The sequence below is a fragment of the Epinephelus moara genome, chromosome 11 (genome assembly GCF_006386435.1).
Source record: "Epinephelus moara isolate mb chromosome 11, YSFRI_EMoa_1.0, whole genome shotgun sequence".
Taxonomy (NCBI): domain Eukaryota; kingdom Metazoa; phylum Chordata; class Actinopteri; order Perciformes; family Serranidae; genus Epinephelus; species Epinephelus moara.
In genome coordinates, this window is record NC_065516.1 from 17760352 (window position 1) to 17904530 (window position 144179).

A 144179-nucleotide genomic window follows, 5' to 3' on the forward strand; every position below is an offset into this window, starting at 1 on the left:
CATCATTGGTTGCCACCCGCGCTAGCATTGTTGGAGTACCATAGTACTACAGTACCTCATGGTACCACTACTGTGGGATAAGTTCAAAGTCCAATCGCAAGAAGGTCCCTCTTGCGCAAGCAAAACAAATTATTCAGCACGCTATGCAAGTACAGATTTCAGCCAGCAGGAGGGGGGGCCTCCAAGGTGCCTCTTGCCTAGGGCCCCCAGAGTGTCTTGAAACAACCCTGCTGATTAGAGTTATGTGATGCTACCAAACTAACAATGATAAGAGTGTAAAACATCCTGCCCTAACCGTGCATCAAAACAGGAAAGTGTGGGAGCTGTACATGCACACACAGTCTTAAAAAGAGTTCTAATTAGGCAACATACGTGAAAGCACCTGCGTGGGTGGATTATGAGAGTGTAGGGGCTTAATATAGCTCAGATCACCACATCACAAAGACTTGTTTATTGCTACATTCTGGTCAGCCTAAACGGACCTTTTCCACATCATGACATTTCAACATGTCATTACAGTAAAAAGCACAGGGGTAATAAATAACATGAACAATTGCTGCGTTTCATTCAGGTGACGCAGCTCCAGGACCCTGGTGTTGTTCCTGCTTTCTCACTGTCATACTGAGACGCTTAAATGGAACAGAGCCATCGTTAATGTTATCAGTTACACCTGTGCTTTCCTTGCTGAAGATGCTGTTGCTCCCTGTGTGTGCAGTCAGTAGCTGTCAAACATAATGAGGAAGATTTTACTACGTTGTACAAATGTATTAAGGGGTGATTCTTCAACTATCGTGATTATTGTGTCCCTGTCAACAATAAGACAAACCAAAATATGTTTCCTTTTTTTTGTTACAATTACTTGACATCAAAAGAAACATACAAAAAATAAATAATAAATCTGTCATTATTTTTATTTTTTATAAAAGGTGGTCTTTTACCTGTGCTCTGCTTGCTTTTGTCCCTGATGCAGCTTTTGGACATTAAGCCCTGCTTAATTTTGAGTTTTAATATAGATCTAACATTAATGTCTGATGCAAATGACACCCATTTTAATCAAATGTCATGTGTTGTAAGATAAATTAGTATTTACGTCTTTTTTCATTAAAAAAGGACAGCTGTCCTTGGAGTTACCTGGGAGTTAAATTCAGGGAGAGTTTTGCTGTTGTTAGTGGTGGTGGTGGTTTGGTTTGGTTTGTTTTGTTTTTTTGAGTTTGTGTACTTGGAGTCCACAACAATAGTTCAGTCAGGAACACTTTAGTCAAAGAAAATTTATTTCCATTTGCAGTAATATATTTGGCGGTATGGCTCTGTTCTGGGGCCTCTCTGCCTTTCCTTGGGCCTACGCAGAAAGCCTAAGGTGGAGAGAGCACACCTCGCCGACCTTTCTACACACCTATGTGGAAAGCCTAAAGGTGGAGACCTCTCTGCCCTTCCATGTGCCTACGTGAAAAGCCTAAGGTGGAGAGAGCACACCTCGCCGACCTTTCTACACACCTATGTGAAAAGCCTAAGGTGGAGACCTCTCTGCCCTTCCATGTGCCTACGTTAAAAGCCTAAGGTGGAGAGAGCACACCTCGCCGACCTTTCTACACACCTATGTGGAAAGCCTAAGGTGGAGACCTCTCTGCCCTTCCACGTGCCTACGTGAAAAGCCTAAGGTGGAGAGAGCACACCTCTCTGCCCTTCCTCCCACAAACGAGGAAAGCCTTGGGCAGATAGAGCAAACCTCCCTGCCCTTCCATGCGCCTACACGGAAAGCCAAAGGCAGAGAGAGCACACCTCTCCGTCCTTCCACGTGCAAACGAGGAAAGCCGGAGGCAGGGAGAGCAAATCTCTCTGCCCTTCCATGCACCAACACATGGCTGGAGGACTGTTAGCTCTATGGAGAGAACTAAAATAGGAAGAAATGAAGGTGAAGTTATATTAAATCAAGAACATGTTTCTTGGCTGTCATTTCCAAAGAGCTCATATTTCCTTTGAAAATACAAATAATAAGAAAAACAACATTTTGTATTGTGTATGTTGTGTATGCTAATGCTAAAAGCAAGCTAACATATTGTGATTTTTTTTTTAATATGTGATAAAATGTCATTTCCATCACTTTGTTTATTGTGATGGTAATGGAAATGACAATGGCAGTGTTATATTACTAAAAAATATAGTATCAGTACATTTCTTAGCCTGAGTGTCAGACTGAAGCTCCCAGAACCTTCAGTCTGACATCGCCTCCATTGAAGGCGATTTACAAGGGGGAGGGAATTTGATTTTTCCCTAACCAATCAGTAGAGATCAACGACTCACCCAGAATCTGACGTCATTAGTATCCATGCCTCGGGGGTGCCGAAAACAAGCGAGCATTGCCCGTTTAAAATGTCTCCGTCATCGTGCACGCCCAGCTGCCATTAAATCCAGTTTAGCAGCTTCCTTAATTTGGTCCTCCATTAACGCGAGTAGTAGCGAAATACCTCGTTAGCATCGTTAATGTGGTCTGTAGGATCTGTAGGATCTGTAGCGGTCGCCATTGTTGCTATCCTCACCAGTTACCCACCGGTGTACAGCTTGACATCAGCGTGGCGCTGATTGGCTAATCGCTAGACCCCCGGCGTTCATTGGTCCGTCCATCGTTTGGACGAGATAAATCGCAAATTCATTGCAGTATGCCAGACCAGAGATGCAAGCCTACTCAGTTGAGTGGGTGGGGTCTATGGTCTGGAACCAGGCTATACATTTCTCTGAATGTGTTTTAGATTTTGTAAAAGTTTCCGGACCATAATGGACCATAATTGAAGAATGAACTTTATATAAAAATATTTTGGACCATTTTCCATTGTATGCACATCCTCTAACAATATACTCTGTTATGAGTCATGCATACTGACAATAATGACAAAGGCAATAAAATAATTAATGTGACTGTTGAGGACAATGTGATGAGGTTAACGGTGAACAGATTTGTTAATCAATCTTTGCTGAGCACACTGACCTTGTCAATTACAACAAAATCACTTATTTTTAAAGCACAGAAGTATCGACTGCAAGGCCTCTTAGTTCAGTGAAAGTGTTCATAAAACTTTAGCACAGGATGTCTGTTTACATCCTGCCGGAGCTGACCTCCTTGGCACTGATGTAACTCTCAGAACAGCACCCGGCTTGCTTTGAGGAAACACAATTGACACATGGAGAGAAACACTGTCAAACCTCTGACTGAGAGGTTTTAATTAGTAGAGCATGAGAATCCTGCAGGACTTCATATTTAATTTTACAATGAATTCTTTCACACAGTTTCCCCAATCTGTTAATAACCTCCAAGTTGATTATAATTTATATCTTTTTAATCTATTAAAGCACTATCAGTCATTTTCCCTCAAACTTGTTACTCAAGGACCTTGATAATATGCGCTCCCATATGAGGCACTGATGACATTTCTCAGCTCATTTTTCCCTCTGTTTGCTCATGATGATTAATGACAGGCTGCGCACACACACATAGTGTAACTGAGCCTCGGCTGGTACATTTTCTCCTCATGTACATTCAGCTGCCTCAAGTGATCGTCAAACGTAACACATCTGAGACCCTATTTGACTTGCTGGATTCGGTTCCACCTTCGGGGCTTTACTAACCAAAAGAGATTCTCCTCGGCTCGACTCACAAGCACTCGGGTGCTGATGAAAGTCGTTCCCTTTTCAGAGTCTCGCCGCGGTTTGGCTGAACTGACCCATCAATGAAACATAAAGAAAAATGTGACGCTCTCGGTTATGAGATGTTTCATTTTTTGCGCCCAGCATGAAAATGTAAATGAGCTTCTATAGAGGTCATGTGAGGATTTATGTTGGAGCTGATGGAAAAATACAAGAAGACCGAATATTTTTAGATGCTCACAAGTATGATATTCAGCTGGCCAGTCTGGTCATGTTGAGATGGGATATTATCCTACTCAGTGTGGTGTGGTGACGTCAAGCAGACCCACTTGACAGTCAAAGTAGGGTTTTTGATATGTATATTCACTGAAATTATCATCCTTGTTTCACTATCTCGTGATCTCATTATCTGCAATTAAATGAAAAGAGAACTTTGGTAATAATTGCCTGCAATTACTGGATAGCCGGCGCCTATTAGCATTTTGCTTGTTTCCTGATTTAAATGTGCTCTGTAAACCGCCAACTGTAATAGATCTACGAGGAACAAGTACCTCTAAAAGGATGATAATGACAGACTAAGTAGAAAACAATTTACCTGCTTCTGCAACAACAGCCTGAATGTGGCTGCATAGCTGCAAGAGAAAAAGAGGACACATCTTATTTCCCCATGTGGCACACTGAGTGAGGATTCATGTAAACATAAAGTTGTATCGACTAAAACAACATGCAAGGAAAAGGTTAGACTTTAACAATAACAGTGGACTGTATGATGGTGCCTTTAAACATGGTATCCCTGTCAAGAGAAATGCATTCACAGGTAATATACACTCTGGAGCCAGCACTGGAATGGAGAGTCACTTTCCTCTGACCCCTCTGGCCACCAGACGAGCTGTTATCGACAAATACGTCTGTCGCCTCAGTGGACCCTGCTGGAATCTTTAAAATGAGCCCAGGGAGATCTCGGCTCAAACTTGAAAATGTCTGCTTCCACTTACATTGAAGAAATAAACAACTTTTGGAAAATGAACGTCCCTAAGTGACCTTCTTTGCCACTCTAATTTCCAATTTATGGTACAGCAGCGAGCATGCGAATGTTTAATTATCTGGTGTATTAGATGTCTGCGAGTCTCGGGGAGTGTGCACTAGGTGTCAAATTCAAATTACTGTCAAAGTTTACATTTTTCTTTTATGAATGACTGCAAGCTGAAGGACATGGGGTTTTTTCTGGTGCCATAGCAACACAGTCTTGCATCTATGGAAGTCATGGGAAGGAAGTACGTCACCTGACTTAACTCTTAATTTAGACTACCAACTAACATGCTAAGAAGGTGACATATTTTCTCACCTTCACCCTGGTCTAAAACAGGTGTAAACATGTGATCCCACAGCCTAAAGCTTGATCATGTGGTTAGAAGACTTCTAAAGCATCTTAGAATGAAACCCCAGGTTCATGTAGTCCTGTATTGACTGTTATGTGGACGCCATCTGCTGGTTATTCTGGTGCAAGAAGCTGAATCTGTGTTTTACCTGATTCCACCACTGGGAGGACACTGCACTGCTGCATGTGTCAAACCGAGCAGACCTACATTATCCATGACTGAAAATGCCATTATTTGATAAAAACTCTGACATAAAACACCATATATTTGAAGCTATGTTTTTCCCAGATAAAGTCCTGTGTGTTGTTTCTTTTATCTCCCTGATAAAGCCATGCATGCCCCAGCACTATCACTATTATAACTTATCAGAGATCAGCCACACAAGCTGCCTCCCTCTGACCAATAGTAACCCAGCAATAACTGCAGCCCTATCAGTGATAAAAAGTACAATAACAACATGTACGTATGGATAAGAACACTGTAGACTGTAGTGATAACGTGACTAGTTAAAATGTAATGAAAGGGTCCTCTAAATGGGGTTAAAAATGCGGTCATACATAAATCACATTGTGACCTCATAAGGGGAAGTGTTTTTAAATGAATGTGCCCTAATAACTCTGACTAATGATGAAGTCACGCTGAAGAATTAAAGTTCAAATAGCTCAAGCTTGTACCCAGTCAGAGTCATAATGATGATATAATGATACCGCGTCATATTAATCAGCAGTTTATTACTTTAATAGCTTTTATGACAAGGAGAGGACATTTTCTGACACAAGTAATGACAGTTTTTATTATGCTGTGTTAATAATATACTGTGTTTGTGTTTAATTATGAGCTATCTTAAATACTGAAGCTAATTTATTGTATTTAGTGTTGCATTTCATAGAGGACAGTCAAATAGGTGTCTTTTAGACGTGATTCTCCTTAGGATTCAGTATCATCTTTGAGCACGTCTATTCAAAAGCTGAGTGAGTTCTTTGAACTACACTCACTCAGCCCGTTGTGTCCAAACAAAATACCCATTCACAACCAGAGCTGAGTACTACTTTTCATATTTTTTGCTTTAGAAATCAATAATTGTTTTTTATTCAAGAGCCACGATGTCCTTCTGAAAATGCAGTTTGCCAAAGCAAACAAATGGAAAAGAAAACCTTTCATGCTTCGTGATGAACCTTAAAATACGGTTGCTTCAAACTCGGCTCCCCCACTGTGGACTTACTTGAAAAGCAGTGCCCTGATGCAAGGCTGAAGACACGATTCAAAACAAAAGAAAATCACATGCCTGCGATGCGTCAAGGCTTCATCTGTGTCAAGTGCAGGGCAGGCCAACAAGGACAATGGTAGGACAGTTGTAGGGGGGCACGATGTTCAAATCTCTCCAGCCAATCCTGTGACTTTGATAATCACATGATGTCAGCAAGGCTCTGGCTGACAGAAGTGGCGTAATCAAACGGTGAAATCAAGGTTTTGGGCTGAGAAACAGCAGGGGACTATGTGCTTGAATTCATTTTCTGGTGTAACTTTACTCAGTTGAATTTTTTAGCTTCACTTTTTAAGAAAAATGTTCAGAAATCACATCTGTGTTTAACTATTTTCTATTTACTGTACAACTTGTACAAGTTTTACATGTTTTTTTGCATAAACTTTCAGCTGAAATACTTAATTCATGTGGGTATTCTATTATATTTCCATCAAAGCCCCAACATACTTTTCAAAAGTATACCAGTCTGTCTGAGCAAAGTAAAAATGCTGTTGGCATTTCTGTAAATAACAGGGTCAAGTGGAAATTGTATGAGAACAGTAAACAAGGCAAGTTTACTTTTTAACTTTTGCATATTTTTTTCCCACACTAACCCTCTTTGGCAACAGGGTGTTCAGAGCTTCCACTGATATGAGGCCACTGTGTTAAACATTAAACTAGAGCTAGAGACAGTTCAGGTAGAGGCTGCCTCAGGTTAAGGTGGTGTGATCGCAACTGATGCACTTTAAAAAGGTGCTTGGCAAATAGAATGGCTGTAAACATGTCGTGCTTATTCAGTATAACCGCTATAACAGCTTCAATGGAGGATGTTACTGCCATTAAAAATGCCCATAAAGGGAAAATTAAGCTTTAAACAGAACTGACATTACTGCTATTGCATTAAATGTGGACAGCTAAAGGGCGAGTGTGTAGGATTTAGGGGGATATACCGGCAGAAACGGAATTAAATATAACATAGTAAGTATGTTTTCTTTAGTCTATATGTAAATGAATAATAGTTAATAGTTTAATAGTTTAATTTTAATTTATTACAACTGTAAACCTAAAGAAGTTCCAGCTGTAAAAAATATGTAGCCTCGACACCCAATGAGAAAAATAAGAAAAATGTTAAGGATTCTAAATCCAAAGAAGGAAAAGTCTTGCCAGAAAATAAAGTATGTAATGGGGTGTGGACAGGTTTGTTTGCTTTTACCACCAGTGCTACAAAGTTAAAGTACCGAATAATCCCAAAGAGCCCACTGCAGTGCTCATTTAGACCTATTAATAATGTTGATAGGCTAATTTAGAATTAATAAGCTGTGTTACCATCATATAAACCTCACATATTTTTTGCGGCCCCAGATTTTTTAAAATTAGTTTGGTCAAGAATGGCTTTTTTGATAGTTAAGGTTGCCAACCCCTGACATAAGTACCGGATCCTCATCCATGGAGATCTCCATGTTGCACCACCGTATTTCTACAGTAGCCCACAACTTGCAAAACAAACACTGGCTCTAGATAGGGCCATTTGTGTTTTTACGTCGAAAACTGTAGTTAGCAGCCCCTCTGTGTCAAGAGCATCGGAAAAAACTTTCATTTTCATAGTGTGAAACTGCTTTATTCAGTGTTTACCAGTTTAAATGACCTGCTGGGTCATTTGCTTAGAGTGGAGGAGACCTCTGTGGAGAAGTCGACTCCCAGTAAAAACCTCCTGAACATCTGGATCTTAAATTATCAGAGTAAAAATGTAAGCACACATGTCAGACAGCATAGGAGAAACATTGATTTGTTGCGTGACATTGCTTTGTTCAGTGTTTTATTGGTTTTAATTACCTGGTCTGTTTGTTTTTGAGAGGAAGAGACCTCTGTGGTTAATTCGGCTTCTGGTGAAAACCTTCTGAACGCTGAACACTGAAAGAATTCTAACCAGGAGAAATTTCAGCTGGGTGCAGTTTGTAATCCTCACCACTAGATGCCACTGAATCCATTTAAATACACACTACTCCTTTAAGGAATAGCTTGACATTTCAAGAAATATGTTTATTTGTTTTTTGGTTTTATGCAAGTAAAGTACCGTTGGTTTAAAGAAAAGTACTTGTGTGGAAATGTAGCTTCTTAAATTAAAGTAAAAAGTTTATAAAGGGACAGGGACAGGGTGTTTTATGATGATATATTATAGCCTACTAGTGTTAAATTACAGAACATCTCTAGGCTACAAAATAAATTGCATTAAATATAAATGTACACACTAGATCAGCAACATGACCCCTAATGTCCAAACAATAGTAAATCCCTTTACCATAACTACACTGGCCTTTGCAGCCTCTGCATACAACTTATTATAAATTATGAATATACGACCACCTTCCTCAGTCTATCTTCACTGGAGTTAATGAGAAAAGACACTAACCCAAGACAATAAAACAAAATGAAAGTAAAGTAAAGGTCTGTCAGGTGCAACAAGACGTATTAAGCCACATATTAAACTGCCTGACACTCCTTATAGAACTAACAGCAGAATAAAACATCACCATGTCAAACCAAACTAAGCTGTATAAACAATAACTCTACAGAGGCCGCAGCCACAAACAAACATGTTAGAGCAAAGGAGAGGCTGCATGGCTTTTACACACCACACAGTGTGCACACACATGATGCCTCATTGCTAGGCAATGCAGTAATTGTTGACATCTGGAGGGTGAGTTCAGTGAGGGTGTTGTTGTGTAAGATTACTCACCTGTCTGTACATCTTTATGCAAGTCTTGAGCACCATAAAGGGTTTCTCAATCTGCTCTAGATTCAACATCTCCACTCCTCCATACTCAAAGGTGTATGAGCATACACAGAATGGACAGCTGGTGGACCATGAGGAGATATTGGCTAAATTTGACTAAAAAAGTGTGTTGGATTAAAATGGCAGACTGCACCTTTTAGTAGAAGTCTTGTTTTACAATCAGGGCTTAGAAAAACCTTGTGGAAGCTACTTTTCTGTCTGTGATTGATTACGGTGACATAATGTAGGCTACATGCATGCAACCTCCTCCATTTTATATAGCCTTGATTCAGTATACCATGCATCTCTATGGTTTATTACAAATGCAAAGTCACTTACTCATCACTGCATTCATGATTTGGTGGGTTGGACGTCATCGACCACTCACAAACGACAGCACTGGTATATCTTTATCTATAAAGCAAAATTGTGGCAAACTTCCGGCCTACCTCTGCTCCCTTCTGTGTGTCAGCTCTGGTAGTTACCAGCTAAGCTCCTCTAGATTTGACCAGATCTGGGAAAAACTATATTCTCCTACTCTGCACCTTGGACATGGCACAATCTTCAGAAAGATCTAAATTAGAAACACTTACATCATCAATGAATTTAAGGGCATCATAAAGAATATGGTGACAGAGACATGTGCTTGTTTTTCTTGAGAGGCCACTATGTATGATTAGTTGTTGTTTTATTGTGAATTTCTGTATTATATGTTGTATTTGTTGCATTGTAATGTGTTTTGATTGGCTGCTACCTTGGCCAGGTCTCTCATATAAAAGACATTTTCAGTCTCAATGGGACTTCCTTTCAGTAAAGGTTAAATAGATAAAAAAAATAAGAATAAAATTAATGATTTTTTAGAAATTCAAAAAAAGTGCAATAACACAAAAAACAACTTTGTTACAGTAACCAGTGGAAATGTAAATTAGTTTGTTACCTTCAGGTCCTTCAGAAAGAGACAGACGAGCTGTTTCCCCTGTTTTCAGTCTTCATGCTAAGCTAAGCTAACCAGCTGCTGGCTGTAACTTCATATTTATTTACAGATATGAGAGTGGTATTAACCTTCTCTCATCTAACTCTCAGCAAGAAAGCCAACACATTCTAAGTCCCTAGTTGTCAAATACTGACGCTTGCTCAGTGGCTCGTCACATCAAAGGTATCCTTCCAGCATTAGCTTTGGATCCTCAGGGACGGCATGTCAATTTACACTCATTGCTTGCGTCTTCTCTTTTCAAAATAAACTTTCATTTTCACAGGAAATGTACAGCTTCTACTTCTTAAATGCATATACTCTTTTTCAAAATAAAATTCCAAATGTCGGTGAAGAACTTAATTGTCAGGTTTAATCTACTTTCTTGGGTTTAGGCAGCAAAAGCATGTGGTTAGGTTGAGAGCAAAAAATCTTATTGGCTTAAAATAAGTACATTTTATACTTCAATAATATTGCATCACATGGCATTTGTCACGACATATGCCACGTCATTATTAAAATAACTCAACTGACTTGTGATTTTACACAAGACATGGACAGCAGGCTCCCAGTCGAAAGTCCAGTTTATTTGACCTATCCACCTCCCTCCTCCCCTTTGTGGACTTTCTTGCTCTTTATACTATGATAGTTGTCCGGAGAGTCAACAAATGTCGTCATGCGTAGTATCACATATTGCCACTAAAGTTTGCCAATCAGTGCCGTCAGTGTCTGATGCTGATGAGCCGCTGACCAATCATCAGTATTTGACAGGCTGGGAGTAAGATCAGGTTGAGCAAAGCAAATAAGCCTATTTCCTAAAATGTTGAACTACTCCCATAAACTGAATTATGCTGTTGCACAGGAAGGTCAGTGTCCCTATATTTAATGGCAATAAAAGGTGGAATTTTCTGGAGTTTTGGAGTCAGTGACGGACAGAGTTTTTGTTGAAGACAGTTTTATTAGCCATTAGTCATGTGTCCAAATCCCAGTAAAGTCACCATGGATGGGTGCTGTCAGAGTGAGCTGTCCTATTAGTCACTGTCTGTGAAGCAGCTCCAGGATTTGTCCGAGGATTACATCACCATTAAATTATGTCTCTGTGCTGTTCGGCTTGGAGGAGAAACTTGTTCAAATTTAACAAATTAAACACCCCTGTACAACACTGCAGAAAAATGTGGGCTGAGTTTTAGGAGCATTGTCCAACTTTAAACAAACTCTGTCTAGCGCTCTCACTATCTCTCTCACTCTCACATGCATGGACGTGCCTGCTGGGGGAGCGGCTATGATTGGTCAAGAATGACACCTGAGCAGACAGACGGGGATCATTTAGGATGCTGATTGGCTGTTGGAACTGTGCTGTTCATGGCACTTCTAGTGTGGCTGACTTGAATAGAGCTTTTGTGTAAATATGCCACATATACAAGCAGACGGGAGCAGAATCACGAACACCTGGTAATCTACAGCAGTCCAGTACAATAGCCCTAAAACAATATAGCACCTTTTTAGGGCTTATATTGTTCAGTTTTTGTGATAAAGAAGTGTTGATTCAACATTGTGGGAAGTTTCAGTCTGCGGTGTTGACTCATCTGTTTACCAGGTTGCATAAAAAAACATAAGGTAGCCTGATTAAAAATACAGTCAGCAGCCCAGTGCTTATCACCTTGGTGCAATTTCCTTGGAAGACAGATAACAAACTCAAGTGTTTTCCTTTAAAGTGAAATAGCTATTAAAAGGTCAACGGCAGCAATAAGCTCAGCACCGGGAAGCTCACACATGATAAGAGCAAGTGGCAGTTTATCATTACAGACACGCTGTGAGGGCTGTGTGTCAACTTAAAGGAGAACACCACTCAAATTAAGAATTCCATTATGTAATTTTCATGGCCTAGGAAAGTTTAATTAATATTTGTGAACATTAGCTACTCTCTCTCTCTCTCTCTCTCTCTCTCTCTCTCTCTCTCTTCTCTCTCTCTCTCTCTCTTTCTCTATCTAAGCCAGAAACCAGAGAACTAAGTCTTAAACGTGTGATGTCATAGGCTAAAAAGTCAAGAGCTGCTCCATAGACAATGAATGGAAGCCTGATTTTGTGGACCACCATAATGTTTACTGTTTTTATACCCAAAATTAGCTTTATCCTAATGTAATGTTCTCAGTCCTGAAACAGAAAATGTTCCCATATACTCAAAACATTCCCCTGGGTGCTCTCAGTGTCAGCTATAACAGCTTTCTCAATTCACTGTCTATGGAGCAGCTCCAGGCTTTACATTTGATGACATCACAGTTTGAGTTTTAGCACTATAACTTTTGGATTTGGAAGAGAGCTTATCATGTTTACTAATATTTTTGGACTGCTTAGACCACAAGAATAACATTTATGTAAGATGGAATTTTGAAAATGAACGTACTTTCCCTTTAAAGGGGAAGTTTGGCAATTTGGGAAATACCCTTAATAGCTTTTTTTTTGCAGAGAGTAAGATGAGACTTAGCATATATACTGGAAACAGGGGAAAACAGCGAGCCTGGCTTTGTCCAAAGGTAATAAAATCATTCTACTGAAATGTGCAGATTAAATTTCATTTGTTAATTTGTGAACTTTCGAGGTACTGGTAGGCAGATTTGTTCCCTTAGGACAGAGCCAGGCCAACTGTCCCACATAAACCCTTAGAGATGACACTATAGGGCCACCACAAATGCCCTTCTTTATGCCTCCTTTGCATTTTTACACAGAACCAATGGATCATGGAGCATCATGTCGCTCCAGTGTGTGGTTATACACTGCATCGTGGCTTTGCGGAACCAAAAGAGGCGTGATATGTAACACATCAGCGTCTGCCTCTAGTGCGACATGTAACATACACGTTGGTAGCGCTCTCTAAACAACAACAATGGCATTAACATGTCAATAAAAATCATTTACTGTCCCTGTTATGTGGGGGCTGATCTGGTCTTCTGCTCGGAGGGTAAGGAGCTTCCAGACCTCATTGTTTTCCCAATTTGCGGACGTTTAGGCCACTGTTCTCCTTCTTTGAGTTAGCCGCTAACTGCTACTTTTTAAATCTCTTGCAGTCGGTTGATAATATTTTGTCAAAACATCACACCCGTGCAACCCATGAGCCCATCCCACAGACTGTCCTGTTTATACATACACTGTTGTGGTGCTGTTACTACCTCCCATGGTAGATTTAAGGTGAGACAACTCTGTCCCCCTGATCTGCTATCTTACCTTACATGCAGCACAGGGAGGCAATTTAAATTATATATAAAGATGGACAACGTGTCTGCACTTCCTCCCACTGTACAAAATTGAAGCCAAAATATTCCTGCCATCTTGCGCTGGTGATGTCATTTGGAACCAGAATATGTGAGTAGTGATTGGGGAGTGGAGCCGCAGTCTCAAGTTCCCATTCATACACCCGTCCAACCCAAATGCGAACAACTCCATTGATTGCGAGCACATCATTTGACAAATACAGCTGTCAATCATGACATCACACTAACTATTTAAAATGAAACCCAACAGAAAATGAACACTTGAACACATCAGCGTGATAAGAACAACCTAAAATGAAAGAAACCATCTTTGGCCCATGTCCCATCTGCTAACATGTAGGGGGCAGGGTCTATGACCTGTGCTGCAGCCAGCCACCAGGAGGCGACGGAGATATTTTGGCTTCATTTTAAGGCTAGCTGTCATGCTCTCCATCATACAGTTTATGCTTTACCCCTGTGTCCTATCTTTATGCTGTGCTAAGCGAACCAGTGGCATACTTACCATACATACATAACAATGGCATCAATCTTTTAATGTTGCTCTCGGCAAGAAAGGTGAATAAGCAGCATATTTCCCAACATGTTGAACTATTCTTTTAAACAACCTCGTTGAATGCAAGTCACAGCCTCTGAGATAGAAACATTTTTATTCCCTGAATAGCAGAGTTTGTTTGGCTTGTTGCTCTGACTCGGGATGTGTTTATCACCCTTAAAACCCAACATGTTCTCTCTTTTTTGGCATAATACACTCAGAAAATAGGCATGCTGTGCAGGAGTAAGTGTTGGATCTGGCGATGAAAAAAAAAGGTGAGCTGCTCTGAAACAATTCTGGTGCTGAATTTCTGAAGAACAAAGGGGCTGGGAGATTGCATCCTGGTGCCACGCCCTCGGGCTGTAGAGTCAGGGCCTTTATGGAACCCTTTGTTAAGCTGCTTGATACACTCTGTACCCCAGAATCCCCTTTCATCTTTCATGGCACAGCGAGAGAGATACTGAAAAGGTTGTGTGTATCCAGAGTGCCCAGAATGAATTGAAGCAGTGGTATTGGAAAAAGGAAGAAGGCAGGGTTTGAGAATTTTAAGCAAACTGCGGATTATTTATCTAGTCATGAAACGGGTGGATGCTGCAATTACCGATGGTGCTTTCACATGAAAATACTGTCTTTATTAACGGGTTAGACGATTCAAAAGGCTCTCAAAATGTGCAGTATCTTAGTGCTTAGAAACGCAATGGTTTTTGACACCTGAACTAGATGAAGCTGAAACCGTTCTCGTCTTAATCAACTCTCAGAGAGGACGGATTAGGATGTTTCCCTTCATAATTTCACACGGGATTGAGGAAACAAATTGTCAAGCGTGAGTTTGATAGATCAATTTACCAGCAGGCTTTTCCTTTAGCTATAATTCAATCCCTCCCAGTCTAACAGCATAATCTATGACACGCTTGATCTGCTATTCATTTGAAGTGTCGTAGCATCCTGCTTTATCTATCTGATGTGGCTGAGACCTCCTCGACGCCAGTGCCAGCTCTGCCGGTTGCTAGGAGCTGTTTGCTATATGCCGAGTCATTTTCATGGTTATTATGGCCCCGCATTAGCTAACATAGGACTTGTAATTTCAGCCTGAACATTAATTCAAATGTTTCTGTCAGTGGAAACACTAGAAGCTAAAATAGGGATCTACATTCACGCAGAATCTCCCTATTTTTCACTATTTAACTTGTTTTCCATTTACTTAAATATAATAAGATATTCAGTGTGTCCTCGTGTGTGGAAGTCATCTCAGGTCACACACTTCCAACAGTACACTTTCACTTTCTTAGTAGATTAAGATTACACACACTGACACCCCCACACACACTCACTGCTGTAGGCTTTTATCCTCAGGCACCTGGATTGCAGAGAATTACATAGAGAGAAACTTATTCATTTGGGGAACGTACACACACTCCTTTCCATACACAGCCCTTCAACACACTCATTTTGTCCTGAGGCAGAAAGAATACTATTGCTGGATTACTGTGGTGTAGTGGTGTAGTTTTGGGCCTTGGAGAGCTCTCTGTATCGTAGGTGCACCCTTCTCACTCTGACCTCCTTTCCCCCCCTTTGAGAAACTGTGAAGCTCTGGCGATTTATCTGCGTTAACCACATGGACCACTGAAATTAGGAGAGAGTGAATATGACTGATGTCATTATCTATGGATTGCAGCAAAGTGAATGTCTCCAAATGTTGGTTAAGGACCACAACCCAGTGTTTGTAAAGAGGTCGTGAGTGAGGATGTGTGCCATTATATCAAAGCGTCCTTTAAAAAAAGCTATGAAATGGGTGAGGAAGAAAAAGAAACCTGTTCAGATGGTTAAAAAGCGGAATTTCCTCTTTGACAGTTTTCTCATCCAATAAGACATGCTGTATTTGTTCAAGCCTTCTGCACACACCAACACCACTCTAAGCACTCGGAAATGAGACGGGGGGACAAATGCAAACTTTTCAACCCTCAATATACTTTCATGCTTGACTTGTTTGGTACAAAATAGTGAAACGGCTCCAGTGGAGTGCAGCTGTGACATTTATATTTAACCATTCAGTTATCACTGCCATTTTAGAAATGGCATTTTCTCATTCTATTCAAGTGGAACCAATTTAAACTCAGTCAATTTGAATGCACTGCCCGGAAACTGTAATACCTATAAGGTGACTCATATATCCATGTGTAATACTAACATTCAAAAACTCATTCTGAAACTGCTCTAGTGGGACTAAAACATCTCCTTTATCTTTAAATTGTGTGATGACATGCTTAATAACTTGAAAGTCTCTGGAATAAAGAAGCTTTTTGCCTTCACTGTTTGTAAGTAAGGGTCTACAGCTCAGCCCAGTCACCAGAAGAAAATGTTGGCACTGTAAGTTTCTGCTAATCTACAAATAGATATCTGCATATGCATGTAGACTCTGTAGGCAAGGGTACAAGATTTTGGTATCAGAAATGTGTGGTTTCCATTGGTAGTCTGAGTAGCACTGACCGATCACAGTCTGTGTAGAAAGCAAAAGAGGCAGGAAGCCTTGGCTGAAATTCTTTTTATTATCTTTTTTCTTATTCTATTTTCTTAAAATATCTGTTTAAAGAGATTAACCGAAATGTTGTCTGAGCCTGTTTCAGTTTGCTGATCAAACTGTAAAGCAGTGGTTCCCAACTGGTGGGTCACAGTCCAAAAGTGGGTCATGGGTCCTTTCAAAATGGACCGCAATTGACCCTTCGCTATGCCTCTCCCTTAATCAGTCACTGTCCAATCCTACGTTAGCAACCGTGTGTAGCAACCGAGAGGTCCGTCAAGCTTTCAGCAGAAGCTAATGTGCCGAAGCGGCGTGCATACGGTAACATTACCTTCAAGTCTGACATCTGATACCCAAAAAGTGTTGAAGGTGGTGTTGAATTTTTCCCCTTCCACATGCCCAAGACCCAAGGAAGACATGGCTAAAACAGTGTAGAAGACCACACGAACAGCTGAATCCAGCAAAGATCAATAAAAACACCTACGTTTGTTCCAAGTTAAGATGCTAACTAACATTAGCTAACGCTAGCTTTGTGTGCTAGCTGCTCTCCCTTTGTATGCCCCAAGGAGGGAACATAACTCAACAACTTAAATTTAAACCATATATTGACTTACCCTGCTGTACAAGAACATTCTTTGTCCTTCACCTGAAGTGTCAAGACGTGGGGTGCCTGACGCTTCCATTGCGACTGGTGAGCTTTTCCCTCTGTTTTAATGTTCTCGTGATTTATACTCCGCCAGCAGATGATATTGTGAATGTAGCTCTCACATGCATATTGAAGACCTTTCTGTCGGCTTCTCTCTGATATCTCAGAACAGTTTTTCCAGAAATTTGATGTTATTTACTTTGGAATATCTCTCACTGACATCGCTGAAAACTCCATATTTCTTACGCTAGGAGTGAAAGCTTGACGGACGTGGCAACAGTAACCAAGGGGGGTGGGGCTTAGCGAAGGGTCAATTGGCACAGAATCTTTATTTTGAAGTGCTGTTTCCTGCTGTAGAGTGAGCGATTAATGGACAGCTGCTTGACAGAGACAGCAAAGTAGCTCGATGACATGTTCAAATGCAAGTATGACACTGAATATATTAAACTGTGTGGACCTTGAACTAATGACTAAGGAGAAATCTGGACTCCGTGGCTGGACTAGTTGGGAACCACTGCTGTAAAGAATCAGTGAAGATGAAAGAGGAGGCCTTAGCTTGGATATCTGCTGGCTACACCGGATCTCCTAAAGTATTGGCCATTATCCTCAGAGGCTTATCATCATAAGAAGATATAGGATGGGCTCTGAGATTGTGTTTCAGCAAACCATAAATACCTTACATTTGTACATTTCATACGTATCATATCAACATTTCTGAAGTGCCGTAGTTCAGATTGCACATTTACGAGCTGAGCTTCTCATCAGGAGGAGGAGGAGGGGATGGTGGATGGCATGAGTCCTTGGCGAGATGGTGCCAAGCAGCAGCCCACTGTTCGATGTGCTGAGTTGTGTGTAATGACACGTCTTGACATTTCCAACTGTGTTTGTGGCAACAACAACCGGATAGTTTTGAGGCGATGTCAGAGCATTTCCAGTGGGGGCTGTGGTGATGGCTACCAGGTATTTTAAGCCAAAACATGATCTTGTCCTAATCATAACCAAGTGTTTTCTGTGTTTAAACCTGACCACATGTTAACTAGCCTGGAAATCCAGACCCAAATCTAGAAAGATTTAGGGTCTGGCTATGAGTAATGCAAATGGCCCAACTCGAGGGGCGACACCAAGCATGCATTTGTAAACATCACTGCACGCAATTGGATAACACTACGACCAATCAGAACAATACACGGGGTGATGTATCCAGAGCTTAGCTACCAGCGGAGCTAACTGGCAGATTAGACTCTTGCCGTTTTGGGGGTGTTTTGGGATAGGGGGAGGTTGTTGGTTATTCTGGTACGAACGGGACATGTTCTGGACTGTTTTGTGAATGTTTGTGTGCGCGACCATGACACTTTATTCACGTCGTGTTGATGTCCCCCCTCGGTTAGAAACAAACGGTAGGAAGCTAACCCACTATCTGCTAGCACTTGCTTGTAGTGACAGGCTTGTTGATTATAAAGGGCGTTGCTATGGCTACACCAAACTTTATATCTGCGGAGTCTACTCTGGGTCCACGTCACAATATCCAGATCACATGATGCGATAAATCAGCAATGCGATTCGTCGTTGGACCCACTAACACCCCCCCACACACACACACACACAGAGCAAAAAAAACAAAACAAAAAACAAATTAATCGCATCTTTGAACTGGCTCTTCAAAATGAACGAGAGCCAAAGAACTGGCTCTCACAAGTGAACGAGAAATCCCATCACTACAGCCAGGTTTTGAGCTGAATGCTGACATGCTAATGCTGAGCAGGTTTACTATGTTCACTGTCTCAGTTTGGCACGTTGGCATGCTAGCATTTCCCAATGAGCACTACACAAGGACAGTGTTTAGTACAGTATACTGTACTGTATATTAATGTGTGCACCAAATTTCATGACTACAACTCCAATAGTTGTGAATCACAAATTCAAACCCCATGGTGCAGTTGAAGGAAAGCCGAGGATCCTGAAAGCCATAAGGATACATCATCTAGGAGCTACGAATGTCTGCGCAAAATTTAATGAAGAATCTTTTGAATAGTTGCTGAGATATCTCACTCTGAACCGAATATTGTACCGACAGACTGACATTGGCATCCCTAGAGCCACGCTGCTGGCAAAAACTCTCTGGTGTGCTTGCAATGTTTCCATGTGTGTTTTCATAGTTATAGTTATAAGATGTTATTCCCAGTAATTTGGGGTATCGTTTTGTTAACATGACACATCAAATCAAGCATCATCTGTACACCTGTTTACAACATACCTGCATTACATACAGCATATTTTGTTGATAGTTGCAAGGAAAATAATTACCATTAATTAAATGAAGGTTAATCCTCCTATGACAATTCCAAAAAAGTCAAATATGTTTACATGATGAAACACATTGCTGCTCAGCTACAACTAAAACTGTCTGTTTTTATCTTATTGTTTTGATGTACTTTTTTTGGTAGGTATTATAGGTAGATGTGTGTGTGCTCTATCCCTGAACAGTGGTATTTCACCTATATGTGCATGTATGTCAAGTGTAGCCCAATCTCAATGTGTTGTTGCTCTGTAATTTTAATTGCCTGTTAATGTCTGTCAATGGCAGTAAAGTACAAGAAATAAAAGAAGAGATAAATTCAGCAGTTGGGTTAGCGCTTTGAAGCTAAATACTGGCTAAATACTGACACTTAAAACCACTCCCCACATTGCATCCTCATTTGGTGCAGATCTCATTTCTGGTTCTGCATTTTGGCACCACATAATTGCCCAAAAAAAAACAATGAATATTACACCCTGGGACATCAGTGGCACAGATAATTACACCAAAAAAGGTTTTAATTAAACTTAATTGAAAAGAAATGCTATCTGATTGATATGCTTTCTGTTTTTGTTTACCAAATTTGCTGTAGGTCATGAGGCATCGCTTAATTTTGCAAGCCAATTTGCATGAAAAAAGATGATTCATCCATGGTATTACTTTGTGCAAAGTGCCAGCAGCTGATGTTAAGTAAATATGACTTAGTCTGGGACTTTCTGACAGTTGAAATTGAGATAAGTGTAATCTCTCAAAAAGGAACTATCTCCCTCTGTGCATGTCCTCAGGCTCAGTGAAAAGCAAAACATGCACCTATAGATGTATGTTTTTCACTGCACGTATGCAGCGGGTGGAGGCTTGTTATCGCTCTGCCCTGTATGCTCCTGGCTGGGTCACGCAGGTCGTTGCAAAACATGTTTCCATGTTGTTGTGGTTCCTTGAAAGACTGTGTCATCCGTGCAATGAACCTTTTCCCATTCACATTATCTCTGACTGACGTGCAGCTGGCCTACATGCCCTTCCCTGCATACTCCTCCTTGCAGGCCCCACCTCCTCTAACATGACCCATAATTCAACTTTTTGTCAACAAGGGGAAAAAAAGGTTGTGCTGTTTGTCCCATTTCCCAAGGCTGCCTATATAAGGTACCTGTGCAGGAGATTGGGAGTAGTATGTGGAGGTGCAGCCTGCTGGAATAGTTTGGACAAGATCTGCAAAAGTTGGAGCATTTATTTAAGAGGAATTCTGCTTTCATACTGGTAAACACATTTTTTTTCATCTCATAATGGTGCATCATGGAGCTGATTTCAGTGCTAAACTTATCATCTGCTGCAGCTATTCAAATGCTCTTCACAGTTTCATATGTTTGGCTGGCATTTAAAGCAGTTCTCTGTTTCCACTTTCACTTCAGCTCCCCAGCAGCCTCCTGGTTTGTGCGTCTGTCCCGGACGAGGGGGCGGTGGGGTGGCGCCACGTCATATCAGCCGCCGCGCTCTGATTGGCTGCCGATTCTCACCCGACACAGCTGTGATTGTTTTCTGCAGAGGAAGCTCTCGTCGCTGGTATGAGCTCTGTGCTGTGGAATGGAGCAGCACTGTGTTTCCCTCTCTTACTCTGTGTGTGTGTGTGTATGTGGGTCTGCTAACGATGATGTGAACAAACAACGTGATTGCAGTCCTTGTTGTTAACGAGCAGGAGGGGATCGAGCATCAGCTGAGGCGCGAATGATCAGGAGCGGAGCTTTCTCTTTGGACCAGACACTGAAGACGTCTGGAGATCAAGGTAAGGATCACAACCTGATCTCACCATAACTTATCTTTAATCATGCAGCCATGTATCTAAACTGTATCCATTTCTCCTCCAGCCTCAAAGTGCCAAATGCCCAGACTGGAGGACCACTGCTGGAGCTGCTCCTGTGCACCAAGGGTCGAAACTAAACACTCATCCGGGGCCAACTGGTTAGCATCCAAAGCCGAAGAGATGATGTCCATCATCACCTCGGTGCTCAGCAATGCCTACGGCTCTCTGCACGACGTCCGGACGGCCAACCTGATCCGGAGGGGTCTGGTCCTCTTCACCGTGGGTGCGTTTCTCGCCCTGGTGCTCAACTTGCTGCAGATACAAAGAAATGTCACCCTGTTTCCTGAGGAGGTGATGACAACTTTGTTCTCCTCTGCCTGGTGGATCCCTCCTTGCTGCGGTACAGGAGCCGGTGAGTACAAAGTGGTTGGAGGAATAAAAGGTCAATTGGTGGGTTATAAATAGTTGTGGAGATTGGTTTGACCCTGGTTATCAGTAGTTTGGCTGCTAAGTTTGGGACAAAGGAATGTAGTGAGGGGAGGGGTTACAGTGCGGCTACGTTTTTGTCCATTTAAAGTTAAAATTAACGATAATAATGTACGTAAAGAATCATGTATGGGTGGTGAAACTGTAATAGTCATGTATGTGATGTTAATATACATGCCACATCACACTACGCTCAAAACTACTGCGATTTTTAAACCATTTAAGCCAGAAAACAATCATTTTCTATGACTGCTACTGTATGATCATGTGTTAATGAGTCACCGTCTGAATTTGTCGTTGCTGGCTATTATACAAGCCTTCTTATCTAATGCCGGACAAGTCTTGGTGGTTTTGTGTGGCAGTCACTTGAAAAAAATAAAAAACACTGACTCGGCACAGATGGTGGCGCTTCTCGAGCTCTGATTGGCCGCAACAGCCGGATGCGAGGCGAGCGGCGCGCTCATTGGCTAGTGTCATAACGGGTGAGCTGAGGGGGCGGTGCCTTTAAGACCTGGAACCAGGAAGTGGGTGGGGGGAGCACATCATTTCTCGTCGGCTCCTCCTCTCATGTGCTGCAGGGCAGAACACAAACGAAAGTGAGGTGTAGCTTCATGATTTTACAGCCTGTTGACATTAGTCTGTGCCAAATTAATGCCTTTAAGTGTCGTGTAGGAACCTGTTTAAGGTCTTTTTGTGTAAACTAAATGCTTCCTGTTTTTAGTTTACAGTGAAATACATGAACAATTATATTTCCTTCCCATTAATTCAGTCATTTAAACAGAAAAAATGCAAAACAGCACCTGGTTCTAGTTTCTAAATTGTCAAGACTTCCTTGTGTGTTACTTATGGGATGGTAAACTGAATATTTTTGGGTCATTACCTTGTGCTTTTTATTGAAATGACAATATGAAATAGGGTGAACAACATCACATAAAACCAAGAACTATCAAAGAAGAATCAAACAAACAAGACAAAGAAAAAACTTCTAAATTAAAAAACAAAAATGTATTAGTTTTAAGTGTATGCAGGTGCCTAAATGAGGCTAATTATGGAAGCGCATGTTCAGCAAATAAAAATAATCCCACACAGCAGCTCCGTGACAGGATTTGCCCGCTGGCGTTTCACACAGTTTTTGCTTATCTCGTGTAATTCGGGTCTGTTTGTTCCTTTCCACAGCTGTTGTCGGCCTGCTGTATCCCTGCCTCGACAGCCATTTGGGAGAGCCACACAAGTTCAAGAGGGAGTGGGCCAGCGTCATGAGGTGCATCGCCGTGTTCGTGGGCATCAACCACGCCAGTGTTGTATCCTTTAATGACTCACCTTGTAGAAGTGTGGGGACAGTGTGCTGTTCTGTCTCTAGTTCAAGCAGTATCTAAAGCACCAGGATGTCCTGCTTTACCATTAAGAGTGACGACACTTCTGCAGGTCGTGCAAATATTTGAGTATGAATTAATCCCATGGCAGCCTCATGCTGTTTGATTTTGTCCTTAACTCACCAATAACACAGAAACTAGACTTCGACAATAATGTGCAGCTCTCCCTAACACTGGCAGCCTTGTCCTTGGGCCTGTGGTGGACGTTCGACCGGTCCAGGAGCGGCTTTGGTTTGGGACTCACCACTGCTGTCCTCGCTACTGTGTTCACACAGCTGCTGGTCTACAACGGAGTCTACCAGTAAGTCCTTTTTCTGTAATAACACTTGGCTCAAGTACAAGTAGAACAGAAGTTGTCCAGGTTTTTGCATTTGTGGAAACAAGACTGGCACTGTCTACAATGATTAATCACCAGTGCTGAGTCATCACTAATTTCTGGTTTCATGTTACACCCACAACAACAGCTGTGTTGGTGTAAGTGTTAATTATATAACCGTGACAGTAAACCCCACCCTGGTGTGAGTGAAGTAGACAAAGTAGTTGAAGGCACTTCCACCTGTTAGATTCCATCAAAAAAGACATGACAGATAACAATTGAAGTGTCGAGGTTATATTTTGAGAGGTCCCCTTGTCTCTGGGAGCCCAATTAAAGAGGCCCTCCTACTGGCTTCAGTGGCACATCATCAAAAATACACAGCTGTTAAAAGGGACTGTTGTTCAGGAGGAGAGGTTCAAAAGGCAGCTGCAGCTCATGCTGAGAAAAGAGGGAGCAGAGATGAGAGTGTTTTCTAGCATGGCAGGTTTTGTTTGCACAGATCTGTCTTGAGCGTTGTCTTTTAAGATGTCTTTTTTGTTAGCAGGAGTCAAAGTGTTTGTTATTGTGCTTTGACTGTCAGGCGACATCTTATTTAGCGCTGGAGGGAATTGTGGTTTATTTTGACACCCTCCGAACAGGTTAGAGGTCAGGAGCTGCTACAGAACAGCATCAGTAAACCTGCTCTACATTATAAAGAATGATTTAATCATTTTGGCTTTTCTTCTTTTTCAGGTATACATCTCCAGACTTCTTGTATGTACGCTCCTGGCTTCCATGCATATTCTTCTCAGGCGGTGTTACCGTGGGAAACATTGGACGCCAACTTGCCATGGTAAAGTCTGCAACTATTTATGATATGTCATTTTTTAACTAAAGGGTCAAAGATTTGAATTTGAGTTACAATCAAGCCACTAACAAGTGTATTTTTCAACTATAAAATGTCCCACTTTACACATCTTGGTCACAATTCTTTAATAACCAGAGTTAGGGGTTCCTTGTGAAAAAATGTTTACGCAGAAAATTACATCTGTATATAGCGTCTGACTTTTTAATCTCTCAATTATAGTCACCCTCTTTGCTATGTGTCACCCTTCTCAAGAACAACATGACCAGACGCCATTTTCTTTAGGTACAAACATGGGAACAAAGTTGATATATTAATCCGAACAACTCGTGCAATACAATCCAAGTGTTCTAGGGACAACATGGAGCTTTAGGTCTCAAGGTTTAGCATTCATCATACTGTCTGCCAGAGGCGTGGACGTCATCACAAATTTGATGACTATTGATGAAATTAAAGAAGACTCACAACTCGACTTGGACTTTAACACCAATGACTTGTGACTTCACTTGGACTTGGTCCTTTTGACTTTAAAATACTTGATACCGTCCCCCGAGCCCAAAAACTAAAAAGTACGTTATTTTAAAAGTGTGCCACGAATCAATTCCTTTCCCTTAAAGGAGACTTAATTACTTGTTGACTGGTCCCACCTCTGCTGTCTTCTAGGTTGTTTTTTTTTACTCTTAAAAATTTCGTCATACAGTTACCTTGGAATTTTTGAGAAAGACGATTGCATTCATTATATATTTGTTATTTCACTACATTTATTAGCTTGAAGTTCTGTATGTGTAACATCTAAAAGTTAAACAGGAAGTCACATTTTGGCATTTTTACTTTCCTTTAAACTGCGGCTAAACCATTTCACTAGAATGTTTACAGTCATCCTGATCCAGAGGCTTTTGCTGAGATTATAATTCACGAATAAACATCTGTGATTCTGTGTGATGTTTTTAAAATGATCAGCCTGTCATATTTACACAAACTATCCCTAAAATCTGTATCAGTTGAACTCCTCTGCACTCTGTCTAAATTGTGGAACAGACTTCAAAAGACTCCTCTGCACCGCACATGCTTTATTTCCAATTATTAAACTGAACCACAACAGCCGATAATATTGTCAGAATGGTTTAAAGTTGTGCAAAGTGCACTGGATGCCCCCCTTCTTTCATAATTATCCCATCAAGTCAGCTTTGATGTCTCCATTAAGCCTGTGCCCAGAAGCCTCACCTCATTCTGTCTGTAAAGTAAGAGTCCCGTCACTCCCTCAGTTTGACTCAAGTGAAAGCGTGAAAGCAGATTAAGAGCTGTTGTTTTTCACAGTCGTGGCAGGACACAGAGCCAGTCAGGACTCGGCTGACCAGAGGGTCATTTGCTACTTGTTGTTTTTGTTTGTGATGGGGCCTGAGGAATGTTGGCACAAGTCGGCACTCGTGGTTTTGTTTTTCTCTCTCTCGCTCCAGTGGTTCATTTATGAGAGGGATCAGGAGGACCATGAGACTTTGTTTCCTAAAAGTGTTTATTGGGGGCTTGTTTTCCCTCTTTTATTTTGGGGTAAAGCCAGTTACAGTGAAACAATCTGTTTTGGAGCATTAACCATGCAGAATAAAGAACAAGCTTCGCTGTTGTACTGCTTAGAGTGGCTTTAAAGCTGAATGGCTGATCATTTTAGCATCTTATTTGAAAGGTTACAGTCAGATGTGTAGTTTTGAAATCGTGGGCAAACACACCGACAGTCAAAGTGTCTTGTGATGGGTAAAATGAGCAATAAGAAAACAGCGCTATGCATGCAAGCAGTTCTTTGTTCCCTTATTGTACAAAATGTCCAGTATCCATTTGGGAAAAAATTCCAAAAAATGGGAAGTGAAAGAAACATTTCCTTTTTTTAAACTTAATCATGACACTTAAACCTGTAGCTGGTCACTTTTAAAAATATACAATTTGTCACATTTGATGAAACCGAAAAATCATGTTCCTCCTTGTAATGCTTCTAATGCTATTTGCAAGCATCCACCCCGCATGAATTAAAACAACCAGTCAGAGCCGTGGAGTCTCTAATGCGGCTGTCAATCATGTCAACCACACTGTAAATTGCGGTCAAACGAGGTAGTGCTGATCAAATATAACTCAAGATTCTGTCACTGCATTGCCTATTTCTCACCTCAAATGTTTTCAGAAACGTATTTTAGTGTACTGTTTAGCTGTAAATTAAGAAAGTCTGTGACCCGGCCAATATGTTGGAATTAGTCTGGCATAAACCAAGCACCGTCGCTGGCCGGGTCCCAAACTTTTTTAAATTTACAGCTAAACCGTATACTAAAACAGTGGTTCCCAACTAGTGGGTCGCGGTCCAAACTGAATGCACCGCTAGTAACTTGCAAACTTGTCAAGTTTGTAAAAACAAAAACAAAAAAACCAACACTTTATTTTGAAGAACAGTGAATTGCTGGCACAGAGCTTTCATTTTGAAATGCCATTTCCTGCTGTGGAGTGAGTGGCTATCGGACAGACACTGTACAGAGACAGTAAACTAGCTTGAGGACATGGCTAAATGCAAATATGACGCTGAATGTATTAAACTGTGGGACCTTGAACTACTGACTACGGAGAAATCTGGATCTTGTGGTTGGACCAGTTGGGAACCACTGTACTAAAATATGTGTCTGAAAACATCTGTGGTGTCCTCGGCTCTGATTGGTTGTTTCATTCAGACGCTGTAGATTCTTGCAAATACCATTAGGAGGACAAGGAGGAGGCGGAGAAATAGGATTTTTTTTTTTTTTTTTTTACAGATTTCTCTGTCTTGTGTACTACTATCAGCATATAGTTAAAGTTTTAGCAAATACGACAGGTCTTTTTTTTTTAATAAAATCTACCAACTATACCTTTAAAGTTGCCCTGTTTCGTTCATAAAGCAGAAACTGGTTCACCTTTACTTAAAAGCGACTGATTGCTTGAATAAAACTGGAAACTGTCCACAGGGTTCAGTTCAACTGTCAGTTTTGAGTTCACTGGAAACTGAAACTGATGCATTCATGTGTGATTCATACCTTTAAAAATGAGTCACCTGAGGCTGATAAGTTTCCCAGAGTCAGTTTCCCTTTCATCAGAACACGACAATAGATTGATGGCATTTCTTTATCGTGCTTTGTTCACTGTAACGATCATAAATCTACCTGACTGCTTTCATAATAAAGGTGTTAGCACAATAAAGACACTCACATTGAACTGCTTTGTATCAGCTGTAAGCAACTTGTAACTCCGGATATTCTGTTACTCATTGATTAATATGTTATTAACAGCGGCCTTGTTCTTTGTGTCCCCTCAGGGTGGCGTCGAGAAACCCCACATGGACTGAACAGAACAGAAAACCAGGCGAAGGACAGCCAATGTAAAGACGGACAAGTACAAAGAGCGAGGAGAATAACAGGAGAAAAAGGACTCTGTTTTGACTTTATCCTAAGTGCGGGTCAGAAAATCCCCTCATCTAACGTGCCATGTCCTCTGCACCTCCTCGTGGCCAAACAACCTCTCCCTCCCACCTCTGCTCTACTCCATTAGCATTAAGACTTCCTTCTCACTAGACGGGATTGACAGTGTTTGCCTTCTCTTTTTTTCTTTGTTGTTGTTGTTTTTTTTTTTGAAGTGAACTGATTTTATTTTCATGCTGGAAGTTCCTGTCTTTCCTGCAGTTTATGGAGTGGAAGCGTGCGTGTGTGCTTTAGTGTGGATGCGTCCTGGTCTTAACGGGAAAGACTGTTTTTGTGTTGTTTTTAGCCTGAATATATTATGATCATAAAAAGGGAAATGTTGTATGAGTGGGCAAAAAAAATGTCTTCACTCTCACGTACAGTAGAAATGTATTCAGCAGCTTCAGTTGCATCACTGAGGCGCAGGGGAGATGTATGTTCCCAGTCAAACCAAATTAAGTATTTATTTTGTAAGTTTTGAATGACCCCAAACCAAATGTAGCCTGAGTTTGCAAATGAATGACGCCTCCCGATTTGGAAGGAATAGTTAGGGAGTTTCTTTTTCTCTAGAGTTTGAGATGGGAAGATTGATGCCACTCTCACATCTGTATGGTAAATTTTTTGCTAAAGCCAGCAGAAGGGGAAAAGTGTTGGTCTATATTTGCTGTAAAGACATGAGTGGTAGCCATCCTCTCATCTTAAGCTGAACTTTTGTTTTAAAGGTCCAGTGTGTCGAATTTAGGGCGCTATATTGGCAGAATTGGAATGTACTGTATGTGTTCTTTGGTGGCCTAGAATGAGCCGTTTATATCTACAGTACATAGGGAGTGGGTTCATGGTGGCGGGGTCCGCCATGTTTCCACAGTAGCCCAGAACGGACAAACGCTGGCTCAAGATGGGGCCTTTCGCATTTTAGTATTGGCCACCATAGTTAGCAGCCCTTCGCGACGGGCGGTGTCAGAAAACACTGATTATTTAAATACGTGAAACAGCTTTATTCAGTGTTTTTACTGCTTTTAATCACCTCTAGGGTCGCATTTATAAAAGAGCGCGTAGGATCCATACTAGAAACGTACATACAGACAAAAGCCAAAAGATATTCGACAGTTTCACCATCTGCGTCGCCAATTTCCCGTCTCCAAAATGTTCGTAAGCATGGGTCAAAGTTTCTCCCATCAAGTCTTCTTTTATAGATCACAACTTTTGCGTGGTTGTGGTCACATACGCTATTTTCAGGCCTCGTTTTGTGCGTACGCATTGTTCATAAATGAGACCCCGTGCATGTGTTTTGTAGAGGAGGAGACCTCTGCAGATAATTCGACTCCCGATTACAAAAAAACAAAAAAAAAAACTCCTGAACAATTATCACTGAAGGAATCATATTGGAAGAAGTTTCAGCTTGTTTGCTATCTGCGACCCTTACTGCTAGATGCCACTAAATCCTACACACTGTACCTTTAAAATGACACATTAGAGGATGGCAGATAGAATGAAGAGAGATAAGAAGTATGTACAGGAGTGCCAATTAGTTTGTACTGGCTGATGGTCACTTGTATATATGACGACATTAGGTGTACCACAAGTGAAAATGCTAAGTATTTAGGTTCCTCATTTATCTGTCTGCCAGTTCACATTTTATGTTTTTGGAAAACTACCCTGAGACCTTCAATACGTTGTTTTGTCTGTGTCTAACAAGTGCAAGACAAACATACAGAGGATTGTTTAGTAAGAAAGTAGGCAAAAGGAAGACGTCAAAGTCTGAATTGAAAAAAAAAAAATGCCAGTACTGTATGTGCACATTTTGTGTATTTTTTATTAGCTGAGCAAAAGACAGCCACCACAGTGGGCCGTGTTTTTTAAGAATGTACCACCAGTACTGATCTAGTCCTCCAGTGATTCTGTCGAATTTGTGACCAGGTGTTAAATGTCTTTGTGATCGTACACATTTCCAACTCCAAATTCAAGCTAGTGTTAAAATTTTGGGAACATACAGCAGTTAAAGGAGAGGGCGGGACATTATTACTTAAGATTTGCAATCTGTGATTGCCTGTGTATTATAGAATGTAGTGCTTTTGTCACTATAACAGTTTAGTTTTATCATTTGTACAAACATAATGACATTATTGCTTGTGTATAATGGCTTTCCTATGTGATCAGACAGGTATTATTGCTAGACCTACAGTATGTTAGTTAGCGTTTGGGGGTCTAGAGGATTAAGTGCAATCAGAATATACATGAGCCGATTACTCCTCCTTATTTATTTCTTATTATTTCTGACAGTGGCTAAACAAAAAAGATAACTTGTTGTATATGCAGTGCGGATACTTCAAAAAAAAAAGCAATAACATCTTTCTTTTCTGTGAGCAGGATTGGTGTCAGAGATTACATGCCTTCAGAGTCAAAACCAATGACGACATAAAAAAAAATATTGTGTCAAACTGTGTGTGTAGGAAAAAAAAATTTAGTTGCATCGTCGAAGGAATTTTATTTTTTTAAATGTGTTTTTGTGGCAGATCACTTCAGGTTGAATCTGCTGACATTCAGGTGTGTTAAACTGAAGAGGAAGCTTTATTTTTTTGGAGGTGGTGAAGCACCTTTTTGTTTCGATGTTTTAGAGTTTTTGTGTGTCTGATATTTTAGCCGTGTATCATTTTTGCTACCATGGATTTAAGTGAAAAATAAAAACACCTGATAAGGATATTTGTGTGGTCACTGCTCACAAATCTGGGTGAAGGGAGGTAAAACTAGTTTACTGACATGTTGAAATAACCGACTAAAAGCTTCCCTTCCGGTGATATATACCTGATACCAACATCCATAATGCAGCAGAGCTTCATCTACTCACTCTGCTTTGATTACCAGACACTAGCCTAATTACACGTCTCAGCAGCTTCAGTAAAACAATGGCTCTCTGATTATTTTTTGAGAGGGGGGGGGGGGGGGTGTCAAACGCAGCCGCAGCTCAATTGCACCGGAGCTTTCTGGGGTGCTGCTGATGGCATTTGTTGTGTCTGCTGTCACGGCCAAGTTGAATAGATGAGGACACTCTTTTGTCCACGGTCTCTGTCAGTCTCCGGAGCCATTATAATGTCTTCCACTGCATCTTCCCCTCTCCCTCCTCCTCCCCAAAAAAACCCCTGAAACCACCCCCCACCCCTGTGTGTCACTGGGATCATGAGGAACTGGGCTCCCCTCCTTCCTCTGTCTACCCCCTCTCTGAACACGCCTTTCTGGAGGGCAGACTTCTATTTATACCTAGCGGGGGACTGACAGTTAACCTTTTGCTCTGGGGGAAATTTCTGGGAGTGGGGCCAATATCTGTGAGCTGCTCTGAATGAACCCCTCGTTCTGGGAGGCTCTCTATACATCTATGTATCTGCTCTCTATCGCTCTCTCTATCTATTTATTTATCTATCTATCTCCCTCTCTGTCTGACAGGCCAACGATCCAACGCCACACGCCACTTCTTCTCTCTCCTTCCTCTTTCAGTCTCCTCCTCTTCTCAGGCCGAATAATTGGCCGGGCTTCAACCTCCTTTCATTTCCAGCCACAGCAAACTGAAAGACTCCATTAGAGTGCCTCCTTATTGCCAAAAGAACCCCCCCCCTCCTTCCTCCTTCTCTTCCTCTAACTCTCTCTGTCCTTCCTTCAAGGCGAGGAGACAGGCCCGGGCCCATCTGATCTATTGATTTGAGCCATCTATAGATTCTCCTGGTAGACTGTTCAATTTCATCTCCTCGCAGCACCTTTGTGTTTGGATTATGTCTTCGAAATTGTGGCTATTGAGCCTCTAATTTGGTGCATCAAGTCGACTGCCAGTAAACATGAAGACAGCCATGTTAACATTTAACAAGTCTCCAAATATACCAGGCTATACACTATCTGCCCTCTGTAAAAGTCACTGCAAGATAACAAGCAGAGGCCCACCAGTGGGTCAGTCAGTGTACACTCACGCTGTGCAGACAAACATTGTTCAAATCCACAGGAGTTTATTTCATATTCCAGAAGAGACCCCAAATTTGTCAGATACAAATGTGTATAACATTTAGAGTGACACAGCCATAAAAACATGAAGTTCTGGGTTTGAGAGTCGCACAGCTTTGATGCAGGGATGGGACAGGCTGATACAGAATACTGTGTATGTGCTACTTAGGGGAAATCATGTCTTTCATGAAATAAGTGGAAAATTGTGTCTTTTTGGGGGATTAGTTCAGCACTTCCCCCAGTGGATTCAGTTTGGAGAATTTTTTCTTGATGTGGCAATATCTCAGAAAAAGGAGGAATCACTTAACAGACTGTTAGCTAAAGCCACACAAGTGTATACATTATTGATATGCATGGGTAAGAAGTGTGGTGTTCACAGAAAACTTTTTAATACTCAACACTAGACTACAGTGCTTCTCCTGTGATTTAAATGTTTTACATTTTCTTTATGATTTCATTTACATTTACAATTGACACAGCCAGAAAAGGAAAACATCAGAGCATCAATACAAAGTCAGTATTCCTGTACAGCTGTATGAAACTGTTACCTTAGGTAAAAATAAAGAAATGCCTTTAGATTTAATGGCTCATGGGTTTAGAAAAGAAAGAAAGAAAGAAAGAAAGAAAGAAAGAAAGAAAGAAAGAAAGAAAGAAAGACTTATGTATTGTCTATCTACCAATATATATATATATATATATATATATATATATATGCATTTTATAAGTTGGAAAATGACCAAACTAAACTAAGTAAGAATAAAAACAAAAGGATATAAATATAAGACCAAAAACAACGGCAAAAATAAGAAAAAAAAGAAAAACAAAAAAGAAAGACAACCGAAAAGAAAGAAATAAAAGACTAGTAAGTAAGACATTAAGGAAGACCAAAAAGTAAAAAAAGAAATAAATAAAGAAATATAGACCAAAAACAAGGACAAAAAAAGTAAAAAGAAAAAAACAAAGACAACCAAAAATAAAGAAATAAAAGACCAAAAAGTAAGAAAACAAACAAACAAAAAGAAAGAAAGATATATAAGACCAAAAACAAGGAAGTAAAAAGAAAAACAAAAACAAAAAAAGAAAGACAACTAAAAGAAAGGGAAAAAAAGATCAAAAAATAAGATAGAAAGACCAAAAAGTAAGCAAAAAGAAAGAAAGACAGACCAAAAACAGACAAAAAAGTAAGAAAAAAAGAAAATTAAAAAAGACCAAATAAATAAATGAAAGACTAAAAAGTAAGAAAGAAAAACCAAAAAGATAGAGCAAAAAAATAAAAAGAAAAGAAAAGAAAACACGACAAAGAAAGGACAGAAAGACAGAAACACCAGAGCAAAGATAGATAGATAGATAGATAGATAGATAGAGCCCCTCAGCAGTGTCAGGCTCCTGTCACACACATTTAAAAGTCTCCCAGGTGCCTTCACACACACATCTTGTGACTAGTGTTGCGTGCATCCAGGTGGCACAGAGACCTGTTGCAGAGGAGAGGACCGGACAGGTTACTCTGGAGAAGTAAACTGTGAGATAACAGCACCGTCTGCTCAGCAGTGATGGCTTTTGTTACCACCAGATGACAGTATTTATCCTCTCAGCTTGTCTGGACATTATTACCGTGACCTCTGTGGACCCCTAGTGGGGGGACACGGAACAGCACATGTCTTGCAGGGCCTGATCTAACAATGCAGAGGGTTTAACCTAAATGCATCTAGTGTTTTAATTAAGACTAAATTTACAGTAGATAACATGAATCTCCTGAGCCTTTAGACAAAACACACACAGACAGAATTTAATTGATCTGAGATTAAAAAGCTCTGTGTGTTTAAAAATGCATGCTCAAGTATGCAAATGCTGAATACGAGAGAGGGAGAAAACTTCTCCAAATCATTTTAGTATTTTTTTTTTTAATACAGATTTTCCTTAAAGCCTCTCAAACCCACTGATGATCATAAAAATTCAGATTCAAAAAGATAATTTATTAAACAGTGGCAGGAAGATTATTCTTGGAATATTTATCCACACTGCAGTGAGCGGGGTCGAGTCACATGCATGATAGAAAAGGTCAATGAAATGGATTGAGTGTGGAGAAAATCATTGCACACTCTTATTTCTCTGCCAAAAGGTCTTCAGTGGCATTAATGTCCTGCTCTCTGTGATATATAATGAAAGATTGAGTGTGTGTATGTGTGTGTGCATGCTGTGTGTGTGTGTGAGAGTGGTTTAGGTCTACTGAGTCTTCATTACACCAGAGCTGGGTCCACTCCTGTCCTCTGCCCTCACTCATTGCCTCTCCCAGTGCCGGCCAGGAATAATGAATTACAGTGGATGCCATGGGGGGCTGAGTGAGTGGCTCAGAAGTGGACTCCATTTTAGCTCAAATTACCTCTCAGATCCCATTCAAATGGCAGTCTCAGGCTGCACTCCACCTTCTCTACGTACCCCTATCTGAGGGTGCAATTATCCCTCCACACCTTTTCTTCATTTACTCATTTGTGTGGCTGTTTCCAGCCCTTTTTTTGTGGCCACTCTTCCACTGCTTTGGGGGCTAAATCAAAGGAATAATAGCAGAACATCTACATAAAAAACACAGGGACTAGGCTACAGATGCAGCATCGTCTTTAACAGTGTAAACAACAGTTCAGTGTCTCAGTGGGATTTATCAGTTCAGTCAGCATGCTCAGCCTTGTGTGCCATTCCTGTTGATTCCTCCTCTTCCTCCGCAGGACAATAATAAAATGACAGCCTAAACCTCAGGTGATGGCACATTATGCATGCCATCCAAACAAATCCTTCCCAGTGTAAATTAAACACACCCAGTGCATCTTACAGCCCAGATCAGACTCTGTAAATCGACCAGGGTAATAATAAGAACTGAATAAAAGGTAATGGAATAAATCAAGCTGAGCATTTCCATTGCATGATCTATCCTGAGAGGCAGACAACAAAAAAAAACTCTGCATTTTTGTGCAAAACTCGCAGACAGTAGGCTAAAAATTTACAACCTCAGGTCAATATCCATCTTTAGTTTCCTCTAAAATATAAAAGAATTAAATATGAGGAGATGCTCTGTCAATCTGGATCCAGCTAATTATCTCACTGATTAAGATTATGTGTAAATCTGAGGGTTTAAATTGTGTAAATGAAACACATATTTATCAAAATATCAAATATGAAAAAGAAGCATTCAATCATTCAGACTCCTAAAAATGAAAAGCAGACACCTGTTGTGTGGATATACAGAGGAGAAATCTACACCTCTGAAATATGTCACCACATTGAATATTGTCAAAGAATGGAGGCCTCATTTGCATAATCCAAATCGTGCTCGCAGCCCTGTTTAGGATGCACTAAAGGTCGATGTTTGTCATGTTTTAATTAGTCTTCATTAGTAGGCGTAAGAGACAGTTCTGTGGAGCAACAGGCACGCAGCCTATTCATCTCGGCTGCTGAGAGACGCGCAAAAAGTTGGCAAGGCTAAATCCATCTGGGAAAGTTATTGCGTCTAAAATGGCCTTTGACAGCCCGCCCACTGATAAGTGACAAATTCACAACATATCCGCGGCTAGGGGGGTAAAAACAACTCAGGTGCACGCGGGGTGAAAGGGACTCCGTCGCACATGGCGCTTTCAGGGGAGTCCAGCACTATTTTGGCGAGTTGGAAACGGCGCAGGGCGCGATGCCACACAGGGAGAGGGGTCGGAAACCCGCTTATGACTGACCTCCTTCCACTATAATTAAAGTTGCAAGCTGGACACGGAGGCATAACATGAATTGTTTCGCACATTTAGAGTGAACTCCGATCTGAAATCAGAAATAAACGGGAGGGAAAAGCTTGAAGGCATGCTGGGCATTTTCTCTGTGTGACAACTTTTCATTTTAATGCCTAACTTTTAAAAGTCTGTGCTGTGATATGATCACAACTGGAGTGCTGGTTTGACATTTGTAAATGTATGTCTGTGTATAATTCCTTATGGTGGGCCACAGGTTGCAGGGCTGCAAGTTTGAACTACTTTAAAAGTTGTTCAGATTTAAGATAAATACAATTTGGAGACGTATCTAGTAAAGGGTGTAGGTTTCCTTTTCAAAATTTGGAGGGACATTTATGAAACATTTGGAAATTTTGAGCATCAAACACTGATTTTTACGCACCAATCTGCGCCTTTCCTGCATTAATTCATGTTAAAAAATGTCAGTTTTGTTAAAATAAATGTCTTCTACTAGTTTCCACACGTGTGTATCCAGCCTTATCTTTTAACACACACTTCCTAAAAATGCACCCCTGCTTCCACATGCTCTCCCGCCTTTGATATGCAGGATATTTACATGATCTTTAAACGAAATAAACTCAAAATATTACACATTTTGGTGTGGTGACCTGATATCCCACTGTTCTGTCTGCATGCGTAAACTTGCTCTCAGATAACACTTCATCCTTCAGCAAGTGCTTTCCACCTGTCTCCCTCCCACTTGTTCCTCCTTGCTCATAAACGCACGTATAGGGACCTCGAGACAGGTGCACGAGGCATTTGGACGATCCAAAGCCCGTGAAGCATCCTGGGTGCCCCGCAAAGGAGCAAAAACTTTAAGGGGGTTAGCGGGGGTCAGTGAGCATCAGGTAGACTTTTACATTACACTGGCTTTTCTTTAAGATCTGTTTAGCAGCATTTCCATTCATACCCCCCCCCCCCCCTTGCCCCCCCTCCATTACTCCCCCTATTTGTTCTGTATGACGGAGAATGTAAACCCATTAACCTTACGGAAATAGGCACCACGTGCAGGTCACAAGTAAGACGTGGAAAGTCCAGGCGAGCAGCTGGAAAACTACAGTAGGTGGAAAACACTGCGGGCCTGACACCAGTTGAGTATCACCAACATGACACTTTGAGGCTTGTGGGGAAATTATTAAGAAATAAAAACTCATCAGCCAGATGACTTTTATATGTTTATTTAGACGTGGTAATAACAGTGAAACCTTAATTCAAAGTTACAGGCTTTAGGTCTGAGAGAGGATGTTTCTGCTCCATATGGCTAAGCGTCTTTACGCGTCCTGTTCCTTACGCATATGTTTCTTTCTTTTTTGTAACCCTTTATTTCCTTTAATGAAGCCTTAAAGTAACAATTCTGGACTGGCTGTTTTAACCATCTTCTGGGTATAAATAATTTCACAATAAAATAAATAAGGTGTGCAGTGATTTTAAAACAATTCACGTTTGGCATGAATTTCCTATAAAAATCAAATTATTTTTGTGTTGCGTTTACTCCTGAAACTGTGATATATTTTGGGGTGTGTCTATCTATGTATTTTTGTTTTATTTTTTTAGTCAGAGCTGGATGGTGTGTTATTTTAGCCTTGAAGTTTGATTTCAAATTCCGTTTTTTGCAATTAAAAATTGAGAAATTGAATAAAACCTCACGGGGACCAACTCGGGCTCTTAGCACACATTTTTTAGGATCCACACACCTACCTGCTCACCAACTTTGTTAAAACTATATTTTCTACTTGGGCAAACCCAAAAATCAATGTTAAATGTTCAAAACTTGCCACAGTTTTATGTTGGTCTAGTTTACAAGTTTCCTACTCTACATCCAACACTGCAGGAACTTTTCCTCACCTATTTTTCCTCTTATGAGAGATAAGAAAACTTTAAAAAAATATTTTTTCTACTTCCAGAATAAAGTGGAAATTCAAACAGGAGTGCTGCTGTTTTGTTTCACTTTTTTGGGCACTTTAAGAAATATTAAAAAACGTGGAAAAATCACAGACTACCCGCCGAACATCTTCCTCACATTAGTGAAGCGTTCAGGAGTTTGCTGATGGGAGCTCAGCTGCATTCAATTAGCCTTCATCCAATTTAGCTGAGGCCTTAATTGCGCTCAGGGTGGTGCAGTTGTTTGTGCTAAGCTTCTGTTTGAGACTTCTGTGGAGAAATACGAGCCGCTCCTGAAGAACAATCCCAATTCAAATGAGACTTATCTACGCCAGACCGATCAGACGGATTAAGAGTTATTAAAACCTATAAAGGGCTGAAACCAGAAGATCCAACAGCCCCAAAGTCCGCTGCGTGGCGACTCCAGAGGATTCCTCTGTAAACACATCCACACCAAGGCAAAAATTATATAGACATCATCTACATACGGTGATGTATGATGAATAAATAGTGGGGTAAAGCATATCTGGAAGGCTGTTTGGCAGCAGAGGCAAAAATAAATTAATCTGACTTTGAGGAGCACAGCCTCACTACATGTTTTCCTTAAAACTAAAAAGCCAATCTTCAGTTTTATATCATGTTGTAGCTTTTAAAGAAGAATAAGAAGCAGTTTATGAGTTAACCCAAATTAGCTTTAACATATGAGCAGTAAATGACGCATGGGTTCGTGTTTTACGCACCAAAAATATCCATATCTTAACACAAGTGGCACAAATGCACCAATTCGATCATTTTACTGCATTTGTTTTTAACCCAAATTTATATTTTTCCACTTAAATTTCTTGTGATCTGCACTTTTCTCCAACACTCAACACACTACACGTTCTGGAAAATTCCTGGAAAACAACGGAGCTTTGGAAACAGATGGAACTATCTCACCAAATCCTACAATTTATTTTAGTTTTCTTTCTAAACTCATTTGACTTTTTGCAGTGGAGACTATACGCAATTAGGCCCGCTTCTAATCTTGTCTAATTCGGCTGCCATGCTCTTGGCTGACCCGGGATGAAAAAAAAACAGGGGGCAGCGAGCTTCCAGGCCCACAAAAGCACAACAAAAAAAATCATACAGGATCATCAAATAGGAGAGACTTGCTTTCAGGTTTTGAAAGGCACAGGAAGCTGGAGGATTTGGTCCGACCCCTGCATGGTGACAGAGCTGATATCTTTTAGAGACCCCCATTCATCTGGAGGGAGGGATGGTGGCCGGGAGAGGGAGGGAGGGGAGGGAGGGGAGGAAGAGGAGGAGGAGGAGGAGGAGGGGGGGTGTTGCTGGGGTAGGGGTGGGGTTGGAGGGGGCTCAGGGTGCATCTGCAGAGGTCCCACCACCCTCTGATCTGTGAGCTGGCACACATCACGGCGTCCATTCACAAATCCTCCTTCTGCGCGTCACCTTTTGTAGTACTCCATAGTACTGAGCGCTGGTGACGTGTAAGACAATCCTACCAAGGAAAATACAGAGGAAAAAAATAGGTTATAGGAACTCAAGGACAGGGCACATGCGCACAATGCATGCGATTTATTATAGTAGTAGGAGGGGTGTGTATATATGTGTGAGCGCGAGGAGGAGGGGGAGGAGGAGGGGGAGGGGGTGTGGAGCTATAAGTGAATATGAAATAGACCCAGTTGCTGGATTTATAGGCTGCATGGAAACAAAATCAGACGTTCAAACAGCATGTTTTTAATCAAAAATAGGGAATATTAACCCTTCATTGCAGAGCACAACACACTCTCTGGTGCTTTTTGAAACAAACAAGAGAAAAGACATGAGAATCTGAAGCATTCACTAATTTAGCACAACCTGACATGTGCAATAATCAATATTTCCTGCTTCCTTGAACAAGAACAGAATGTATTCATGATAAATACTCACTTTATACAAGCTATGCTTTAACTATGAGGCAGTTTACACCTTTAAAATAGCCAAAATAACAGGCTGCGTTGCTGATAATGTGCTCGAGTGTTGGCAAATACAAGCAATGGTAACAGGAATTTTCCAAAACTTCATATCATCGATTTGACCCAGCTGCTGGCGGCTATTTGTTACGTGACAGAGTGCTGTGGAAATAAGAGCAAATAAGAATATGAAACATTTGTGTTGAGGATGGCAGACATTTTAAATAATCAGGAACTGGTTTATAATAGTCGCCTCGTCTTTAACTACAAGCCTGTTGGAACACTGGATGTTTTATCACAATGTGGAAAAGCTGCACATGCACAGGTTTTAAAGTCACCTTGGATAAAAACTACACACGTCTGTAATACAAAAAACTGAGGCCTGCTTATTAAGCACGTGTGTGCACGTTTTAACGTCAGTTTTTGATCATGATACAGGCAAGAAAAATAAAAAATACTGTGCATTCATGTATCAATTTCACCGCGTCTGGACAGGCCTGGATACAAAACAAAAAAATTATGTCCAAGGGTGAGCTACCATCATAAAAGCTTCCTTTTAAAATCCCATTTTCCCAACTGTCTCAATCAATATTTTAAGAAACAAACATCCAAAGACTAAATATGAGGGGGCTTCACTTTCTAAAGCAACACAGCCGATGAAGAGGAAGACAATAAAACTACAAAGCAAGCATGCCACCAAAAAAAAAAGTCAGACACAATATTAAATAATTTTTTTTTTTTTAAAACAGACTTACTAAAAGCTTCATATAAGTTGATTATTTCCTGACTTTTCTTGCGAAAATAAAATAAAAACAATGGTAATATGCGAATAAATTGGATGCTACACTATTTTAACCCTTCACCAACCAGGACAAACTGTCCTACAGCGTGTTTTCATCTCTAACCAGTAAAAGTTAGTCTAGCTCATATGTCAAACTACAGAAATCATCAGTGAGTAAACATTCTGCTAAAACAGGACACATTTTACCACCACAAAGCAAAACAAGCCAGTAAAAGTCACCAAACAATGGTGAATCAAAACCCCACAATAGTAGGATTATGTGCTGTACGGTATACACTGCAAAAAATACACATGGTCTAGTTTTGAGTATTAAAAAGCATGTTTTGCAGCTAAAAGCTGCAGTGGGGTGAGATGACCCCTGCACACTGCTCTTTCACCTATTTGGAGCATTTCTTGTAAAGGGTATCCTTGTGCGTAAAATCCCGATCCGCAACCATCATTCTCATTTTTTTTTGTTTTAAAACGTCGCTTCAAAATAGAAACAAGTGAAAAAAGAGCCAGATGTGTTAGTTTTTAAAGAAAAATACAATTCTGTGGCTTATTAGAAGCATAGATGGTGTGTTTTAGTGTGTTTTCTGCAGTGCACACAGGCTTGTATTATAATTCAGAGGCTGAAATGGTGTCATTTCCTCCAGACATGAGTGTTTTGCTGTGAGGTTAGAGGCCAAGCCCAGGCGGTAGCGGCCTGTCTGTGCCTCCATTGTCTGCTGCTTATTTAGCGCTCAACATTAATCTGCGCTTCCCCTCACAAGTGAGAAACAATCGCAGCATGAGAGTGGCCTGTCTAATTACATCTTTCACTCCCAACTTTCACTTCAGCAGCCGACGGGAGAGCCTGGATGGGCCCTTTGTGATATGGGGGCCATGTGAGAGAGGAGAAAAAGGGCGTTCAGGTAGATTTTGGGGGATAACACTATTTAAAATGCAGCAATGTCAGAAGGCAAGAATTCTCTTTGAAAAGAGGAATACTATCAAGGGGTCAGCCTAAAGCCTGTGATGTGGTATTTTGTGAATCTGTGCGCATATGAGGTGTCCATACGCGTTTGGACGCAAACCCAAGATTAACCCCAAACAAATATTTTAGCTAGTAAGACTTCACAATAATCGCTTTGCAATTTGCACAAAGGCTGTGTTTAACAAGTGAAAAGTCAAGGATAGATTGTTTCCCGCAGGACAATACCAGACTCGAGTTTAAATTACAGGGTCCAACGTGTCACAAATGCACATTTAAACAATAGTTTTGGACAGCAGGTTATTGTTGCAACCTCCACAGCATCCAAAAAAACACATATTTTTATGGCAAACGTCACCACAGCTCAAATAAATCTGAACAATCTGTCATAAAATAATCACATTATACAGCAACGTCCTGTGTGCGCTTTAGAAATGTGGATCCAAGTTACTCCCACTCCCCAAAAAACTAAAAGAACAGACAACAGATGCTTGTTATAATAAAAAGAAAGCAGCAGTCTGACTTCCCTAACTGAATTGTTCAAAGGCTCCTCACTCAGTCTGAGTCTTGCTGCTCCTCTGGTCCTCCTCGATGCCCCCTTTTTTCTTTTACGCGCAGCCCCGGTTCAAACGCCAGCGGAGAACCGGCTGCGCCATCCCTGCAGCCCGGTGGCGTCCTGGGAGGAGAAAAAGCAAACTTAGCCCTGGTCAGCAAAGTTACTCAAAGTTTTGTCTTTGGCGCGACTCAGTATCCTGAGCACCGTGCACAAAACAGTTTGTTTGCATCACTGATTTCTTTTAAAGGGATATGGACCCAGTTCTTGGTCGACCGCAGCGTCACGACAGGCGAACATGAGAACATCAAAAATACTTAAGGCACATCTCTGCGCGTTTTGAGAGCCAGACAGGGGGGGAAACTCTTTGGCTGTCACATTTCAGTTTTGATGCATTTTGTTGCCAATTATGACTCGACTGAAAGCAACACGTCACATTAGGCACATCCTGCAAATAAAGTGGTTACATTACAAGATAAAACAGTAAATGCGTTGCTGCTATGGTTTAAAATAAAGATGCATGTTTTTAGATTTAATTTCAATACAACAAAATACAGTTACTCCAGCTTTAGCTCTAAATATGAGCATACAGACATGCAGCTGCTCTGTTTTACGCATTTAACCTTGGCCAGGACAATCTGACTTTAACTTACTCTGAGTCCAGCTAACCTTACAGGTGCTATAATGACATTTAATGCAGATATCGTGTAGTGTTCATGCTAATAATGGTGTTTTCAGTGTTGTCTAAAAAGGTGTATTTTCAGATGATATTTTAACACATGTTGCACAAAGATTTGCACGTCACGGATCCCCAAATGCATCCACACTGGTCTATTTTACCCTTTACGCAAGGATTTTTGTCTAATTTGCGTTTAAATGAGAAGATTTTTGGTTGTTATTGTTTTTTAAATCAAACTGTATTGCACTAAGGGTGTCTTAAAGTGTCCTGAATGCAACTTATGTGCACCGAAAATGTGTTATAGTGCATTAAAATGTGGTAAAAATGTACCATTTCTTGTTTTACTGGGAATCCCTCCCTGCCCTGCAAGCGAGGAACCCCGGGGGTCCCCACAACCTACTTTGACAGCCGATGCTTCAATCTCCCATTGTTTTTAATAAACACAGACAAGCTGGTGTGCATCGTGTTTCCCCTTCTGCAAACTAAAACTCCAAAAAATTAAGTTACAGTTTCATAAACACAGATTAATTATTGGGGGGTATCTGTGAGCATGCACTGGATTTAAATTAGGCTTCTCCCTCCGTCAGTCCAGGACTCTTTCCCTTTACTAAGGCGAGGATGGGCGTTTGTGGACTGCTCTGGAGTCTGCATCACGTGGCCTGGTTTCTGCCATCCTATTGGTGCAAGGCACGTGTCTGGGAGGACGGTGGGAAAACGTCACTCGGGGGGCTCGTATTGAAAATAAGAACAAAACTCCAGAGTGAGAGTATTAGAGCATCAGTTTAGGAGCCTCTTTATTTACCCTTAGTTTAGTTTAGGTGTAGGCATTACTGAGCACACTGAAATCGGATAACACTAAATTGGACGGTGCGCAAATGGCACATGTTTTAGCTGTGCGCTATCAGTTGTAACCCGAGGTTGAGGGAATATATGTCAAAAAAGTATGCTTTTCTCAGAGGACACTACCGCAAGGCTTTGCATGGTGTCCAAGGCACTCACTAGTATTTGAGTTTTATTTTTTTATTTATTTCACGCGTGCAGCTTTTTTTCCTGCAATTTTAATTTCCCCTGAAGTTCTTTGCGAATTTTATTGCAGCGGAGAGAGCGATAAAGGGGTTAAAGAGAGTAAAGCGGGGAAAGTGAATCAGTATGGAAGAAAATGATCACGGCAACAGAGACGTGGTGGAGCGGCAGGAGTCGGCGGATGAATCCAACAGAGCCATCCTTCCCCTCTTACAGGCGCCGGGGAACCTGCAGATCCCTCACCGGGTCACCAATTTCTTCATCGACAACATCCTGCGGCCGGATTTCGGACGGAAAAAGGACGGGGGCGCAAACCGCGAAGAGAACAGCGTGGCATCGCGGGAGAGCCACAGCAGCCCCGACGCCCCTCAAACCGAGCCGGTGGGGAACACGGTGCCGGCGGAGGGGACCTCCACTCCACACACGGTTACCGGGACCAAGAAGCCCGCTATAGCCGCCGAGGAGCCGCTGAAACCCCGCGGGGAGAGCGGAGACCAGTGCCTAAGCTCAGACTCAGACAGTTCCCAAGCCAGCTCAAACCCATCCCAGCCTCAGCCCATGCTGTGGCCAGCCTGGGTGTACTGCACCAGATACTCGGACAGGCCTTCTTCAGGTTGGTGGCACCGTGCATGCGTTTTACTCTATACCGTATTCCCGGTAACCTGAAATACCCCGTAACACTGACCCCGGATGCCTTGACCGACTTCTCCGAAGTAGAGTAGGCTGTGGCGAAGCGTGCTGCGCAGCGCAAGATGACATTTTACTGAAGATAAATCAATTTAGATTTTTAAAAAATATAATAATTAATGCAGAAATCTTGAGGTAGAGTAGCTGCACGATCAGCGTGTCTTTGCACAACGCAGGAAAAATAGGCTACCACATAAAACCAAATTAAAAAGGGGGCTTTTTGGTGAGAGTGGGCATATTTTAAATGCAAACAAGAAAGAAAAAATATTTCTTTTAGGCTGCAAAACTTAACTTAATTCTGCATATGTTAACTCCTCTCCAAAATGCACAAAAACCCTTTTTACGCAACCATTACGCACAGATATTTTCTGCACTAAAATGTTCCCATGCAGGCAGTCTCTTGTATATTTCCTCAGGTTATGAATATGATAATACTGGGGTCCTACATATAGTAAACAGCAGCGCGGTGACAGGCTGCATCCAGAAAATCTGCAGGTCTGCAAAATAATAATTGTTGTAGCTATTTTGCTGCTCAGAAGCGTTAGGCGAGTTGTGTTGGGGATGAATTAAATATGCATCTGATTTCACAATGGACGCTCCCATAGCTTCTGTTTCTACCAGCCAGTGGTGAAGGGTTTTCTGTATTATTTCTTATCTTTAATTATAAGGAAACAAAACCTGTAAGTTGCCAGTCTGCAGAAAAGTTTACATCAGGTGTATTTTTTCTTAGAGTGTATGAAAAGTGGAGTACAACTTGTTCTCATGCATTATGTAACGCTGTATGGAGTGGCGTAGGCGACTACTACGAGTTGTAGAGCTGCACAGTTTTTATATGGGCTGCTTGAAAAAAAAAAAAAGAAACACACACACACACTCTCTCACACACACACGCTGATTCATCAGTATAAAGGTTCGGCCTGTGTTATGTGGTTTCATTAATGTTTTCCACACTGTTTGGAGGAGGGAGCCAAACACTAAGTGCGAAGCTCCACTAAACAGGCCTCTATCCAGATGGAAAATTAACGTGTATCTAATGTGCGCTGCTCACATTCTCTTCACGTTTGCCCACTGAGGAGCTCCTCGAGAGGCCCACGAAAACAAAAAAATGCAAAGTAGCTGCATTGAACTGTATCCTGTATTTCCAAACAGTGGCTGAGATGTGTCAGTGATGTTTTTTTCCAAGTGTTGTCCTATTGGTTAATAATTCCTTATTACTACAGACAGTGTCAGCGTGGTGTGTGTGTGTGTGTGTGTGTGTGTGTGTGTGTGTACACATGTACGTATATGTGTGTAAGCGAGGAAGAGGCATAGAAACAGGGAGGGAGGGGAGGTTTTGATTCTTGGGTGTGTGTTTTTTTTTCCAGTGGACGTGTCAACATTTTACAACCAGCGCTCCTCATTTTTTACAAGTTTACAAAAAAGATGTGAGGGGAACAATAGAACTTAATTTTGTGATTTTTTTTAAATGCAAAAACCTTCTAAAGACACGGTCACTTTATGGCAACATATGTCTGATGAAACATTTGTTTACTTATTTCTCGATTTTGCAGATGAAGTATGTTTAACATATGGAAAACAGACTTTACGCACGAGCTTTGCGTAAACATGTTGGTGTTATCCTAAATGTGAAGAGGTATATCAGAATACTAGTTATACGTGGGGTTAGTATTTTAATGAGAAAGCTTAACAATCTTTGTTTTTTCATTTATAAAGTTGTAAATATGCCGTTTCCCTGATTATCACCCATGCTTTTATTCTTTGCGCATATTTATGAGCATGTTTGGATGCTAACAAACCAATATATGTTTGTCTGTGACCCCCCCTCACCCCCATATCCCCCCCCACACTGCAGGGCCAAGATCTCGCAAACCAAAGAAGAAAACGACCAGCAAAGAGGACAAGCGACCACGGACGGCCTTCACAGCAGAGCAGCTGCAAAGACTAAAATCGGAGTTTCAGACAAATCGCTATCTGACCGAGCAGAGGCGGCAGAACCTGGCGCAGGAGCTGGGCCTGAACGAGTCCCAGATCAAGATCTGGTTTCAGAACAAGAGGGCCAAAATCAAGAAGGCCACTGGCGCAAAAAACAGCCTGGCCTTGCACCTGATGGCACAAGGACTGTACAATCACGCCACCATCTCGTCGAAAGACGAAAAATCAGACAGCGATTGATTTCCAGAGAAGTCACAGCAGCCTCCTGACGAAAAAGAACCTATAGTAGTCTGATAGATTTTTATAGAGATATCACCGCAAAACTCTACCTACAGTACAGGAATATTTAAAGTTGCCACAGCAGATAAAAATACCACAAAGCTCTATTACTATCACTATAAAGCTGACCCACACAGATACATACAGGAAATTTAAAAAAAAAAAGAAAGCTCACTGGACTGCAAAGAGTCCCTACAGGAATATTTATAAGTCTCTATAGCTTCCTATAGGAATATTATAGTGATTTTTCGTTCTATGGGAGGTTTTGTCAAGCCTACAATGCAATAATTTCATCGAATAAAGGGCCAGTGTATAGAGTATACCAGCATAAATTGATTAAAAAAAAGAGAGAGATATTTCTGCAATATCACGTCTATAAAAAGATGTTGTATAAAGGTATGTTTTCATTGTTTGTCGCCCCCCCCCCCCCCCCCCCCCCCCCGGGGGAAAAACCNTCTGCAATATCACGTCTATAAAAAGATGTTGTATAAAGGTATGTTTTCATTGTTTGTCGCCCCCCCCCCGCATCCCCCCACCAGGAGGTACAAACGCTTACACCCACCATTTTTCTATAGGCTACCCATGATTGTCATCATTTTACACTGAACTATAACTGGCACTTGACGTTTCCATCTGTCAGTGAAAGTGAACCAACTGAAGTCCAAAGAATATTTTTCTGCTGCATCCAGGCTACTGTGAATTTAAATAAATGCTAACACGAGTTTTATTTCCATGCTTGTCGGTTTCCTTGGTTGTTTTAATGTAAACAAAAAAAAAAAAAGAAGCGGACAGAGGAAATGTTTTTCTTGAGTGTCAGTTGCAGAGCTAATTGGGCAGACAATGAATTTTGATACGTTTTTAAAAAAAGAAAAACCACAGGAACAGTTTATTAGAAGTGACTTTTTTTTGTCTAACACGCCACTGAACTAAAAAGCTAAGTTAGGGCCTCGCTTATATGCATGTGGTCGTCTCATAGCCTTTAAAATATGTGCGTATTCCCTTCGTTATACCAATGCATCAGTGCAGCTATTATAGTTTTTAACTAGCAATATGAATCTGTTTTTTTTGTAGCTAACTGAATTGAAGGCTATAATGCTGCCTATAAAGTCACAGAACAACTCTGTAGCATAAAGACAATGATGGCAACCATTCTGCGCACTCTGGATTATATAGACTATAAAAGCAGGTTATTGGATGTTCTTGTTAAATCTTTCTCTATATACAGTTTTATTACATATCCATTTATCATAAAAAGAAGGCAAATCCGTCAGTGACTGTATTACAAATGTTGGAAATCTCTTATCGTTGTTGAAAGGACTTCATATGTGTATTTATATAGATTATATTGAGAAAAAAAATCTATCCAATGACCAGTGTTGCTTTAGAGTAGATATCTGAGGTGTTTACACTGCTTGTTTATCTTGCAATAACTTCTTTTTGTTTTCTTTTGTTTTTTTTTTTGTGAATGAAAAATAGTTTATGGGGCCTTTGCATGAAAGCTGCAATTTGTTGTACTTGGGCAAATAACTGTGTTTATAAACTTTGGTCTTTATTGACAGGAGTATGATCGAGCTAAGTTTTAGACTGTATCCATACCAAATTGTGGACTTTTTGCCTTTCAAAGTGTTTTTGTTGTGTATCTGCAAAAAGTGTGTGTGAATTAAAATCCACCAAACAGAAACACACTTTGCCTTAAAAGTTCAAGTGTGAACTTTTTATGAAACAGAACTGTGCCGAATCAGAGAAGCAGTATTACTTCAAATGCAGACTATTCAAGTTTAATGCCTTTATGAAAAACTGCTGGTACGACATTATGAATTTACTCATCAGCGTATATCTATCTATATATGAACATGTTTAAATAAAATTACAACACAGAGTTGTAGAATACAATGCTATTTTTTATTTTATGTTGGGAGTATTCTTTGGTATAAATGTACATAATTTGTATCATGTATTAATTGTGTAATTAACTGCCTCCTGAAAAACTGCAAAAGAAGAGTAAATAAACCTTGAAGATTATACACAAGCAAGTCTCTGGCATCTTTACGTGATATGTATTGTCATTAAAACACAGAAGAAAAAATAACTGAGGCCTGGCTGAAGCAGCGACTCAATGCTGAGCTTCTGCAGGCATTATTATCTACAAAAAACAAATGCATTACTCGCCAGAAAAGAGAAATACACACAAAAATAGTTGTAAAGAAATGTTGCCAGATGTCAAATATCCACAAATGCAATCACAAACATTATTAATTTGCATAGCATGACAATCCTCTCCATGCAAACACCCCCTCATTCTATGGGCGGCTCTGCATCACATTCATTGAGGATCAAATTCATGGGTTCTGAGATTAAAACATTTGCGAAAGCATCCAAACATTATGCAAGGGAAAGCCTTGAACAATTCCCAGGCATGTTTCCTCAACAATGCCTTATCTGCATTTCCATACTTGCACCGCTAGTCTTTGAACGCCATGTCTAACGGCCAGTGACTAGCATTAGAGCGGATAGGGCTGCTCCCAGCACTGTCTTCACGACGGTCAGTCTTCCTCGCCGCTTCTGAAAGGAGCCTGTGCTTCTATCACAAGGCAGAAATGGGAGTCGAAAGGAGAGAGTGAGAGAGAGGGGAGGGAGGGAGGGGGGGAGAGACACTAGAGAGAGGGAGAGAGAGCAATGAAGGTCAAAGCCTGTCATGGCTGCAGGTGGCTGGTTTCCCCCCTCCCGCCCCTCAGTAACCCATTCTCCACACACAGCTTTCTCACTCGCTAACTCATACTCTCTCCCTCCCTCACACACACACACACACATACACTTACACACATCTTACTATCACTTGGTTTTATTTTATTCTTGCCTGGCACGCACACATCCCCACACACTTCATTCATTTCTGTTCCTCCTCACATGCACACATACCCCTGTTGTTTTGGTCCTTCATTCAGCGCATCAATAGGAACCTTCATCAAAATATTCACCGGCAGAGGAGCTCCCCGAAGTTCAGATAGGGACACCAATGCATGAACAATAGCTGGAGCTGTACGGCTGCATGGGCACATTCTGCTGGAACAAAAGCTTTTTATCGGAGAATAATTTGTCTCATCGCCAAAAGTGAGATTCAGGTGGTCGAGTGACCAGACGTGGTCCATGTTTGGGCCTCTAATCGCTCCATGCAACAGGAAAGTCTTGCATTGCAGTAAAAACATAATATATGACAGTGGAAATCATCAGTTATCTGGGTGGAAAACACTGAGAAATAAACACCTCTGGAGCAGGATGCAGAAGTTGTAAAAAACGCCTGGAATAAAAGTTATTTTCTGCTGACAATTTCACAAAGTTCTCATGCTGTAAAAATGGAAGTGAGCACAGGATACATCAGGAAAGTATCAATGTCTACCTCTAAACACAAAAGGGCCCCATCCTGCTATGACCTCTCCTACCATCCTCCCCCTCCCCTACTGTGTCATTTACCCAGTTTCTAAATGCTTCCTACGGCCAGAGTGGAATCTGCTCAGAGGTGCCTAGGCTTTGTGGCGGAAACATAATTAAAGTGGTGAAAGATGTAAAAGGTGAAGAATGGGGATGACATCAGGCCAATTTCACACTTGGCACTCGAATGGCTAGGTCCAAGCCAGGACTCTTGCCTCGCAACACAGATCAAAGCCCACTGTCACCGCACCAGTGCAGGAAAAAAAGAGGCAAAAGGACACCTAACTATGCTAATCCCCAGGACGAATATATTTTAATCTTGTTAGAATACAAGTTAATGCCGTGGCTCAGTGACTGAACTTTCTGGCAAGAATGAGAGGTGGACAGAATTACTTTTACCTTTTCTACATGAGGTGCCTCTGTCTGGCACCGGATAAACAGCCGGAGTCTGAACAAACTTTCTTTTGGGCAAACTCAGCACATTATCGAGCCACATACTGTACAGGCAGCAGATAGCAGTCACAAGCCAGTGAAAAGGCGAGCAACAGTTTTCATTAAGAACAACGATGGAGGGGAGAAAAAAAAAACCTCCAGTGGCTGTGTCAGTGACCCCGTCTGAATCCCCACTAGGGCACCTAACATGCAAAGGAAATGAGTATTTTGTGGACTGGTTTGTCCCCTCTCACATTGAGCCCTCCGTTCTCAAAAGCACCTTGGTAACCCTTGATCTCTCATGTATGGAAGTCAGGGCACTGGGGCCTGCAGAAGTTGACTAGGCAGACAATAGCAAGCGGATGCTTTCTGGAAAAGTCACACCCAGGCAACTCTCATTTCACACACCCGTGTTTGAGCGACCCTTGAAAAGAGATGCAAGACTTTTCAATAAAGATTCTTTTTGTTCGCTTAACGAAATTCAGGAAAAACAAATCTCTGTGTGCCTTTTTCCCATGTAGCGACCATATCTGGGTGCTTTAGCGGATGTTTCCTGCTTTGGGGAATAAATTAAAACGTGGAATCTTTGGCAATAAATTCCACAAAGTTGTTTATAACATGCTTTGACCAACAGAACTTCTGGTTTCACTGACTGAATCGTGGATGTGTCATGAACGGATTTTTGGGGGGTCAAAATGTGGTAACCGTAATGAGAGAACATTATGGGACATATGAGAGTATAAAGAGTTTTTGTTCATATAAAAATCTGCTTATTTTGACAGAGGTTGCATCAGTTGTTTCTGTTACACTTTTTGCAGACTGCATTTACTATGACTCTGACTGCTGCTTTGGTGAAATTAAACTGCTGTTACTCTGCTAATTCTGTTACAAGAGATCACATCAAGTGCTTTTGAAGCTGAAAATTAACACTAACTTTCATGATATGCTGATATGTTATCTTTTTCACAAATGAAGCACATCTTCCTCACGAAACAAAACAATAAAAACATCATCAGTTCGTTGTCATTTTTAACTTCCTGTTCACACTTAACAAAAGAGCTGCAACTGACGATTATTCTCATCACTGATTAGGTTGTTGTTTACATTGATCATTAGTCGACTGATCGTTTAGTCTATAAAACGACAAAAAATACTTAAAAATACTCATCGCGATTTTCCCAGAAGATCAGATTGCATCTTCAAATTTTTTGTTTTGTCTTACCAGCGATCAAAAATCGAAATATATTAATTTACAATGGCATAAAACAGAGAAGAGCAGCAAGTCTTCACAGTTTAGAAGCTAAAAGTTTGGCATTTTTGCTTGATTAATGACTTAAACTTACTGCTTATCAGAATTGCTGTAGGTTAATTTTCTGTTTATCGACTAATCAACTAATTGTTTCAGTGTTAAATATAACAATAAAGCCAGTAATGAGACTATAGTTTGTGTAAAATGCGTCACACTCAAGATATTATGTATGATATGGCAAATCAAAAGCAAGATGAGTAATGTATGAATAAAACCAACATTACATTGCATCCCACAATTTCTTCACAGGTGTCTTAATCATTTGGATTAGAAGAAAGTTTTATTAAACACTGATTAGCTATTCATTTTAAAAAGCATAACATATTTCCATTGTAATACCACAATACACTCTCTGTAACGTTGGATCACCTTCGAGTACTGTAACAAGGGTTGAAGTAGATTTGGAGTTGAACACTAACGAATCTTTGCCTGTTCGGCCTTTTATCAAGTACAGTAAAATTCCTCATGAAGGTTTTCTCAAATTCCCAATAAATTTAGCATTGAATATTTTACTTTTCTCATTCCCCTACAACTCTAACAGTGTTGCAACTTAAAATATAAGCTAAATTGAACTAAAACATGTACGCACCAAGAGAAAACTTTCATAATAAACACACTTTTAAAACAAGACCTGCCTTTTCCAAAAATAACACGTTTCTGTGACATCTTTTTATAAGTCCTAAAGTGGCATTGGGTGTTTAATTCTGTACTGTAATGCACTGAAGTAAACAAAGTTGAATATCTACCAAAATCAGGAGCATGTTCATGTTTGAGACAGGTTCTAAAAACACTCAGTGCTCTGGAGGAAACAAAAGCACGCATGGTATCAAAGGTATGAGCTGTAATGTGATATGCTGCATTATGATTTCATTATTCATAAGTTGCGGGAATTTATGCAACAAAAACCAGATCTCTTGAAGAGAAACCGTCGAGTTGGCTGTGCTTCTTGGTGAAGCTTACAGTCCCCTTCTATATACTAAATTAAGATGTACAATGTACAGTCATGCCATCTCCGGCCTTTGTTACAGAGTTTGTGTTGCTTGCTGACACAGCTCGACAGGGTCAAGGATACATCTGACTCACCTCAGGCCCCCTGCTCTCCCTGGGGACTGGCCTGTCACTCACTTTGTGGTTACGCATCATAACTGACAGAGGCACAAAGTGAGAGCTCGACACTGCATCAACAGCAGCAACATCATCACCAAAAAACCATGACATCTTCCTCCTAGTCCACCACCAGCTCTCTACACTGTGGAGGGAAGGGGAAAAACACACATTCACACCAAGAGCCAATAATAAAATGTCATTCAGTATGAGTAGGGAGACCCAAAAATAGAAGATTTGGACATTTACCTTAAAATTCTCCACACTGCAGTTGGGGATGTGGGATGCCTTGCAATAGAGTTGTTATGAAGTGGCAGCCAGACCTGCAAAGGTTTAAAATGATTGGGTGTAATACTTAATTTCAGACGCTTTATTGAGACTGCATACACACATCTGCGCTCTGTGATCCAGTCTAAATGGGTCTCTAGCTCATTGAAACAGCGTTGGGTTGGTGTAGCGTATAGCCTTTAATTGGTATTAAGTAGATGACATAATAAGCGCACACATAGAGCTGTTTGAATAAGAGCAAAGGGTTTCAATGATCACTGATCACAGCACTTTGTTCTTTCTACATTAAAAATGAATATAGTCACTGAAATACTGTACTGGACCACTTCAGAATACAGATGATGCAACAGCCAAATGCTGATGACCAAATCTAAGGCACATTACAACTAAGGCACACATACAGTATATGAATAATAAAGCTTGTTTTTATATCTTAGATGCTACAGAGCAGAAAATCCTGTGATAATCAGTGAGTGCCCGTTCACCGTGCCAGACTGCAACCGATAATTTGGAGAATAAAATGGCAGCCGGCCAAAGACCTGGGTGAAGAGTTCAAAATATGTTTCCGTTATATTGTAGTAATGGTCGCAGTGCATCCAACAAAGCATATTTAGCATAGATGTTTTCCTATTTGGCTGCATTTGTGCTACGAAAATAGTGTGCTCGTGTTTTCGCTAATTCTGTTTGGATGGATTTTGTGTTTTTAACATTCAGCCTTTTAAAGGGAGAATATCTGGGCGGCATTTAGCTCTACATCTGGACAAATTGTGGCTGGAAACAGAGCACGATCGCCAACTACTCATTTTGGATAAAGCGCTGACAAAAGAGGTTAACCCTCACTGATTTCAGCCCAATCTACCTGTCTAGACTTCTTCAGATTCTACATTGTTCTCAGACGGTCGAATACACCAAAAATAATCATCTCAGTTTGAGTTGGCACACAAGGCGAGCTGCGGCTCAGTCGACCGTGCCTTAGCTCACAGTAGTGGGCGTCTCTCCCTTTCTCCCTCTCACTCATTTTGCTGCATGCTGCCATTTTAACTGTTCCTGAGTGGCAGGCGAGAGGGCGGGGTTGGTAGTGGCGGCCATGATGGTGGAATCACTACACCCACTCCTGAGAACAGCCTCTACATCAAAGCCAATTCACACTTTGGGCTATGTTGTGGTGCAGGCCAAAACCAGAGACTCTAGGTGTAGGGCGAAGTATGACGTGTGGTAAATAAGAGTAACATCTTACTGCATGCACAGCGAAACATTTCTATCAGAGAATACACATACTAATTATGTTTTTCTGAAAATTTAAAAACATTTGCAGACAAATTCACCCTAATTTTTTGCAAAAACCTACTAGACACATTGCATTTGTAACATCTGCACATTTAAATTAAAAATATTCTGTGTACATCAATACTGTACGTCGCGTAGGTGTCCATTTGGTTTTTTACAAAGTTTATGCTATTGTTTATTGCACTGCACTGCCCTTAATCTTACATTTATAATATTTTCTAATTTTTTCAGTAAATCCAATATGTTTAAGCACAAATTATAAGAAAGGTGCATGTGGAAAAGGGCTGCACATACGCTACACTTTACCTTCACTTATTGAAATAGCAAAAATCACAATTTCATGAAGATAAAACAAGAAAAAATAGAATGTACAATTACTGCAAAGGTAGAAAACTGCCTTGGCTGAACAAGGCTCAACATAAAAACAGCTCAGGAAGATGAGTCTTACTCAGCCATGCTAAAAAATACATGTAAACGCAGGAATATTTTTCTTCATTTTAGCTACAAACAGCCTGTTGAATGTAAGATTTAAAAGGACAAAACATCAAATTCAAAGATTACTTACTGCGCATGAGAAATAAAACGTCCAAAAAATGCATCAAAATCAAAAAACTATCTTAAACCAAGAACAGCACGACTTCCTGTACATGTCACAAATAAAAAAATAACTAAATCAGTCCTCCGTTCAAGAGTGTCACCGTGATCGGATGAACTAAAGCAAATAAACAAAAAAAATCTTAGGAAAGTAAAATTGTCGTTTCTGAGGTGAAAGGCGAAGGAACTGACAGCTGGTCTCTGGCGTCCTGTGACCTAACTGAAAATGTCACCCAATTATTAAAATAAAAAAGGGAAGTTTTTGCCAACAAAGTCATGCATGTGGTCCCTCAAAGCAGATTGTGTATTATGTGGGTCACATCCGTACCCCCGCCTCATTTCCCCACCCCCAACCCTGAAAATTAAAAAGAAAAAAAAAAATGTCTTCCTTAGATGACCAGAGTGGCTCCTAACCAACTACATTTGAGGTCAAAGTTCATTATGTCCCCTTGGCAACACCAGGGCAACAAGCAACGGTGTCTAGACAGGTCATGGTATCCCCCCCCATGCCCAAACCAACCCACCACCCCCTGGCTCTTTCCGGAAGGAGGTGTCAGCAGCAGCCAAGTGCAGGGTAAACAGGGTGGAGGGGGGGGTGGCCTTTGGCCCTCGTGAGGTCGGATCAGCACCTCCACCCTCCACTGATCAAAGATGAGGATCCTCCATGCCAGGGCCTTGGTCAAAGGGGGCAGGGTCGGGAGATGAACTCTGCGTTTCTGTAATCTAGACGTGTCCAGACCCGATTGTCTTCTTTCACAGCCCAAAATGGACCCTTCCGGTGCCGCTGATTACATTAGGGAGGACAGCCTCTTTTCACTGGGGCGCCCGGACAAAAGAGGCGCTTCCGTGCCCCTCGCCATCTGGTCCCAAAATAACAGAAAAGGTCCCAGGAAAAAAAAAAAAAAGCCCAGCCAGCACACAGCCTTAAATGAAAGGAACGCTGTTTGAATAGATGGGATGGCTGGACAGATAAGCAAACATACAGTAAAGCCTCACACATTTACGCAGAGATTGGAACCCAATCTAAATCAGCAAATAAAGCAGTGTACATGGGCTTTGATGAGCAGGTCTGCAAATCATTGATGGATTTATGCAGAAATGGAATTCTGCTGTGCACCAAATACAGAACTGTGCCACACATACATCATTATTATTGCAAACTATCAATGCCCACAGGCTCTTCATGAGTTTAAACTAATCTGTGTTGTAGCACCGTGGACCCTGTGGATAGATTTGTGATGGAAATGAGAAGAAAAACACTAATTTATGTGATAGTTGAATAGATGTTTTTAATACAATGCAGTCGATAAAATAGGTAAATAATTGAAGACATAATGCATTAGGCATAACCAGAACCAAAAAAGCCAAAGTCTGTGGTGGCCAAACGGATTTTTAACTTTAAATTTAGTACACTGCCGCTACACAGGTGTGCCACATTAGGTCGACTGCCAATGAGCAGCATTTGCAGCCTCACATAGCCTGAATGCTGCATGTCTGTCACATCCCTATTGGTTAGTTTAACCTTGAGCCCAGTCCACTTTGTCCAAGCTGTGTGTCAGTGTTTTGCACATGGCGTCATGACTTTTGGCTGGTCCTTTCACATATCAAATCATTTTGGGGCTTTTTTCAAGCCATGCAGCTGCTGTTTGGGCACAGATTATTTGGCCTAATTGCAGCTCATGTTGCCCCGAAAACTCCCAGAAATCCAAAGTTCTGATTATTAGACCTCTATTATAGCTGGAAAATGCTTCTAACTGACACTCCACATTATATTAGCAGCATTTCTTACATTGTTGGCAAATGTGATGAAGTAACTTTAGAGTTGAGATTATTTTCATGTAGCGTTCATTGCTATTTTGTCTTTCTCTATAGCTAGCATAAGATAATTGATGAGTGGTCTGGGCACTTGGGCATCGTCGCTGTTAAAGTTGTGGTATTCTGACATAATCATCTGGGATTTTGAAAATCTGACATGAGACGAATAAAAAGCAGCAAATGATATCAAAATGAGAATCTAGCACATTTAAACTAAAAGCCTTAAAAGTGCTAATCACCAGTCTTTCTTTCGAAGATTATATCCAATTTAAAATCCAGCTCGACTTGAGGTTATAATAACGTGGTCTGTTCACTTCAGCAGCCTCTTTAAAAGGTTTCCATGTTCGACATGCAGGTACTTCAGGTGAGCTACGCGCCGTTCTACTGTCACAAAATGTATAACTCAGAGCATTTGGAGCTCTGTTTTGCTAATGCTGATTATATGCTCTGCTATGCATGGCTTGTTTTTCTCTCACAGTCCACAAGGAAATTTGGTAAATAAACAACCTCATTAGTGGCAAAGGTGATTCTGCCCTTGATCTTGAATGGTTTTGTCAGGAGAAAGGTGAATGTGCGGCATTGAGAAGTAAAGTTAGATTGAGTAGCCTGCCCATGTGGGACCGGCTTTGTTTTGAAAACTGATTTCACAAGGAAGGCGGAAATATGAATTCAGCTCTTGACTGGCACAAGCCATGCAACAACGAGGCACAAAACTACCTCCAAAACATATTTTTGGCAACATTAAAGGATTCTAACAGCCACAAATCCAAGGTATACTCAAGTTTGTCTAACAAATGTGCCATAATCATGATAGAGAAGCCTGGTAATCTCTTTAAACTCTTTCTAAATTACAGTAAATATAACCAGCTACAGCACATAATTCAGTTTTAAATGAATATACGTGTTCAAGGTTTCAGATAGACCTGTCATCCAAACTTTGAATGTAGATTTGGGGGCTTTATGAAATCCAAATTAACAGTATTGCCAGAACAAATTGACGTTTTAATGAATCATGAGATGTATGAATATTACTGGTAGAACTAGGACACACAGAACATCCAAGGTAACACTCGTGCACCTAAAGACGATTTTTCTCTTATTAGCTTTAAACTCCAGAGAAATTATGTAAAGCTGATTTTAAGTGCTGAAATTTCATGTAATTTTAATATCCTCTTAAATTTTACTTCAGCGTTAAATATACAGTATCCCAGGTCTGACATAGCAAATTTTTGTGAACCGTTTGCCTTCGAACTTTTCATTATCTACAGGTCCTAATTATCTGCCTTTTCTCTTCCTGCTTTACTTGCTCCATTCTTCATTATAAAACCACATCCAGGCTCAAAACTTTCAGTTGTCTGATTTTAATCCATATATAAATAAGTTATAATGAAAGTGAAATGCTTGAAAAGAAGCAAATAAGCAAAAGAAGAGCAGTTACACACTCAAGGATGCACATCTAAGTCGCTGAAAATGGTCAAATGGCACAAATAAATAAGCCAGTTCATAAAATATGAACTGAATGACAGTCTGCTGGTGTGACGTTTGACAGCTATATCCTGAGAAGAGTGGAAATTACTGCAGACTTCAATGTCTTAAAAGACCTACTTCACACATGACGACAAGCTCTTCTCATCCCTGCTGTGATGCAGCAACATCCTGCAAGTATTTTACATCTGATTTCTTCATCTGTGTCATTTCTAGGAGAAGAGTTCATATAACAACAACATGGAGAGAAGAAACTGAAGCAGGTGAGGTGATGTGATCCATCTGCTGTTCTTGGGATAACGCTCAAGAGGAAAATAAGTTCCAAACTTCAGAGATGAGGCACATAACTGCTCTGTACTACTCCAGACTTGCTGTATTGACTTGCACTCATCAAGGGTTTGACGCGCATGAGCGTGGCTTGGACAGTCAGTTGTCAGCCATGTTGGCTGTTCTTTGTAATGATGCTGCACACTTGCACCTGCTTTGGTTCCTTTAGCACTGGAAGTCAAACCTCTAACACACACACACACAAACGTGATGTGGCTGATGTTGCTTTTCTTTGTTCTTTGTTTTCTCAAGAAGTACTTTTTGGCCTTGCAATTATTGATAAAAAAAAAGCAGAAAAAAAGGTTTGTAAACCAGGAGAGAATACAAAATTCCAAGGCAGCTGGAGCCAGAGTGTTTGTGGGGGTGAAAATGCTGCAAAATTACAATTTACTTGTAGACTGTGCAGAAGTTAAGTATGATTTTAAATGTGTGGCAGTCAGACACACACTGTGGGCATCCCTGTTGTCCACCAAGGCTGCAACGACTAGTCGATCGACAGAAAAATAAACGATGAATGTTAAGGCAACGTATAATGCAAAAATGGCAGACAATGGTGCTTTCAGTCTGCAAATATGAAGATTTTCTGCTTTTATCTGTTTTATATCATATTAAACTGAATAATTTGGGGTTTGGACTGACAAGATGAGACATTTGAAGACATCAGCTTGGACTTTGAGAAACAAGGATGGATATTTTTACTATTTTCTGTCATTTTATAGACTAAACAATTAATCGATTACTCAAGACAACAATCTGCAGATTTATTGCTTATGAAAATAATTGTTAGTCGCAGCTCTTTTATCCACACAGCTGAATTTTATTTAGAAAATCACCTAATGTATTTGAACTTGTTATATAAGTGCAACGCTGGAATTGTAAAACTTTAAAACTTGCCCAGGCGATCTTACAAACACAAAACTGTTTTATATTCATGAACTACTTTACCACTTTTTCAAGCAGGTACTGTGGAGGAAAAAAAAAACATAATGCAGAGGGAAGAGATTCACAACCAGAGCCAGAACTGAGGCAAGCTCCTCATACAGCACTGCATATGATCATACACCATGTTCCTGCCCTGCTAAATGTCTATTCCCAAAACATTCTACTGAAATATTTTAGACAAAATGCAAGAAAACTAGAACTCTTCCAGCTGCAGGTCAAGCTGCAGTATCTGACAAATACCATCCAGTGAGCCAGATGCACTGCTACGCGCCTGAAACAAACACAATATTTCCAGAACTTTCTCTCCAACGCTCTGACTTTCTCAACTTTCCTACTGTCTCAGTGAACGCAGCAGCACCACCGGAGGGACTTCTCCTCCTGTTGCTACTACTGAACCCTTATTCCACAATCCTGTACGTCATCTACTTCTAATCTTTTGTTTGTGGGTAAATAAAAATCTAAATAACAAAAGCATTATCCAGTCCAACCCACTACTGACTCATTGCGTGTGTGTCTGCTGGGGGTTGCACATAACTGGCAGACACCAGCTCGGCTTCACAACTGTGGGATAAGTGAAGTGAGTGTGACATATAGAGGGCAGGTGGTGCCAGTCAAGTGAAGTACACAAGCGTAGTCCCAATCTGTAGTTTCATAGCTCGATAATTAGTTATTTTTCCATAGCAATCTCCAAATTATGTCATCAGGCCTTACAGAGTACTCATTATTCACTGCAACAAACAAGCTGGAAATAACACTCAATCCTATGGAGACCTCAGAACTGCGTTCCAGGGAGGGACTCGAGTCGCTGTGTGAAACCAACAAGAACCAACACGACACCTGGCATTTTCCAGCTAAAGTGGGCTGTTGCACACTGCTGAGCACAAGGGAGAGACATGCTTCTTAATTGTGCAGGTTTGAGAGTGCTGAGAGAAAAAAAAAGATCACACATATGGTTGGCCATATAAAGGCTTAGAAAACCTGCTGATTTATTTATTTTTAGATAAATGCATTTATGAGGAAACTGACAGAAACAATGTCTAGACGTCTTAAATAAGGCAAGAGATATATACCAAAAGTTACTGTGGCTTTGCACCAGTTCAAGGGTATATCTAAATATGAATAATGCTCATTAACACCCTGCAGTATTTACTCATTTAAGGCTAATTCGATAGTATAAAAATATTTCATAACATCTGAGAAAATCATGTTGCAGTTAAGAATTACACCTAAATATCATATGTAGACAGACGAGTCAAACCTGTTTAAAAATGGCGTATCTCTTGGACCCACAGAAAAAACATGGTTTGGGTCAATTAATGTGCTCAGTCTGCATTAAAAAAGTTCTTAAAATATTGCAAGGGCTACAATTTTACTTTTTTTTTTTACTTTATAGCATGCCCTATAAGAAGTAATCGTCATTATTTTGACTTTTATGCTAACACTTATTACTTATTAATACTGTGTTTTGGCTATAAACAAACATAAAACTCCACAACCTGCCTGGCTGTAATCTTGGAAGTGTGGGGAGGGGAATTCACAACCATCCCTTCATCTGCAACCCTCTGCAGGGTGTCAGGCTTTCACTGTTAAGTGTGTGAATGAATGAAGAAGGTATATCAGACCTGTCCCTCAATGTAGTTAGAATTCTAAGACTGAACGTGGCTCAATATTACAAGGTTATTGTTAACTTAAATCATTTGTTGTTGAATTTCTATGGTTTTTAAAAGTAGAAAGTTGTCCTCAAGCGCTAAACATTTTTGTATTATACAAAACTGTTCAGATCAAACGAACTGATCATAAGATTTAGGTCCAGCATGGCTCAAACCTCACTGTGCTCACCCCAATAATCCGAGTTATTCCTTAATTTCTGATGGAACCTTCATATTTTACCAAAACAAGCAGCAGTCACATCGCAACAAATCAAACGATTTCTGTGTAACTGGTTTGTTAAAAAATACACAGAGTTGAGTTTGTGCAAACTTCATTTTATGAAGTGTTTCTAAACAGCCTGAATTATTAATTATTTATCTCTTGCATTATTGTCAATCACTCACCACTCAGACTAGATTCAGTTTCAGGCATTTCATGATGAAATAATTTGTTAAAATGAATGAAAAGAAACGAAAGAAAAGTTTCTTATGAGCCAAATGGCATAGTTGCACAATTACAGGTTACAGGGTGAATTTTAAACAAAGAAAAGAGAAATATATGTCATTACCATGATATGAGAATAGATATCATCGTCTTAGATTTTGGATATCATAATACGTTAAGTGTTGTCTTTTCCTGGTTTTGAAGGCCGCATTAAAGTGAGGTAATTTATTTTTCTAACCGTTATATTGTTTGCCTTTACCCATTTAGTCAATATATTTACATTACAGATGATTATCTATCAAAAATCTCATTGTGTAAATATTTTCTATAAGAGTCAGAGACTGCTCAGCCCTATACCGTAGATGTCGCAACACGAAAGGTCTAATATATTTTAGTAAGGTGGACAACTACTTCTAATTGCAAGAGTGAAACATAACTAATAACAGGTCCGCTGTAAGAAGAAATTAAAAGGTTTCATTAGAGTCAGTAAACACTGATAACTAAAATAAATTGCCAGTTCAATTAAGGGTTATGGAGTTTGCAGTATGACGATCAGAGAATGTAAACAGAAGAAGTTACTCAGGTAAAGCTCTTGGGAGCCGGGGATCATGCACCATCTGCACTTTCATAAAAGTGATATGGGTCCTGACTTAAAGTCTTGAAGAGGGTAATTAGTTAACAGTTAAAGGCAGTAATCACCTGGCAATGAAGATAAAAGGACTCCAAGGAAAACAAAGTGGAAATGGGCTGGTACCATTCACATCACAGTCGGATTCTAAAGGTCATGTGCTAAGTCCTGTTAAGAGCCTCAAAGGGCAAACACTGAACACTGGGCACTTTTGTGTGAGTGTTTAGAAACACAGCCACATTTTAAGCACACAAACATGAAAAATATCAATTTCACATTTGGTTTAACGCTTTCACACTTTGTGTCACTGACACCCAGAGAGAAGGGCTGTGGAAGACAAAACACAGCTCCTGGATAAGGATCATGTTAATGCCTATCAATTAGGATCAAAAAGGGATTAACCGGCATGGTTGCAGCGGTAAGATGGGGGCCCATGTAAAGTCACTGAATACTAGGGGTCACACCCCCGACTTCATTAGGCCTGACCTTTCCACGCCATTGTGTGGCAGGGAAGAGACCCTGCAGTCTGTGTTTCCCCTTTACCCATCTTAGATGGCTTATGGAGAGTCAAATATGAGACATGCAGAAAAGCTGTTAGAGATCAGTGAAATATGAAATATTCACTTTCAAAGTCCAGGGAGACTTATTAGGTTACTGCAACTTGGAGCAGGTGGGTATTTACTCATCAACCCCCAGTCTCCCTGCAAAGGAAATCATTTTTTTCACCTTAGAGAGAAGTGAGATTTACTAATTAGTCATGGTGCAGCCTTCCCTCGCTATGATGTACCGCGGGGTTGACGAACTCTCACTCTGCCTTGGCGTCTTAATTCACTAAAGGTCAAATGGCAAAGTGGAAGGTGTGTCCAGGTGTGTTTAAATAAGCCCCAATTAGGGAAAAATGCAAGCACACCCTCGAGTCTCACATATCCAACTTGGAAGGAAACTTTGAGTAAAGCTCCTGAACTGGGCCAATTTTAATGCTGAGGCGTGTTGGAGTACTTTTTTACATATTCGTTGCATAAAGACAGAGAAACGAAAAATAACTTTCACAGACAAACACCCTTGTACGGATATATTTTGTGTATATATACACAAAATTATCGGTCACATATTGTCAGTGTTTACACAAAACCAAGTGCACAACTTTAAATTGTACCTATAGGGTGTCTACAGGTATCAGACACATATATTTAATGTTTTTTAACCAATTTTTAAGCATTTTTAACAAAATTTTACACAGATTTTTGGATAAATCATCTTCTCATTCAGGCGTTACATGTAAGTATTGATGTGAGCCTGTGCAAAGGTACATTTTATGTAGGAATAAGAGTGACTTGAGTAAATCTACATTTTGCCAACAGGTACGTAGAAGTATAAAGTAAAAACACAGTATTAGGTTCAGTGGTAAGTTTATAATCTGTAGCATCAGAAATGTGGACCTTAAATATTTGTGGCATGTAATGTTTGTGTCACAAATTCAAATTCAAGCCTATTTAACGACCTTTAAGGCCTAATATTTGTATAATTTAACTGAGGACATTTTAAGACTTTAAAGGACCTGCAGACGCCCTTATTGTACCTCTTACTGCTAAACTGGGTTGTTGCATCATTAAAAGTAGTCGCTGCAATTTTATTTTCGCACCTGAGATTCATCTGAGGGCTCAAACAAAACATGTAGGACTTTATAGTTTCTCTTTAGTCAGTATATAAAATAAATTCAACATGTAAGCATTCAAAAAAAGCTAAAATAATTGGTGAGCCGATTAAAAATGTACACATATTGTTTTACTATATGGTTCTCAGAGTGCCATATTACAGTCTGACCAGATGTTTGCACTCACTCTGGTTGGAAAATGACATTTTTGTTCAACTGTGCCATATATTTGATAACCGAATTTGATCAATCCTTGATTAAAATGTGTAGAAAATTACAAATATCTGCTGATTTATCATTTTTTAGAATGTTTTTCCTTTTTTGAACTACCAGGCTCTGTATTGTTTAAGCTCTAAAGAGTAACTATAGTGTTACAAGGACACTATGTACTTTATGTTCAACCTTTCACACCACAGCTGAGCAGGATCTGGCCTGCTTAAAACCCCGACTGAGAGGAAGGTAGATCTGGGCTGGATAACTGACAGTGAATTGACCCATTCTCACCAACGGTAACCACTGTGGGTTTTTTTCCATCAGCTTTGGTGTAAAAGATGAAAAAAAAAAAGACAATCAAGTCCAAAGATACATGCATTAGATTATTTTACTATGCTATTCTAGAACAATACAATCTTCATAAAGCACTGTACAGTATGTTAAATGCATGTCTGCAGCTGTTTTGTTGGAAAACCGTAACTTAGACTGAAGTAACAACTCTTCATTTGCAAGGTCTCCATCCAGCGGTATGTGCTGAGAACTCAATGAAAGTTAAGAGTTAAGTAAAAAAGCAGAAGTTCATCTCAGGCCAAAAGTTTCTTTCCCAGAAAGTAAGTGCTTGTTCAGGCTGCTGTTCAGTTTAAGCAGGCATGGAGCCTTGCACCGCCTTCTTTGTACCGTTTATGAGGGTGTTATAGATGAGCACACTCCATTTCAAAGTCACTGGTGGATTTGCAGTCAAATTAAAACAGGAAGTATTGCTGAAGCTGTCAATGCTACGCAGCTGAGTGGGAACGGACATGCTGCATGTGCACATCTTAAAGACTGGCTGGGTCACAAACAGTGGGGAAACAAATGCAGGCAAACACACGGCGGTCACACAACACTGCAGTCAGAGGAATCAACTTATTTACTTACCTTTCACACAGCTCAAAAGTAAGTGTTTTAACAATCGAAAACAAACGCATAGAGTGCTGTGCAATTTCATTTGCAATTTCCCTCTCCTAATGAGGCTCTAATATTCATGTGACGTTGATATTGATGTTGTGGTTGCACCTGAAATCCAAAACCTCTGCAGTCAGTGAGTGGGGTGTGTGTTGTAGCTGTTTTAATGATAAACAAAGGTCTGCTATCTCCAGGCAAAGATCTCACTGCTGGCCCAAGATCAATTGCAAACCTCAAAAATGGTGTTTGAGCAGAGTTTGTTTGCAAAAATCGCCCCGTAAACAAGTCTCTCATGTTATTATTCTAATATTAGGGCATTATGAATACAGTATAAAGGAGACACACTCAGCTGTGACTAATCGGCAGAAAAAATAGATCCAAACAACAAAAAACAATCTGGCATATCATCAGAAGCATTTGAGGTGAACTGATGTATCGATATGATATCTATTTAACACGATTACAGTTTTAAGATGCTAGTTTGAGTGAGCATGTTCACACTGCCAGCTTGCAGTATGGTAAACTTATTTTACACAATCCACAAAGGTCAACAGGTTTAAATTAATAAAATAAAAAAATAAAAAATACTCAATCTGACATTAATCTACAGGTTTGGTGATTCTGACCTGCCTCCAACACATGCACAAACTCAAAGTGCCTTTTCTCTCTATTTTCATGGCACTACAGCAGAGGCCCAGCTTAATATGTTACTGACAGCCACTGTTGTGTTACGTGGCATCAGAACACAGTCTGGCTTTCACACCAGCTCTTAACAGTGCACCAAAACAAGTATTTAAGAGGGCAAAGGTCACCTAAACCTTTCAGTGAGTCAGTCAGCAGTTACATCACAATATACAGTGCTTTAAAATAAATGCTGCAGTGAGCTGATTTTAAATTTAAAGTGCATTTGTTGTAAATCCTGTGCAACTTTATCATGACGATATAAAAATACATTTTAAGACTAAGAGGCGTCTACAAATGTAAAATAATACAGTATTTTATGTTGCTTAAAATAAATTTTTTAATTCCCAGTAAGCGTAATATACATAAAAGCGTAAAAGATTTTATTACATTCAATATATACAGATATAATTGTAAAAAAACGGCAAAGCTGAGATAATTTCGAAATATATGCATAATATAAAATCGTACAAATCAGACATAAAATAGCTGCCAAACATTTTAATGTCGTTTATTACTCCAGGTGAAGTACCGAAAAACTAATTTTGTATTAAATGTTTACAACGTCTAATCTGGTTTAAATAAAACAGTAGTTTATTTAATGTGTGCACCTTCTTTTGATGTCTTTTATTTTACTGTAAATTGTGTTTACTGTAAAACAATTTCACTTCGTCGAGGACACAAAATGCTTTAAATATTCAACTGGTGAAAATTTCACATATCATAAAAATCTGTTTTCACTGCTTTTGAAAATATTTTTTTATCAAAGTAAATTGCATGTGTTACTCATCACTTTATGTTTTAGATGAGGCTTGGATCATTTTTGCAATGAAAAATATAAATAAAAAGCACAACATTTGCGCAGCATGTTATTTTACATTATACTGTTAATATTATATTTATATTTCTATACGCGTTGAATTTAATTTCTGCTTCAATATTTTATTTAAGTCTTTATGAACGTACATTTTTAGCAAGATTAAATATTCCATCTAAAGCATTTATGAGACAGTTTAAACAGAATGAAAATTAAAAAAATAAAAATTTCATGTTAAAATCAAAATGCTCAAATAAATAAAAATTTATCGCGCTGCATTTGACGAAAAGTAAATCTATAAACCATAAAACAAAATTTGATGCAAGTATTTTTCACATGTGCCGTTTGTTCTGTATTCTTTGCAAATTTGTACCACTGAAAAGTTTGTTTACTCTGCAAAAATCATGCTGTTTTATGACTGGATTTACGCTGCGAGTTCAGATTTCCTTTTCCACAAGCTACATTATAGTTCATCTCTTTCGCCACTGCCTAAACCTAAAATGGACGCCGCTGGCTTGGAGTTATCGATGGCTAGGACCAGCTAAGGGTCACAGCTGTGCAGTTGTGCTCTTAGGAGGGAACAGGCAAATGGATCCATGTTTTGGCAGGCTGCCAGGAGACTCCTTAAAATACAGTGAAGGCCTTGATTTAAAATATGCCACACCAATGTCAAAGGAAACTGCGTCATTACGCAGCAGAGGCTGGTGAGATAAACAACCCGCCGTTTTACAACAGACAATGGCAGGTGCTGCTGTTGCATGGAGCAATGCTTTGAAACAAGCTCAAATTCTACTCTGTATGTGCACAGAAATAACCCAAGAAATCTTTTCATTATAGCTCAGGCAGCATTAGAGCCCAGATGAAAGCCTGTTTTCTCCAGACATCATCATGATGTTAGACCTCGTGACTGCACTGTGGGTGGAGACAATGAGCCAATAGAAAAACAGGATGAAGATTCAGAGCCCCTCTTGCATCAGCATTTTCCGGCTAAGCCTCAAGTGAAAGTTACGAGATCCATATCCATGATTATCTTATGAAGAGATCACAAATCAGTGTTAATAAAAAATGACTGCTGCTACTGACGAGTGAATGACAGCACTGAATTTGATTAGCCATTTCTCATCATCACATCATGTTGAACTGGCATTGCAAGCCAGAGCTCAACCTCTGTAAATACTGGCCTGTGCAGCCGACTGATATTTCCCCCAGGCAATCGCATTCACTCACTGCAGCACCTTAAAGCATTCCAGGAATAGCTTTTCTCAACTTTTAACGTGCCCAAATGTGCTTTAATGAACAGGTCAACACAGATCTTACCATTTGGGCGGACACAGTCCAGCGTCGAAGGCGTGAAGGCATGACAGGCTGCAGGAAACCATGGAGCTCCTGTGAGGACGAAGGAATAAAAAGCAGCATCAAACAACTGTGTGGCTTGGTAATAGTCTGGATACACATTATGCTGTCACACACAGGGTATATAAAAAACAGAAAAAAAACTAAAGCACAGGCATTTAATTTTAGTTTTGTAGAGTTAGCTTATAACACATTCAAGCTAAATATGCAGTCATAAAGTGCTGCATAGGTCCCAAGAATGGCTGAAATGATTTCAAAGCAACTAATAATTAAAAGTAGTTTATGGTTGTAAAAAAAAACAACAACACAAGCTGTAGTTCTTCTTGCATTTACTTTAAATAGATTATATATATATATATATTCAAACCACATAAATCAGGAATTATTTAAACGTAGTATCAATTAATGTATAATGTGCACGCAAATCCTCATCCACTCAGTATCGCTGCAAATAACAAATGATCACCAACATCTGATAAACTACATGCAAAACTAAAAACTGATTTTTTTGATGGATAATCATCATTTTATGTTTTTAAAACAATGCTGAAAGCCACATGGTCAAAACGGCATAATGTGCTAATACATATTTCAGAGACTATAATTCGAAATTGCAACAAGTTACCCCAAGAAACATGCATGACCCTAAAACTCCACTTTCCATTTCTTCTTACCTTCCTGATCGCAATTCCAATCATTTTTTTGTCAGACACTGGATCAGGTTTGGGACAGGCCCTGCAAAGACACTGCATTCTTTAAGTGCTTCTGTACAACATAAAACATAATCAACAAGCACTCAAAAACCATTAAAGGAATATGATGAGACGAGACTAAAGGAGCTGTCTGACAGCAGACGAGTATGCACTGAGAAGGTGATAATGAAGAGATCTGTCCAGGCTGGTCACTGATATGGCAAACAGATAAACATCACACACGCACTGGGTGAAAGTAACTTGTGATGTCAGAATGAGGCTAGGAGCACTTTGAGAGGCCAAAGTTAATATATCTGTACTCTCCATCAGTGAGCAACTGGACTGTGAACAAAGTGCTTTGACTTTTTAAAACACACATCTCAATGCTTGGCAGAGTATATGACTTTTTTAGGTGGAAACAATTAATATAAAAAAGTGACGTTCAACAAATGCCCTGAGTGAGAGGTTACAGTTTATAAAACTGAACCTTTGGTGAACATAAGAGGCTTATCTTCTATCATCTTGCATAGCGTTTTTATGGTAGAAATTATGATATTAATCTAAGTTTCACTGGCTATTATTATAGTGCTTAGTCAAGGCTAAAGTAACACAGACGTAAATGATAATATCTAAAATGTAACCTGTTAAAATTCCCATTTCCTTTTGCTGAAAAATGCGATCTAAATCCAGTGACTGGCAGTAATTTGTCTAAATTCCACCACTTATAATCACTTAAACAAAGATATAAACTATTTTTACAGTTGCTAATTTAATTATCAACATTTGAAAATACTTTCACATTGCATACAATGATACTCGTTTGCACCGTTGCCTTCACAATGTGCTTCGCCACATGTAAAAAAAATGCTGAGTTATGGGTAATAGACTAAATTTTATTTTAGATATTGCAATTTTCGTAGAGAAACCTACTGTACGTATCTGTAGTTGCAAAATACTGTATTCAGAATACAAATATGTCAAAATCAGAAGCCATCGCAAACATTTAAATAATGTGCAGGCTCATTATGGCTGCTCCCAACAAATCTGGGGATACCCTGGAATCCTTTGGCACCAATTGGCAGTGATGAATCAGACAAAATGGCTACCAAGCCTCCAAACAACAGACAGACACGCGGTGGTAGAAAAACAAGTCGAATGCATGTCCATGAAGTCAAGAATTATATAATAACATTTGGACTGTCCAGCTACTGAGTTGTGTTGACCCAACGATGTAAACTAGCCATTAAATAATCATCCAATCAGCTAAACGCAAACAAATTTAGGTTAAAAAAAAAAAACACTTAAAGAGTTCACTTCCTTGTGTGTGCAATATAAGCTGGAGCTGCTGTGGCCCGTTTCATTGAAGTGTAATGTATCCCCATGTCTCCCATGTTTTGTCTGCTCACATCAATTCATATACGTCATGGACAACAACAATGCTATAGCAGCCATCTTGCCCCAAAAGAGCAGACACTGGGAGGAGGGAGTCATATGACTGCACTGTCTGCCGAAAAACTGCAGTGACAGAGCAAAAGCGTCTAGACGGGTCTGAGCAAGCAGCAGATCAGGTACATATGGGCTGTCGCACACTGACACTGTGTAGGCTATTTAACTTATTTTTAATCACTGAACAAGACACACAAAAGGTCAGAAATTTGGTTGGGAATTCATAAGACGATTAAGCTCTTAAAAAAGCTTTGTTCCCATGGTGAATGTTGCAACATTACCAAATATATTAAATGGGTTCAGCCATGGAGAACGTGTAAAAACAATGTACAGTGGTGATGCAGGCTGATTTAAAATTACATTTAAATATGTGTGTCATAGCTATAGATTTAAATAAAGTGTGAAAGGCAGCAGACATGTGGAAAAATGTTTTGTTGTAGTTTGAGGCTACTTAGGAGAAGTTGAAACATTTAAGTTCAAGCAAAATGTTTTCAAAATTGTTGTTTGGAGATGTAATCATGACAAATTAATAAATGCAACCATCTGATACAACCTATAAACCCATGCTGCATCCCCCTACATCACTCCAACACACTATCCCTGTCTCTACCAACCTTTCTGAGCTGATGCAGGCTGCCTTCTGGATGGTGCACTCCTCTTGAACTCCAGGGCTGACGGCTGATCCCCTGCAGAGCATACACAAGGGCAGGAAGAGAGAGAAGCATTTCATACAGGGTTCATATTCATATAACGTCACCTCAGGGCCACACAGATTAGTCTAGATGTGTTATCTGCACGTGTGATAATAGGTATTGTTTGGTGCTGTGATAAATTAAGGTGGTATAGCTGAAAGGGTTAAACAGAGCATTGATGAGCCCAGCAGGCAGGTATCCCCCCTCAGGTGCCTGCTGAGTAACAGGTAGCTTAAGCGCGCGTGGGGTTAATCAACAACCTCACGTGCCTCAAAGGTGCGTCACCTGCGCATCCTCCTGAAGTAGTGTGAATGAGGTCAAGTCTCCAAAACAAAATAGCTACTGTTTGGGAGTCGTATTAATAAGAAAATACGCAACATACGCCTTATTTTAACAGCAAGAATTAACCGGAGCACTTACAGTTTGTTACGGTATAAAAGGATAATTTATATTTTAAGCTAGCAATCCGTGTTATCAACAAAAACGCTCGGCTAACGGTCACAAATAAACATATTTGTTGGCGTATGTGTAATGCTGCAGTATCCACTGTGTGTTAGCCAACTTGCTCTCAGGCGCCTGCGTTACCTACCTGTGCATAAAGAGCTGTCTGCTGATAGACTGCAGGAGGAAAAAACTTTCACAGCGTTTATCTCAAAAATATTTTGGGGCTAAGCGTGGCGGCTCGTGGGCGAAGGCGTTTGAGGAGGAGAGCAAAAAAAATTCCCATTCCCAACAGGCGGCTTCCTTGTAAATGTGCAAACAGATGTAAAAACTCCATCTCCAATTTTATCAATTTCAGACAGACTCCAGACAGTCTCCAAGCGGGTACGTGCCTGCTTGGCTTGCGCGTGCACGCCAAATGGCGCGGGAAGCGGCGATAACATATCCAGAGTGGCAGCGCGAGCAGCCAATGGCGGAGAGGAGCCGAATCTCGTATCCAATCACAGTGGGCTGATAGGTATAAACCCCGCCCCCTCCTCCTCCTCACCAGTCTGTTGACAGTGCACTGAATAAAACAACAGTCTGAGTTAAGCAGTTCATTGCACTGAGATGTGGGTCACTGACTGCAGCCTATTCACTCAGTGCAGATGCATGGTATTATTTATTACAAAGACATATTATTAACCCAGATATGTGCATAAACTATGCAATTAATTCCACATCACTTGGCTTAAATCATATTAACTAAAATAATCAGAATATTGTTTTTAAATATACAATTTTAAAAGCATATCACCTCAGGTTATAAAAGAAACACACAGATTTTCCTTTGGACACTTTGCTGTTTGTTTTAATTCATCAAACCCACCAGTTCAATTGCACCCATTTTGCCTATACTTTGTTGCACACGACTACATAAGGTTGACTGAAATAGCTGCAATGGTCCAAGCATAAAATAGGTTTTATGAATATTAGGATTTCTCCACTGATGCATGCTGCCCAGGTGTCTATCTATTTATCTGCACAAATAGCAAAACAATATATGTATTTATTTTAAATGTATTTTCTAATTTATTGCATACAGATGTACAAAAAATGTTATGTTAGACCGTTTTAACTCTAATATGTATTGAATGAGCACTTTGCAATTATAATGTCCAGTAATATTTTGTACATTACTGGAACAAGTCCAGTACATAATACATGCTGCACAGCAATGTAGGATTGTCCTTCGATATCAAAATTAATAACTTGACTTTCTGCTTAAAGGATGCTCAGAATAGAAAGGTCGAATCCTTGACCAATGTGCGGTGAAAAATATGAGATTCACACCCCAGCCTCCCATACATGAAAACATTTCCCAAAAGCAAATCTTACTGTATTCTGATATTATTATAATAGTTCTGGCCCACGCGGCTGCACATTCCCTTGACCTACCCTCATTACAAGAACTGCTCCAACTTGAACTACAGTTCATAATGATTTTAAAAATGAACTGATTAAATCTTTCATTTACAAAATAATCCATTGCAGGCCCAGACACTCCACAGCTCCAGTATCACTTTCTCAAGACAGTTGCTGACCCTCATGAATTGACAGCAAAAAACTCATTGTCTTGCACAAAACAACTTCCAAGTTGGCATTTGAATTAAATTTAAAGCCATACAGACAAGTTTGTTGTAAAGAACCTCTGTCCTTTGGATGGAAAATAACAAGTCTTGTCTCCTTCGGCTTTGCACCCTTTAATTTGCATTGTTATGGAAAACCGCTGGATTTGGATAGGGCACAGAATCATTGAGGTCACCATAATAGAGTGTGACAGCTCCCCTTTTCACATCTATTTGGAAGTAAAATCAAAATTCCTGGGAAAGTGAATCCAGGGAGCATAGAAATATCTCATACAGCTTTGGAAACAGCTGTTTAGGGGGAATATTTAATAAGCTGTGGAATACATATTGATATGAATTGCACCTGCATTCAATTAAAGGAGAAAACCGGATACATGAGCTGGTGCAGGTACATACAGCATGAAAAATGTGAGCTTGGGAAGCTAAAACATGATGCTTTTAAAAGGTTTACAAAGCATATTATAAAGGAGCTGCACTGGCACTGGGCCCTTGCCATTTTTATTTTTGATTTAGCTTGTACAGTACTATACATTTTGCCTGATACCTTGAATGCAGCAATAACAGCACATGACATACAAGGAAGTGTCTGAGAGCTTGCGATCCTGTGGATACATTGAATTTCATACTACTTTTAAAGAGGCAAGGAAAACATTTGCTACCTCAACATCTTTTCTGTACAGTCCCCACAGTCCATTAGAATTCACACACTGTCTTTCACTAGGAAAACCCCTTTACGCTTTCTCAAATTAAAAATCTCATGACTGATCCCCTCCATCGCTCTGGCTTTCAGATATTGACCTTGTGGTGCTACAAAATAGCTTCTTCCTCACTGCGGGACCCCATAATGAGCCAATACAATGAGGCTTCAGTTCACTGCTCACCTCTCTTTGGTGTCTCTCAGGGTCTTTGTTGACGTTTGTCAGCCCAGGAGGAATTTAGGGGTTAGAATTCTGCTGTAGTCTAGCTGAAGACTCAGACAACAACTTTCCCAGACTTAAGCACGAAAGAGGAAAAAACTTGGTCAGAGATAAAAAGGCTTTGAACTTACAGGGAAGAAAAATCAAAGGAGTGACTTGAATAATGACTAAGCACCATTTTGAATTGCCAATTTGACCAAGGACATGCATTTCTACATATGGCATATTTGCTATGGTACTACAACTTGCAACCAAGCATTGCCATATTTTTTAAATCAACCAGTTTCTAGGGTTTACGTGGAAAGATCTGTTGTGCAATTAAACTTGCTTCTATTGGGAAAGAAATGTGGAACTAGACTGAGTTATGTCCATACAGATGTGTCAAACTCATGTCACCTCCACACAACTCTACACAAAAACTGAATGCTAAGCAGTTTAGAAACCCCACAGTAAGGACAACCTACAATATTTCTCATCTATGAGCCCTAAATGGTGCCAGTCAACCCTGCATGATGATGATCCCAACTTCATACTGTGCAGTTGAATGAGGTTGAGCTGACTACAGAATAACTAGCCAGAGAACAAAGTAATACTGAATGTGCAGATGGCTGTCATATTATTAGACTGCAACCATGATTTTTTAAAATGATCTTTGTATTTATAACCTTGTATTTGCTGGGGTTCAGACCTTTGAATCCACCCACTCCACTGAGCTCAAGTTCACCAAAAGCGAAGAGTAATGAGTTGACAAAAATATCAGGCAAATCCTATATTGTATGAAGCCACTGACTGTACTCACAATTACACCAAGGGCCATGCTAAACTTGAGTGCAAGGCATTTACTGTAGGTGCAAAAAATATGTTGTGATACCAGTTCAGCCCAGGGGTTAAGAAACATACTCACACAAATATATATACACCTGTGGGCCTACTAGAATTTCTAAGTTTTTGCAGGAATGGGCTTAGTCACCATAGGTGTCAGTTTCTTCTTGCCAGGTAAGGCAATGCAAGCAATATTTAATCAACAGTATGGCCTATCTAAATGTAAGCTACAACACACATATTTTCCACAATAAACACTTGCAATGGGCTCATGCCGTTGTGGAGGGTAGATACACGTCAGATTCTTACTGATGAGCCAGTGTGTTTACCTGACCTGCCAAGGAGCTCGCTTTGTGCAGCAAACCGATCGGGGGAGCTGGTGTTTCCCACCCACAATGCATCATCGCAGCAAACACACCTCGGCCATGTTTGTATTCTGGTCGTGAATGGATATCACTGCCGCATAGGAGCCGTTCCCTTGCTAGTCCCACGTATTGTGCCGTTAAAATGGTGAAATACTAACGATTAAATGCACACTCCAGTTTTGTAGGAAGACTCTAAGCGGGACGCGCCTTGCACCATGTCAGCCAACGCTCAGGGTGAGTAATGTCAGCGGGTTTTGTCGAGAATGCTAAGCTAGCTATGTAGCTAAGTTAGCTAACACAGCTAGCTAATGAAAATGGTTTGAAAACACTCCTACATTGACGGTAGGCCACATTTTAGACCTCAGCTATGGATAACTGCAACTAATGTAGCTTTACCTTAAACAAACATTTAACACTTGGGTTGTATGCAGAAAAAAATCAGCTAAAACGAAAGTTAGCACGCTACCTTAAGTTATTACTATGGTAACGTTATAGCTTAGCGTAATTAGTGACATTTATGAGTTTATATTCAATTAAATATATCGACTTACCCAAAAGCTAACCAAATGTATTGAGAGCCAAGCCACAGCCTAACTTAAACTTAATACTTTTCAGACCTAACGTTAATGTCCGACTTGAGGTTGTTAGCAGCAGCGTTTGCAAATATGTTATGCAATTTAGCTAACTTAGCTAGCTAGCTTGCGTGTTATCTTACGCTAGTTTAAGTGATAGCAAAGATTTTATACGGACATGATTGATCGTTAGTAACGTAATGCTAGCGTGCTGTTGTATTATGTTAACGATGGTCTTGGAAGTGTTAACGTTGCCAAAGCGGCGTTTTTAAAGGGAATCGTGGCTCTTTAAATCAGGTGTTTGGGTTTAATCGTAAGCTAATATTAGCCGCCGCAGGAGTGCTGATAGAAGCTATCCGATTCTGCACAAGGTGATCGTTTAGAGAGAACACGCAGTTCTTTGGTGGATGCTTGGTGCCACTAGTCAACCCGCTTCAACTTAAAACTGTGCTAAGTAACATAGCTGTTAGCTATACGTACGGTGTTCTTCTTTATTTAATTTTCTGGCCTTGTCGCCGCGGTTGGGACTGATCTCAGGTCTGCATGTGTGTGTATAGGGGAACCACTATATGACGCAGTTAACGGGGTGTTTTTCATTCCACATTTACTTTGTCGTTTTTGGTTATCAATGGACTGTAGTGGCTATAAGAAGATACATAGCCTGTCAGTTATACTTTAAGTCTGTACAGGTAACTTGAGGTGGTGAAACACATGCACCAGGCCTGTGAACACATTAGCTCACCAAGAGTGGCAGTGACAAACAGCTATGTCCATATACCTAACATTTTTGTGCATTGCCTGTGATTTACAACATGTTAAGACTGTTGACTTGAAAAAAAATCCAATATTTACATCATGCAGTGGCTTTTCTCTCAAATGCATATAATAAATTAACCAGTTACTGATCACCCGAATGTCAAAATTTGGTATGGTATGGTCATCTGATGTTTACCAAGTGGATGCAAATATCAGACACTCAAGTTGTTGTCCTCAAAATTCATGCAACAGAATGGTGTATATCCCTAGCTGCTTTTGTTATGGGACCGCTTTATTAGCCTCTCATGTCTGAGTGGTTCTTGAGTAACTCCAAGCTGCAAGTGCAGAGACTGAAATGCTAGATTAACAGTTTTAAACATACCTTGGCCTGATCCTTGATCTCTTCTTACAGTCAGTAATCTGCTTTTTTATCATGGAAGACATGTTGATATTTTGCAGAGGCAGCAGAAAAGCGCAGGTGTAAATGAAAAAAAGATAGTGATCGCTGTATTTTATTTAGCTGCTTTGGTCTCGGGTCTTGGTATTGTGCATGCTGGCTCTCTGTAACTATGTGTCCATACTTGTGCAAACCCCAGTCTGGTACACACTGGTACTGTTGACAAATCCACAACAAGCACACAGGAAAAGAAAATAGCAGGAAAGCAGCATGCTGTGGTTTCCTGTTAAAACATTTTACAGTGGCTTTGTCTAGCCTCTGTACAGCTTGTGTGTTGTTTTCTACTTGCTTCCTTGTTTTTCTTGTCAATATTGTGTTCACTGGTTATAGGGTTGTAATGATACATCAGTGTGGAGTGATATATCAATTCATTGATCAGTGTTCCAGTATTGTCAGTGAAATATGAAGACATTGTTACATGTTGTTATCATTAATTATTTATTTTGAATGTTTTTTGGGCAAGTCTGTGTCAATATTTCCTTCCAAGCACACCCCCTTCCCAAACATCCAATCAGTGCTAGTGCCTAGCACCAGACAGATAATGGTATGCAGCCAGGAAAAGGAAGGAGTATATTTACTGATATCATTGCATAACAATCACAGGCCCCTGAATTGAGTCGCATCATTAATGGCAGACTTTGTAATATCAACAGATATCGTATTGTTGACTGAAGAATTGTGTTAAAACTTGTGATTTACACCCTAATTGGTTATCTGATTATTGCAAGGTTTTTAAAAGTGGCAGATGAGAAAATGTTTGAGTTGAGGGTACCAAGACGCAATCAAACGAAATTACCACCATCCGCTAGTCAGGTGCTGGTAAAATGAGAAAGTGGCTGGTAGATTTGCGTCACTCACCAGCCCAAAAAAAACTAAGGTAGTCTATTGAATGGCTGGTGAAACTGGAATATTCACTCACCATTTGGCTGGTGGACAAAAAAGTTGTTTTTGCATAGGGCCGTAACGGAACATGTGTTTGTGTCGAACCGTTCGGTACGCGACTTCCGGTTCGGCACGACCCTGTACCGAATTATTGGGCGCAGGATATTATTTTATTTTATTTTGTTTTATTTTAATTCCGTTTTTGCGAGCCGAACCATTTAAAATATCTAGTTCCCCGACGGACATAATTGAGTGACGGACCGAGTCCGACCGTAAATCTCCGCTTTCACTTTGTGCAGCGCATTCTCGCATTTTGACAACATGGCAAGTGAGCCTGACGAACCTGAAGACCCACCCGCAAACCTTAAGTCCTCCGTTTGGGAACACTTTGGTTTCAGGGTAAAATACGAAGATGGAAATAAACAAGTGGACAAGACAAAAGCAGTGTGCCGACACTGCAGAACAGCGGTCGGGTATGTACTTGGAAACACGTCTAACATGCTAACGCATCTAAAGCGACACCACCCGAGTTTGAACGTTAACCGGCACGACTAGAAAAAGCAATCTGGTGCAAACTACGATATCGTCGTCGTTTAAAAAGAAAGAGCGTTTCCCTGACCATCGCGCTAAAGAAATAACCAACGCCATTGGAGTTGAGTAAAATTGTTTAAGCTGCACTTTAGATATAAGCATGTTTTGTTTACTGCACTTTAACAAAGTGGGAAAGCTAAGTAAGTTCCTAGTAAAACTGAATCTGAGCAGGCTTTAAAGCTGACCAGCTGCACTATACTTTTTATTTTAATTGAGTAAAACTGTTAAAGCAGAAATGTATATTTATATTTTTCATTCAAAAAATGTGTTAAAAAAACAGCAGGATTTTATTTTTCACTTTTATATTTCTATTTTCATTCAAACAATGTGAAAAAGCAGGATTTTATATATATTTGTTTCATTCAAAAATTGTGTAAAAAGAGTTAACTGCTGTGGTGGTATGTTTTAATAAGGTTACCAATAAGTAAAAGATATTTAATAGTTGTCTATTTTTTCATTACTGTACCGAAAAAAAAACGAACCGTGACTTGTGTACCGAGGTACGTACCGAACCGAGATTTTTGTGTACCATTACGCCCCTATTTTTGCACCTTGGAGCCAATCATGAACTGCTCAGACGGCACAGCCCTTATTTTGTAATTGTGGAGGTTTCCTGTTGCCTGGACGTGTGTTCAGACCCTGATGCGAGAACCATGCAACATCTTTCTTGGGACACTTGGAATAAAGCCATTGTTATTGGTAGTAGTAACACTTGTGTTTTTCAAACTATGATAAGTCAAAATGTGTGCTGTTAAAAGGCCTATGCCCAGATCAAGCAGCCCCAGGAACTGAACACAGGAATCAAATCCCAAAGTCAGTTTCTCTGCAATAACTCTGTTGAAGTGAATGGAGTAGGATATACATGCATATAAATGGTTAAAGTTTGTCTTAGTAATCAATAGTGGGTCGTTTTATATGGTATACTGTTAATGTCTGTGGCCATTCTGGTTATTCTTCCCATTTTTTTCCTCAAAGAGAATTCAGGGTTGCTCTTTTTCTGATCTTTGTCCCAGTATCAGTGTTCCCTTTGGTGTAGCCAGTGTGCAAAATATTATGTATTGGCAAGACTGGGAAAACCTATTAGAACTGAATGCATGGGGCACATGAGGCCAAAAGGATTGTTTTTGATCTGTATCAGCTGATGATCAAACAACAGCAGGAGGTGTGGCAGGTGCTGTGATAACAACTTCTTATTGTGGATTAGGTTGATAGCTAACAATAGATAAATATCTGGTAGTGCAAAATTTTAAATGCTTAGACCTGCACAACTGTACTGTAACACAGGCTGAACTTTAGGTTCATGTTTGGACTGCTTTAGGCAATATAGCACAATACCTTTCTATTTGGATTCAGCCATAACAAGCCATAAGAGAGATGTGTTTACTGGTCTCTAGTGTGTACCATGCTGTTGGTGCACATGGCATATTGTGTACTTGCTGCACAAGTTGTTGATTCAGCTTGGCACGAGGGGCATGCCAATCTGAATCAACAACTTGCTGTACTGATAGTCCCTGTACAATTCAAAGTGTTCAGGCCAATAGGACAGAGTGACATCAACCTGTGAGGACGGCACATGTTGTTGTTATCATAGTCTGTTCTTGCACTGTAAGCAAAACTTCCTTTCTGTTGCAGATTTTGACTTTGATGAATTCGACAAACCTGGTGCTGAGCGGTCGCGCAGGAGGAGAGGCGAAGATGACGATCTAGAGAGGTAAATCATCTCATGTTCCAATTTCTCTATAAGTAAAGAGCAGTAGTGTTTGTAATTCACAGCCTGTTAAAGTAGTCATAATTAAGATATGATATTCATCTCTTCCTATAGAAAAATAATTACTGTTCTATGAAATTAGTTATTAGTTTTCCACAGTTCTGATATACCTGTAACAGCAGCGCTTTCTCATGCTCTCTTATTGATATTAGCCCTTTTTACACAGATGTCACACTATAGGGCTGCTATGAAGTTCCGTCTTTATCCTTCCTTTGCAGCTGACATGGAATCAAACTGCAGCGGCATCATTCTGCTCCAGTGTGTGATTTTAAATAGCATCATGGCATGGTGGAATCAAAAGAGGCATGACGGGCGTGACTTTTAACACAAGTAGTGTCTGCCTACAGTGTGACATAGATAACATACCCATCGTCAGCATTTTATAAACAATATCATTGGCATAACATAGCAATAATTTACTATCTCTGTTACATGGTGGCTGATCTCGTCCTTTTGAGGACATTTTCAACTGCTGCTCTTCTTCTTTGAGTTAACTGCCAACTGTTTTACATGCTTTTTAAATATCCTGTGGTGGGTCGCACACATAGCATGTCATCAAAATGTCACACCCACCCTGCCCATGGTCCTGTCCTGTTTACACAGACACCGTTTTGGCGTTGTTACTACATTCTGTGGCGACTTAAAGGCGAGATGTCTTTGTCTCCCCATTCCGCACTCGTACCTTACATACAGAATGGCAAGGCAGCGTAATGGCGCGATATACCTGCCTTGAACAGGTAGTGTAAAAAGGGCTATTGTTTACCACAGTCTGCTATTCTCTTCTGCTAACCAGGAAAACAAGTCATTGTCGTAATTTTATAACCTTGTTTTATTTGTCTTTAATAAAAGAAAATTAATTTTATGCCTTTAATGTCAATTTTTCTCTATGGTATCAAATGCTGTATTAAGTGTTACAGCAGAATAACACCCTCTGTAAATACATGTAACACTGCACGATTATCTGACTCAGCTAACCTGGTACTGGTTGTGTTTTCTTCTTCAAAGTGATTTGGAAGAGGATTTGTTGGGAGAGGACTGGCTGTCAGGTAAAAAGGTAAGATAAAACAAAATCTCGCTGTTTTGTTTACTTTGATTTTTATGTGCCAAAAAACAGTTGGCTGTGTCAGTATGGGTTCTCCTCAAGCAGGAAACGGAAAATAATATCCAAAACATTGGGTGTTGGTAGAACATTTAGAAAATAGAAGGAACAGTTGACTTGTAGCAGGTGGCTCCTCTGCAGGGGGAACTGTTGATGTGAAGCAGGAGGAAGTACAGTGGACAAAAAAGAACCGTGTTGACCTGCCCAGATTGCCTTCACCACATGGGAATAGTGCATCCTTTGGGGTTGGAGGTGGTCCCCTGCCCCCACACCTTACACACAACTAAGCAGGAGTGGAATGCAATTTCAAAAGAGCACACGGTAATGGTCATTTATTTTGGTTTCAGAATCCCTCAGAAGGGTCAGATGAAGAGCTGAATGATGACCTTCTACAAAGTGACGATGAAGATGTAAATATGAGGTAAGCTATGACATAAGTGCCATGTTTTCAAGTAATGTATTCAGTCATAAACTGACAAAGTTAAGCTCCAGATTTTGCAGATTTAACTATCATAATTCATTTCTGTTTTCGGCAAAATCTCAATGATTTGTTTGTTTTCAGCGGTCAGAATGTGAGCCTCAATGCCACATACAGCTTGGGCACATCCTATGACCAGCAGGACAACTTGCAGGAAGCAGACTACACAGATGACGTTGTGAACCTGGGCGCAGAGGGCTGTGAAGAAGGGGATGGAGGGGAGGAGGGGTACCAGGGAGGGGAGTACACGCAGGAATACAGCCAAGACGGCAACTCAGAGATGCCTGAAGACCAAATGGATTACACTGGAGAGGTAGCTGAGGGTGACGATGGCTACCAGGATGAAGTGTTAGACATCCAAATCAATGAGCCCATAGATGGTGAATTTCAAGTGAGTTCTCACATTTGCTTACTCACACGTAAAAGCCTGCAGATGCACACACACACGCACACACACACACACACACACACACACACACACACACACACACCTCCTCCCACTCCCTTTTCTGTCCAGCGCCATTGTATCCAAGAGATAATATCAGTTTTCTTGTCTCGCTAAGGGGACAGTCAGGATTGAAAATCTATTCAGGAGAAGGAGATGTTGGTTGGCGTTTTTGGGCAGGAGAGGATTAGATTCATTATCACTTCCTGCCAGTTAATTTCTCCATCTTGCTGACAAAGTTTGTGTTGACAGCTTGTTTGGCATGAGGTAATGCTGTGCTGTCGCCTCCAAATCCCCGTGCCATTGTGACCTTGGGCCCTGTATCTTTGGGGGAGTAAGAAGCTGCTTTGTGTCGGGGAGATGTGCTGCCAATCGGCGGAGGTTAATGTGGGGGGCTTTTATCTCAGGCTTTAGACTGGATCTGATAAAGTCTCATGCAGGTGAAAAGATTATTGACCTTCCTGAGGACACCCCATACAGTTTTCTAATGATTGATGCGAGTTTCCCTTTCATTCGTTTCCTTTCCCTCTTAGCCAGGACTAAGAGGATCAAAGATAAGACCAGATCCATGTGCAAATGTCCGTTATGGTCCATTTACCAAGGTGTGATGGTGTTTGGCACCTGACAGAGATATATTGGCCTACCTCTTTTCTCCAAACAAAGATAAGATGTTGACCTTCTTACTGAGGGTGCGCTGCACAAATAGACGTCTATTTTGGATTTTGGTAAATGTCTGCAGGTGTGTATTTGTATTATGTGTAATAACTGTTCACAAGGTCACTAAACTACCTGGCCTTGACATTTTGCTCGCCATGGTATTCATTGAGTACTATGTGGAACAGTTTAAAGGATTAAGCTGTTGTGTTCCCTTGGGGCAGCCTGTCCATCCGTCTGGTTTGCTGAGAGTGTTTTTTTTCCCTTTCTGCATTAATATGTGCTGCTGTTTGGCAGGTTAATGGAGCGCAACACCAAACACCATGGTGTGACCTACAGTCTGACCTTATTTAGCAGTGAGTTTTTGTTAGAGGGTGTTGTACAGATAGAATGTTTGAATCACTAGCAACTCCTATACCAGTTGTAGGAGCTTGTTAGGTTGTTGCAATGAATGAAAGGTATATTTGGAAATGATTGCATCATGACTTGAACTGTTATCTTCTCATGAAGTAGTAAAAACAGGTTTCCCACAATGTTTATGTCTGTGGCATGTTTTTGGCGTGGAGTCATGAACTTACAGTGCGGCCAATAACGGAGTGATTTGCGAGGAGTCAGTCAATGATATTTTCACCATCATTGAACTGGGGAGGAGTGCTTTTATCCGTGCCTGCATTTCTGTATATCATGTCAAACATTTACATCTCATTGAATTTCAAATGCTGTCAGGAATAGTAATGAAGCCTTGCTCCCACTGTTATGGTAATTTGGGGGGGGGGGGGGGTTACATAGTGTCTCCCCAAAATCCTCTCCCTAACGTTTTAATGTTTGCCTTCATGTTCTGTATAGTTTTTGTATTTTTTCATAAATTTATAGGTTTATAAATGTAAAATTTCTGTCAATTTAAATTGCATATGTAATTATCAAGGCCACTTGAATTTATTTTAGCCATCTAAATTAGATAAAAATATGCACACCCATATTTAAAAATATATGATCTTGGTGTCTGTTGAACTCATTTATCTATTTTGCTTACATATATTTTCCGCAGCATCACATAGCATAAATAGATGTTTTAATTTTCAACATCGACTTTGAAATTGTTTTCCAGCAATGGCATAGATACCGTCAGCCATTGCTGATCCTCATCGAAGCATTGTTACCTCTTTAACCAATCAATACATATTATCCATTTGATCTTTAAAGGATGATGAGTACCAAACCTCCTATGTTGATGGGCGTCTGGGTGAACATGGAGTCCAACAGGAGGCAGTCCCTGAGGAGGAGCAGGAGGAGGAAGGGGGAGAAGAGCAGCAGGAAGAGGAGGAGGAAGACACAGCCAAGGGCTTTGACACAGAGGAGGTACGTCGACACCCTCTGTGTAACACTTTACACTTTTTGTTGGTATGACTTGATTGCGTTTTTTGTTTGTTTGTTTGTTTTTAGAATCTGCTGAAACTAGGGATGCACCAAACTGAATTTTTCAGTCATGATACCGATACCCTGGGTATCGGCTGATAAAGATAACCGATCTGATACCAGTGTTGATAAGCTGTATGCCTCATTGCGTGAAAGTGACTTAGATCATTCGTTTATGTATAAGGCTAGAGCAAGCTTGACTTAAACTTTGGTTTCCTAACTTTGTCAAACAAAATGTAACAAATGAATACATAGATATAAATGTATTGAATTGTTATTGACAAAGAAAATAATAAATCATGCACCAGCAACTTGGTAAAAAAAAAAAAAGTACTATTCAAGTGTAAACCATATAAATGTAGCAACATATTAGTCAAAACTAGAGCTGTACACAACTTTATTTAGCTGTTTAATACAAATATTCAATGATTGTTTTTTTTTTTCCATACAAAGTTTTAAGGTTGGAACGGGGTTCAGCGGGACGTTCAGAGTGACAGTTTGTTTACTATATTAGGTGAATGCCGCTAACTGCAAACGATGGATTGGAAATGTTATCAAACAAAAGTCAGACACTGTGTCGTATTGCGTTGCCGTGGGCTGTAAATTCACCACTTCTCAACAGAAGATTGAAGATAATATTGTCTCATGGCCTTGCGGTGGAAAGCCTCTCTTCCTCCAGGCCACTGCCTGCGTGTCCGCCAGTCTCTGCAATGAAGAAAAAGTGTCAAAGTCAAGAGCACTCAACTCCACAGTAAAATCTGAGGACGAAAATGTCCCCAGAAGTACACTGCACAGCATTCTGACTAGCAAGAAAAACAAACAAACAAAAAAATGCTTGCTCAACTTGAAGCAATATCCGTCGACTGAGGGGGTCTCTGACTGATGATTCAAATCTCTGACTTTCAGGGGGCAGTTTTAGTTGTAACTTAGACAGACATTGAAATATCAGTAAAAAAAAATATACAAATGCATAAAATGAGAACACAATGTGGTCTAGCAGTGAATATTCACATTTAAGAAGCTGGAACTTGGTAATTTTGGCACAATGTTAAACCATATATTTATTATCAAAATTGTTTGTGTTTAAAGTTCTGTTGATCAACTAATAGATGAACTGATTATTTCTTTAGCTTTGGAGGAGATTTTGTGATGCACTATAAACCACAAAGTTTAACACTGGCCTGAATTCACACAAAGTTGAGCCTATTGTAAAAATTGTGACTTGTTTTTAACCTCTGGAAATGTCCTCAGGTTGAAAATGAAGCCATGCCTGAAGAAGAAACAAAGGAGGAATCAGACGAGGAGGACGAGGAAGATGAAGAGTCTGGCCGTTTACGGTTCAAATCTGAAAGAAAGGACGGCGCTGTTGTGCGGTTGGCTAACGCAGGCTGTAGCAGGAGGGATATCCCTGAAACACTCGGTACACATTCTCCTAGCTGGGTGTTATTTATCCTTTGTTCAGCAACAACCAGAGTGAATTCTCAAATATTTTCTCATCTTAAATTTTTGCTCCACCCTGTAATAGGTTCACACTACAGTTAAGCATAGAATGTATGTAAAGATGGATAGCACGTCTCCACTTTCTTCCGCTGCATAAAAATGAAGCCAAAATATCCAGGATACCTGCGCTACCGTCTTAAGCTGGTGACATTATTTGGAGCCAGACTCTATGAAATAGCAATCGGAAATGGGAACCGTGGTATCAAGATCATGCCATACACCCATTCAACCCAGTCCCGAGCAGCGCCATTGATTGCGAGCACACAAAGCTGTTAATCATGATGTAATACCCCCTGACTATAGCATCAAGTCACTTATTAAAACCAATTAAAAACCAAAGAATGAATAGTACATGCATCAGTGTGGTAAGAACTACCTTAAATGACAGGGACCATATTTGGGAAACATTTATTTGATGTGTACTTTGAATTTTTATTTGGCCCTTTAGCATGGATTTTTATGACCTGTACTGCAGCCAGCCACCAGGGGGGCAATTCAGATGTTTTTGCTTCACTTTTTGGACTCCGTTATGCCATCCATCTTTATAAACAGTCAAGGTTATGGACTTAAGTCTTTATTTTTTTTTACCATGTTTTTCTTGACATTAATGTTGAGTGCTCTGTTTTCCTGCTCTACCTCTCATTAGAACTGTCAGAGGAGGCTAAGCAAGTTCTGATGGCATTTGAGGAACAAGAACGGCAAAAGAAACAAAACCGATACGGAGGCCGAGGCATGCGAGGAGGAATGCGAGGCGGCAGAGGAAGAGGAGGCTTCCCACCCTATGGAATGGGAGATTTTAGAGGAGGATACAGAGGAAGAATGAATGACCAGAGGCTCCCCCTGATGGGAAACATGGGCATGCAGGTAAACCACTCCACCTGAACACTAAAGGGATAATCTTTTTGGCTACAGTATCGCATCACTCAATACTGAACCACTCCTGTTGAAGAGTAGCTAAAGAACACATAAGAGCTTCACTGGATAAGATGATTTGAAATGGCTTGACTCTTTACCTTCCTGCATTCGTCACAGTCACAACAAGGCTGGGTGTCTTTGTACTTGACGTGTTTTGTTCGCCGCTGCTCTCTTCACTATCTAAGACCTCCAAAGCTATGGTCGTTTACGCATGACAAAAGTCAAAACGCTCTGCTCTCCCGTATCTATGTTGATATATGGATTATAGCAAATCGTTTGGCAGTAGTCCATTTAGACAGTATTATACGAAATTAAATTTGTTCTTTGCCCAGGATTTAGTTTCTTGTGGGCTTTTATTATTAGATATCACTCCAAGCATTTAATCCTTTGATTTACATGGCTCATCAGTTCATACAAGACCTTTTGAAGGTCTAGGGGAAAAGTCACTTCCAACCTAAATAAAAAAAAACACGTAGGGATGATCTTCAGTAACAGTGGAAGGTTACCAGATTTCAGAACTGGGCCAGGTCTAGTTGTTGCCATAATCACTCCCTGTTAATTGTGACATTAAAGATACCACATTTCCATTTTTTATGTTATTTTTTTTATTTGATCACTGAATGAAATTATGCATTTCACCAAGGCTACATTGTACAAAAGTGCACAAAAACAGAACTATTGTACATGAATAATAAATTAGCAATATACCATTGTGTTAGAGCAATTGTCCTCAAGGCTGTGTGACATTTCACTCCAGCTTTCCACTATTTTGTGTTTTTCATTCAATGGTAATAAGTTGTAAAATTCCAAACAAAATATTCACGCTGGAAATGAATATTTAATGACAGATGGACGACATGCCAACACTACAAACATTCTGCTGACTGCTGTTACTGAGCGTTTACTTTTCACAATATACTGTATGTTTAACCACTCGAGTGATTTGGTCACTGGCATGTTTGTTTGTATGATAGCTTTAACGGATAGGCTGGCCAATTATCAAGCACTCATTTGAAACTTCACTTGATGATATAATTATTGTTCATTTATCAGTCAGTGCATCCCTGGCAGATATATCCTGATGCTAGCACATAATCGACTCTCCTTCTAAATAGATGTAGCTCAAGTTAAATAAACATATAGTGATCGCACCAAGGTTACCATCAGTTTTATGTCACTTTACAAATTCTTCAAGGGAGCATTGCATTAAATTACCTAGGATACCATCTTCATCTTGCCTGTGAATTGACTTGTTAGTGTGTCATCCCATGGCTGCAAGTAGTGATATCAGAATCCTCCCAGAAAGAAATATGTTTTGACAGGTTGTTTTGGTTTTTCCCCTCCTCTCCGTTTCCCCATCTCTTTCCAATTAGCAGCCATCCTCCCGAATGCCTCTTCCTCATCAGCCTCATCAGCAGCAAATGCACTCCCAGCAGCACCACCCTTCACGTCCAAGAGGACCTCCTCCCTTCCAAGACCACGGGCGCCCGCTGGTCCAGCAGCCCCTTCAGCCCCTCATCCCCCCGCACATGGCTCACCGCTCCCCGCCGTTGAGGCCCCAGATGGAGCCGCCACCACGAATGATGAGCTCCCCGCCACCTAATTTCCCTCAGCATCACCAGCAGCAGCCTCCACAGCCCAAAAACATCCACATTAACCCCCATTTCAGAGGGCCCACGTCATCCTCTGTACAAGGTAGGCTTATCCACTATCACTGAAGTGCTTTTTACCAGACATTTTATTGAACTTATGTCACTTTCAACAAATTTTTACCTTGTTTCCAGCATTTTTCTGATGTGTGCTGACCCATTCATAGTATTAAAACTGATTTTGCAATCTCATTTAAAAACAACAGCAGTATTGCCACCTGTGCATTAGCAAGGAGATGTGTTGCATCCAGCCAAGCTCTCCTAGTGATACACAAATAGCCTCTAGGAATGATAAGACTGAGTTTAAATCATAAGACATAAAGAGCTATAAACATTTTGAAAGGATCATAACTTGATTTTGGATTCAAAGGCCATATCCGAGCATATAATATGAAGCAACATTTCTCCCTAGTTACTGCAAACTATTGAAATGTATGTGCGTTTATGGTATATTCACCAAAATATCTCTGTAGGCCTGCTCATTAAAATATGACATTGAATGCATTTTTTCAAGGCTGGGATGAAAATCCAGATATTTTCTGTGCTGTGAAGCAGTTGGCTACAACCGGTCAGTTTAAGATGACATGAGTGTTCCCTTTGTCTTGTGCAAAGTTGATGTACTAGTCCCATATTTGTCACATTTTAGTTCTGTCTGCATGAAGACAAATAAAAATGCAATAGATTTATTTAATTGACAATTTAAATTCTGAGAACGAGAATCATAATTTTCATTTTATCCAAAATCGTGCACCCCTAGTTAACCAGCAAGATGCTCAGCTGAGGTGCATGTGATGTCTGGCAGTTATCCTTACACTGTCCTGAAAGGTGTCTGGATTAGAATGTCATTTTGTTGTTTGGTTGAATGACAAGTGAATAGCTCTCTCAGCCAGTAATGGGTTTATCCTCCATTTTTCTTCTGGCGGCATCACCATTTCATTCCCTGAGATGGGTTTATCTGGCCTGTCTGTCCAGGCCAAGATTGAAATTTTGTTAGCAAAGCATGTTAGCGCTTGTGTGTGTATGTGTCACTTTGTGCAAGTGTGCATGGATTTTTTGGTTTTGCTCCTGAGAGGAAGACGTGTTCTGGAAAATAAGGAATTGCCTGTGGTTATGATTAAGTGTGTGTGTGTGTGTGTGTGTGTGTGTGTGTGTGCATAATATGTTTGTATATATGCCTGTGTATTTTTATTTATTTATATATTCATTTAAGTGATAGATTCCAACTGAATTTTTTCCTGTTGCAAATGTTGACATACAATTACAGTAACCCTTATTTTGAAGCAGTATGAAAATCCATTTCTTCGAATTATATTGTGCTGAATGTTGTCAAACAGCAAATGTCTTATTTATTTTTATCAGTTGCATTTGGCAAATTATTCTCATGCATTTGATATTTTCTTGAGCTCCCTGGTCCGTGTCCAGCTGTGTAAAGATGTGAGGAGCGACTCTGATACAAAATTTAACATGTATATCTGTGTAACAGCCTTTAGCATGGAGATGTCTAATGGGCTCCTCCCTTTTGACTATCACCACCCTCTCTGTGCCTACTGCCCCTCATTTTCATTTTTCTCCCCCTCCTCCATCCACCCCCACCCCCTTTCTCTCTTGCTCTCTGTCTCTCTCATTGCAGTGCCCTTGATGCCTCCTGCTCAGAGCCAGCCCAGACCTGCTGTGGGTCCTCAGAGGTTCCCTGTGAGTAGCAGCTGCTCCTCTCCCTCCCTTTCGCCACACTTTCTCTCCCTCTCCACACGGTTAGCGTCCCTTTTTGTGAGGGCAATATCATTACGGCAATTAGACTGCCTGCCCTGGCCAAATACTGTTAAAGCAAATCTGTAAACACCGATACGTCTGGCTGCACAACTGGAAATGCGTGATAGGGGCTTTAGGCAGTAGACTTTTGGAGGTCGAGGCTGCAGTGGCGGGACTTAGTTAGCAACTCTTCATGGATGGGCTGGGGCTCAGACTAGCCAGCTTGGCACATAATGGAATTGTGAGACCAGGATATACTGCCAGTTAAAATTCACTTTCCACAAGTTTGTGTCCCAAAGGCACGGAGACCTTTTTTGAACGGTATTTGAATTAATGAAACATGCTGGTGGTTTGATGGGGCTGGGGTGAGCCTCTTGCCTTTTTGCACCATATATTCCGAAGGCTGAATTTCACGTCAGAGAAAAGGGATCTTAAGTCAGTGATTTCCTGTAAGAAAAGGTCCTTTATTTCACTCACAAAGAACCTATCCGAGGGATGACGGAAATGCCTTTAAAGTAATTACTGTATTGAGGGAAATGACTCGACAGCAAGATGGCCAAAGTGCTTTAAGTTACTCCGTCCTTCTAGTTAATGATGCCCAGGCATCAGGTGGTGCTCGTACTGACTGACATCCTCCTGGAAAGTGCATTTTATATGGATTTATGCAAATCAGCCATTGGAAAATAGCTGCATCCAATTGCATTCATGTGGATTTACAACCCTGTTGCCAAATGAGCCAGCCTCACATAGAGTCAATCTTTGTCAAGAAAACTGTATTTTTATTTACCTCCTTTCCAACCTTCAATGTCAATATCGTGCAATTCCTGTTCCCTGAGGTCTGTGATTGTGCTAGATATTGATAGCGCAGTAGAAGGGAGCTGTTTTGCCTCTTATCAGACAGTAGAAGGTGGGCTTGGAAGGGTATGCAGACAACTGGGCCGATGAATAGCATAGTGTTGGATTCCCCAGCTGTCAATCGCATTTAGGCTGCTGTTGCCAAGGACACAATTTGAAATGCAGGTGACATACCAGCCGGCAACATTCCATTTACCAGTGGGCACCTGATTACTCATGATTATCATACATTATCATCCCATCAAATTTAATTGTTAAAAGACTGGGCGGATGGGGGGTCATAGCCTCTAGTATTACTGCATTAAATTTTTGCTGGTGGAGACTGGTTTTGAAATATTAATCTCAGCACCAATTAAAGGTATTAGAATATATAATCTGTTTAGATAATGACGTTCAGTTTAACCACAAAATAAAGATGCCACCACCTACACTATTTGGAAAAGGGCTATTATTACCTACATACACCTTTCTTAGAAATATTTTATTCCTTGTGTCGCATGTTGGTAATGGTATCAGCCACTCACAGCTCTGAAACAATCCTGTGAACAATAACATATCCCAAAAACAAAGAATATGCTTCGTTGCCAACAGTTTTTATTGGTATTAACTCCTAAGAAGTTAACACGAGACCCAGCAACAAAACATCTCTTTAAACTCAAATTTCCATTCTTTGTTAAATACTTTGACATTTGGCCCCTCTCCATTCTGTTTGTCTCGGTTATCCCCTCACTGCTGAGAACTATCCCAGCATCAGTTACATATTGAGCAGCCCGCAGCCTGTTTATCAAGGATTAAAAGCGAGAGGATGAGCTGTGTTATTTGAGAGGTATTATATGGACACCAGAGTCCTCATTGTGCAAACCTGCCTGTCTGACCTTTTAGAACAGTATGATTGCGCCCTCATTGTGATCCCCTGTCTTTGTAAGCCCCTTTGATTAACTTTCTGTTAAGCAAGTTTTTGGGACTCTGGCCTTCTAGCTTTCTAACACCTCTCCTCTCTAAATACCGCCATGCAGCAGTGGAATAAAGATGGATTAAGCCTTGATAGCATCTTAAGTAATTTACAATAGGCTTGGAGGAGGCAAGCAGCCCATTTGTGGAAGTGCCACGTGTTGAATAGCAGGTTAATTTTTCAACAGAGATGGATGTTTAAAAGAATAAAGGAGACAGTTATGAGAGGGATTCGAATTCCAAGGAGGGATTAAAGGGTTGTTATCTAGTTTTCCTTGGAAGATTGATGGGAGTAGTGTGCATGCAATGAGTAGAAAGCTGTCAAACATACGAAGCGGTTGAAACAAAGGTGAGGGCACTTATCCCCTCCTGAAATACCCTTTCCTTGTTAGAGACAGGCTTTTAGAAGCTTTATCAACAAAGCCCCAAGTAGCATTAATGCAGGTTTGCTCACGAATTCAGGCCGAAGGGTTTCTTTAATATTGGCATGCATATTGATGTTTACAACTCAAGATTCTGCGTCTTTTTAATGACCCCAGCCTTTCAATTACAAGCTCTCCCTGCCCGATGCAATACTCCACAACAAATTCCCATTTTTCATTAGTTTAATTTGTTTGTGATTATTGAGTTCCCAGTATGGCCTATAATTCATGAGTTTTGTGCTTTCCCAGGGACCGGGAGACTTCCAGCAGCACATGTCTGGTAATTTCGGTCAGCCCCAGCGGCCCCCTCATCACATGGAGCCCTTTAGGAACCAGCCACCTCAAGGCCCCCAAGACAGAGAGCCCCTCTTTATGGGAGGTGAGTCCCACACCCACCTTGGACGAGGGTTACAAAGCTCTCTTGGCATATTTAATCCTATTCGACATCACCTCTGGCGGTATACCTACAGGGTATGCTGCTAGCTTTCTGGTGCTGCTCCATCAGCAGCACTCATGTTAAATGCATGTGTATATATATACATCTGAATGAGCCTTGGAAACTGCATTAAACAACTGTATTTCTGATTTCCATTCACAGTGTTAATGCTGAACTAAATACACTGTTGTTTACCGTTTCACCTTGATAGAGTTGTCTGTTTTTGTTTCCCTCGCCATAACACTATACATCTGGAGAGGAAGTTACTGATGTATTGAAATTGGCTCACAAGGAAACAAACTGACATCTCTGTTGTGTTGTTGTTGTTTGCTCTTACCCGTGTGGGCACAGAGCACACAGAGTCAGCGAGGTTTCCAGGGCAGCACATGTTTGATCACCAGGGCCCCACTCCTCTGATGAACAGCAGCCACAACCTCCATCAGCAGCAGCAGATGCCCGGCCAGGGCCAAATGGGTTTCGGCCCCCCAGGACCAGCCTTCAACCAGCCGGGCCAGGGTCCGCTAGGACTTTTTCAGAGAGAACCCCCAAGACCCAACCTCCCTCCCCACCAAGGTCATCAGGGGATGGTCGGCTTGAATCAACAAGGTGGGCCCCCCAACCAGCCCAGACCCTTCATGGGCCCTCGGCAGCCGTTTGGCCAGCAAGGGAACCTTTTTCCCCCTCCACAAGTTCCGTTTGGGATGCAGGTACGACTAAGAGTAAGTGATTTTCTAACCAGTTGATGTCTGTGTATTTGTGCTGTATGTTGTGCAGCAGTTTTGTGCCATTTCTCTTGTTCTTCCCCAATTGTTTCTTGACTTTGCTTCCTAAATATGGTAATTCGATCAGAGTGTTATGTTCTTTTCTAGCATCCCCTCTTACCTGTGACGCTTTTTGTAAAGGCGCCTGGCAGACAACTCACACGCTTTGTCTGCCATGAATGTATGAATTTTTATCTGCTTTGCTCTAGATTATTAAAATTGCTGTGGCAAGAGCAATGACTAGACTAGAGTACTGTACACATGAATAAACTAGTCTAGTTATCATATTCACTGCCACTGAAGCGTTAAAGGAAAAAGACTCATGTCTGTTTGGCACCTCGGCATTTTGTCAGGAGACATAGACAAGAGCTCCCTCTAGTGATTGAATCACTATTGCTGTACTACTTGGTAGATACTCGAGGATACTGGAGGTTAATTATATGCAGGAATTGTCTGATTCAGTGTTGAGATTTGTGCTCATAAGAAGTGATACTATTGCTATTGTAAAAAATGAAAAGAAATAACAGTTCTGACATTGCTGGTTTATTCATGCTGTAGTTTGTTCTCATTCTCTGATTCCCCAGGGCTTAATGCACGGCCCTCCTGTCAACCAACTTCCACATCACGACATGCCGCCCCATCAGCCCATGCACCAGCAGCAGCAACATCATAGGCAGGACTTACCCCATCATCAGCAGCAACATCTAAATGTCAGTGAGCCTCGCCCCATGATACACCATGGACAGAATCCCTTCCATCAACAGCAGGCGCATGGTAGCCCCAGGCAGATGACGCCCCGCCCTCAGAACCCCCAACAGCGCAACATGTCCAACAGGCAGAGGATGGTGAGAGATTAACATATTAGCTCATCTATTTTCTGTTAAAACTGATGAAAGGCAGCAAAATTGGGTCATTCTGATTACTGTATTCTGTCAGCATCTTTCCCCAATAAACAAAAACTAGCCTGTTAAAATGTAGTGCACATATTAAGATCAGATTGATTGTAAATACAACGTGAAATGTTTGTATTTTGTCCTTTCATCAGAGCACACCTGTCTCCAAGCAAATGCAACAGCGCAACAGCAACCTCCGGGAGCTCCCCGTAGCACCTGGCAACATGAACATGAACAGTGCCCGCCCCGCCGCCAACGTTAGGCCTGTTGCCAAGGCAACACAGGGGGCGCGTCCTGGGCAGAGCACTCAGCTGGTGCCTGACGGTGGCAGAGGAAGAGGCCAAGTTGCTGCCAAGATCGAATCACAGCCTGGAGAGGCAGGCAGGACAGTTGTTCGCAAAGAAATCGCAAGCACACCCTCCAGCACGGCACCACAGGTCAGCATTTTAACACTTGTGTTAAAAAAACATTGGTATGGAAAAATGTCATAGCAACACAATGGACAAATAATTTTCAGATAAATGTGTCATGTTTTTTCTTAATATCTATTTTAAGTGGGAGTGTAAACTGTGAGTATTTCTTTCCTGCTAAATTCCCAGTGACCCAGAAATTGTAACCTCGGCCAAGCTTATTAATGTGCTGAGAAGGACCCCCATTTATTAAAAGCCCAATCATAAGGTTGTTAATGACAGCAGTCTCATTTCATTGGAAAGACCAGATCAATACTGATGCATTTTTCTCTTGGGTTTTGCCTTTGATTACATCTGAGTATCAGGCAATGTAATATGGTTCAAACAGGACACAGTGGCTCACAACACCCCTACAGGCAGTCACAGGCAGTTTATGTTTTGTGCCACAGGACCCCGATGAGGATGAAGAGACCCGGCAGTACCGTTTGAAGTTGGAAGAGCAGAAGCGCCTGAGAGAGGAGATCCTGAAGAGAAAGGAGATGCGACGGCAGATGCAGGCTGGCGTCAGAAAGAAGGAGCTACTGGACAGACTCAACGCCCAGACACCGGGCCAAGGCCAAGCTCCTCCACAGATTCAACCTTCACAACAAAATCAGCAAATGCCACACCCTGTCCAGCAACAACAACCACCACCACCACTACAACCACAGCAGCAACGACAGGAACAAAAACAGCCGCTGCAGCCACAGCCACAGCCACAGCAGCAGAGACAGTTGCCCCAGAGAGCACAACAATCATTAAATCAATCATTAAACAATCCTAATCAGGCCACCCCCATCCCTCCCAACGGCAGTCCTCAGATCCCTACACCACGTCCCAATGTCAAGACACGCCTGCAGATGGTAAAAGGTAGCACTCAGCTGCAACAGACCCCTGGGCCTGGTCCAAACCAGCAGTGGAAACCACCACTTCAACAAAATAGGCAGCAGTTGCAACAACAACAACAACAACAACAGCGAAGGAACAGTGCTGGGCAGACCTTAAACAGACCTGGTTCTCTGATCCAGCCTGATCAGGGCCCCCCAAAGAACATACCTGTAACCCCGTCTGTGGGCCCTGGCCAGGCTCAGGCTCAGACTCAAGGACCTAAACTTGGGGCTAAAAGAACTGTGATGCAGCGGGCCAAGAATCCTAGTTTCGAAGGGCAGGTGCCACAAAAAGTCAGAGTCGTCAAACTTTCAGGAGCGGTGAGCATGTGAATTTAATTTCTATCAAACACCTTCTTTTATGTTTTGGTCCGACATTTATTTGATCCTCTTCAACAGATTTTATCCACAAGGGAAATGACACTTTTAAAATGAAATGCCACCGATTGCCCTCACACTGTCTATTTTGTAATCTAAAAGATATCTAACCTATGGGAATGACAAGGTGATGTCTGTGTCATTTTGGTAAAATTGATCTGTTAAGAGTTTCCGCTCTTAAGCTTTGGGCACTGGTATTTGAGACACAATGCCTTAATGCACATTTTACCTTTAGAACACAGAAAGGCTGTAGGCATTAAAGAGAGCAGTATGACATTTATCCGTAGAGTTAGGGACACCTCATCACTGCTCTTAAAGGTTGATATCCTCTTTTAAGGGCAGAAGAGTATTCTCTTAAAGATAGATGCCTTGGAGATGGTAAAACAAGAATGACAGTAACACCAACAAGTCCAGAATAACCACTGCCGGCTATTTTATACTCACTTGATAAGTTACTGCTGTGGCCTTAATTACACATTAATCTTTATTGAAAAACCACAAAGGCATGCATGTTAAACATTCATACTTGTCACTGATGAGACATGTTGGTGGGATGTGATAGTATTTGAAATAAGCCGCTTTCCGACTCCATCCCAGAGGATCAAGCCACAGAGCCAAAATCGCAGGCTGGCTGCAGATGAAGATAACTGGGTGTCAGTGCGTTAATGGAAACCTGCGCAGAGCTATCTGATGTACAGCATCTTGGAGAAAAAAGGGGAGTGGGATGTGAGGTGGAGAAAGAGAGATGGAAACAGAAAGAAGCAGCTAAGGCCTATAGCCGTAGTGAAAAGAAGATTGCCGAGATGCTCCCTCTTCCACATTGTTCTGCTGTCATCAACGGGCGCTTGACAATGTTATCTCCTCCCTTCTCTTTTTTTTTCTTGCTCTCTCTCTTCCTCTCTGTCATCCCTCGCTTGCTGTTTTCCATCAACCCATCTCTCAGGTGCGAGGCAACAAAAGAATGCCAATCCAAGACCCTTGTAATTAATCTTTTTTGGTTGAACGGGGAGAGCAACATAATACCTGTGTAAGAAAGTTGCCACTTTTGAGGATTTGGATTTGTATGGCTTAGGCACACAGATAAGAGGCAAATTATATTTTCATCAGGGATAATACAAAGCAGCGCAAGACACAAAAGCTGGGAAGGAGGGGGGGTGTGAGGGGGATGGGGTACACATCGAGCTGCTGTCGTTCCAGTGTAATGCAGCTTAGCATTTGATGGGTGCAATCAGGAGCTGTGATTTCTATAGGAGGGATTAATCCATTTACTCTCAACTGGGGACAGGTCAGAGATATCGCCTCTTTTCTTCCCCTGTATTGATCTGTCACATCTCTCCGCAGAGTCGGGGAAGAGACGACCTTCAATTCTTCCCCGCATGTCAACAGAGTTGAGCTGTGACTTTATTTGATAATGAGACCATCACCTTGTTGGGTTGATCTTTATTCCCCACAGCATGTCTGATAGTGATCCAGCGCCACTTTTCTGGCACTTTTCCCCTTTGCTTTGTAGATAAGGGTTTGCATTGCTGCCTGTTTTCCATAAACACTTTGCCTAAATGCTTAATGTGAATAGGAGTTTGTGATGCCTGCATATAGATGGAGATAAAGGCTGGAATCTTGTGTGAGATGCTAAATAAATGTTGTCCTCCATCATCCCCATCCAGAGTGGAAAGGGGCCAGTGCCAGCCAGCAGCCCAGTGCAGCAACAAGGCACCTGGCCGGCAACGCCGCTCAACCAAAGGAAGGTTACCATGACAGGGCAGCAGCAACAGGGACCAGGCGGAACACCACAGGCTGGCCGAGGGGTCATGGGCAACCCGCAGCAAAACAGGGTATGTCATAAACGAGCTCACGCCTTCTTCTGTGTGTTGGACATCAGCAACCGCCTCACCCAAAATATGTGTATTAATAGTGCAGAGTGTGGGTAATGGCAGCTCTGAAATGAAAGAAGCTGAAATGTCTCCTGTAAAGTTGTCCCATGCCGCTGGCGCTACCCTGGCATTCAGTAGACATACCAATCGAGCAGCAGTGGTAATAAGACAGGACAGTATGCCAGGTGCAGGAGTATTGACAAGCTGAAAGCAGTGTAACACGGGGGGCTACACAAGGTCCCCTGGCCTCTCTGCACGCCTGTCACCACCAGGCTGCTGTCACAGTTACCATACTCACTGACGCTGACAGGGTAAGGCAGTCACCATAACGCTTGCATGGCTCCTCTCCCTTTATGCTCCCCCGCCCCCAACACACACACACACACACACACACACATACACACACATATTCCCTCTACCTCCTCTTCTCTCTTTTCGGGGTCTCTCCCTCCCCCTCCTCTTCCTCTGCAGCTGAAGAAACATACCTCTCACTCTCAAGCACAAATGAAGATATGCCATGCCACATGCATCATGTTCTGACGTTGATGTTCTATGTAGAAATATGATAAGTCAATCATGTGAAAGCTTGGCATGTCTGAGAGGTGCGAGAGGAAAACACATAGCGTTTTTAAATTTTCCTTTGTGCTGAGAAACAGTATAGCTCCTCTCCACATGGTTGGATGCAAGATTAAAACATCAACATGCCTGTGTAAGCAGCGAAAGGCTCAGTCTGTGTTTTCGCCCGCCGTCTTTCTCTTAACCCTTCCCCGAATTTTTTTCACCACATGTGGGCAATTTCTCTCGCGTCGGTGTAGGTTGTCGTGTCGGGCCGGGGCCGAGGTAGAGGGGGTGGTCCGATGGGTCGAGGTCGTCCAGTGTCCACCAGACAGAGCCAAAGAGGAGCAGAGAGCGAACGATGCACTGTGTCCATAGAGGGCCTCTCCTCATCCACAACTGACGTTCAGCTGCAGAATCTTCTCAGGTCCATCGGCCCCATCGAGGTAGGTATCGCAGCTTGATACTTGCATATTTGTTGTATTCAAATACCTTTCTTCTGATTTAATATGCTTGTGCAAAGCATCCTGTTTGTATAAAGAGTATCAAAATTTGTATGTGCATCATGATGAAAACTTAAAACATAGATATGTTCTTGCACCCACCAAAGGGGTGACATTTCGTAGTGTGATCCCATAGCGCCCTCTGTCGTAGTTATTAGGTAGGTAGAGAAAGTGAATGAATGAATGGATTTCCCTGCACCACCCCCACTCCCTCTTGTGGATAAGGGGAGAATCTAGCTGTACTCAATATGTATTTTACTATTTCTGTTTATCGCAGATGTTCAAAATGATGCCCCAGCAAAGGAAAGCAATCGCCAAATTTTCCAGTCCCCAGCATGCAGCGAGTTTTCAAATGAGCTTCCACAGGTAATCAATATTCCTCCCTCTTTTTATCATCTTTATAGACATACCAATTAACTGATTACATTACTGTGGTTGGTAGCCTACATCTTGCCATAATGCTGGTCATGGATTTGCGCTGTTGTACAGATTGTACGCAGCACAAAATAAGTGTTCATTAGTGTCTTTCTCCTGAGACAACAGCTCAAACATTATTATCACAATTACTACACAGGCACATGATTGATTTGTCGCACATTGATGTGTCGCTGATTGACGGATGAGGAGCGCGATAGAGCCAGGGAGTCCTGTTAAAAGAAGTCACTTTGTCCCAGCGTGGGAGCCTCACGTGCACAGCTCCAACCTGGCATAGGAGTTTTTCTTCAGCCCTTTGGGGGTCACACACAGTCGACGACTCTGCACAGAAGCATCATTCATCTCTTTCAACTTGGAACAGTGACAATAAAGACCGTAGCTGCGAAGCATGCCATTGTTTGACTCTGTCTACCAATTGTCCATTGTTGTAAAATGGCACTGGAGAGACACTGGACAGTGAATTCTACTTTGATGTAGTTTGTGAAGAATGTTTTGTGCGTCTTACACGGACACTAAGTAGAACTTATAATGGGATAATGGTTGCTCCCCTCTTTAATTAGATTCATTTATAAAACAAAACGAACACTTTGTAGTTCTGATGTGACTACTTCATTGTAGTTGATTACTATCTGCGACTCGCTGTTTGGCTAAGGTGCAGGAAATGGTTGTGGCAGACTGTGGTCTACTCATATAGCAGTGTGTCTCCCCCTCTGTAGATGGCAGTATTTCATCACTAATGGTGCTTCATTTTTCCAACTCAAGCCCGCTTTTGGGCAGAGGACAGTCTGCAAGCAGTTTTTGGGTGAATGGCCCTACCTAGTGGAGAACTTGCATACAGGCACAGAGATGGATGATTTACCATTAGACTGGCTGGGACCATATTGGCATCGGATGTCGGATAATAAATAAAAGTTTTTTTTAATTCTCAGTGGTTTTTAGGAATTGTTAATGCTGTGACTCTTTTGTAGATTTTGTGACGCTTTTCAGTTTCAGTGCTGCGTCTGGGACAGATTGTGTTGTTTAGGTTGAGCATTTGGCATTGCTCCTTGTTGTAAGTGTTATTAGATCTTTTAACTGTTCCCTGGAATCCGTTTTGGATTACCCCTCCTTGCATTTTGGATGTTTATTTTTTTAGGTTGCATGTTGTCTGATTATGGAGAAGTTAGATTTAGGTTTCTAATCTGTATTGAGTGTGCTTTGAGGGAATGTATATGTAATGTTTTTTTGAGATTTTTTGTTTTGAGATTTATATATTTGTTATGTCAGTGAGAATTACTCACAATTCTCCTCCAGGATACATTTCTGTACATTTTTGCCGGGATTTACATTAGGCTTCCTCCGTTCAGGTGTAAGTGATCCGAATCTGTGTGACTATGAGTAGATATTTTGGTGCCTTATCAATGAGCTGCATGGTGTACCTGGAATAGCACTTTGAACACTGAGTTGACAACATAGATGTTCGGCAGTAAAGCAAAAAAGTTAAATTCACCTCATTACTTTGCCCGATAACTTTAATTCCCCTTATTATATTAAATACATCCTTCATATCATATCTGTCATATTGATATTGAAGTCCTACTGAAAATACATTTCTGTGAGAAACTGTAAGTAACACTTGTACTATCTCCCAGGTATCATTTTATTTTAATTTTCTGAGCATGTGCCCTTGTTTGGGGAGTGCGACCACATCACTGAAATCCATAAGTTTTCTAAATACTTACTTGTCTGGCTCTCAGTTTGATTTCACGAGACATCATTATTAAACTAAATGGAGCAAGTTAGGCTCATTTACTTTTCCCATAATTCCATGATTTTTGTTTTCTTTCTTTGTCGGACAACATTTTTGTCTATTGCGAGTTTAAAGTTTGATACACGGAAACTTCTTTTAAATGTTTAGGCGTCGTTTACTCGTAGTTGATGTTCAGACATGAATCTTTTGTACATTACTCACAGGACTGTGACACAGGAAGCGGAGGGGGCAACCATTATCTATGTAGTGATCATGTACATAAGTAGCCATGAACCTTCTCTCAATATTTATCCTGTTGAATTTTTTTTTTTTTGAGTTAATCTTATCTATTGTATCAAGTTAAACATTTTTATATGTAAAGATATGCTGATGACTCCAGACATAAATCAAGTTACTAGTGTTTTGTTTCTAATTTAGCGCCAGAATGAACAATAACTGGACCATTTTTCTGTTTAGAAAAGAGATTTGACAAAAAACTTTGAGGGAAAAATAAAAACATGGCCAATATACCGTGAACATGCAGGTATGTGAAGCCGGTTAAACTTTAGCCCAAAAATGTGTGGTTGTGTGTGATGTCCATGTGTCCGGTGCCTTTACGATGAATAATCGCTCTTATTTGTGCTGCATTTTATGATTTTATACTTTACATACTCTGTAAGTCCCTGGGTATTCAACTTGCAACATATCACATATATCTTAAGACACTTTTTATGGCAAGAAATTCTACCTCATATAGATCTAGGGGGATGCCACTGAATTTTGGCAGATTATTTGCTTCATAGCCAGAAACACAAGACTTTTTGTCCTGCCCATTTAACTGTGATGTCATACTAATGTTCAGCTCCCTACAGCCCTGACATGTTAGAGGTGACGCAGTGGACAAAGTATATGTAGCTGCATTTTAAACACTGGATTTGACCAATACAGAGATAATTTGGAGGGTTAACATTTAGACATTCAGCTGTTAGTAAATCAACTCCTGGCTGTGCATGTGGATGACATCACAGGTTAAGTCCTTTGTTCTCTGATTTTAAGACTTCGGCAAGAGTTGTTCATGTTCACAAGTAGCTATTGGCCTCTGTCTCTGACTGCATGTGTGAATCAAATTCATAAATTTAGTGGTATTTCCCTTAAATTAGCCATTACTTAAAATAAGTCAGAATCCACTCAGTATTAAATGAAGCTTCACATGCGTGATTCTTGCCAGTAAAGGTCACGGTTCTCAACATGCTTAAGGTATCAGAAGTATTGGGACAAATGGGGTGTCTGAAGATGTCTAAACTCCTAAATTTTCTCTTTTCTTCTTGTAAAACTTGAGGTTCCTTGGTTTTAAGTCTTTTTTGTATGTTGTACAGTTGCTCTAAACTGACTTCTTCATGTTTTGTTCCTTTTGTTTTGAGTTGAACTGATGTAGAGATTTTTGTTCCCTAACAATGTGCATTTAATGTCTTTTGTGTTGTGGGTTTAACTTGATTTTTAGTGCTGTGGTAAATCCTGTGGATTTGAAAAAGTACAGGCAATGCCAGTGATAGTTATATTGCTACAAGACAGCTGGTCTTGTAATGACAGAGCAGATTCATATTGAATCTTTTTGTACCTTAATTTTAAGGATTTCGTACAAATATGTACCTTGAACTTTTGGACATATTGTTCTATTTCTCATAGTATTTCTCATTGAGGAAAATGGTGCTAAACTATGGCCTGATTTACAACAGGCTACTTAACTAGCAGGATGCTTTTTTCAATCACATCAGCTCATGTGGTTGCAGTAGGGTATTTAATATTTGATTGAGAAAGGCTCATCTGTTTCTGTGGGGCTTTCTTGTGCTTGCATAAGCCTCCATTATGGCTGGTAGCATCACAGTGTTTATGCTAGCTATGGGTCAGATCCGCAACACTAGCTGGGTTGGGTTCAACACAACACTAACTTAAAACTTTTATTCCAACAGGTCCATTTGCTGTTCCGGGGTGCTGAGACTTTGCAGACCAGCTGAAATAATGATTTCATTCTTTGTTTCTCCTCAGGTCACAAGCTGTCGTCAGCCTGGTTGCTAGCCCCCAAAGAAAACTTTAAAGACCATGCCAAGGGTTTAGCATGTTTCAGCAATCAACAAATTGGGTTATGAGTGTGTTATAATTTACTACTGACTGCTTTGCAAATTATAACTACAACTTTTCCCAACTTAAAGTCAGCTGTTGGTTTTAGTTCATGCAAGCACTTACTCAGTTTACTTAAAATTGGCAGGCCACCTCATGCAGCTAATTGGCTTTCCTTTTTGTCAAAGTTATGTTATTGTTGCATGATAATGTGGTTTATATTATTGGTTCCTTGATGTGTTTAGGTGCTTATGAAAAGCTCCAACATCTGAAATTTGAGTTGGGTTGTTTATAGTTTGTTCCTCTAATGTAAGGATTTAAGGTTAACTTTGGAAACCCTAGCGGATCATTTGAAACCGCTTGCTACTAGGGATGGGCGATATTATGGTATATTTATCATGCAACGATAGAAATGTGTCCACTGGTAGAACTTTGGCAATACTGTGTCAACTATGGGTGCTATTCATGGCAGGCTTTGTGGCATATCAGGGGCTGGACTGTTCTGTGTACTTGGGATTATCCCATGATCTTGCAATCTAGCAAATCTGTTAGCTTCAAAGGTAATGTGATTTGGACAGACATGAAGGAGGAGAGCAAAGTTGTAAATCCAGAAAACTGTAAGACTTAGAATTATTGTTCTCAAGAACCTTAAACCTCTTTTGAAAGAAATTTGGTTTTGTTAAGGAGTGTTGTCTCATGTGAGGCAGTTTTTTGTTTGTATGGAAGTTCTAAATAAAAGAAGAAAATAATGACATGATGAAGTACAGTATGGTTATTTTTCGACCATTTATCATTACATATACTGCTACTGTGATAGAAAACTACATATATTGTGATAGAAGGTTTTGGCCATATCGCCCACCCCTACTTGCTACTGTTTTGAAGACTGATTTCTCAAAGGCTTTGCTGTCATGCTGGTATGAAAAATAATTCTTTTGCTGCATGTTGTATGGTGTTGTATGACACATCACCAAACTGAAAGTTCTTAATCAGGTTTTATAAGCTAATTCCCCTTAAGTTGTGCTAAACAACAAAGAAGATAAAGTATGCCATCTCCAGTTGTTGTCTTTATTGAGTTCAAGTAATAGCTGCACCTTGTTTTATTTAAGTTTACGATACACCAGGTGAATATTTTTTGTACCAGCAGACAGCACCTTTAAGTGTCTTTATTTGCCTTGTATTTATCTTTGAGGAAATCAGTTGCTTAAAATTGTGATTCTAATGAAACCATTAAAAGTCAAAGTATCGATTACATGAGAGGAACAAACTGGTTGAGCAAAAGCATCCAAAACTATTGGCATGGTCAAACACTGACTTGTGGTGCTCCTGGGTGAATCACAGTGGGCTGTTTGAGGTTGTAGTTTGGTTTTGGGCGGCACTGTAGAGCACACAATACCGTGAGCTCTAGTATTAACACTAATTTTTCAACAGCGTGCTGGTGAGAGGAGCCATTGATCGGCTTAAACCACGATACTTCTATGTCACTTTACGTGCTTTAACTCACTCACTTAACACTCACGGTTCCTTTACAGTGATGCAGTGTCCGGCCTTGGAAGGAAGATTTTACTTGAGCTAATTTCCCTCACTAAATAGATGTCGCATTCACTTGGTCTGCCACATTTCCTTCCATTACTGCTTTTCCTGCCACGGCTGTTCTTCCAACTTACATGTATTTGACAGTCACCCATCTTTTCCTCGATGCTGCTGCTGTTGTTGAACTTAAGACTTCTGTATCAAGCAGGGTGGCCTACCTGGATTACCATTGTTTCTTTAGCCCAGTTGGATGGAGGTTTCCATCTCTGTGACGACAGCCGGGTTCACAGAGCAGACACGTAACTCTAAAGCCGCTTTATGGCTTTCACTGCACCAAAGGTCATCCCAGCTTCTTGACATGCATTGTTTGGTTGGATTTTGAGAAAAAAAAGACACTACAGTGGTTTCCTCATCCCGAACAGTACGGTGCACCAAATAATGACTGAATGAAAATCCAATCTCGAGTTTTGGCTGAAACTGTTGACAATCCATCCTGTTGTGTGTTTTCACAATTTGATGTATGACATGATGAAACATAATGTTCTGTGTTGGAAAGTTCCGATATCAATCATGTTTCATGTTCTTAAGCTGTACACTGTGATTTACTAAAGAAATGTTTTCTAAAAAAGGGAATAATTCTTAAAGAGATGGAATGTGTTAAAATTGAGAAGAAACTGGAGAAAAATAAACTTTTTGATAAACACAGTTATGGCACTGAGTTTGTCTTTATTGTGAAATTGAAAGTGTCTGCAAAGAAGGTCAAAACTACTTCCTTTCATGTCGAACCCACCAAGGTCCTTTAGTCAGACTGAACTGGGTGTCATCTGAAGCAGTGATTCTTAATTTTTCAGGAGGTGATTCCTTCAAATGCACTGGTATTTGCTTGGGACCCCTCGTCACTGGTTCAGGGTATTTTTAGTTGTGAACAGTTCAACCAAAGAGTGATAAAACTTCTTGGCTGGACTGTTACTTTGACCTTTTCAGGACCTTATCCAGTGTAGTGCAAGGGATGAACATTTTGTGTCGTAGAACAATGTTGTCCTTTTCTATCCCATGAATTATCTTGCGACCACTAAGATTAATCTGGAAACCCCCTCAAGGTATTTTTTGTTGGTTTCATGCCGTCTTCCCATGAAATTAAAGGTCAATATCTGAGAAATCATTTTTAAAAAAGACCAAAATGTTGAGTCTTGTGATTGTGATGTTTAAAACTAAGAGATTTGAGAGCATGTACACTTGAGGTTCCAACAAGTCTTCTTCATAGAGAGCAGGAACAGTTCATACTGACTGATTTGATTGAAGAGTTCTAATTGTCATACATTGTTACTCCATCCCGCAGCCCTGATTGTTTTTCTTTGAGTAAAAATATGTATTATCATGTTTGGAAGATCTATCCATCTTTACTTCTGTCCAACTACCTACCAGATAATCTTTCTAGCAATTTGTCCATCTATCTATGGTGAGTTTTGCATAGTTCAGTTCTCTGTTTACCGACAGTATGAAAGGAGGCTCTAGTGAAGATGTGTGGGACCAGATCCCTTTAAAATATATTTCCCTCCAATTTACCACCTCTACATCTTCAGCACTCTACTGGTTGCTGCCACAGAGGAGTAAATGTTGCCTGGGAAGGAACGGGCCGCTGCCATTTGCAGCTCTCTCTTAGAAACGGGGAGTTTTGTTTTCCAGAATGCCAGACTGTTCATGTTTGCAAATGTCAACATTTGTAAAAGCCGTTGTTGAGCTCCAGCAGACTGAGGGCCCCCAGAGGGATTAGAGGAGGCTCTGTTTACCTGCTCTGAGGAATGCTGCCCTGCACGGACGCTTTTGTATCTGTCAGGGACCCAAGGTCACAGCGCCGGCAGAGATGGGCCCGCTTTGTCCCTCCCCAAAGTTTCCACCTCACAGTATCAACAACACAACACAATGTGGGCGACCTGGGAGAAGGAAATGGAATTCCTGCTCATGTTGCTACAGTGTTCAGAAACTCAGGTTCAGTGGCCCCTTTTACCTTTGATCAGTTGGGCGAAGGATCATTTTTGTGGTTTTGATTGAATAATAATAGATTCACATTCATTTGTAGTTTCATGTGTTTTGGGAATTCATTTGTACTTTTGCTTCTCACTACAAATACATTTATTAAGTTTGATGCATCAAAACTAAATATGAGGCCACTTCAGTTTGCTCTGTGGCCCCATACATCTGCCCTTGAATGAATTTACATAACTCATAAATAGCACTTGCTGCTTCTTTCTGTGTGTCATACTTCATATAAAAGTATTTCTAACTCCCTGCAGTGGAATATCAGCATTTTCATGCATTGCCAATCAGCACTACCACCGTTTGACCACATGGTGTCGCACTTACACAACTTAATTACACAGTTCCTGGGATAAACTGATGCTGTAATCAATTTCAGAAATATATGCAGCCACCTAACACCACAAGAGGACAAGAATACATCACTATAACCTCACTATCAAGTGCTCCACGCACACTATAAGTCCCTGTGAAAATACTGGAGGATTATGGCGACTTGTTAAGACTGACAAATGTTTTACTAAGCTGTGATTTAGACAATGACTGTGTCTCTTCTTCTGGACCGGACTGTCAGTCACTGATGGAGCAATCTGACCCCAACCAGCAGACACCGAGAAGCACATTGAGGGCCAACAAACACACTTCTGTTTAATTTGTCTGCAAGTTAGGAGTTATTTGCGGAGGGCAAACCTCGTTAAATTTGACATGGGCTCTCAACATTTCGCAAGCATGCAAAAGGTAGTTCAAAGCGCAATATTTTCTCCATTTTGTAAAAGGTAGCAAACAGGGCGAAGTGATTTGCCATAGCTCTCCCAGAAGGCTAAGCTCATTGAATTACCATGTAAAACAATTGTTATGTGTTAATTATAACCATCCAGAATGAATGCTTTGTTTGTTATAAAACACAAACAGACCAAAGTGAAAATATCATTACAGGATTACACTTAATTGGGCCGTCATAATGTTTCAAATGTTCCTCTTTGTGTGAAGTTCACTCAGACAAACACATGTAACAACTCCAAGTTTGAAGATTTTCTTTATCTCATTTTGTAATAAACATATAAATAATAAACTCTAGACATTTTTGACGCATCGCCCTGTTATGAAAGTTAACTGGTATGGTCTGGCTATATAGACTATCCAAACTTTGCATCTGCCGCAGGTCATTTCTATAAAACTATTTCCCTATTACAAAATATGAAAAGAAAAATACATTTTAGTACATTTACAGGAGTTACTTATTAATTTATTTAACGAAACTGTTTCAGTACTACTTTAACTGTTACTGAATTGTCAGAATCTGCATTTAATATTTTTCTCAGAAGAAAACAGAAAAATAGAAACACAACAAAAACAAACCAAAAAAAAAAAGCAGAGAATGCAGACATGAGGCAGAATATCTGTCCCTCTCCGACAACTTAAACGAACAGTTTCCAAAATAATAAAATTCTTAATAAACCAAAGCAGTACAAGATTTTTCCAATACTTTCCCAACTACTGTATTTAAATTAAAATATATTCTCATATCTTACACTATTTCAAATAACGAAATGTGATTCGGTAGCGATCTGTCAAAATCTAATTTACAATTCTGTGTATAAAAATATAATTTATGGAACCCCGCGAAGTTTGTTCTCCCCAAAATATAACAGTCAGTTGCACATATATGCACATATGAACATTACAACCTGTCAAAGTTAGCTCCTTTCTACATGGTCTTCTTTCTCTTTGCGATATTTTTTCTTTTTCATTTTTTTCTTCATTTTTTCTGTCTTTTTTTTTTTGCATTTGAGATATACAAAAATAGATTATGCACAATTTGCTGCTCACACCGTTTCAGAATCCATTTGTGTGACAGCAGCGAGTTCACATGAGAATAAATTATTCAAAGAGAAACTTTTTAAGGCTCCATTCATTCTTTGAAAGGGGACACATGGAAAAGTCACTGAAATAAATATCCCAACTCCGCTGGGGCCTTTGTCTTGTTTGTTTGTTCGTTCGTTTTTTTAATTATTATTATTATTTTATTTTTTTTAATCTATTGAATAGTTCGTGTGTCCTACATTTTAAAAGTCTCACTCTGCTCCTGTGGTTGAGTTTTCAACTCGGGTATACTGACATCCCAAGTGGATGGATCGAGTGGCTGTCCAAGAGCCATGTTCCTAATTGATAAAGGATCTTGGAGTACCAGTGCACTCCGTCGTTCTGTGCACTGACTTTAGGCTGGGAACTGAAAAGCAACGAGGACACCCAGTGGGCGAGCCTGACGGGTGCCAGGGCCCAGTGCGCCAGGTCGTGGTCTTCGATCACTGCGTAACAGGACGCAAGGACCTGGTCCACCACGACGGTTCCCTGCACGGTCACCGGCGCAAAGGAGCCCTCGTGCTCTTGCGTGTAAATCCGTTTTACGCTCACAGGCTCGAGTCGACTTCGCTCGGCGTCAAACACGAACACCGTCTGTCCGGACTGGACTTCACTGGCGAAGATCGCCGACATGCGCTCCTCCTCTGTGGTGTTGTGGCCGACGAAGAGGAGGTGCGCGGCGGTGAGAGTGATTTTCTCCCCCGAGTCGGTTTCGATCACATAGAAGAGCCTCCTGGTTGTAGAGTCTTGATCTATGAACATGATGAAGTCGGTGTAAATCGGGTTTCCATCGTCATCTGCTGCCAGGACCCTGTCGCCGGCTTGGAGGTCTTTGACCGCCTTCTTGGTACCATCCTGAAGGATGACAGTGGAGGATCCTGGGAAGCAGCCACCTGACTTTGCTGCCACTGAGTTCTCTGTTAAAATGAGAGATTGTGCTGTTAAAATACAATATGCAGCTTTTAAACCATCACTACATGTTTATCACTGTGGTAACCCCCCCTGGAAAATTATTTTTAAACGCATTCAAGACGCGTAAAATGTCCCAGTATTTAAACACTTTTATGACTTACAAAATAATAAATCACAGCTGCTTTGAGCCAATACAGCTCAGGACTGTCTCCTCAGTCAAAAGCCCATTCAAAAACTTCCTTTTTTTTTGCTCGTGTTTGTATTTTTCCTGCCTACACACATCATGGTGGGCCATATGCATTTTGCATAATGATGCCTGTCTGCTCCTCCGAGCCAAATGCGTATTGGCTTGGCCCACGTTGTCTGAGACGAGAAAAACTGAAAGCCTTGGCTCATCTATTCTTAATTAAAAAACCCAATAAAGAGCAGGCATTGTTATTCTAAATCAGCTTGTGGATCGAGCTACTCTCGGTAAAGAACACTTACGCCTTTCCCAGCTACTCTTCCCATATTTACTCAGGTGCAGAAACCTCTATGTGACAATTCACACAAATAGGCGACTCACAACTACTATTTACCCAGCGGAGCCACTTTTCCAAGCCTCTCGAGTTGTAGATTTGAATTTAAATGAGGGCCCGGACTCTTAAATGCTTTCTGTTGTGCAACATCAATGTCCCCTCTTTCTACCACCTCTCCCTGCTTTGTTGTCAGGCTTGATGACAATAATTTTGGCCTTGGTGGAGCTCTTCACATACCAGTCTCTAGGATCACACTGTCCTGCACACAGAGGAAAAAAAAGGGGGTTTCCTACTCAGAATTTGGGGGCTTTTAATCTTCTTTTAAGATTCCCGAGCATGAAATAAGGTGACAACTGAAAACCAGATTTACCCCAACCAATTCAACATTGTTCAGCCAAATCCTTTTGGTAAAGTCGCATGACCCCTAATGACACGTCGGCCTGGCCCATACTGTGATCTCAAAACGTGTGTGTTGAATGATAAGTAAGGGATTTATCAATAAAGTCTGAGCTAAAGGCAAAGCGCCACGGTTCATCAATCAGTGTGAAGAAATGGTTTCTACGCGCCATAGGTGTCCTTTAGCTCAGTGGAGGCCTGTACTGTTATGTTAGCCCCAAAAATAAGCCAAAATAGAGCTTGTCCTAAATATTAAAAACTAAATTTAAAAGCTGAGACAAATAAAATCCGAATAAACACCTTAAACAATGAATTATTCTCGTTTTTTTCCATTATATGACCATATCCAAAATTCTACCTAATTACCTAAAAACGTCACAACTTCCAAGCATTTTATTTTGCCCTCCACCGGTGTGCAAAAAATCCAGAGAACAAAATGATTTTCTTTTTCTAGGTCACACAGAGGAGTCTTGTTAGATTATGGTCGTGGTTCCCACCAGGAGACAGTGTGGGGCGATGTAAGATCAAGAAATAAGCTGAATGAGAAATGCTCATAACGCCACAGGCTGGGATCTGCCCACATATCATTCACAGATATATGTTTCATAATGCAGAATTAATGGTTAGGCTATACTCTGCACTCCAATTAGACAAATAATGATAAGATAAGATAAGATAAGGTAAAAAACTTTATTAATCCCGAGGGTAATTAATGCGCAGCAGCTGCATGAAGTTGTAAGAGTGCAGATGTGAAGAGTGCAATATGCAAAAGATTAAATAACAGGGGTGCAAAATATAAAACTAGATAAAAGGTGCAATTCAATATTTACAATATATAAAATGCCAAAAACAGGTGCCAGGGTGGATGATTAATACCCTGATAGGAGGCAGATTTAGTAGCTCTGACTGCACGTTCTTGCGATCAAAAGGTAACTAAATGCTAATTTTGGTTTTATTGATAGTCGTGCAGTTTATAGCTTTGCAACAGAAACGAATAAACAGATCTTAAAACACATTTTGTTGCATTTCAACTCTTACATTTCTGTCTTGGAGCTTCTAAATGTTGCAGCTGATTGGACCCTCATATCAGGTTTTTGGACACTTGATAAGCATCCTCTTTGTTTCTGTCTTTTGGCACCTTCGTCACATCTAATCTAGTTCAGGTTTCATTCACAAACAGCTGAAGGAAAGTTTCCTAAAAGATAAAGCAGGGCTGCACCTGCTCATTTAGATTACAATCTTGCCTGATGGGAAACGCGCACCGGTGATTATTCTCACCACAGTGCGCATGACAGATTTTCCTTGGACACAATATTTGCTCTCATCTCGCAGCCGTACCTGCTTTCACAGAGCAGTGGATGTGGGCTTTGGATTCATAGTAGACCCAGTCGAATCCGGCTTCCACCGCCAGCCTGGACAGAGTGCCGTATTTGCTCTTGTCTCTGTCCGAGGTGGTGATGTCCACGGCTCTGCCCTCGTAGTGGAGCGACTCCTCGAAGTGGTGTCCGTCTTCGTCCCAGCCCTCGGTGACCCGCAGCTTCACCCCGGGCCACTGATTCATCACTGAGATGGCCAGCGAGTTCAACTTGTCTTTACATCTCTGCAAGGGGGGGGGGGGACATAAGACCAATTAGTCACCTGTTGGGTCAAAGCTTGCACATATATAGGCTGTGCCAGGGGCGTAAAATGTGGGAAAATCTGATTTTAGAGCAGCATTTGCCACCAAAGCCTTTCTTATATTGACACAGTTTCTAGTGCCAAGAGGAGCAGGTGCTCGAAATTGACAAAATTACATCATCTTTTGGTAAGAGAAATAAAAATTAGACAGCACACATGGCATTTTTTCCCCTCTTTCCCACAGCAATTGCGCGTCTTAGTAGATATCTGGTTTGTTTGCTTGATCTCTGCTGTCCATTAGAGTGATAAACTCACTGAGGCCTCGCCCACACCTCTCCTCTCCATCCCCACCTGACTCCCCTGATTCCTCCCAGCTGAGATGAAACACTGGGACTGAACTGCATCTCTGAGTTTACATTTCTCAGTGAGCAGCAGCGTCAGAGGGCACATCTCGGATAAGAAAGCTGCCGATGAAATATTGATAAGGCACCGCATTCGCTTCACTGGCCTATAACATATGGGTCTATGGTCTTGGAACAGCATCCCTTTCTATCAAAAAGTGTTGAGTTGAACACAACATGCATACATTATAAATTCATGAGTTTGTATTAGGCCATGAAATGAGCGAGTCCTTTTGTTGGTTGCAACTTGTCTGTTTTCTTTAAATCAATAATTGATATGCAGATGATATGAAGGTGATCTTCAGGAGCAGCTGGCCCGCCTTAAAATATCTGGAGTCGCTCCTATAAATAAATCGTCGCACCCCAACCTCTCCGCGCTCTCAATGAAGATGCTTGGCCTTCTCCAAGACAACTATTCTCGACACTCAACCAATATGTCAAATAAAACATCACAAAGAGTCTTTTCAGTCCAGCCGCGGAGGGAAACTTTCATTATTCCTCTCCTGCAAAGTCTTGGAAACGTGACATGCCTCCTTAAGTCGAGGTGTTTTGGCTGCTGACTGACAGACTTGTGAAATATCCAGGGATGGTATGGGCGCACAGAGAGGCGTCTATGTGTGTCCCTTCCCTCTTTATGGACAGCTTGTGTGTGTCTACAGCAGGAATGTTCACATAGACCCCAAAACTCGTATAACAAAAAAGGAAAAAAGGGTCTTCCACATATATCAGTGGGTGTTTTATGAGGATATCACACTTGTAGAATGTGTTGAATAAAAAAAACAGGCCCCCCAAAAAAACCTCCCACATTCTGAGTGGGATTGTCGGAGTCAAGAGCCGTAAAGCTTAACCTATTTATTAATTCATTAGGTCGTGTGCCGCAAATCAAGCCAAATTCTGCTCAGCCACCGTGAAGCCCAGCAGGGCGCCCTAGACCGGCGCTTTGTGCTCGGGGTAAAGTTGTTCAACAGCCTCCCTCTTAATCTTTTCACAAATGATTTGGTTAGAGGAAACACTTATCAGCTACCTGTCAGTGCAAACAAGCCGCCAGCTCATCTTTTTTTCCCGACGCGTTTGCACTGTGGGGAGAGACTGCAGACTCCTAACAGAGCTACACTACAAAAAAATCGAGTATTGGAGCTTTTCTTAAACGTGAAAAGTAACATTTGCCAGTGTGGATGACGTAATTTAACAGACGAAATCCAGTATTTTCTTTAAATTTACTGGAGCACTACAAGTTGTCTCAAGAAAAAAATCTAGAAACAAACCAAACTTCACTGGAAACAAGTTGAAATCTAGAGACTGCACATTCTCACTGCAGCACAAGAGAAAATCTCCTTTTATTTTGATACAAATAATATTTTATGACTTGAACACGAAGCTATAATTTGTGGATTAGATCATGTTGGTTCATCTCAGGCCCCGTGACTCCTGGAAACACTATCTGTAAATGTCTTTAAACGCCTCTGTTGGCAACTTTCCTGGGAGTCATCTGTGTCTTTATAGTGAGGAGACTAGATGCTTGTTGGAGCGCTCCTTTAAGTATCAAATATTATAGTCTTGGCTGGACCTCAGTGAACTGATTGATTAATTCATTTATTGCACACACCTAAAGGAGCCACCGCATGCACGCACCTTGTTTCATGTATGGATATATCTATTTTCTAAAACGCAAGATAACAAGAAAAGTCCACTGTGTTCGTGCGTAAAACTCCGTGCGTAAAAATGTTCATGCGTAAAGCCGTGGAACAGCGCAAAGCCCGTTGGCACAGCGTAAATCCCCATGTGATAACGCTTAATGCCACTGGCAGAGCAGCCTTCAAAACAGCTACAGTCTTGTTTTAAATGTACATGCCCTAATTTGATGGCTTTACAATGTCATGTGCGATAAGAGCAATCTCACCTGTTTTAACTTACTGCGGCCGCCCGCTGACCAAAGGTCATAAGTTCAAATTGCGTTTCAGGCCCAGTGAGGGGTGCCGAAAAAGCCCTTTCATGTACGTGTCACATTTGGAGCCGGTTGTCGTGTTTTCTGTAAACGCTTGGATGCTGAATGGAGAGCGGACGATGAACCAGAAAGAAGCCATAACTACTGAGCCTTTTTTATAAATCTGTGAAACACAAAGCAGCTCCCAACATGTAATTTTGAGGCCCCTGAATAGACTAACTTCAGCCACAGATGCCCCGTATAATCACATTTTATCTGAGGAACTCCCGCCTCCTCTGTATGATTTTACAAAGACCTGTAAACACAGCTGTTTATACAGCAGGTGGGGTGTTTTACTCAGATTGAAAGCCTCGCAGACACATGTTACTCAGTATCCTCACATATGAATAAAATAATGAAATCGAACTATCCCCCATTTTTGCCGGTGACCCTGGAGCCTCCTCGAGGATCCGCGGGGGGTCCCTGAACCCCAGTTTGGGCATCGCATCCCCACGCGCCTGTAATTCCATGATCTCTGTGTGTATGAGAAGCTATAGGTGTATGGCAGAGGAGATGTGGGGAGGGCTGAGAGGGACGCCGAGACCGCACGCACAGTGAATATTTCATCGGAGCTCGTGCTCATGCATGGTGCGAGGCACGGGTTCAGGGACTCCGGCGCGCGCCTTGGCTTCATCGCCACCAGCACCACCGCCACCATCACCACCGGCATTTTATTATTACTGAGCCAATATCACCCAAGCGCTTTTAATAATTCACCAGCATCTGAGTGCTAAAAGTCATGCTGAAGAGACGCGGCATCCTGCAGCCTGGAAAGAAATCAAGGCTCCATCCCTGCGATGTATTGTGAGCCTCGTCTTATCTGCACAGACCGAGCTATGAGCTTTGATAACTAACTGCCTACATGAGGATGGAGTATTAAAAAAAAAGATGTCATCATCCATGCAAGTGAGGCACCATCACCCCCTGTGCGCCTTGCTCCTATAATTGACCGAGTCCCACCCATTTATGAAGTCCTGATAGTGTTCAGAACACTCTCAAAGACATGTCACTGTTTTCATGCACTGATGCACACCATGCGAGAGGCTAAATTACAGCAGCCTGTGCGAGAAAATGTCTGAATGAGCCACGCCATGCCTGAATAAGCCCGGCTGTTTGAAGCGGTGCGCATCCCCATCTCTCTCTATTCAGGGCTGGAATAAAGAAAAGGCGCTTAAAACAAGCTGCAATGTTAGGCGTAAATAGGCAACAAATACTGGATGCCTCCACGAAATGTAATGTGACATGAGTGTGCGCCTGTGAAACAACAAATAGAGCCTCACAAAGATACAAATATAGATATGAGGAGAGGGGCACATTAATATTTTAAATACACTGTCACAATCATGAAGGCCGAGTGTCCTGACTGTCCGCCTGCACATCACTTCTCCAGCTGGATTTCTACATTAGCTTCAAGCCTGCAGCCTTTGAAAAACTCCCGTGCTGGTGCATAAAGCGCATCTGCTTTTACAGTGAAGTTAAAAGGCTCAGTGTGAAGAGTTCAGCAGCGGGTAAAACAGACTTCACTTAAGGTGCGCAATCAGTCTGACAAGGAGGTTGTTGCAGTGCGCAGTGATGGTGCGTTAGGAGACGGGCAGTAGGAGAAAAAAGGTTATTCTGTCTCCTTACCTGAGTCATTAGCCTGTCGGCACCGGTGTTCTCCTCATCCTTGAATATGATGTCTGTGTTATAATTGGGAGTCAGTTCTTTAAATCGCTCGGAGTTTCTTGTGATCTTGCCTTCGTATCTGCCGCTTGCCCCGAGGGTCTTCTCCGCCACGTTGGGGATGAACTGCTTGTACGCAAGAGGTGTCAGCTTCTTCGGGTGTTTTCTCCTGCCGTAGCCCCTGCCCGGTCCGCATCCCATCCCAGAGGACACCAAGGACAAGCAGATGAGACCGACCAATACGATTCTGGTCCAGAGCAGCATTTTTTTTTTGTCCTTTAAGATCTCAAACGAGTCGCCGCTGCTATCTCTACCGTCTGCCTCTCCTGGCTCTCGCAATGTCCTTGTCTCCTCCTCTACTTCGCCTTCGCCTGGTCTCTACTGTGGCAGGTGCGGAAATGAACGCGTCAGACAAATGGTAATAACGGGGCACATCGAAGGAGGGTTAAAAAAAGTAGTGAGGGAATTAAAAGCCACGGGATCTCTAGTCGAGCTGCAGCCGCTTGTGTGAGGCGACCGCTTTTACTGCTTTGTATTATAGCACCGATCTATAGCAGGGGAGGGATTTGATTGGCTCGCCTAGACAAACCCTCCTGATGTTATCCCACAAAAAAATCTTAAAAGATTTCTTCCACCTGAGGGTTAGCCTGTGTTGCGGGGAGGAGGGGCTGTTCCATGGGAAAACATCAATTATAAACCGTCTTTTTTTCACCCTCCCATTTTCCAGATTTCACAGGAAAGGCAGGACAGACAGGAGCACTTGCTCAGTGCGGGGCTCAAATCTGAAGCAGTGTAGTTAGGTGAAGTGATTTCAGTGTGTGTGTCTGTGTGTGTGTGTGTCTGTGTGTGCGGTAATTGAACTGCGTCTGGGATAACTTTCCGCACAGAATGCATTTCCCGGGAGAATAAAACTGCTCGTGGACGCGCACTGCGCACGGCTTTGCTGGATGATTTTGCTGTGACCTCGTCTCCACCAAATAAATGAATCCACATTATGAAGAGTGTATTCACTGTACAAATGATTAGATTTGTGAATTTAAAGTCAGAATAGCTTCCAACCTGTAGTTTCTCCCGTTTAACAGCGTAAATATACGCACGGAGACAACTTTGGAGAGCTTCGCACCATTTAAGTTAATCACAGGCTACAGAAATCTAAGCGACCATAACGGAGTTAACCTTTTGGTTTGACATTACTCAGTACTGCCAAACTTTAGAAAAACGTGAAAATAAACCTGCACTAATATCTGTGCATTGCGCGCACTGTGCGCCCTTGTTGCGCCCTCTTTTTACGCATCGGAGCATTTTATTCTTCAAATTATTATTTTAACCGATTCATATTTTTAATCTAGACCCACATTCATCTAATGTTAGAACATATTGTCACACATCTGACTTACACTGCAAACTGGACTCCTTAAGGATGAGGGAGGAAACCGCACAGACTTTCAGTACCATATACACAGTGGTATATATCCAAGACCTATTGTTATGGGGACCAGACTCTCCTACACACTGCCTTCCTTCCAAAGTCCACTTCATACACAGATTAAGCCTCAGTAACCACTGTATTTACCGGCCATAGTTGTGGCAGACATTTGTGTTTGCGCCTAACTGTAACTTCCTCTTGCACTCTCTCCCTTAAAGAAGAAGGGTAGGAGAGGGGGGGTTCTTGCACGCATGGCATGCAGTAACACCCAACTCTTCTGACTTTATTTCAATCACCATCCTTCCTGAGTTGTTTTCCGACCACACAGATAGCTTATATTCCTGGGATTAAAGCCAATTATTAAGAAATACTTGGTGTTGTTGATTAAAAATCGCACCTTCACACATAAAACACCGCTGTATTGTCATTCAAGGAATCTCAGCTCAGACAAAAGCAGATATTTCAAATGTTTCAGGAAGGCAAATTATTTGTGTGATAACAAACCAAGTGTTGGAGTAATTACAGGAAGAAGGGCTGTTTTGAGGCAACTTCAGCTCTCATCACGCTGACAATGTGGCACAGGTGCTCTGAAGTGAGGACAGATATGCCAGCCTTTGGTGTGGCTTCAGTCTCGTTAAACCTCACTCTGGCTGACCTCCAGTCTGGTGTTGTTCAGTCTGTGCCAGGCTTGCAGCACCACAACCAGGGCAGGTGAGACTGCCTGCAGCTCGCTGAGACCATGAACATCAAGTCTTGGCCAAAAGATGGCTCATGCACTTGGCACACTGCCATGTAACCCGACCAAGATAGTCCACTACCAGTTGTGGCTTTCAGTTCATGGCTTTCATCACTGAATTCCCTCTGTTTTTGCTAAATGTCATGAAGATGTCTTCACTAGACAGATTTCAGCAGTAGTTTGTGCAGAGGTACTGTTCAAACACAGAGCTGACAGCAGTTGTGGTGCCCTGAGGGACACCGGAGGCACTGTTTGGCCCCAGGTCAGAGTCTTGGTTCAGGTGTCACAGCTCTGAGATAAAACCAGCATGCCACACAAACGCCTCAAAACCACAGAGACAGGAGTAGGTGAGGCAGCGAGAGTCCACTGGGGCCTCAGTCCTCATATCCAAAAAAGGATGAGATAGTAATAACTGTTATTATTATGATTACAGCGTCTTTAAGGGGTTCTCCGTAAATGAACCAAGTGACAAAATGTGATGCTAAGTGAGATGAATAATGCAGAGATTGCAATGAATAATGCAGCCTATAGAGCAAGGTGCGCTGATGTGACAGACTGGATTTGAACTTGAGTTTCTCCCACAGAGGAAACCAACCATCTATCAGCCCGACCTGGGGCAAATAGTATTTGCAAACATTACACTGCACTGTTTGGTTTTGGTCTCCTCCAATGCCTGAAGGCTGGAGTTTGGAACTAAAGGGAATTGAAATCACAGCAGACAGTTAGTCACAATATCTAAGGTCAATTTAGATTATGAACTTTTGATTGAAAAATCACCTTGATACTGTCAAAAAAAGTCTCAAACATTTTAAAACAAAACCGCAATACTTGCAGTACCTGCTTATTCCTGTTCTGGACTGAAACTGGGTCACTCCTGTTCAGGGTGAATGCATGCTGGGATATAAACACACTGGACAGGCCACCAGAATGTCATAGACGCAGACAAGAATAATATATTCACACACCTATGGCCAATTTAGAGCTTGCACATCAACTTCAAAATAGACATTTTAAGTTTGCCAGATTGGGTTTGAAAATATTTTACAAGCCCAACAGCTAAACACAGAGCACATAATACTGTGATTTAAGGGCCCTGACACACAAAGCCGATAGTTGATCGTCTGTCAATCTTGGGCTGTTGTTGAACTTTGTGCATTGTTGGCACTAGTCGGCACTAGTGAAGCCCATCGGTTGATGAAATCACTCTGATTGGCAGTTCAACTCAGTGCACAAATAGAGAAACGGAATTGAGGAAAGTAAACAAATGGCTAAAGTCAAGAGGGCGCGAGATCAAAACAAAGTTGTTATATTAGGTAGGATTTTTCTTTTAGCCATGGAACTCTTTAGCAGAAACACTTTGTAACTGTTGGTGTTATTGTTTGCTAGCACACGGTAAATATAATTTGGTCTGTCAACATCAGGTTGTGTAGTTAATGTGCTAACTGGCTAACTAGCATCTTAAATCCGTCTTGTCAGTCTTCTGGTTTCCCTTTTTGAATGACGAAAACAGACTGCTGTTGCCTGCTGGTCTGGAGAGTTGGCTGTAGTCTTTGCGGTTTGTTCACTGCAACTTTTTGGCAAAGATACAGGCGATGTGAGGCGACACAGAAGTCTGACTTCAACACCACTAGTTCTTTGGTGTTGGTTTGGTGTGTCTGGGACTTAGGTTAGAATGAGCTAACTGAAAATGTTCTCCTTAATACAACATTATTTAAGTTTTTTGGAAACCTTTGTGTTTTAAAAACCACAGGAACATCACAAAAATACAAACAAAGGTAGTTACTAAATGAACAGCTTCCAGAATCCCATAGCTGTTACTTTTTTATGACATTGACCTTGGTTTTGCGTATGAAGGTGACACAGCAAAACAGGGGCTGATTTTATGAAACAATTCTGCAGGGATTGAGGCCATTACACAATTCATATTAAGCAGCCTATTGCATGTGACGGCTAATCCATTGTGAGGCGTGAAAACGGCCAATGAGTCATACGTTTTGGGCTCCTTATGTGTCAAATCAAAACTTTTAGCCCCCCTGCTCCTGAAAACACAAAGACCTCACAACCACTCACGTAACCTTCTATCCAGTCTGAGACGTCTACATCTGTGTTGTTACACTCCTTCTTTTAAAAGCTCCCTCTTCAGTCTGACATTCAAAGGAATTAAGAGATATGCTTCGAATCAGACTAAATCCACACCCATGTTTGATTTCTTGTGCCACAGTCTCGATCAAGCACGAGCGAGATGCAACTAGAAGTGGTTGAGTGGAGTTTTACCAGTGTAAGTCCCCCCAATTACTGCTTTAAAGCCTCCTCCTGTCTGAATGTTTTGTAACATTGTTAGACGGATTAGAACTACAGAATAATCACGCACAAACATATAAGTAGTGTCAGGCTTTCTGTGTTGTTTTCCTTTGCTGCAAATAGGGTTTCCTTTCTTTCAGCCCAACAGAAAGCCAGCCTCACCACAAGTCATTGTGGTTTTCTCTTGCAGGTGGGGTCCGCATTCAAACCTTTATCCTGTCCTGAACTTTTGACAAACACTTTATAGCACGGACACGTTGCCGTCTATCCCGTGAACATGTGTACTCTTTTGTCAGCATAATAAAGTTTGAATAATCTTTCTCTAAATGGTTTATCTAAGCCGCACGCATCAAGTATTATGAAGAAGTAAAGAGTCAAAATTCAGATGAACAGATTCAGGTGCCCTGAGGCTACTCTGTCAAGTACAATGGAAATTTCACAATACAGTATCTGGAATCACAGCCCTCAGCGTGCCCCGGAGTCTGTAAAGGCATTTTATTTGCACTCTCCAGCCGCTCCCAATACTTAAACATTAAACGCCAAGGCTAGACAGGCAAAACCACTTTGAACTGCAGTGCAGGGTGAACTCAGTGGGAGGGGAAGGAGGTGAGTGAGTGGAGAGCAGGGGGCTGGTGTGTGTGTGTGATACTCCGCCAGGTGAGTCAGCGCTGGCCGTAGTGCAACACCATCGCAATCTTAAGCAACGGTGACGGAGAAGGGAAGGGCTCAGGGGCTCATTGACATGTACATGTGGCTGTTTACTCTCAGACATAACTCTACCGAAAGTTTCTCGGGATACACTGAAACACTGAACTCACATCTGAAAAAGTTGTTTTGTCTGTTATTGAGCACCAGAATGTTCTTTAATTTACATTTACAATCTAAAGGTGGCTAGCTCAGCTTAGCATAAAGGCTGCTAACAGTCTTAAACAGCTAGTCTGGCTCTTTCTAAAGTATTATTGTCATCGAGAAGTTGCCAGGCAACCAGTTGAGACTCCAGGAAGTCACTTGCCTGGGTCCAGACCTTTAAATCCACCCACACCACAGAGATGACTGATCTGTCTAGCATCATGACATGAAACAGCGGTTTCTCAGTTGAAATAAAAAACGATCCAGTGAGCACCACGAGGGTAATAACATTTACCAAATCAGTGTCACTGGCGAGTCTAACGCTGTTGTCAAGCTATACTGTCAAAGAGTAACAACAACAACGATAAGCACTACAGACAAAATGGACACTGTTATCGAGGCTGTTCTAAATCAGCATGTCTTCTCAATATGCCCCAGCATCGTAGTGTGTTTGACTTCAGTCTGCGCCACTCTGGAAACGCTGATAAAATAGGTATGTCGGCATGGCTGCACATCAGTGCAGACTTAAAATGAAGTAATGTGTTATAATTAGTGAGCTTTAGAGTTGCTGGATTTTGTTACCTTTGGACAAAGCCAGGCTAGCTGTTTACCCCTGTTTCCAGTCTTTGTGCTAAGATAAGCTAATCCTCTCCTTGCTCCAGTTTCATATTTAATGTACAGATATAAAAGTGGTCTCATTCTTCTCATCTTAACTCCCAGTACGAGACTGAATAAGTGCTGAACCATTCCTTTAAAAAATAACTTGTCTGATATTGAGTCCCAGAATTTTCTGTATTTCCTTAAACAAAGGAAAAAGGAAGTCCCAACAGAGACCAATTTTTGCCACACTGAACTTCCCATATAGCAACTCTATAGCGTCTTTCATTTAAACCTCCCTGCCTTGTAAATGCCCACTTCCCACTTTTAATCTTTACACTTCGTAACACAGTTTGATTATGTCATCAGTTATATTCTCAGACTTTAGAAAACTCCCTTTAGAGCCACAAAAATCATTGTATTCATGGGTTGAGTTGTGCTCCACAGGACACATAATCTCTATGAACGGATATCTGCATATGTATGCAGAAACTGTAGGCCAGGGGACAAGATTTTGGTATCAGAAGCTTTCTGGTCTCTGTTTGTAGTCAGTTTGTAGTCTGAGTAGTATTGACCAATTATGCTGTAGTCACTAAGAGTGGATACAGAATTGCAAGATTGCCTATTTGGCGTAAAACTATCAACTTTTTTGCAACTTGCCAGGTACGCTAACTAGCATTTCGTCATTGTGTTAATAGAAAACGTTATTTGCCAGGCATTATGATTCCCTCAAAAACATTATTCCTGTTTTATAGTAGCTGTATATACATGTAATTTCTAGGAGACAGGGCTGTCTGAGGAAGATTTAGTTTCATATATGCTTTTTAAAAAATTAGGGATACATGAAATTTGATTTTTTTCCCCGATATGTAACAACTCATTTGACCAACTGATATCGATATTGATATATCCACTTTTTTCCCCACCTAATTTTAGTGATCATCAAGTCTCTTTTGTAGTAGAATTAACTCATATTATGCATGCATACTCTTATTGTGATCGCCCACCAACAGATAAAGACATGAAATACAATACTTTTCAATGTATGTAATATACATTCATTGTGCAAAATTAGAAAAAGTTGGCCAATTCATTGACGTACCGATATTATCAGCATGTTGGCCAATTCCAATATTTCATCTTGAAGCCAATATTGGCCGATACTGATGATGTACCGATATTATCGTGCATCACTATAAAAAATGTATCTGCATTCCTATGCAGATATCTGTTTATAGAGATTAGCTGAAGTGTCTGGTGCCCAGAAGAGGAAGTCTTGGTCTGGATATCCTGGCTACAACCCAGAAGCTTTATCGTCATCAGACTCATAGCCGTCACAAGTTATGTAAACTGAACTTCATGTGTAAAATTGGTGAAGTGCCCCTTTAAAACCAGTGAAAGAAATGTGCCTATAGGGTGAGATTTTTTCATCTTGTCATTATTTTACTTTCATTTTACTCGCACTTTCGAGCAGCAAACTTTAGTCCAACATTTTGTTACTAGACACTTATTTCTAAAACAAATCTGTAACAGGAACTAAATGATCTGACTCCAAGGATAGAATTAAAGTATCACTTGGAAAATATGTTGATCAACAAGGTAACAGGAAACAGTGTTAATCATAATACCACCAGTGACTCAAAGACATAAAGTTGTGAAACAGTCTACAACTGACTGATGTACCAGCTCAATCAGAGTATCAGCAAATATACTTGTTGGTAATGAGCAATCTGCTTCAACATGATCTCTTCATTTGCATTCATTGAAGTAAGGACACTGATTGTATCTCTCTAATGAGCCTTAAGTGCTTTGAGTTGGTGCCATTTCACCCCTGGCTACGAAAATGGAGGTTATAATTCCCTTCTGACTAAAAAGAGGTGTAGGAACACAACAAACAGCAGCAAAGCTTAATCACACCCCGTTAGCAGGCTTCCACACTACCCATGCAAACCACACTAACCACCTGAGTGTCTGAGAGTCTATTATGATACGCTAACATGCTGCTCAGGCATTCCTCTCCTCAATCAGCTCTTTCTCATCTGCCTTAATGACATCTGCAAAACATTGTGTCTTTCATCAAACTGACACTCAGTTGTTTATTCATTTAGTTGGCTTGTTAAATACAGATTACTTACATATTTCACATTTCCTCAGTAAGTCTATTTTGCATCACTAAACATCATTTCCTGTGCTCTGGCATTATTTTTATATTTAAACCAATTTCAAGTTGATTTGCCACAAGTTTTTCCCATTTATCAAAAAGAGGAAGTGCTGGCACGCTCAGTGGTGTCACGCTTTGTGTTCAATCAAAGTTGATAGCGATCATTTCCACAGCAACTTATGTCCTTCCCGCTCTGTGCGTTCATTCAAACTTCACTAATCCAGGAAATTGCTGTCACTGATCAAAGTTATTGCCTGGAAGGAACAAGGAAGCTAAACAAAAGTGACACTCCCTCATATCTAATCATGATTTGTGACTTTGGATGGACACAGATCTTTGTCAGCTGGATATTTGATGGCGTGTCAAAGTGAAAGCGGCGATTAATTTTGTGTTGAACACTGTGGTCTGCGTAACGATCAATGCTCTTTGTGGGTAACAAAGGATAGAGATGGGAAACCCAATCATACAAATATTTTCCTCGGGCATACATATTGTATCTATTGATTCATCGGGATGTGTGAATTATTCACAGCCAGCCACTCAAATCAAATAGTTTACTGTAAATGCACCTGGTTTGGCTGATTAAAGGAATACTTCACCCGGAAAATTAGCGTTTGTATATCAATTACTCACTGCTCGTTACCTTGAATTCTTGAAGAAAACTTTTCTGGCATGCCTCTACAATGTACATTCTTCATAAATTGAAGTAAACAGGGTCTGCATTTAACAACAGAAAAACTATATCAAAACATTTGTTTACGCACTCCGGCACAACTCCTGCCGTATAGTTCAGGTCTCATTAGCCAGCTGTGTGCTCAGTTCTTCCTGTAACAAATGCATTTTCGCTAAAACGTTGCTATTAAAAACACTTCCGCCTATGAATATCATGCCCTGAACATGCTTGAGCACGTCCATAAGTTCGAGGTCTGCTTGAGCAGAGTTCAAACACATGCACAATCCCAGGCATGCTACTCGGCCATGCATGAGAGAGTTCGTACTGACGGGTTTAAAATCGTGATGTTATAGCAAAAACGTGTGTGAATGGGAAGTACTGAGTATATGACTATATTAATGAGACTTGGTAAACATGTTATGATATAGTTTTGCTGTTGTTAAACATGGAACCCTATGACTTCAGTTCATCAAGAATTTTCTCAGTTTTTGGATTCTTCATTTGCTGTAGAGGCATGTGAGAAAACCAGCATTTTCCTCTTGAATCCAAGGTAACGCGCAGAGAGTAAGTGAAATACAAATAATCATTTTGCAGGTAGAGTATTCCTTTAATGTCAAGCACAAAAGCAACTTAACATGAATGAACTACTTCCCCAGATTCAGTTAGGGACTGTGCAAAAATGAACGGCTAGGGGTGGATCTAAAAGCAGTGGAGGCCCCCCTTTACTATGTTAATGTACTTTTTCAAAATATTTCCACCAAACTGCACAATAAAAGTTGAATTAGCAATCGCCAAACTTATGGCAAACAGAATAAAATGATGCATCCTGTTTACTGATTATTCCAGCCTTTGTTTATTTTTGAACCAAGCTGTCACTGTTAGACGTTTACATTTTTAACATTTGATTATAGTTTTGCTTACTGTTAAGATGCATAATAAGGAATTGCTGTAGGATCACAGGTGTAGATTTATGTGAGGATGCAGGTGACACAGTCCCTTTATATTTAGAACATGTGCATTTGACCCTTCCCCCCAATAAAAACATTAAAGTAGCAGAGTTTTGCTTTGCTGGACTTTTGCTTTGAGAAAATTAAAGATATGTATGCCATTATTTTAAACAGAAAGAGCACAAACTGATGCATAAAAATGTACAAAAATGCAGGAAATTAAGTGTTTGTTGCTCAAAGTTTTCTGGTGGAGAACCCCCCAAAGCCCTGTTTCATTTGCCCCCTTCAATGTTGAAATGAAACCGATGCCCCTGTGTAGGATAATGACAGATGTCGTGCTTTCTAGAGAGGTGAAGTTAAATCACTAAAGACCTTCCCCCTATCTCTCAAAAATTATACACAACCAAAATAGGTAACCGGCATCCTTTTCTGAACGCTACACTCTGCTAATATCTGTGTGAAAGTGATGTATCTATCGAGCTTTAATCCAAACAGACGAGGGAAAGCTACACACTTATCCTGTCAGCACACTCAAAAATCAATTCATGTGATCAGACGGTAACAGACAGCAAGCAACTCCTGCAGCTGTAGTAATTCACACAAGGAGCAAAACGTCAAAACATGTCAAAATGTGCAAACTGACAAACACTCGACTGCCTCCAAGTGGGAAACTTTGACTCAGTGGATGTATGCGAGTGTGCATATGAGAGGGCACGTGCATGTACGACTGTAGCAGTGGGAATAACAGGCCAACAGGAGTTAATGAGGCGAGTGACTGACGGAGCAGCCTGCCTGTGTCAACAGAGTATGGAAGACAGTCTGGTTGGGAGCTAAGCGTCTGAGAGAGCCCAGGTGAGGAGAGAGAACGAGCCGCGAGCCGGCGTTGATGGGAAATGTCAAACGCTGCTCTGGAGGATGAGTCTGATTAGCACTCAGACTGCACTGCACCTCTCGCTCGCACCTTGGTGATGACCCCTGCCTCTCACCCCTTCCTCCACTGACGCCCTGAATAACAAAATCCACCTTGAGACGTCTTCATTTTTTTGTTTACAAGCAGAAACTCCCTGAGAACCTTTAAATACTTTAAATCCCTTTATGACAGCTTCATAAAAAGCTGCCAAACAATCAGCCGCTTGGCTCTCATACCTATTTTTATGATTTGTTTAGCCGACATTGGCTGTGCGGGTTAATTGTCTTGTGTGGCTTCAGTTTGTGTCCGCTGGGAGTAAATGTGGGGTCTTGACCTGCATTAAAACTCCTTTGATGTCTCATCAGTAACAGATTAAACTGACAGACGGACAATAAAAAGAAGCTGGATAGATAGACGGATGGATAGATAGATGCAGACAGATTCAGACATCATAACAGACTTGTGGCATCACTCTTGGGTGTGTCTATTTGCAAAACAGACACACCTCCTACCACACGACTTATGAAAACCTCATAAAAGGGGAAAACGGTCTATCTCCCCTTGAGTTGGGCAATATAACAATATACTATTATACGTCTTTTAGTTTGGTAGATTAAGACATTGGACGGTCAGCACTGACGTCACACGTCTGACTTGGCTTTAGCCACTGATGTGATCAACCAGGAGACGTTGAGTTATACCCTGCTGAACAATGCATTTGTTTGATTTGTTGTTTTGTACTGTGTTACAATTTGTGGACCAGACAGTCGCTCTCATCTCTGCCCAGCGAGAAGACATTGCGTCTTAGGGTGTGATATAGAGCTGGATAAATCAAACCTGTTCCCCCCAGGTCAGAGAATTGGAAGACAATCACAAGGGACAAACGGGAACATCTAGATCTTGGGTTGCGTCAACAAGCCCTCTAAATTAAACAATAAAACACATCGAAGACTCTTCTGATCCGATGCCGCCTGTCAGAGGGATGACATCATTTGTCTGTCTTTTATGGACAAAAAAGACTTTGGAAACAGTGTGGTTTGGGTCGTAATGACCACTTGTAACCAAATTTTGTTGCATTGTGTCAGACTACCCACGTTTCTATATTTGCTTGTGTTTTCTGTAAGTGCTGCATGTTTTTGTATGCCAAGTTACTCTGGAGAATACATTTCTCAATTTGCTTGTATTTCACCACAGTCAAGCATTTTTCAGAGTTACTCTTCTGGCATTGATTAAACCCCTAAAGACTCATCTTTGTTCATCCAAGTTACATATTTAGACATTTCTCCATGAAAAACATCACTTCCTGCCTTAAAATGGCTTGGCTGTATTTTTACACCTTTGCCTCATTCAGTATTCACGGATCTATGAGTATGCAAATTAACCCCGCCCCTCAGCCGCTCGCCTGCAGCTCAAGCAAACACACAGACCTCTGCTTGAATCCGTAATCAAACAGCTAATAATGTGTAGCTAATGATAAATAAACCTTGTTGCTGATCGCTGACCCTGACAAGAGGTGAAAGTGAAATTGTGCAAAATACATTGCGATTCTACACCTGCTTCTCCTCTGATACCCTTCAAGTTGATGGGATTGGTTCCTTAGATTTGTGATGTAACAAACCCTGGAAGTCTGAATCCCCATTCTTGAGACTTTCATTGGTACATTGCAGTCCCACAGGGCTCAGCCATGGCATCGACTCCTTATTTCCCTCATGATGTCTTGTAGAATATGTGTCACTTTTTTGTCATTAACTAGTGTTTGGTCTATTAAATTGTTTTCTTACACCTGCATTAAATGATTTTATGGCTACTTTGTGACAGCTCAACAAGCTGTAAACACAATATTGGCATATTATTGCCTTATAAAGTTGATATGGTGAACATATCGGCAAATCGTAGTCTTTTTGCACTTCCAGCTAAGCACCTTTAGCATCCATTGGCCACTATGAATTAGTCCAACGTTCACACTTCTTTTAGCTCTAAATCTGTCTCTTAAGCTGCAAAATGCTTCACGATGTTCACTAGCTAATATTGTCTGTCTCCCAGTTGTTGCTGGGCAAGTAACATTTAGTACAAGGCTGATGAGGGTAGTGAGAGCAAGGTCTTGTCCACACATACTAGAGTATATTGGTAAATGTAACTTTTTTATGCGTTCTGGCCTTTCGTCCACATGCAAACTGCCTTTTAGGTCAATGAAAACTCTGTATAACACCTTCCAGGGTGAAGATTTTCAGAAACTTTGTTTTTAGTGTTGAAGTGTGGACAGGAAGAACTGTTTTTGGCTTAACATGTCGCAGTGTGTGCTGTTATCTCCTTTGTGAGGCTTCACAAATGAGGTGGTATTTCATGCAATGGTGGACGTGGCCAAAATAGTGGTGGCTCTAACCTTGCTAACAGGACCTGTTAACGCCTAAATGTAAAGTAATTCTCCTATATTGAGAAACAGAGGTGTCAGAATGTGCTACAGAGGTCACAGCTCCAGGTAGCCTTCCAGTAATTGCTTTTTTGCGGGCCTCTTATAGGCCAGCATCTTTGTCTTCTTGTTTGTGTGGCATTAGGATGACAGTTATATCACCACCTGTTTGGCATGGCCTTGAGAGTTTTTGATCATTCCTGTACCTGTGTCAACTAGGCCTGAACCAAAACAGTACATTAGCAGGCCATACAACCAAAACAATGTGCTGAAAGATACTAAAACGTTTCAAATAGCTGAGGGGAACCACGGCAGGTCATCATTTGTCACGTGTTTGTCACTATGAACGATCCCTTTCACATTACATGTAATCTTTGATTCACTGCTAATATACAACATATTGATTAGTGCAGCTTTGAGTTGCAGTGTGTAATATAATCAATTTGAAATGACATTATTGTCATCTTTCTCCCTTTCTGTCCCTTCACATGAGCACAGAGGCCGGTTACATTCTTTCATGCTCCACCGGGGTTCACACAGTCCAAAGAGCCGACTGCTTCTCTTTCTCGATGCGTCTGTGTACAGCTTGGTAAGCCGGGACTAATCCCGTCCTGCCACTGCAAATAAAACCCCAAGAACTAAATACATTTCAACACCACAAACAAGAAACTGGAACATTGCTTTAGGTGGGATATATGGAGAAGAAGGGGCTGCATGGGCATGTCAGAACAAGTCCCAAACATCATATTACTTTGTGTTATCAGAGAAGGTCAGACTGTACAGTTAGCCCAACAGTCTGTATTCTAAATTAGGATAAGGTCTAAGAGGTGAATCACGCCTGCGTCTGGCAGCTCTGGCAGTGAGTGAACTTCTCCCCACTTCCTGTCTGCAGGTGGGAAACTCCTCATCCTTTATCTTTACTGCCTCAGAGAACGGCTGCCCCGTCAGGAGCAGAGAGGAGGAGTTTACGGGTTGAAAGTTTTTTTTTGCCTGTGCTACTGCAGGGTGGAGAGGTTTATAAAAGGCTTAGATCACAGGTGAGGGGATCACAGAGGAGACTGTGCAGGTGTTTGAGGAGTGTACTGAAGGCTGTTTTAGTACCGTGTACATAATGAACATAATATCATATCATACATTATCTTTCAGCTTTGTGACGACATCTGCACATCAAAAGTACAGGAAACGGACTTGCTCAGAGTGGGGCTGATGGTTACACCTTGCAGTACAGCCAATCTCACAGAGATTATCTCGCTCAAGCCTCTTATTATTTAATAGTAGCACAGATTGATTATTGTTTAGTGCTGCTCAAATTGATGTTTATGCTTTGTCCTGGCAGCAAAGGTGTTTTCCCACCTTAGATCCTCTATTCTTTCTCCAGTAACCTCACCTCACACCATTTCTCATAAGAAATTTCTACATTATAGGATATTTTTCAGTAGCTACGTGGATTCGTGGCTGTTTTTGCCGCTTTTCAATGGTTTTTGTTCAGCTTAGACCTTCTTCTGTTCCTCCATAATCTCACCAAACTATCAGAGGCCGGCTTCCACCGCAGAGTTTTTGGGAAGGTCGGGGCCGGCGTGAGACTTCACCACATCCTCTGCTTGCGTAGCTCCCTGAAAACTGACAGGGCAGTGTGTAAAAGCTCACCCACTCGCTACATTGTGGAGTAAGCTGCCGAAAAGACTGGAGCTCGGCGCTCAAAAATGTGTTGAATTTACTGACCGGAATGCTTTTTCTTCAAATGCAGAAAGTCAGAGACACAGAGAGAAGGTTTATTGTTCAAACAGGCAATAAGACTTATTAAGTATTTTGTTTAAATGGCAGTAAAAGCTCAGCAATTGCTTGTTTTTCTGTCAAAATCTAGTTTATGTAAATCTGCAGAAGGAAAAGATTTTCAAAAAATCATGAGAACAATTACAAGACCTGCATAAAAGGAGGAAAAACTGATTTGCATTCAGCTTGTCGACTGGTCTTGTCAGTGTGTTTGTCTGGCTGGGTGTCTGGGTCAGGGTTGAAACAATGTGCAGTGTGACGCATAGCAGGCCGATAAAGGAGGCAGCACTGCAGATAGGTCAGATCTGGCCTCATGGCAATGGTCATGACCTATTGAAGCTGTTATGTCCTTTGATGTGGATCAAGAAGCACCTTGAAATCCTCCTGAAATCATTATAATAACAGAGGTTTTACTTTAAAATCAGATGGAGGATTCTTATTAACACAACTTTTCTCAGTCTTATCTTGTTGTACTTTGTATCCTTCAGGTTTGGCTGTAAAAGCCATAAAACATAAATGTCATCTCCCTCTATCAGATTATTCTGTATGTCAATAATTTAACAGGAATAATCAGTCACACAACAAACAGGCATGCTTTGCAGATAGAATCGGGCATCACATTTAATACGATTATTCTCCAAAATGTGAAGTTTTTGGGAAATAAGAAATCATTTTTGTGTCCCAGTGGCTGAAATTTATTAGCTTTTGGTAGAAGTTGAAAGTACACAGGGTCCTAAAAGTAATGAAAGTCAAAAAAGTAACGATTAAACTTGAAAAGCAACAAAACTGTGAGTTGTACGGCTTTCACACGACAGCAGTGAATAATAATAATGTGGAGGTCAGCGCTGTTCTGATCCCTAAGCTATGTTAAGAGCCTTATTTTGCATTGAAAAGACATTTATGGCACTAATGTAAAAGTAGCAAGTGAATAAAAGTGGAGGTAATGGAGGTGGATCGATCTCCGGAAGAAGTTTGCATAAAATCATCTTCTGATAGTCCTGTCATTGTTGAAAAGGCGGTTGTTAACAGCTCGGAGACAGACTTTTAGAGAGGCGACTGCCGCAGTGCTTAAAGCACTTAAAGAGCAGTGAGTGCATCAAAGAAAAAAAAGAGTGAAAAAGGAGAAAGTGAACAACTTTAATGAGGGTATGATCAGTGTGCAGCCGCCGTTCTTGTCGTGTCGAGGAAGCCGGCAGGGCTGGAATATAGACTTCTCCCCTGCTGCTCGCCATAATTTCCTCCCATAAGAGCACCTTAGCTCCCGTCTGCACCTATATATCACTGCACCTGAAAAAAGGGAAAAAGAAAGTGGAAGCAAACAGAAAAGAAACTATAGAAGAGAAGATGCAGGTGGAAAACAGGGAGAAGACAATAATAATGCATAGAAGTATTACATATTCTTAGTTTGCTTGTTATTAGGAACATTAAATAATCATTCCTCACAGTTCATTCACACAGTTTCTCTTGTTTTTCCTCATGAATGTGGAGGATCAGTGTGTGTGAGAGGATCAACAGATGATTTGGGGGCCAATAGGGGGCACTGGGGGCCTAATCCAGAAGTTTGGGAGCAAGCAGTAGTTTGCACCACCACCACACATGCCTTTCCTTTTTACTTCCCCATTGTTACACTGAGCCTACTTTGAATTGGTAAACTGAGAGAGATGAAAACTTCACGACTCTTGTGTCATTTGCGGAGATTAATCTGGGGCAAGGCGGCCTCGTGCAATCAATCTTCTGCGCTCGGTGAGACCGCGGACACGGCTGAACCATCATCAACGAGTCAGTGATGTCTAATCAGGGCCTGATTGGCACCCTGGGTAGAAACGGCCTGTAAATCAATCAGATGTGAAGTGCTGTTTCAAGGGCTCAGTCAGCTCTCTGTAAGTATAGCTGCAGGAATCACATGCATTTAATACAACTCATTTTTCTACATATATACACTGTGCATATGTGTAGATTTCGGAGGGAAGCAGGGGACACATCCCCCTCGATATTTAAAACCTGTGCATTTGTCCCCAGAAATAAAAACATGAGAGTAGTAGAGGACATTTGACAAAATTGGAGACATTTACACCATAAATTGATGGAGAAAAATCACCAGAATGCAGGAAATGAAGTGATTGATGCTTCAAATCAAAACCCTGCTTTATGTGTCCCCCCATATTGAAATGAAACCCACATCCTTGACACTGTGTATGCAGCTTTAGCATTTATTTTAAAGAAAATCTGCTCATTATCAGACTGTATTCATCAACTTTGAGTCGCCTCCCCACTAATTATAACTCTACTCTGCGTCCATGATGCATTAGCTGTATGGAATTATGATAAAGCGCATTGTTGTCACCAATTATCCTGCACAGAGAGACTGACCTGCTCTCCTTCTCTACCTCATGAGCTGTGGTTACCAATGGAAACAGTGCAAGGCTAACATTTACCCTCACTCCTTTGTGTGATGTATTGCAGTAAGAAAAAAAGATGAACAAAGCACAGTAGCATACTGTGTGTGTGTGAGAGAGAGAGAGAGAAAGAGGGAGACGAGGCTCTGCAGAGACTGAACTTTCTCAACTAATGTACCTTGCAAGTCTGGCGGTGACAAAGATAAATTAGCCAAAGAAAGAGCGGGGGACGCTTCAACAGCAACCGACCCTCCGACACCAATTAGCAGATTGATTACGCGCCTGAGAGAAGCGGACGCTTGTCAATCAGCGCCACACAAGGGGAGCGACAGGAAGGAGCTGGTGTGGATGTACCTGGAATGTTAAAGGAACAAGAGGCTGCTCCAGGGGATCCATACAGAGGCACTGATCCATAGGACTGTGTAGCGCTCAACACTGACACACTGAAACAGCAAAGGTGCAAATACCACTATGCCACATGGAAGCCCGAATACCTTCACAGGCTGCAAACTCAAATACCTGTATGACTGGAGGCACACAGGGCCTGTTGTGATGGCTGGTCATGCACCCGGCTTCCTGTACTGTATGATCTAAGTGGATTACTGCAAACAGTTATTGTGCAAAAGGAGGTCTTTTTGTGTGTGCACGTGTGTGTGTGTGTGCATGCATAGATTATTTGCACACATGTATATTCTTGTTCTGCTCATGCACACACGCACACACATGCAGGCGTATACATCCCCACGTTATCCATCAAGTCCCGAGGGGCTGGGCAGTGCTGTCCTCTGGATGGTGACAGTCCTGTTCGCCTTCATTTAGCAAGGACACACCAGCAAGGACATAAAGTAAATAAACGCCAGCCGCTAAATTTAGTGCTGCCTGACACATGCAAACAGCAAAAGAAGAAGAGAGAGTTTGTTTTAACTCAGATACAAGAAGACTGCAACTGCTGCTGTTTGAGGAGGTTCAAACCAGGTTACCTGTCATCAGCAGAAATATCAAGAAGCACCGCAGCTCAGTTTGATATATAACATCACATGTGCTAAAACACACACACAGGCAAGTCAACAGTTAAAGTCCAGACAGCTCAATCCTCTTCAATGGGGCAGTTAAACTTGGAGAAGATAAGGGCACAATTAGATTTGGCTGAAGGAGGAAAGACCATTAGGTCCTGATTCTCTGCCTCCTCCTCAGAATATATGGTCCACAGTCACTCTTAAAAGGATGAGACGATGACATCACCTCCATATTCAGAATACCTACTGCATGAAAGAATGAAAAAACAGGAGAGGAAACAGAAACCAATTTGTTAGATTAAACATTTCTCATGCAGCCGCATGATTTAGAAGGTCTGCTGACCGCAGTCGCACAAGGTTTTACCTCCCCTAAGACACAGCATTCTGTCAATCTGGCCCAGCCAGAATTTCTAATTATAGGCTGCAGACGCAAGAAGGTCAAAAGCTTATTAAAAGTCAAGATTAAAATTCCCAATGCATATTATAAGCTACCTCCTCCCCTGACTAGCAATTATTTGCTAACTCATGCCAGCGGAGAGCAATATTTCTCAGGAGGAACATGTTACATATGAGGTGAATGTGCGTCTGTGGGGGGATAATAGTCTTATAAATGGTGGTGCTGATAGTGATTTGAAATTGCTGACAAATGGTCACACCCCTGTACTTCCTGATCTCTCCAAGTCAGACAAAATGACAGCATAAGTGAGAGAAATTATTCAGCTGTTTTCTTGTTTTTCAGTTTATCTTTTTGTGGTTTGTCCTCATGCAGACACAGATGAAGCTTTCCTCTTAAAGAGCAAATCATTCACCATGTTCTTTTGTTTGTGACGTTGGCACTGCTCGCTCTCTGCATGGCAATAAAATATGAATGCTAATATTTACTTTGTAGGTTATGGGTTTCGGAAAAACTGAAAATATCTTTAAAAATATCTGCTCTAATTTGAAGTTAAGTATTCAAACCAAACCACCAAAAACTTTCACTTCTTTTCTATTTAAATATTAATAACAAACAAGCAATAATCAAAGTTAAAGTTCAGCAAAAAATATCCATGTTTAATATTTTTTAAAGTCAATGTTTTGATTCAGTATGGTGGCCAACAAGGATCAGATGCACTACAACGGCCCAAAACATTTCCGTAAGCAGAAATGCAGATACAAATACAATGTAAATGTGCTGCACATGAAAAAACGTGCTTCAGAGAGCCAGAACAAATACATCAACAGCAAACATGCTGCAAATACAGAAACGATGCAATGTAATAAACACACAAACCCTGAAAGAAATTCAACAGAAATATGCTGCATATTCAGTCAACATGACGGAAGTTCTTAAGGCCTCAAGAGGAAGCTACGTAAATCTGCTGTTTTATAATATTGAAAAAGACTAGGGCTGCCTCCTAACAGTCAAGCAAACGTTAGTTGACCAGAAAGGTTATTAGTTGGCAAGATTTCATTGGTCGCTTAGTCGCAAAAAAAAAAAAAAAGTGAAACTCTGTTAGAGGCTGCACCTTGTCAAAATAAATCAAAACCTATATGACTGGACCATGTGGGACTTTAATTTGAAAGGACAGACACAGAAAGTGGCCATGCTACCTTACTTTAATTTCCAGGGCTGGTACAGTACCTGCGGTTATTCCACAGGCTAGTTAATAACATGTCGGCCAGGAAATCCAAAGTGTGGGATCATTTTGAGAAAGTGAAGGACGAACCCAAGGTGATATGTAAACTCATTTTCATTGGTCGACTACGAACATGACGTGTCATCTGAAACATGTCAGTAGCTACATGCCCATTAGCCACTTAGCACAATCATTACTGCTTTGCCGACATTGTCATTAACAGGCGGCTCGCTCAGTGTGTGACGTGCACTTGTAGATAAAATATAGGCCTATATTAATGAAGGTTCATTAGTACGGTTTGTATTTCTCTGTAATGTAGCACAGTGTTAACAATGTTACTGATACTATTCTTTCTCACACCTTCAACTCAAACCATTGTGTTGCCCCGCCCAAAATATATCATTTAATAATTACTTTAATATCATAAACATGCAGGTGACTAGTCGACTAATGGCCCTAAATGACGACTATTGGTCGACTAGGACTAAGTCTTAGTCAGGGACAGCCCTAGAAATTTTTTTTATAAAAGAGAGAATACTTATTGGTCTCTTTCTCTTTCAGGTCGAAAATCAAGCTCTTACACCTAGTGCCCCCCCTAGAGGCCTGGAGAACTTCTGTTGTGTTGACTGGATATGCATTTTTCTATTGCATTTTTGGGGGGTTGTGACAAGGCCTTCTTTTCTGAAGCTGCTGCACGTTTCTCCTAATGGAAATGTTTTGGGTGGTTGTAGTGCTGTGCTTTTGTTGGCCACCGTAAATTGGGGCACAGAAATACATGACGTCACCTTTTCCCAGCTAAACCCCACCCACTTCAAACCAATGACAAAAACAAAAATATTAAAGCATCTCATGTGAAATAACCAAAACCGTTCAAAGGGTGAAAGAAAACATTAGTTTACGTAGGATCCCATCGGTTAAAGTAAGAAGCTGATTGAGAAAATGTGTTTTCAGGGCCTTTAAAGAGTAACTCAAGTTTATTGCAATATATTATGACCATTTGCCTTCATTTTCTTGTCCAAATAAGTTCAGGGATTTCTGTAAAACCTGTACTTTTTAGTGACGTCACTGTCTTCACAGATCTCAACAAATAACTTGAAGGGTTAAGTGTTATTATAACTGACAGAAATGATGTCTGAAACTATCAAAATACCATCCAAGTTGTAATAAACATGAACATTTTTCAGTCCTACAAGGACCTGTTATATGATATACAGGTAAGCCTGGCTACAGCAGTGAAGAAGAAGCACTTAACCAGCTTTAAGGAAGTAAAGTGTAAACATAACAGAACAAAACCAGAAGCCAGAATCCTTCTGATTCAAAGACAAATCTGACTCAAATAGGCCGGAGATAAAGGAAATCGTAAGCACACATAAAGATTTAATCAGTGGAAAATTTGGGTGATCTGCTTCATGCCATGTTAAAATAGTTTCAGATTGAAAGTGTAGCCCTAGAGTAGCATGTTTTTGCACCAAGGAAGCAGCCTCGCAGTGTCAAGCGGGGTCATCACAATAAACATCTTTCTCTCCTTCTTTCTGCTTTACTCACCGTCTTTAAAGAACCCCCCAAAAGACGTGCAGACAGACGCCTCAGTGGACCAGCTAAGCTGTTGCTAGCAGACATGGTCTGTTATGAACCAAGGCCATTTCAGTCAACAGGATCGATCTAACATGGAAAAAAAAAAGTCTCTCCCTCTCTTTTTTTTCCTTCTCTGGAAAGCTCCCAGCAACGTCTAATCACCTCACTGCTCCCGTATAGATCCGAGTTCACCTTCCATTACGGCATTATAGAGGCTGAATCATAATTGAAAAATTGATTACAGAATAATGACATGACACTTGTTTAATCAGCTCACTCGGAGCCAGGCAACTAAACTTACACGTGGGCATGCACACACTTTCTGGTGCACGGATAATGAAAGCTGCAAGGTGAAAAGCACTTTATCAAATGAATGGCTGAAACACTGCCGACCATAGTTATTATCAGTACAGGCTGGAGGCTGAGACTCCTGTGAAGACCTGGATGCAGCTGAGAGTAATCTCTAACTGGATTTAATTGCTAGGTGGAGAACGGGTGTGGGGGGAGGAGGGGGATGATTGGGGGGGATTGCCATATTTATGAAAGTAAACGTGATACCTCGCTTCCATGCTGCCTCTTCACATGTGGTTTCCCAATCTCAGGTCATCTTCCCTGCATCTGCTCCTCATGAAGGCAACTGCTGGGGAATAAAGTATTAATTATGGCTGTGTGGTTGAATGGTGTCTGGGGGTATCAGCGTGGCAGCGCATTTTGAGCTTTGCCCTTCATAATTCCTGTATGTTTGAGCTCAGACGCAGGACCGGGCATGTTTACAGTCTGCATTGATGCATTCAGGGTCTTGAGAAAAACCCTGCAGAAAGCCATGCATCTGTATTCATGTATTCGCAACACAACAATGACCCTCTCTGTGGCTCCAGAAGGGGATAACACAAGCTATGTGACATCCACACGGTGATCAATTTACTGCGCCAGACAAACATCATCTGTATGTTCCTGTATCCTCTGAATCTACATTGTGATAAAAAGGGTCACTTGATATTTTTCGTGGTTGTCCACATTACATCATTTATGGCACCTGCTGGGGGAAAAAAACCCTGCAGCTCACCGCAGTTTTGTACATTTCCATTATGGTAATTTTCAAGTCTCGGTTTTTGTTTTGAATTTCCGGGGAGAGCTTATCATCTGCAGACTTAACCATACATTGGATCGCCTTGTTTTTAAGTTTTAATTTTAATCTCCTTTTGATGTGTTCTTCCACGGAGGAGAGGTAGCTTAATGCACAGGTATCAGTAGGAATTACAGGAGGGCTCCTGCACACTGTCAGCCACACTTTCTTGTGGCGTACTAAGTAGAGCTGGCTGCTGTCGAAGATGAAGGGCCACTGTGAAGTTTTACATAGATGATCATGCCTGATTTTTTTATGTTCCCTGCTCCAACCTTTGAACACAGGATGTGTTTCCAAGTCGAGTAATTAAGTTGGGGCACGGCCATTTTCATCCACAGTCAGTCAAAAAGACTCAGACGGAAAGTTACCAAATAATGAAAATGAAAGATCAATACTTTGCAATATTACATTGCCAGTTGCATTATTCTAAATGTGTGTGTGACTCAGTTGCAGTGATTACTTAAATTGTGTAATGAGGTCATCGAAGCAAACTTAATTCGAGCCAAGTTCTAAAAACGTTTTTTGCTTGGCTCATAATTCAGAAATGCCTCAGTTGAACCCATTGCTCTGGCTTTGCCAAAGAGGAAAGTATATTAAGGATTATAAATTGCAGAAAAAAAATAAATGACAGAGCACTTTTTGCAGTGGAGTGAGTCTGAGTGTGTGACTGCGTGTGTGTGTGTGTGTGTGTGTTTGTTTGTGTGTGAAATTTTGTCCTGAGAATCCACTTATTGTTGTCATTTTAATGTCTTGTCTGCCTCATGGCAATATGTCCATCACCTTTTCATATCCTGTGAGATACTGATGGTGGATCAGAGCAGGTGATAGCCAGGAAGTGGAGTTGGGGCGTGTGCAATCTGGAAATCCATCAGTTAAAAAAAAAAACAAAAACAAAAAAAAACTTTTTTTTTTCTTCCTTTACCTCTGAAGGCACAGCCCATTTTTCGACTAACGGAAGTGCAGGGGCCTCGGCGATCGCTCACGCCCTTCACTTCCGGCGGTGCCCCCAGGGAATCGCTATGTTGTTTACAAATACTTCGGGTAGAAAACCACCAGAGTTTAGCTAACGTTATATATCACATTTTTCACGTCACTATATCACAGTGTAGACTAATCTGATGTTTGTTAAGTCTATAAACACAATGACTGAACAACCGTTATTTCTGTGTGCACGTTTTGTAAATAATAACAATAATAACATGGTAGATTAGGTGGGCTAACCGTTAGCTGTTAACGTTAGCCATTAGCGGTGTCTGTAATAACCATAGACTGTATAAAAATAAGGTAATAACTCAATAAATGGTCCGTGAATAAAATATTTTTTCCAGCGAATATCTTAGTTACAACATGATTGAGCTAGCAAAGCAGTATTGTGTTGCTATGTGTGGTATTTATTCAGTTATGGGAAATCACGATGTCTAGAAAGCATCAGTGGCTGCAGCTGACAGGGGCAGTTAGCAAAGCTAACATCAGGAGTAGTCCCGACAACGGGAAACTACTCCAGTTAGCTCAATCATGTTGTAACTCAGACATCCACTGGAAAAAAAAAAAAATTTCACGTTGACGAGACGGCGTTTTGGATGGAGCGGTCGCTATGAACGCGGAGCTTGCTGTTTCTGTAGGTGCACATTTCCTGGGGACACCTGCATGTCTTGGCCACGCCCCCTCCACTGTGATTGGCTAAAGCGCAGCATCGTTCAAACTCAAAGCCCCGCCCCCCCCCCCCCCTCTCTAGTCGTCTTTCACACAGGGCTGCCGACAGATTCTACAATGTAAATTGCAGAATCTGTCTTGAGAGGTTAGGGCACGTGTGGAGTCACAGGCTGCTTCTCCTGTCCTGTCTTCCTCCCATATACCTCCGACGGACAAATTGTGCCTTCTCGTGATTTTGTAGAACGTCAGAAATCATCAGAAAATATGTTGGCATTGCTTGTTTCTGCAAACTACGTGCTACATTTGCACGTTATTGTGAAGTAGATGCGTTGTAACTTTTTTAACAACCCATTCTCCCTTCGACCTCATCACATACCATCCAGATACAGTGGGAAAGGTATCCTGGGTGCGTTGGTTGTTGATGTTCTGGGACGCCGTGTCAATTCTGCCTGTTACATGCGTTGTCTTCTTTCAAAATACACTTCCGTTTTCACAGGAAATTTACAGTTTACATACAGTCTCTTTCAAAATAAAGGCACTACGTCAGTACAACAACTAACGCACGTGGGTTTAGGCAACAGAAACACAGGGTAAGGTTTGGGAAAAAGAACAGGGTGAGGCTTTATAATCTTACAGGATGCGAACACCGCGCTCTCAACAGTTTTGGTCTCTATAGCTAATTTCAACATTCATGACCATTGTATGGGGAGTACATTTTTATATAACTCACCCTCTGCGAACACCGCTGTCCTTTTTCCAGCCTCGCTGCCCCTGGAATTTAATGCATTTTTTCCCCAGTCGCTCTCTGCTTGTACTTACCAGCTTCCATAGCAGCTCTTCTTTTGCTCCTATAGAAGCTCTACTCGTCTCCTCACTCATAAATAGAACTCTGTAGTTGTTGCTCTCTTATGTGTGACAAGGACTGGATGACGAGGGACTCATTGTTGAGGTCGAGAAATATTCGGAGCTAAACAACCCACAAACCTGTCATTATAAGATAATGGCCAAAAAGATACTTCCTGGATAGTCAAAACTCTGGAGATCGGTTCTTCAGGTGAGAAATCAAGTCTGATTAGGAGCTGTTCAAACATGATTTGAGGCTAACGCAGAAGTGGAAGAGGTACAGATCTGTCAGTAAAAGTAGTAATAACTTTGTGTGGTCGTCTGTTAACGAGCTGCAGTGCGACGCGTCCGTTGTGTGCGAGGGGCGGCACTTGATGCAGTTCATATGAGGCACCAAGCCGCAGAAGCGCCTGTATGTTTTTCAGTGTAAGGCTTAAAGTTACGCATAATCAAAGGCTGGCCTGCTTTAAGTGACAGGCGGTCTGTTATGTGTCTATGAGTCAGATCCACCCCTTGCTCGGCCACAGTTCCACCTTCTCATCCAAATATGGCCCTTCCTGGCTCCAAAAATCCAAGGTGGTGAATGCCAAAATGCCGAACTCGAGGCTTCAGAATGGGAGTCCACAAACCAGTTGGTCACATCAAGTTGGTCACATTCATCATCTTATATCAATGCAGTCTATGGGAAAAATGGACTTGAACATGGCTCTAACTCAGCCGATGATTCCTCACTTCTCTGCACATTTATTCTCTGTGTACAAACGTGGTTCTAAAAGGGAAATAATGCAGAGTAGAAACACTTCATCAAAGTAGAAGATATTATAACATTTGAATTCCTACACTGATATGGAAATTGACAATCCTGAACTGGTAAGTATGTTCATATCTCTGCTACTGATCTGACACTATGAGCTAAAACAACTGGCTTTTTCAAATTTACTGTAACAGAAGTGGACTCACCCATAACTGCATGCACACTTAACATAGGACTGCTGGACAGAAAACTGAGCTGCCACTGAACAGCCAGTAATTATCTCCCAACATGATTAGCTGTTGTTTTATTAGCTGGTTGAGCTGATGAGGGGACTTTAGCCACTAATATGATCCAGTGGTTTTTTTTCTGAACTCAGAGAAGTGGAGATACAGTACGATCAACGTGACATCGTCTCATTTTCAAACCCAGTCTCTCCACCGGTGTTGATCAAAGGCTGCGCTCTACACGAAGCGCTTCACTTAAAAGTAATAAATTTGTCAGGAGGAAAAGCAGATGACATCTTAGTCGGTGTCAGTTTATTAGAGCGTGACAGATGAAGTTATGACTCTGGTTGTGTGAGCTGTCAAGTGAGCTAAAACCTTTGCATTAGCTACAGTTTACCTGCTGCTGTAATATGTACAACATCAGATGAGGTTCATTCTCAGTTGTAAATGTGGTTGTCACTCCCGGTGCTGACAGGCTGTAGAAGCAGGTTGGTGGCCTGAATTGTTCAAAGGCCGGTTTGCTGGATGTTTGCTTACTCGCAGTAAATGGGGCTCCCAACATTTTTACTTTAAAGCCCCCAAAATTCACATACAATAAAATGAGGCCCTGGATTGTGCTTTAAAGAACTAAACCGAATATTTATTGGTTGTTTAACACTTAGTCAGTAGTTGACTGTTTTAAATCACTGTTAAAATTTTAGGATGGATGTCTCGAAAGGTGTGTTCAGACAGATTGTGAAGCAAAATTTAAGACATGTAGGCAAGGCAAGGCAAGTTTATTTGTATAGCACAATTCAACACAAGGTAATTCAAAGTGCTTTACAGAGACATTAAAAGCAACAAGACACAATTTAAAACAATAAAAACAGTCAATTAAAAAGGGAAGTAGAAATTGAGAATGATAGTGATAATAAAATACAGTAACATAAAATAAAAACAGGCTCAATACATTGCATCTAAGAGTAGTAAGAAGTAGAATAATAAAAGGCATAAATCAGCAGTGTGTAGTTAAAAAGTACGGGCAGTAGAATGTAAACTGAAACTGAGTGTAAGTAAACTGAAAGACGCAAATCACCATGAATAAACACAAAGTCTCCCAGGACCACACAAACTGAGGCAGATACCTTTGCACGTATTGCAAACGTATACAAGCTCTGATGAAACTATTTAATAACTGTTCAGAGACGAGAAAAAAGAAGAGTCTTTTGTGCTGTCACACAGACACACTGTTGGTGTGTCCGTTGTTAGTTAGCTAGCTTTACAGCTAACGCCTGTAAAGGTGGTACTTTGGCAAATAAACAGACAGACTGAAATTCAATGTGATAAGAAACGTAATGGCCGCCAGCATTATGTTAATGTTTTGTTGAGTGAAGGAAGAGCTACATTTTTGTACCCTACAGTACTGCATCTGAAGTCCCAGGCACGGTTAGTGATTAGGCTAAAAAAGTACTTTGGTTAAAGTTCGAAAAACATTCTTTTTTTGGTTAAATGTCAACACAGTAATTGGTTGTTCCACGTGCTTTGAGTGACTGAACCAAGACTATATTTTCTCAAATGTTAACAAAGTCCTCTGTATGGAGGAGTATTATCACCTGGCATGAGAAAAAAAAATGAAAGCAGGAAAACAATATTTTTTGCATTTTTAAGAATATAGTTGAAAAAAGGAGAATAAAGGTCTAATAACGGTCCATCAAATTCTTTTATCTTGTGATACAACATATCCTCTCTACATGTTGTAAATAATTTCCTTGTTACGCCTCAAGCCAAGTCAACCAGAAGTCCATTCATTCCTGTGGTGATCTCCATTCAATCAAATGTGCCTGCGATTCTCCTCCCCTCCTTAATACTTCATTCCCGAATTTGCCTCGAGTATGTTAAAAAAAATTAACTAGCTTAGCTAACGGGCTGCTAACTGGCTAACAGGCTATTTCCTTCAATTCAGTTGCCTGTGTTTATTGTCATATGAGTTTATATGATTAAAAAGAACTTGTTTATCTTGTTTTAACACATTTTGAATCTGAGTAATATTATTTTGCTTATTTATGGTTATGCATGATTTTAATTACTGTATGACTTGTTCAGCTGTTCACATGTCTATTTAATTAATTATTTCACAAAACATGCCACGTGCCCGGCAGGGCCTGTTTCTGCCCCGATAATGTTCCAAACGAATATTCCAAACTACTGGATGGCGAAAAACAGACAAAATTGGTCTCTCCCTCATGGCTATAGGTAGTTTCTATCAGGTTTCTATCCATCTGTAAAGGAATGCACTTCCTTGCGTTGGACACTAGAGGCATCATCCGTATATTTACGGAACTACGGACACCAGTCACATACCTAAGTGGAAATTAGGCGTAAGACCAATTCTGAGGTAAAATTTCACTAGTTCTCAAAAGTTGAAGTTTAGTCTTGACATTCTGACTTTATTCTCAAAATGAAAAAAAAAGAGGAAATTTATTTTGTCTTAAGCCTGGCACTAACACTGAAAGATTGACTTTACTCTCAACATTTTGACTTCATCCTCATAATGAAAAATAAAAACAGAAGTCTTCCTCCACATTTTTTCCCTTGTGCCTGACCCTTATACTCTCTTGTAGAAATGAGTCCCTAAGCATCACTATAAAAATGGTTTATAATGCTGTAGATGCAACAAGCA

The 144179-nt window shown here is 41.0% G+C and overlaps 5 protein-coding genes across 9 annotated transcripts; 3 read left to right on the forward strand and 2 right to left on the reverse strand.

Annotated features, from left to right (window-relative positions):
• The first annotated feature begins 20452 nt into the window (after positions 1-20452).
• Positions 20453-30241, forward strand: insig1 (insulin induced gene 1). The gene is made up of 8 exons (XM_050057298.1): positions 20453-20519; positions 20672-20822; positions 20956-21042; positions 21125-21472; positions 22723-22847; positions 23054-23220; positions 23968-24067; positions 27402-30241. The coding sequence occupies exons 3-8, from the start codon at positions 20985-20987 to the stop codon at positions 27429-27431; spliced, it is 828 nt and encodes a 275-aa protein (XP_049913255.1). The 5' UTR covers positions 20453-20519; positions 20672-20822; positions 20956-20984; the 3' UTR covers positions 27432-30241.
• Positions 30242-36390: 6149 nt separating this feature from the next.
• Positions 36391-76887, reverse strand: LOC126398065 (uncharacterized). Of its 2 annotated transcripts, none has more exons than XM_050057249.1 (8): positions 76145-76887; positions 70184-70255; positions 68106-68166; positions 67396-67464; positions 52558-52631; positions 52288-52453; positions 41437-41557; positions 36391-38673 (listed from the first exon to the last, which is right to left on the reverse strand). In XM_050057249.1, exons 1-7 carry the CDS (start codon positions 76204-76206, stop codon positions 41507-41509), a joined length of 555 nt encoding a protein of 184 aa, XP_049913206.1. In that variant the 5' UTR covers positions 76207-76887; the 3' UTR covers positions 36391-38673; positions 41437-41506. The 2 variants fall into 2 exon arrangements, with proteins under 2 accessions (XP_049913206.1, XP_049913205.1); XM_050057248.1 differs by lacking the exons at positions 36391-38673; positions 41437-41557; positions 76145-76887 and adding exons at positions 46805-48688; positions 48954-49097; positions 70851-71090 and having other exon boundaries at positions 52277-52453.
• Positions 42844-46485, forward strand: en2a (engrailed homeobox 2a). Its single transcript, XM_050057247.1, has 2 exons — positions 42844-43749; positions 45676-46485. The coding sequence occupies exons 1-2, from the start codon at positions 43263-43265 to the stop codon at positions 45993-45995; spliced, it is 807 nt and encodes a 268-aa protein (XP_049913204.1). The 5' UTR covers positions 42844-43262; the 3' UTR covers positions 45996-46485.
• Positions 74473-104846, forward strand: rbm33a (RNA binding motif protein 33a). Of its 4 annotated transcripts, none has more exons than XM_050057242.1 (19): positions 74473-74668; positions 79325-79403; positions 80466-80514; positions 80907-80980; positions 81122-81428; positions 83340-83495; positions 84804-84972; positions 85699-85916; positions 87341-87662; positions 89247-89308; positions 91843-91972; positions 92381-92748; positions 93375-93635; positions 93836-94120; positions 94543-95340; positions 97062-97229; positions 98084-98269; positions 98604-98692; positions 102537-104846. In XM_050057242.1, exons 1-19 carry the CDS (start codon positions 74650-74652, stop codon positions 102583-102585), a joined length of 3789 nt encoding a protein of 1262 aa, XP_049913199.1. In that variant the 5' UTR covers positions 74473-74649; the 3' UTR covers positions 102586-104846. The 4 variants fall into 4 exon arrangements, with proteins under 4 accessions (XP_049913199.1, XP_049913198.1, XP_049913202.1 ...); XM_050057241.1 differs by lacking the exon at positions 102537-104846 and adding an exon at positions 98901-101058 and having other exon boundaries at positions 74474-74668; XM_050057245.1 differs by lacking the exon at positions 102537-104846 and adding an exon at positions 98901-101058 and having other exon boundaries at positions 74474-74668; positions 92381-92736.
• shha (sonic hedgehog signaling molecule a) lies at positions 101859-116117 on the reverse strand. The gene is made up of 3 exons (XM_050057246.1): positions 115496-116117; positions 111206-111467; positions 101859-108958 (listed from the first exon to the last, which is right to left on the reverse strand). Exons 1-3 carry the CDS (start codon positions 115793-115795, stop codon positions 108279-108281), a joined length of 1242 nt encoding a protein of 413 aa, XP_049913203.1. The 5' UTR covers positions 115796-116117; the 3' UTR covers positions 101859-108278.
• Positions 116118-144179: the final 28062 nt, after the last annotated feature.

Excerpts from the sequence above, each read along its gene's own strand:
- insig1 (XM_050057298.1), top strand. The coding sequence starts at position 20,985 with ATGATCAGGAGCGGAGCTTTCTCTTTGGACCAGACACTGAAGACGTCT. Across the intron at positions 21,473-22,722 it reads TTGCTGCGGTACAGGAGCCG|CTGTTGTCGGCCTGCTGTAT; the intron begins GTGAGTACAAAG and ends TCCTTTCCACAG. Across the intron at positions 24,068-27,401 it reads TTGGACGCCAACTTGCCATG|GGTGGCGTCGAGAAACCCCA; the intron begins GTAAAGTCTGCA and ends GTGTCCCCTCAG.
- en2a (XM_050057247.1), top strand. The coding sequence starts at position 43,263 with ATGGAAGAAAATGATCACGGCAACAGAGACGTGGTGGAGCGGCAGGAG. Across the intron at positions 43,750-45,675 it reads CTCGGACAGGCCTTCTTCAG|GGCCAAGATCTCGCAAACCA; the intron begins GTTGGTGGCACC and ends CCCACACTGCAG.
- LOC126398065 (XM_050057248.1), bottom strand. Across the intron at positions 68,167-70,183 it reads GCCTGCATCAGCTCAGAAAG|GGCCTGTCCCAAACCTGATC; the intron begins GTTGGTAGAGAC and ends GTGTCTTTGCAG. Across the intron at positions 67,465-68,105 it reads TTGGAATTGCGATCAGGAAG|GAGCTCCATGGTTTCCTGCA; the intron begins GTAAGAAGAAAT and ends TCGTCCTCACAG.
- rbm33a (XM_050057242.1), top strand. Across the intron at positions 87,663-89,246 it reads CACGTCATCCTCTGTACAAG|TGCCCTTGATGCCTCCTGCT; the intron begins GTAGGCTTATCC and ends CTCTCATTGCAG. Across the intron at positions 98,270-98,603 it reads GGTCCATCGGCCCCATCGAG|ATGTTCAAAATGATGCCCCA; the intron begins GTAGGTATCGCA and ends TGTTTATCGCAG.
- shha (XM_050057246.1), bottom strand. The coding sequence starts at position 115,795 with ATGCTGCTCTGGACCAGAATCGTATTGGTCGGTCTCATCTGCTTGTCC. Across the intron at positions 111,468-115,495 it reads CCGACAGGCTAATGACTCAG|AGATGTAAAGACAAGTTGAA; the intron begins GTAAGGAGACAG and ends CCCCCCTTGCAG. Across the intron at positions 108,959-111,205 it reads CCACTGCTCTGTGAAAGCAG|AGAACTCAGTGGCAGCAAAG; the intron begins GTACGGCTGCGA and ends TCATTTTAACAG.